Consider the following 144179-nt stretch of genomic DNA (forward strand, 5'->3'; position numbering starts at 1 on the left):
CAAACCAAACTCAAAATCCACAGAGTCGCTGTACTGACTTCATTGTTGTATGCCTGTGAAACCTGGACAATCTACCAACGCCATGCCAGGAAACGGAATCTTTTCTATTCCAGTTGTCTTAGGAAGATGCTGGAGGTTACCTGGAAAGATAAGGTAGCAGACACTTAAAAGGTTTCCTCAAGCTAAACTGCCATGCACTTCAATCCTACTGCAGAGATCACAATTCTGATGAGCAGACCATGTTCAAATGTCAACTGGACGTTTGCCTAAAGACTATTTTATTGAGAACTCGCATAGAGCAAACAAGTGTTCACACGGAGGTCAGAAGTGATATGAGGGAATTCTCAGGATCTCTCTGAAGGACTTTGGAATCAACTGCCTATCATGGGAGACAATGACAAAGGACCACCCAGCATGGCATGTCCACATCAAAGAAGGTGTTATGCTCGATGAGCAAAACAGAATTGCAGGAGCTCGAAAGAAACATGAGATGTGCAAATCTAGAGACATCCACCTCAGATGTTCAGGCGAGAGCCTTCTGAGCCTGCATTGCTCCGAGCACTTAAAGTCACTGTTCTTTGACTAACATATCATTTTGACTGTCTGTGAGCACAAAGGACAACAACCAACCAATCAATACTAATGAAGGACCTGAGAGCTTCCAATCTCATCAGCTCATGAGGCTGGATATAGAAACACCTGCCTTAGGTTTGCTGTTCAGGCCTTTGTACTGGGGAAAGAAGTACAAAGCAGAAGAGGCAGCATAAGAGTCATCAAGGCCAGCCCATGCCATATGTAGGCAGCTGTTCCTGCTGCTAGTCAGCTCTGGACCAAATCTGAGCCACAAAAAGTCCAAAAGAGAGTTCCAAGCTACACATTCAGAAGGGAGGAGACCGATGTCAAGAGTAGAAATTGTCTCTGCCTTTAAGGTCTATTGAGTAGGCAGCTCTAAAGTGCTTGGTGGCCAATCCCTTAGATTGCCACCAATTCCATCCCTGAGATGATGGTGGTGGTAAGGAGATGAGAGGATGGTACCTGGGGTTCAATCAGAAACCTCTGGCTGCACCTGTAACAATGGGCCCACCAGAAAGGGCCAGGGCTTGGAAGGGGTTCTCCAGTTCCAGGGACACATACATGTCACCAGAAGGGGCCCAATTCCAGTCATGCTCCCTATAAGGGACAGCTACTGTTATACTGGTATTTGTTTATGTTGTTTATATATATATACACATACATATATATATATATAATATTGTTTATTATCCCCTACCTATATAATAATATATATTATATTGTTTATATGTATAATATATTGTTTATATATATGAAATTTATATATTATATATATAAACTTACTCATTAAAATGTAAGCTCCTTGAGGACAGTGATTGTTTTGCTTTTGTCTTACATCCCAAACTCTAGGACAATCCCTGATACACAGTCATTTGTTAAATGTCTGTTATATACAAGGTATTAGGGTTATAAAGGCAAGGATGAGTAAAGGACAGAGTGCTGAGCCTAGAGTTAGGGAGACAAGAGTTCATTTAAAAACAATTTTTTTTTCTTAAGATATTAGTTCAAATCTCACCTCAAATACCAACTAGTGACTTTGGGCAAGTTGCTTAATTAACCTATGCCTACCTCATTTTCTTCAACTGTAAGATAGGAATGACAATAGCCTTACCTCCCATGATTATTGTGAGGATAAAATGAATTGATATTTGCAAAGTGTATTGTAAATTTTAAAGTTCTATATAAATGGTAGCTATTATTATTAAAAAGTGGTAGGATCTAGGAAATTTTCACAGAAAAAGGAATACTAAAGTTAAAGGAAATATAAGGATTCCAAAAATCAAAGAAGTTATGAGAAAGAATTTGCCAGGCATGGGGATTAGTCTATGCAAATGCCAGAAAAGAAAGGGGCAGGTTAGTGTGCTTGGAGAATTCATGCTTGGACAGAATTGGAGAGGGCCTTCAGAGAAGTCTATCATTTAGATAGATAAAATTGATAAGACCTGGCAACAAGTTTGGAGTAAGGGAAAGAGAAAATCAGAAATGACTTAAAGGTTTCACCTTGGGTGACAGATGATCTGGAGCTTTTAGCAGAAATTAGAAAGTTTGATGAACAGTACAAGTTTAGGGAAGAAGATCATGAGTTCCATTTTGAACATGTTTAGTTTGAGATGTTAGTGGAGTAACCAGGTGGAGATGTCCCAAAGATGGTGGGGGATATGAAAGTGGAGTTTGGGAGAAAGATTAGGGCTGGGCACATAAGTTTGGGGACAGCTAAGTGACTGGATTAATGAAGAGAGTGCTGAACCTGGAATCAGGAGTACCTGAGTTCAAATCTGATTTCAGACACTTGTGTGTCCCTGGGCAAGTCACTTAACTCTGTTTGCCTCAGTTTCCTCATCTGTCAAATGAGCCTGAGAAGGAAATGGCAAACTACTTCCATATCTCTGCCAAGAACATCCCAAATGGAGTCACCAACAGTCAGAGATGATTGAACAACAACAATCACAATATCAACTTGAAAGTAATCACTTTAGAAATGATTATTGAATCTGTGGGACTTGAAGAGATCAACAGAGAAAAGACTTTAATAATAAATGAGGAAAATGAGGAAAAAGAAGAGAAGAGGACCCAGAAAAGAGCCATAATTAGAAGACAGATGAAAGGAAGTAATGAATCATTGAGGAAGTAGCAAAAGAGACTGAAAAGAAGGTGTCAGAAAGTTAACACAAGAACCAGGAATTTTCTTTCTGATACTTTGGCATTGAAAAAGAAAAAGGTAGATAAGCTTGAGGGAATGACAGGATAAAATGAAGATTTTTTTTTTTAAGTAGGGGAGAGACCTGATTATGTTTGTTGACAACCATGAAGGACCAGGAAGATAAGGAGAGATTGAATTCAACTGAGTAAATATGTATGAATTGCATACTATGTGCAAGGTAGGAGTCAAAAGGATATATTATTACAGATTGGGAGGAACTTTGGAAGGCATTTAGTCCAACTCCCACCTTATACGTGTTTTAGATAAAGAAATTGAGACCATGGAGTTTAAATGACTTGCCTAAGATCATGTATATAAAAGTGGCAAAGCTTGTCCACTTCCAGAGAAAGGAATGATAGACTCTGATTGCAGATCAAAGCATGCTATTTTTCAATTTTCTTTTTGGTCTGTGTCTTCCTTTACAACATGACTAATTTGGAAATATGTTTTGTATAATTATATATGTACAACCTATGTAAAGTTGCTTACTCTCTCAGGAAGTGGGGAGAAAAGAAGGAAAATTTGCAATTTAAAAAAATTTAAATGAATATTTTAAAATGTTTTTATAAATAATTGGGAGGAAATAAATTTTCTTTTAAAAATATCTTTTCTTATGGTATTTTCCCTTTTGGTCTGATTTTTTTTTTTTTTTTTGCACAACATGACAAAAATGGAAATATGCTTAAAAAGATTGTACATGTCAACTTATATCAGATTGTTTGCAATCTTGGGGCAGAAAATGGCAATGGAAAGAGGGAGAAATCTTACCACAAAATCTTACCACAATGAATTTTGAAAACTGTATTTCAAAAAATAATATTTTATTGAGAAAAATAAACAAATAAAAGTGGCAAAGCTAAGATTTGAACTCAGGTACTGTATTTCCACTGCACCAGACTGCTTGTTCTAACAAAATACAAAATAGTTTTTGTCTTAAATCAGCTAATCTGCAGTCTCATCCCTGCCACTTGCCACTGTTACTATCTGGAGACTATTAAACTACCCCACCTCCCTCAACTCCATTTTGTCTCTGATGCCACTTTCTCTAGGCACAGAGAGTCGTGGATAAAATGAGCTGCCTGAACAGGCTGAGAGATAAGATGACATGTCAGCTAGCATGAAGTCTGTAACTGAGCAAGGAGCTAAATTATCCAATGAGAAAAGTCATCTCTCTGTTGATTACAAAAATGTTGTAGGAACCCAAAGGTCATCTTGGACGACTGCTTCTAATATTGAGCAAAAGCTGGAAGGTGCTGAGAATAAACAGCAGATGGCCATAGAATGTAGTGAGAAAATTGAGACTGAACTAAGAAATATCTGTAATGATGTATTGTCTCTTTGGGAAAAGTTCTTGATTCCTAATGCTTCACAAACAGAAAGCAAAGATTTCTATTTGAAAATGAAGGAACAACTACTGTTATTTGGCTGAGGTTGCTGCTGGTAATGACAAAAAATTGTGCATTGGTCACAGACAACTTATAAAGATGCATTTAAAATCAGCAAAAAGATGGAACAACCAATGTATCCTATTAGATTGAGTCTGGCCTTGAACTTCTCAGCACTCTACTATGAGATCCTGAATTCTTCAGAGAAAGACTGCTCCCTTACAAAGACAACTTTTGATGAAACCATGGCTGAACTTAATACATTAAATGAAAAAATATACAAAGCAGCATATTAATAATGCAATTGCTGAGAGACAACTTGACATGAAATGAAGCTGAAGCAGGAGGACAAGAGAATTAACCAACTTTACAACTTTAGTCTGCCTCATTCTAAAATGTATACAATAAACCATTTGTCATCCATGCTATTCCAAAAGCAGTTTTTGTTTATGATTTATATGATTTAACAAACACATGTTACTGCTATTTGAATTTCTATATTTCCCATATAATTTTTATGTTTAATGTTAGATAAGAGAGTTAGTTAACATTTGGGGAGTATCTGTTTTCATTTGAGGTAACCAGGGGGAACAGGTAATTTTAATACACCTTTTAAGTTTGTCATAGTCAGTATGTTGTAATTTCACAAGCCAATTTTAAAATAGCTTCCATGTCTAAGCAAGGAAAACTGCCTACATATTGACCTGTCATGAGGTGGGGGAGGGCAGGGAAGGGATAATTGGTTCCAGTCATGGGTATAGCTTTTGTGGGTACTTTAGAGTTGGAGCACTCATTGCTGTGGTAGAAAGAGATGTCTCTTAGATACTATATTACAGATCATACCATATGTATCTGTGGAATACAGTCTCAACCTTTATGATGAGAGCAGCAAAAATAATCCTTAAGTCAAAGTTTTAGCCCAGTCAAATTGCTTTAGAAAAGGGCAGAATGGTTCACATTCTATTATTTATAAAATTGCCTGTTGTTGCCTTCATTATTTTTGCTATACTCATTTTATTTGTATTTAAATAGTTTAGGCAACATGAGAACAAATGTATTTTAAGTAAAGATGCAGTAAAAAATGATTTGCTTGATATTCATAAAGTCACTGTATATTAAACACAGTAATAAAATCCAAAACCCATGTGTTTAACTTTTTTAAGGTCTTTTGCTTTTGTGATTTAATTTTTTTTTGCTTAAAGTGCATGTTTTGTAATAATAGTTAACAGGGAAATAACTTTAGATGATGGCTAGTTTTTTTTTTTTTATGTCTTATGAAACTTTCATGAACAACCCAAGCATAAATGTTAAAAACATGTGTATTAAGTTAATATAAATGAGGGTGGGGTATCATAAATGGCCTTTTCAAATGAAAATCAATCAAGTTGCTTTCTAATGGGTATCAGGGAGAGCACATGTACAGAGATAAGTAAATATAAGATAATTTGAGGAGGAAGAGAGCATTAAAAACTAGAATTTCAGGAAAAGCCTCATATGGGAGATAGATTCTGAGGTAGGCCTATAAGAATGCTGGAATTTTAAGAGAAATGGGAGAAAGGTATATATTCCAGTCACGGTGAACAGTTTGTGTAAAGGTATCTAAATGGGAAATAGAATACCAAGTTTAATGGAATACAAAGGAAATAACTAGAAGATCTATTTCGTAGCCTAGGCCTGATTTAGACTGGTTCATTGCTTCACATTTGGAATTAGAATGAAATATGACAATGAGACATTTATAGAACATCTATAAGTTAGCAAAAGGAGCTTTACTTAGCCATGATAAGGAAATGAGATTCAACAAGGACATAACATTGATTCAGTTAGGCATAGTTTCTCTGCCTTCATATTCACCATGATCACCAAAACTGAAGAAGAAGCTTCTGATTTATATAATGATTTTTTTTTTTAAACTTAGACCATCAGGAAGCTTAATTGAGGTTTAGTTCTCTGAGCCAATAAATTCTCAAGGATAATTTCCATAACTTTTAAGAAAAATTATCCTAGAGATTGGAAAATGAATGGATGCCCATCAACAGGGGAATGGCTGAAGAAGTTATGATATATGAATGTAATGGAATATTATTGGTCTATAAGAAATAATGAACAGGCTGATTTCAGAAAAACCTAGAAAGACTTATATGAACTGATGCTGAGTGAAGCAAGTAGAACCAAGAAAACATTGTACACAGCAACAAAATGAGATGATAACCTTAATTCAATAATGCAAGGCAATTCCAATAACCTTTGGGTGGAAAATGCCATCCACATCTAGAGAGAATTATGGAGACTGAATGCAGAACAAAACACACTATTTTCATCTTTTTTTCTTTTATTTTTTTCTTTCTTGTGTTTTTTTTCTTTTGTTCTGATTTTTCTTTTCCAGCATGACTCATTTGGAAATATGTTAAAAATGAATGTACATATATAACCTATATCAGATTGTTTGCTAGCTCAGGGAGAAAAAAGGTAAGAGAGGGAGAAAAAAATTTTGGAACTCAAAATCTTACAAAAAAATCAGTTTTGAAAACCATCTTTATATATAATTGGAAAAATAATATACTATTAAAATAAAATTGTAAAAGAAAGAAAAAAAATTAATCTAGTTCATGGAGTAGAACTTGTGGATATTGTTTCTACCATACTCCACTCCTTAGTGACAATATCTTAAATTCCTTCTAGAAGACCTCCAAGTTAAATTCTTTTAGGGCCATTCTTGGATAACCATGTTCTGGGATGCCACATGCCTGCCTGATAGAGGAACACTGGAAGAAGACAAGAAAAACAAAGATAAAAACAAGATAGTCCAAAAGAAAGATTTTTAAAATATATTAATGGGGGCAGTTAGATGGTGCAGTGGATAGAGTGCCAAGCTTGAAGTTTGGAGGACCGGAGTTCAAATTTGATCTCAGACACTTAACACTTTCTAGATGTATGACCCTGGGCAAGTCACTTAACCCCAAATGCCTCAGCCAAAAAAAAAAAATATATATATATATATATATATAAGTATAACAGTTCCCAGGGAGACTGATAAGGATGAAGGGTATTTCCTCCCAAATCCTTGTGCCAGAGTGTTTTTGTGGTAATGTTCCCGATAATCTTGTAAAAATCTTGTAAATAAAAAGACTCAGGAAGTTTCTTTCTTCAACACAATTCTTGGACAACTTCCAATCTACATTTACAAAAGAGAATGAAGACTAGAAATTCAAGCTTTACTTCCCTAATTTGGAAAGATAGTCCTAGATTCTGGAACCAGCATTACTTTTCATTCTAAGTCAGGATCATATGTATTAAGATAGCTAAGAGATCATTACCCTGTCCTAATATCAGGAAGAATGTCAAGAATCACTCTCAAGATCAACCAAATCATTTCTAATGGAGCAGTAATGAACTGAACTAGCTATACCCAGAAAAAGAACTCTGGGAGATGACTAAAAAACCATTACATTGAATTCCCAATCCCTATATTTATGCACACATGCATTTTTGATTTCCTTCACAAGCTAATTGTACAATAATTCAGAGTCTGATTCTTTTTGTACAGCAAAATAATGTTTTGGTCAGGTATACTTATTGTGTATCTAAGTTATATTTTAATATATTTAACATCTACTGGTCATCCTGCCATTTAGGGGAGGGGGTGGGAGGTAAGAGGTGAAAAATTGGAACAAGAGGTTTGGCAAAATTGTTAATGCTGTAAAGTTACCCATGTATATATCCTGTAAATAAAAGGCTATTAAATTTAAAAAAAAAAAAAAAAAAAAAAAAAAAAGAATCACTCTCAAACAGTGAACTCAACCTACTACCCAAGGCCTCCTCTTCCTTGGGAGGAACATGGAAGTTCCATGTTGCTGATTGAGGAAGATAGACTACCAAATCTCTGTCCCTTTCTCAGCTCCTTCTGAGGGACTCTTTTCCCACAGGAGTTAGATAGTCAGTTTTACTTTTTCCCCTCCAAATACTACTACTATTGGTCCTCCAAGCCCTCTCTGGGAGAACGGTTCAGTGATAACTGAGTTTTATTTGGCAGTAATATGGAGGAGCCCCATTGATTAGGTTAGGCAGTTCCCCACTGCCCGTTTCAGTGCCCACTCTGTTGGGAGTCACTGTTGCCCACTCTGCTATACCCTGATGCCACTGGGCTCCCTACTGCCCACTCTGCCAGCAACAAATATTATCCTCCTTATGGCACAGCCTGCTAAATCCTACTTGTGCCAGAGCCTGAGCACTATCCCTCTATGTATCAGCAAAACTGTGAATGCTTCTACTTTTTCCCTGTATCAGATACTATCACTGCTGAGGCTTAAGTAATGTCTCTCTCTTGCCAGGACTGCTCTGGAGAGAATCCCTCATCCACCTTTCACCAGAAGTCCTAGGAAGTTTTTTAAAAAAGGGTGGGGGGTGGGGGTGGGATTACAGCTTATAGAGGTGAGAGCAGAAGCTATTTATACTTTTAAACTTTTGTTTGTACTTTAAAATTTTTAAAAAGTGAAATAGTCCTCCCTTCCCGCTCCTATTCTCAGCAAATCAAGTTCATTTAGCCATTCATCCATATTTCCAATTCGGGAAAGGTCAATGAGAGCGCCAACCCTGAAGTCACGAGGACCGGAGTTCAAATCTGATCTCAGACACTTAACACTTCCTAATTGTGTAACTCTGGGCAAGTTAACCCCACTTAACCCCAACTGCCTCCGCAAAATAAAAATAAATAAAAATAAAGAGATCTGTTTGGGATATGTTGAGTTTGAGATATCAATAGAATCTCTAGCTGGGGATATCTAGCAGGAAGTTGTCATTGCATTGTCGTTACTGAATATAAGAGACATCTCAGCAATGATGGTGAAATATGTTCACAAAGGAGAAAGGAGGGAATGAGAACAAGAACATACCTAGAGAGGTTCATCCTCAGCAAAACATAGGTCACCTCTTTCTCAGGGAGAGGAAAAAGGAAAGGTTATAGGAAATCTTATTTCGATGGGTTTCAAGTTTAGGGATAGGGGAAATAAGGGAGCTCACAAAAGGCAACCTTAATTATCTCAGCAAAGTAGGAAGTAAGGTCAGAATGTGGTCAGAAACAGAAGGCAGAAATGGTTCGGTCATTTGACTTTACCTTAGCCCAGGGTTCTGTCCACAAGTGTGAGACATCATGGGATCTAGAGCTGGTCAACCAGTCCAACTCTCTCATTTTTATAGATGAGAAAATGGAGGTCCAAAGCTGTATACCTAATATCCCACGACCTCCATCTCTAAGCTTCAATGAATGAGGGTTAAATTGTGTCTACAAGCTGAGCCTGAGAGTTCAGTGGACATTTTACCTGTTGCCAAGTGGGTGGAGGATCCATAGGAACATAGCCAAGGAGTTCCTTCTCCCTTCACTCCCTCCACCAGCCTCACAAAAGACTTCCCATCAAATAATAGGAAGTCTAGACCGCGACTACAATCGTGGAAGATGCTGCAGTGATTCTCTTCCTTTAACTCCATCCTGAGGGTCTCTGAAGGGCAGCAGGCCCAAAGCTTACAGAAGAGAAGGGAGAGAGCAGGCGGCAGGCAGGAGTGCCCAACGATTAACCAACCAAACCCAGCAGTCAGTCTTTCCAGTAGGGAGCTGGCAGACCGGGTGTGTGATGGGGCCAGCATTTCTTGGCAGTCGACAGCACAGTCCAGCTAGTCAGCTCCCTACTCCTCCCCCCATCTCTCCTATCCTCAGCCCAAGCAGGGCACAATTTTCCCCTTATCCAGTTATTCCCACCCTCCTTAGCCCACCCTCCAGTTTTATCCCTACCCTGGAGACAGGGAAGGAGACCTTAAGGTGAAGAGAGAGATAGTTATTCACTGTATTAAACAGAATGGGGCATTAGGTTTGTAATTAAAACAGAATTTCCCTTCCACATAGATCCTCACCCACCCCCTTCCACCTAATTTCTGTGTCTTCTCCCTTAGCTACTTGTGACCCTGATACATTCCTTCCAGACACCAGACAAAAAATGCTCTCTTACTCTACCTGGCACAGAGTGGAGGCTGCTTAAGTGGTCCCTGGCTCCCTGACCTTGGCAGGGTTTTTTTAAAGAACAACACTCCTCTATATTCTTACCAATTTTCCTTCTGTCCTAGGACTCTCCTCAAAGTATAGCTTTCCAAGGGGTAAGAGTTAAGGATGGGTGACATTGAAGAAGTCTCTTTAGCTTTCTTATCTGTAAAATGAGGGAGGTGAGCTAGCTGGTCTCTAAGGTCCGTTCTGACTTCTGAAAATTCTAAGAGTTTCTACTTTAAGATTCTACTTAAAGCCAAAGGCCATAAAGAGGGTGTAATCAGCCATAGTCTAAACTGACACCCTAGAGTCAAAGTGATTCTTACACTCAGGAGTATGTATGTCATACACAATTCCAAGAATCATTATGCCCTGAGATCAGGGAGCAGACAGAAAATGGAAGGGAAATGTCATCCGATGGTAGATGGTGTGTTGTCTGAATTTAAAATCAGAAAACCTGAGTTTGAATCAAAGTCCCTTTATTTATCAATCAACACATATTTACTAAATAATTATTATATACTAGATGCTAGAGATACAAATGCAAAAAATGGAATGAGATAACCCCATTCTTAATTTTTTTTAAAGCTTTTTATTTTCAGAACATATGCATAGTTTTCAACATTCATGCCTTAAAAATCTTGTGTTCCAATTTTTTTTCCTTTCTTTCCCCCACCCCCTTCCCTAGACAGCAAGTAATCCATTATATGTTAAACATGTGCAATTCTTCTATGCACATTTCCACAATTATCATGGTGCACAAGAAAAATCAGATCAAAAAAGGAAAAAATGAGAAAGAAAACAAAATGCAAACAAACAACAATTTAAAAAAGTGAAAAAAAAATTTTAAAGGTGAAAATACTATGTTGTAAACCACACTCAGTCCCCACAATCCCCTCTCTAGGTGTAGATAGCTCTCTTCATCACAAGATCATTGGAACTGTAACCCCTATTCTTAAAGAGGTTACATTCTGAGTGAAAGGGTGAGGAAGTTTAGAAGTACATACTGAATAAATATAAACAAAATAAATACAAATCAATACTATGTAGTTATATACAATGTCATTTGGTAGGAAAGATATCAGTTAAGAGGACATCAGTAAAGGCTTCATATGGAAAATAATGCTTGAATTGTGTCTTTTTTAAACTTAAAAAATTTTATTTAGTTTTATTTTTAGTTTATGGAATAAAACAAGCATTTTCATAACATAGGATTTTTTTTAAAAGATGATTGCACAAAAAACTACAAAAACTATGATGTATAACTTACTATTCCTTTTAAATTATAATAAAATAATTATGTACATTTCTTTTTTGGCTACCATTAGACACAATTAGGCATAACATGTAAAATTATTCTATACATACTTCTATTTATCAGTTCTTTCTCTGGACTATTTTGTAAGACAGCAATTATCAAAATAATCTGGTACTGGCTAAAAAATAAAAAGGTAGATCAATGGTATAAAGGAGACATACAAGTTATAGCAGCAAATAAATAACCTTGTATCTGAAAGTTTAAAGACTTAAGATTTTGGGATAAGAATTCATTATTCCTCCAGGGAGGATGGTCGTGTGACATCCAACAAATCACCTTATCTCTTCAGACCAACGTTTCCCTATTTGTTAAGTAAGGGGATTGGACTAGATGACCTTTAAAGACCTTGAATCTATTATTCATGACCCCATCTTCGTAGACAAAAGATTTCAACAACCAAATACAATTTGGTCTTGGACTCCAAGAAGGCAAAGAACTCTTACTGTCTAAGCTTTGGATAGCTTCCTCAGTGTCTAGAAACAGGAGTCTGAACATAGTAGGGATTTAATAAATAGCTGGTGAATGCACGTATGTGTGAAAATAAATGTTCGTGAAAATAAGACAATAGGACACAGGGTAACTGAAGGCACTACAGCAACAAAGGTGCCAGGAGCCATGTGACAGGGTTAGAGCAATAAAATGGCTGTCCTTCAAATTGCAATGTGGCTGCCTTCTGAATTTTGACCTTCAATATTCCAAAAGAGAGAATTTTAGAGTGGAAAGGGCCTAATCTGAGCACCTTTGACCTGCTGCTGTACCTTTTTTTATGCTGTCCTAGTATAACCATAAGGCAATAAATGTCTGCTCCACCAGCCCCATTGCCTTGTAATGCCAAAAGAAACTGAGCAAGACAGAGATTAGAGACCAATTCAATAGTTTATTAAATGGAGAGAAATACTGGGCCCAGTTGATCCAAGGCTAGACGAGACTATGAGTATCGGCACAGCAAGCCTTTTATGGAATACAAGAACGATGACAGAATGGAGGGACCTAGGTGGGGATAACCTGATAGAGGGAGGTTACTGATATTCTAATGACATTAAGGAATGTCTATAACACCTTTATCTCAACCATTAAGAGGGGATGGTCATAACCTTAAGGCAGAATACGAAATAGGACAAATGGAGGAACTGGTCACCCCATTAAAAGTGACCTTTGGCATTACAGCCTCCCCTTTTTTTATAAATAAGGGAAAAGATATAAATGATGATGAGGGTTAACAGGATGCTCTAAGAAGGAATCCAGCCCTACCACAAGTCTAAAGATACAATCAGCTCAACCTTGCTCTTAGAGGTACATGGATTTCTGACCATATGCTCACTCATTTGCCAGGATTTCTATTTAATCCTGACCCAGTACACTAATCACCATTTCTATGAGATCAGGGCACTGGTTGGAGCTCAGGAAAGCGAAAAAGTCCAGACTACACTGTACCTATAGCCATAGACAATAATTCTAGTAGCCAGGACAGGTACCACAAAATGTGGGGATGAAGTGAGGCTGGAAGATAAGATTTTGCCTGGGATGCTAGAAGGCCTTGAGAATTCCACCTCAGCCAGCAAATAAACGATCTATTTTCCACTGGAATGTAAGTTCATTACAAAATTGGCCTTTCATTCTTTTTAAGGCCTCTCTGCCTGGATTCTCTTAACATTGCAGTCCATCCTCCACTTAGCTTTCAAAATGATTTTACAAATACCAGGACCAGGTCAATTCTCATTCAATAAATTCTAGTGATTCCCTACTGCCTCAAGAATCAAAGTAAAATCATTTATTTTGATTTTAAAGCCATTTATAAAGTGGCTTTTTCCTATTTTTCCAGTTTTTAACTCTACTTAACAGAGATTCTGTCCTTCTTGGGCTTCTTAGAATGAGATATTTCAATTGCAGATTCTTTGCATTTTCTCTAGCTGGACTATATGACTGAACTTCTTTCCTTCCTCCTCTCTGTCTCTTGGCTTTTTGCAAGTCTCAGCTAAAATCCTACCTTCTGCAAGAAGCTTTTCCATGGTGATGTCATTTTGGTCTTCTTCAAAAACTAAGTACAACGACCTAATAATGTTAGTGATTTCCCTCTGCTGATTATCTCCTATGGATCTTAAACAAATTTTGTTTGTACCTTTTGCCAATCAGTTAATAAATATTTATTAAATGCCTACAATGTGCCAGGCACTGTGTTAAGCATGAGGGATACCAAAAAAACAAAAACAAAACCAAAAAATATCCAGTCTCTTCTCATGAGAAGCCCACAGTCTAAGGGGAGAAATGGCATACAAATAACCATCTAAAAATAAACTCTATAAAGGATAAATAGCAAATAACTAACAGAGAAAAGGTATTAGAATTAAGGAGGACTAGGAAAGGTTTCCTGTAGAAGGTGAAATCTTAATTGAGACTTTAAGAAAACCAAGGAAGTTGAGTGGCAAATTGGGTGGGAAATCACTGTAGACATGGGACTACCTGTGAAAATGTCCAAAGTTTAGCCCAGTGTCATAGATATTAGTATGTTATCTTCTCCATTAGTCGCAGCTTCTTGAGAGCAGGGAATGCTTTTGCCTTTCTTTGCTTCCTCAATGTTTTTGCAGTACCTGATATATAGTAGATACTTAATCTATATTTAATCTATACTATAATCTATACAAATACTTGTTGACTTGTCCCAGCATTTCTACCTTACAAAAATGTAGTCTATCTCACAAATGTTTAATAATAGTAATAATAATAACTAGGTAATCATGTAGCACTTTAAAGTTCATAAAGCATCTTATGTATATCATTTAATCCTTACAGCAATACTGGGAGACAAGTACTATTATCATATCCATTTTACAGATGAGGAAAATGAGGCTTAGGGGGAGTTAAATGGTTTGCCTCAGGCCATACAATTAGTAACTATTTGTGGCAGGTTTTGAAATTAGGTTATTCTGACTCCAAGCCCAAGATTCTAAGACTGCATAACCTGTTAAGGCAGCTGCCTTAACTATACCCAAGTTTTCTTCTGAATATGGCTATATGTGGATTCAGATGCCATCTGGGAACATCCCAATGAACTTCCTATAAAAAGCTCTATCCTTTCCACTTACTAGCACCTCTAAGCTCAGAAACATATGGGGAGGTAACAGAAGTGGGTCTATTAACTAACTTCAGTCCCCATAACCTTAGAAACCATCTGCTATAGAAAGAGCCCAGTTCTAAATATCACAAGGTCAATAGGAGAGGAAGAGGAATGAGGCCAGTCCTGTCCTCAGGGAACTTTTCACAGAGCTGATTTGACTGTTGCAGTCAGTCATCTTGTTGACTTGAAGCCATCTTGAATGAGAGGAAGCCAAAGAACAGGAACAATCCTGTGTCCATTTGGGTGAGGGGTTAAGGGTTGAAAGAGGATCATTTCTTGGGTAAATAATTTTTTTCTATTTATTTTTTTTAATTCTTACAATACCCAGCACAAATTTTGGCTTCTACTTCTAGAATAATACAAAAATGTCAGTTGGAAAAAAAGTTAAGTTTAGATAAATCACATCTATTTAATAATTTCTCTGTGCAGGACCATTCACTTGGTTTCTGGGAAACATGAAAAAATGAGGGTAGTCATCATTCTTCCTATCCTCAAAGAGTTAAGTAGATTATGGCTAGTTCTTTATTTATATTATCTCAATTAATCTTCACAACAATGTTGTGGAGTAGGATATAAGGTCAGACCAAGAGGCAGGAAGACTCATCTTTCTGAGTTCAAATCTAGATTCTTGACACTAACTAGCTGTGTGACCCTAGACAAGTCCCTTAACTTTGCTTCATTTCCTCATTTGTCAAATGAGCTGGAGAAATACATGACAGTCAGACACAATTGAAACAAATAAACATCATTATCATTCCCATTTTCCATATGAGGATAATAGATGAGTGATTCCTTAGGTCACTTAGCTAGTTTTTGCAGAGACTGGAACTCAGAACCCTTCTGACTTCCATGTCCAGAACCCTATGTGACATAACTTGAGAACAATGAAAATCCAATTGAGAATAACAATTATTGAGGATAAAACTAGCTTTGGAGTAAGTGGACCTTCGATGTTGCTTTGACCTTGTACAAATTATTCTTTACCTTTTGGGGCCTCAGTTTTGTTAACTACAAAATGACAGGGGAGGAACATAGGGGGAAGTTGAACTACATGACATCTAAAGTCTCTTCTAGCTCTAAATCTATGAGACAAACTAGGTATGGTAGAGTTAAGGAAATAAATCAGAGTTTAGTAGAGTTCATTTAAAAAAGCTTTTAGGAGGAAGAAGGTTTTGAGTTGCTTCTTGAATTAGTGATAGGTGTAAGAGAAATAAGGAGAGGTCAACTTAGATAATGACAAGATCTTGCCCTGATATATAAATACAATGAGAATATATCTCTATTATGCTTAGGTGAACAAGACTTGGATACCTCCATACGTGTGACAGAAACTCTTTCCTGATTTGTTGAAGGACTTGGTTCACATTTCCCCTCACTTACCCTATAGGAACCTCCTTGGTTCACATTTCCCCTTGTCTACTCTATAGGAACCTCTTCAACAGAATTCCACAGAATTCCAACAGAATTTCACAGAATTTGGACTTTTCCCTTGGTGATCCAGCAGCATCCCTAGAATTTTCTGCATAAGCAGCTAATGATAGAGTGGATGTGATAAGGAAACAAATTATTGACTCTTCTAAGAGCCCAGCAGAAAAAGCTATATCATACCTAAATATCTTAAGGATTCCAGTAAAATGATTTCTAAAAACTATGAGTTACCACTTCGCTACATGTAGTCTCTAAGTTTGAGCTCTTCCACCTGGACTTCATATATCTTGTGGAGGAGTATATCAAAGACTTTTGGGGAGATGTTTTATGTGAACTATACATCCCAATATAATAAATGCCTTTGTCTAAAAGCTAATCAGTTGACTAATTGATATCACCTATACCATGGTCAGAAGGATACAGAAGCATTACAGATACCTCCAACCTCTCACGGATTAACTCTAGAGTCCTGAAATAAAGTAATCACTCCCTGGGGACTCAGCTGGAGTACAAATAAAAGTGTAGGAAAGTAATTCCTAAGAATATGCAAAGATTGAGTTTTTAAAAATGGGTAGAATCTATTGCAGATAAGCTGTATAGCACGTATAAAGGCACAGAAGAAGTAATCACAGGAGAATATGTAATGAATTTTTGCTATTGACTTTAGGTCTGGATATTTTAAAATTTATTTCATGGCCATAGGTCTCCCCAGAGGCTCTGGGTTCACAATAACCAGCTTCAATCTGAGGAATTAATCAGAAAAAGTCAGTTTCTTTTATTTGCTTTATAGCCTTTATCCTTCCTCTCCTAAGAGGCACTAATTTTAAAAGGTCTGTCGCTTAGCAAATAAATATGACTCATTGAGAGATGATGGAAAGGAGAGGGGGGTGGGGGGGCGGTTAGAAGATGGAAATGAGCAGAGCCCAGTGAGAAGCTGACTGAAAAATATGTCAGTGGGGGTAGACAGATATCAAAAGGAACTGGAAGTCCAAATTCAGATCTGTCCCACCTAGTGTGCGTCATCTGGTTACCTTGGGAGTAAAAGGAAACAGCGCAGGGAGCCATAACCTACCAGTCCAGAGTTGTAAGAGATGCTGTTCCCTTAACCTCATTTGTTCCATGTGTCTCTCATTCCTGTTCATTGCTCAGTTCCTTCAGCTCTGACCCCATTTCCTCAGGATTTCATTCCCTGAGGAACAGAGCCTGGCATTTAAGACAGAGACTAGGTAAAGGAGGCAAGCTGGGGAAAGCTAGGAGTAGAGAAAGTCTTTTGCTCTCTCCTCCATTTTATAAAATTTATAGGGTTCAAGGGTAGCTGGAGAAAGCCTCATCCACTCGCTAACTAACCAAAGACTTAGACACTTGGGGATTCACTAGGAAATGCAGAGATAATCTCTGGAACAAAGAACTAACCAACTAATTAATTCTTTGCTGAATTTAGAATTTGGGTATTGGGTTAGATATAAGCAAGGATATAAATCTATGCTTGCTGATTCCAGTAGGGTGGCTGTTGACAGAGAAAGACCTGGAAGGAATATAAAACATACCTTCATACAAAAAGCTGCTCTTTGTGGTACTGATACAACTTTCTTAATTCTGGGGCTGAGAAGAAATGTTTAGAAAATTTTACTGTATCTCCATTTTGGCCACTTCTACATATTAAGTTCCACAAACCTTCATTGGGTGCCTCCTATGTGCAAGACTCTGTACTGATTTCTGGGAATAGTAAGACAAAAAACAAATTAGTCCTTGCCCTCAAGGAACTTACATTTAATAGAATCCTAAACTTCCACCATTACAGAGAGTTTCTTGTGCCATACTCCCTGTCTTTGCTGGTACTTGGTTCTTTTGGTCTGTTAGACCTTTCAGGGACAGTCTAAGCTACAGCTGCACCTATTGATTCATATTTATATGATAAAGAATCTATAGAGCAGTTTGTATATACATAGAAAACAAAGTACACATTTCAATTAATTTGAGCTTTGAAACTGCTCTATTAGATGGGTTCTGTGGGTGTTGCTGATATATTGATATTTCTATTTTTCAGAGAAAAAGGAGGCTCTGAGCACTTAAGTTATTTTCCTGTGATTCCATGGTTAGAAAATATTAGAGATGAAATTTGTTCCTGTGTCTTCATGACTCCAAGTCTAATTCTCTATTGACTTTGCCATGCTGCCTGTCATTAACATTCTCTGAGTACAGAGAGGTTCTTAACAAGAAGAGTTAACCTAAAATCAGAGTGGGGGTGGAGTCAATCAATAAATAAACATTTATTAAGAGCCTTCTATGTGCCCTTCAAGCACAGGTAATACAAAAAGAAGTAAAAGACAATCTCTTCCCTCAAAGAGCTTCCTATGTAATGGTGGAGACAACATGCAAAAAATACATACAAAGCAAGTATCTATAAGATAAATAGGAAATAATTAAAAGTGGGGAAGTATTGGAATTAAGAGTCTTGGGAAGGTTTCCTATGGAATTTTCCTAAGTGGAATTTTAGTTAGGGCTTAATAGAAGCCAGAGAGGTCGTTAGTTGGAGCAAAGGAAAGAGAGCATTCCAGGTATGGAGGACAATCAGAGAAAATGCTCAGAAGGAAGAGATGAAGTGTCTTATTCATGGAACAGCCAGAAGGCTGCTGTTATTGGATTGAAAAGTATGGGAGTGTGTGGGAAAGGGGGTAGTGGTAAGATGTGAGAAGAAAGATGAGAGAAGGCTAGGCTATGAAGGACTCTGGGTGCTAAATAGAAGATTTGGTTATTTGCTCCTGGAGACAGTAGGAGTTTATTGGGTTGGGAGTGGGTGGATGGGGGCCGGGGTAGGGAGGGAGTGTATGTAATGATTAGACCTGAGTTTTAGGAGAACCACTTCAGTGGCTGAATGGAGAATGTACTGGAGTGGGGAAAGCTTAAGACAGGCAGAACCCTTCTCTCCCCAAAAGCAAACTCTTGCAATAATCAAGGCTTGAGGAAATGAGAGCCTGAACTAGAGTGGTGGAAGTATGAGAGGAGAGACAGGGAGAAATATTCCTGGGATTTGGACATTTTACTACTCAGATACACAAAGTGAATGGGATACAGATCAAAATGGTATATTAGCATGTTCAAGATTTATTATTTGTCTCACTGTTGTCTTTCCATTTTCATTCTTGTGTCTATGTCTTTCTCAGTGTCAGAAACCTCAGTGCGCAGGAATTGGGTCCCTTTCATTCATTTTGGATGTCATCCAGCTTCAGACTATGTGCAGATAAGGGCCTTATGACTTGTTGAAATTGACAAGGTTGATGATAGCTGTGACGATGATGGGACCATGAAAATGGGAATAACAATAGTGATAAAAGTGATTTTTTCTCATCAGGATGATAGATGATTTGTTCTTCCATCGCCAGTATTTACTCCACTAAACAGAGTCCCTCTTGACAGAGAAAAAGAATGATAGTTGGTATTCACAAAACCTTGCCATCCTCTCATCATATTCAAACCAGGGACAAGGACCATTGATAGAGCAGAGAATAAAGAGCAGCTGGCTAGTTTGATACCCAGGAGGGAGAGGCTTCTTCTCCCCTATCCATTATGCCTTCTTCCTCGCTCCTCCAACTGGGGCAGAGTTCTGTGTCCTTTGCCAACTCCTTGGTTTATCAAAAGAAACCATGTCAATCTGGACATGATCCAATTCTTCCATGGTATCAGTCGGTCAGCCAACAATCATTTCTTAAGCATTTACTATGTGTCAGGCACTGTGCTAAGCACTAATGGTACAAAGAAAAGGCAGAAATACCATTCCTATGCCAAGGAGCTCACATTCTAATAGGGAAAACAATATGTACATAACGAGGTACATACAATATAGATACAAAATACACGGAAGGTAATTTTAGAAGGGAAAGGATAGCAAATGGGGAGACCAAGGGAGAAGAGAAAGCATTCTACTATGGCAGTTGGAGGGAAGGTATGGTATGAGAGGCAATCATTACAAAGACACAGAGAAGAGAAATGGAGTATAATGTGTAAGATAGATAGGTCTATTTAGTGGGATGGTAGAGTATGTAGAAGGGATTAAAAAGAAGATTGAAAAGGTAGGAAGGGACCAGCTTGTCAAGAGTTTTAAATGATGAAAAGAGGAATTTATATTTGATCCTGGAAGTAACAGGGAACTGCTGAAGTTGAGAAGTGAGGACCTAGGCGGGATAGGTGTAAGCTCCTACCTGGATTGCAGTGGGGGGAGACTTGAAGCAGGGAAACTATTTAGGAGGCCATCACAATGGTCCAAGCAAAAGATAAAGTCCCAAATTAGCACAGAATTTGTGTTAGAGGATCAAAGGGGATACATGTTGTGAAATTGGAAATGACAAGATAAGGCAGCATATTTGCTATGTGGGATAACTGAAAGGGAAGAATGGAAAGTAATACAGATTTTGAACCTAGGTGATTGGGAGGTTGGTGATTAAGTAGTAAGATTGAAGTTTAGAAAAGAATTTCATTTTGGGGATAGATTCAGTTTTGGACATGTTGAGTTTGAGTTGCCTAGTGGTTATGTAGGTCAAAATGCCCAAAAAGTAGTTAGTGATGAGTAGTGAGTTAATGGTAAGTTCTGTCACTTACAAAAGGTGTGACTTTGGCTATGTCCCCTAATTTCCCTTGCTTCAGTTTGCTTATTGTTGTTCTGGGGGAGGGAGGAGCATAAGGGTGGAACTGGAAAGCAATGTCAAATTCTACCCCCAAAACACAACTAATGACAATTTGTGGCAAACTATTTGGTAAGATGCAAGAGTAGTTAAGGATGGGTACATAGATCCACAAATCATCTGCAAGGAGATAGAAATTGAACCCACAGAAGCTGACATCTCCAAATGAGACAATATGGAAGGGAAAATTGAAGAAGGTTGAAGATAGATAGGCTGTTCATTCCACTTCATAGGCCCTGGATATCCTGCATCCTTTCTGAGATATAGAGATATGAAAATCCCAGTTGTCCAAAGATCCAGTTGGAGAATATTGCTAACTCAATTTTCTTCTGGGGCAGAAGGCTGGACTTCTTTTATAAGACTATTTAATGTTGTTGTTGATTTTATAGTGTCTTGTCTCTGTTGTTGTTGTTTTTAACAAACACTTGGAGGAGATAAAACAGAGATGGGTCTGTCACATCGAAAAACTGAGGTCCCAGGACGTGATATGATGCCCAAAGTCTGATAGCAAATAGTCTGTAAAGTCACAAATCACACTCCTGTTTCCTAATTCTAGGCCAAGGTCTGTTCATAAACAATCAATATTCTCCACTAGGAAAGACAGTTTTAGTAGAGTGGAAAAGAACACTGCATATTGGGTCAGAGAACCTGGGTTCGAGTTTCAACTCTACTATTTACTATTTAAAGCGAGTCACCTAACCTCTCTGGCTCTGGCTCAGCACTTCCTGGGAGCCCCAAATGTAATAGTGAAAGGGAAGTTGTATTATGCAACATTTGACATCTCATTCCGGCCTAGGCTGGGAATGTATAAACTTCAATTGACCTCTCTAGGCTTGTTTCCCCATTTTTAGAACGTCCCAGAGCTGTCACAAGGATAAATAAAAGAATAGTAATGAAAGTACTGCATATTATTTGGAATAAAGGAGCTCTTTAAGAATAAGGTAAAGAAAAAAAGTTTAAGTTCTTCTCTTAAGAACTTAGGGGAAAAGACAAGAAGAGCTAGTTTATTACCTGATGCTTTTCATGAGACTATTCCATCTTTCTTAGGGGAAAATAAATTCTACATTTTCTTGATTAATTTAAAAACATTCCAAATGACAAACTCTGAAAGAGTTATTTCAAATCCATTAAAAATCCTTCACAGTATGCCTTTACAAGGCAAACATGGGAAACCTGTTTTCATATTGTCTTATATGATCTTCCTTTGGTATATGATAGATGTGTAATGCAGTGGAAAGGATTTGTCATTGGAGGACAAAACCAAGTTCTGTTGCTTACAAAACGTGTGACCTTGGCTATGTCCCCTAACTTCCTTTGCTTCAGTTTCCTCGGTAGTATAGATCATTATTGTTCTGGGGGAGGGAGGAGCATAAGAGTGGAACCGGAAAGCAATGTCAAATCCTACCCTAGAAGCACAACCAATGACAATTTGTGGCAAAATCATTTGGTGAGATGCAAGAGGTTGCCTGGAAATCTGAGGTTTAGGTCACCTTTCCAGGCCACTTGGGCAAGTACTTGAAGTGGGCTATGTTCTTCTGTTATAAATTTCCATTAACTATTTCTGGTGGGGGGAGGGAGGGAAGGAGAGAAGGGGAAAAGCAGGTTTCTCCACCTTCTGAAAGTGGATTGGAAATCAGAAAGGGAAAACAAGAGCCAAATTACTCTCACAATAGACTTTTATATGCAGGGGTGACTTCTCTGAGTAGAATCTCTCCTTCTGAGTCCAGGTCAACCAGTCATATTGAGTCTCATTCCTGCTTCTTATGAGTAAGGCACCTGTGGGCATGCCCATATTCCAGAAGGAGGTGCTTCTTAGATCTTTTTCCACAAATATATATATTTTTAGTCTTATCCTTTGGACTGGAGAACTCAATAAGTTGTACAGTAACTTCCCTTTCACACAGAAATGTGGACTAGATAACAATAAAACTAAATGAATTTGGAACTAGATGAATGACTTGACTCAAAAAGTAGTCTTTAATGGTACAATGTTAATTTATCAGTAGTTTCTGGTTTGGTGTACTCAGGGATCTGTACTTGATCTTGTGCTGTTTAACATTTTTATCAATGATTTGAATAAAGGCAATAGATGGTATGCTTATCGGTTTTGTTGGTGATACAAAAAGGATTGTGGGAATATTTATGGCTAATGCATTGGATGACAGGATCCAAAAACATCCTGACAGACTAAAGCACTGGACCAAACTGAATGAAATGAAATTCAAAAGACCAATTTCATTGTACTCTGTATAGTACAGCAACACATTTTAGAGAGAAATTGATAAGCTGGAGGGCAATCAGTACGATGATGGACTTTGAGTCCATGATATATGAGGATCAGTTGAAGAAACTGGGGATGTTTAGCCTGAAAAAGAAGCTTCAGAGGCAATATGATAGTTGTGTTCAAGAAGGGTTAGATGGAAAACAGATTAAACTTGTTTTGTTTGATCAAATAGACAGAATTAGGAGAAATGGTGGCAAGTGTGAAAGAAGCAAATGTAGGTTTGATTCCAGGAAAACTTTCTAATGATTAGAGCCGTCCAAAAGTGGAGTGGGCTGCTTCTGGAGAGAGGAGATTTCTCTCTCCAAGGACTTAAAGCAGAAGGATGATAAGTTATAAATTAGACCAAATAACCACTGAATTTTCTTCTGAGCTCTAGAATTCTGATTCTTTAGGGTTTAAATTTAGGTTGAGTTATCTCCCTTGGAATATAGGGGCTGGGGAAGATTTGAGGAAAAAGACTGGTGTATGTGTAAAGGGGAGCTGGGAGGATTTAGTTCATTGTTATCTTCATGCAAATAATATGCAAACTATGTACTAGTTTAGCATCCTTCCGAGTGAGACCCTAGGGGAGTACAGAGAACCCAGATTCAGATGATGTCATTGGATAAAAGTGAAGAATTTCTCAACTAAGACATTTAATGTTCTAGCCCTCACTGGGATATTCAAGATCCACCTGAGAAAATGTCATGATATCACTAGAACCTGGCCACTCTGCCCTCCCCCGCTCCTTTCATTACTTGATGTCACACAACTCATTTGCATACTACCTGGGGCTGGGCGTGACGCTCCCCCTTTCTGCGTCTTTTCATTGGCGGCAGCCAAAAACCAATCCCCTCCCAGGAGCGCCAATATGAAGGGAAGGTGGAGTCTTGGGTGAGGATAGACGGACGCCTTGGCCAATCACTTCTGTCCAGAGAATAGGCAAGCCGCGATTGGGCTCAGAGTTCGGGGCCTGGTGGGCACGGGCCAATGAGAGTCCGGGACCGGAGGGGGCCGGTCCCCGCCCCGCAGGGCTGATAAGCTGTGGCGGCGGGGGCGGGGGACCGTGTGGGGCTCGCTGCGGGGCCGAGTCGGGCGGGTTGATGGCGGGGGCCGCAGCGGGCGGCAGAGGCGGAGGGGCCTGGGGCCCGGGGCGCGGAGGGGCCGGGGGGCTCCGGCGGGGCTGTTCTCCTCCAGCCCCCGCGGGCTCCCCTCGGGCCGGGCTGCAGCCACTTAGGGCCACCGTCCCCTTCCAGCTGCAGCCGCCGCCGCACCAGCGCCGGGACGGGGGCGGCCGCGCAGGTGAGCCCGGGCGGGGGGCCGGGGCCGAGGTCGGGGGTCTGAGGGGAGCCGTTGGGGGAGAGGCGCGTGACGGGAGTGGGGGAGGGGGAGTTGGGGGAGAGGGGAGAGGAGGGGCGGGGGGGGTGGGTGCTTGGTCGGGGATTTGAGCCTGCATGGGGGAAGGACGTGTAATTAAAACACTTTGGACCCGGGTGCGTGTGGGGGGGGGGGGGGGGGGGGGGGGGGGGTGTTCACCAAACTCCAGTTTGGCCCAGACTTAACTACAGTTCCCCTGCCTACCGCTTCATCTGAGCTTCCTTTTATGCCACTTCCTCCCCATTCCTCACACTGGGCAGCCCTGAGCTAATTCCATCCAAGTGGCCGGATTAGGTTAATTTAACTGCTTTTAACTCCCTTCCCAAGTTTTTCCTTCAGCTTCCCTCCTGGGAGGTGTCTGGCCTGAAAGTTTTTAATTCCAGCAGGATCTCCGTGCCTGCCTCTGTGGGGCTGCCTCCTTCTCACATACTGTGTGTGTCTGCGTGTGTTGTGGAGCCGAGGGATGGCACTCACACCCTGTTGGTATCTCTCTCTCTGGGCATCCTGACAGGAGGGTGCGGATTTTGTCATTGATACACTGTGGCAAATATTTGCCCACTGCATTTTCCTCTCGAGTGCAGCACTCAAAAGTGGTGTTTCTTGAACAACATGAACTAGGGACTAAAGGATGGGAGGAAATTGGAGAAAGGAGGGTGAAAGGGTTATGGAATGCAAGATAATAAGGTAACCTTTTTGTTTCCATACCCCAAACTATTACTACCCCCTCCCCAAATGCAGTCTGCTAGGAAGAATGAAAGACATTCACTTTCACAAGGTGATTGGCTTCAAGTTGGAAGTGATTTGCCTTGCCTTTGATTTATACCATATGTGACTGGAGATCCTCATTGATTGAGCATCATTAAGCACTTATGGCACATCATGGGCTATACAGTTGAACTCTGTCCTGTAGGCATTAACAATTTTCTCTAGGTTTTCAAATACCTCTAACGCTTCATACCCTAACTAACCCTCTATAGTATATTTACTGACCAGACTCTCCATTGGAATTAAGAGGTTCCTTGAAATGTAGAGGTCCTAGAAATACTGTTATTTTGCACCATGGTCAGCAGTGACCATCAAATCTTAGAATGGAGAAGAAATTATCACATCTGCCAACAAGACGGTGACCCAGTGGTTTAAAAAAAAATGTCTAGAATCCAGTGGGGAAGAGAAAGGCAGTGCCCAAATTAACTCATGCTCATTATTATTTGTAGAACAAACCACAGGGCTTGAAACCTGTTAGTTATGTTTTGGCTCTTCTAAACTCAGAGCCCAAGGAAATTAGTGGAATAGCAGGTATTAGTACCTTAGTCATTTTAATTGGAAACCAATAAACAGGCCAGCCTGTATAGTAGTTGGAAACCTGCTGGCAGACATATTTTAAGAAGAACTGTTCATGCAACTTCCTCTGCCATATCCTTTGGAGGGGTGATCAGTAACTGGACCTAAATGGAATGAAAATGGTGGATAATGTGGAAGAAGGGTGAGGAAGTAGACTTTTGTGCCTGGGTTCTTTGCTTGGTCTATACCAGTTAAAATTCCTGATGCTTTGTGGTCCTAGAAAGAAAACAGAATAAAGAGTTTTCAAAAGAGTTTGACAGATGATTTAGAATAAGTTTATATACTTAGCATTTTGTAATTTCCTAACTTATTGTGCTGATCACCTCTTGATCAGAGAAATTTATCAGATTTTTTTATTTAAAAAAAAAAAATGAAGTCAGAAGTGGAAGAGACTTCCAAAATGGCAGGTAGGATTTTCTCAAAGAGTTTGCCTACTAGTGTAATAACCTCCATTAATCTTGGGAAAGAGAAAAGGGAGGAGGAAGCAAAGGCCCAGGCCTCCGAAACTTAGTAGCCAGGCATTCTGAGCATGTGCTTATTCTGCCTTGGGATGGAAGAACACATTTCTCCTTTTCTCTGGTAGTTCCTAAACATTGTGAATTCCAGTGTCTCTTTGCTCCAGTGTTTGCTCAAACTACCACTTTCACATTGAGAAGGTGCAAAGATGGCTTAATGGAGGACTGTAGGATTTGTGTTATAGAAGGAAACCCCCTTCTTTGGAAACTGCCTTCCCCATGCCCTCCCCCAGCCAAGTTGAGAGCACTGTTGGCCGGAGCCCCATAGCTTTTTCAGGCTTCAAAGAGCAAACTCAGGTTGGTAGGAAACCAGTACTGCAGGTTTCAGAATTTCAGGGCCTCCCCTTGCACTCCCTTGCTCCCTGTCTTTTAAAATAAGCATTTTTAAACAAGGTTTTGAAACCCATCTGTTTAAAAACCAGGTGAGCCTGAGACTGGGTTTCAAGAACAATTAAGTGTCCTTAGTGTTGCTGTTTCAGTCTCCCATCTCCAAGTGATGTAACGTTAACTCTAAGGCTGGGCAGTTATCTTCCAGCCCCACACCCAGTCCTGTTCTTGACAAGATAGATCTGAGCTTGTAAAAAGGGGGATTTACCTCTGGCTGCCATTCATTTTCATGGGATGTCTTCTTTCAGTCATGTTGAAAATTTAGAAAAAAAAAAAAAATCAGTTTGTTAGCCTTAGAAGATAAGTCTGTTATGAAGAAGGCCAAACTAGGCTGGCTAGGGAGGAAAATTAAAACAAATTCCAGGAAAGGCAAAAATGCCACTAATGGGGAATGTGAATCCAAGATAGAGGATTTTAGGGAGTAGATTTCCATCTATCCTCCCACCCCTTTTTTACATTTCTTCTAGTGCATTTATACCATCTGGAAGCTCTTAACTCTTATGCTACTCCAGGATCTTTACTAATGGGCAAAGCTAGATCAGGAGGTGAATTGACTTAGATTCTAGTCCTGATTCATTCTGGGTAAAACCACTAGATGCCTCAGTTTCCTTATTGACAAAATCAGTATAAAACTCAACTCATCTTTGTAAATGATTTTCCTCAAATCTACCAATCCTATGAATAATGAGTTGGCTCCAGACTAACCAGTGTTTTCTGTTTACTTCCTCTGCCCACCAAAATTTACTTGAAGATAACTGACCATTATTCTAGTATGAAGACCAGTGACTAATATACTTAATAAACTACCCAACTTAACTGTAGAGGTTAGTGAAAGCCAACCTTCTATAATCATTCAGCCAAGTTGGGGGTGTTTTCAGTTAGTTCTCCATTTACTTGGGGATGATCCACGGTAAAAAGTCTAAGCCCAGTCTTGTCTCCCCACTCCCTCATAGCGTTTTGGAGTTACCTTTATTATTTCCCTAAATGTCCATTGTTGTGTGTGTTTATGTATCTTGTCTATCAGTCAACTGAAACAACATTAATAAATTGGTTCCCTTCTCATTCTAACTCTCTTTTCCTAACTCTTCCCCCCTTCATCCTACAATAAAGTGCATTTCAAAGAAATTGTTCTTGGTTCTTCTGCTGTCAAATTAGACAAATTAGCATTTGTCTTTATGTGCACATAACTGAATTGACTATATTCATAGCTCCTCTATAGACCTATCTCCCTCATAGGGAGAATTATTGTATATGAAGTTGGTTGGACTACTGGGTTGACCATCAGAATATGAGATAGCATGGTTATTATCAGTAGCAATAATTATTACTTTGCCATCTTCTGTGCATTGTTTTCAAAACTCCCATCCTAGAGATTGGAGAACTACATAAAGAAAGGTGTCTGCTTATTGAAATGCATTAATCATAGGTCTGAAGAAAAGGAACCACTAGTGTATAATCCTAGCTACTGGTACTGGGACCTATTCATGGAGGAATAGCATTTTTGGAGTAGAAAATGGCTCTTCTATTCTGGGGAACTGCCCAGTTGTAATTTTCACTTGGGGGTACTTTTAAATTTCCCCTTCAGAACAGCTACAATTGTTATTTCCAAAACCTGGGATTGAGGCAGCTTTTAGGGGGGGGGGGGTAGGTATTTAAAAACAAGGCATTCCCAGCCAGGCTCAATTCATCTGTTGCTTCAAACGGTATTAGTAACACAGAACACTCTCTAGTCTGAAATGATACTACTGAAGTGTCAAATCCATCAGTTAGAACACCTTTGGAATTTGGGACTATGTTGCATAATCACTTTGTCCTCCTAAAATGTGTGTATGTGTGTGTGTGGTAGCTTCATATTTGGACAGCAGAAAGAATGTAGGCTATGAAATTCTTAAATAGAAATCCAAGCCAACAAGCATTAAGCACCTAGTATATGCAAGGCCCTTTGCTTTCAAGGTACTAGCAATACAAAAACAAAAAAACCCCAGCAGCTCTGGATCTAGCATGCACTTATAGAAGTATATATATGATAATTTGAGGAGGAAGAGACAAGGCACTAACAACTAACTTACATGGGGAAAGGCTTCTTTTAGTGGTTGGTACACAAACTAAGCCCTGAAAGAAGCTAGAGAGTCCAAGAGAATAAAGGTAAGGAAGCATTATAGACAGCTGGCCAGGAAATTTTGATTTTAAAACAACTTGGGTAACATATTAGGGTAAAGATGTGTGGTGATAGAATGGGGAGAGAAGGAATATCACCAGTTCTGGCTTTCAGGTATACAAAGGAATTACAAAACTCCCATAATTTAAATGGCAAGTTGGGTCTTCCCAAGATGTGCTCAAGGCATCACTGGTTTGTGCTGTTTTGGTGCATAGAGGTGTTGGTTATTCTGTTATTTCCACCTTTGATCCAAGTGTTACCACTGAGAATGAAGTGAATTCTTTGAGAATTTAATAATTTCTCTACAAGTACTACTCTGCAAAAGGGTACAGCAGACTTTTTGCTTAAAATGGGACAGGACAGCTCTTCATTCTCCCTTCCTCCCTCCCCAATATGGATAAGGTCTTGCTTTCAGGTGTGTGTTTGTATTTTCATCTGTGTATAATTCTGTACTTTGGCTCCATTCTGTAAAGCAATAAAGAGCTAGAACTTGCCATTCCCCTTCTAGCCCCTATTACAGTAGCTATGAGCGAGGCGGGTGATAAACTTAAGACAAAGTAGGTTACAAAGATGACGTTCTTTCTGTAGTCTGGGGGGAGAGACAGATGTTAAAGCCAAGGACAAAGTGTAGAAAGGCAAACTGCTTTAAACCCTCTGATTTGAATTCTCAGTCTGACTTCATTATTTAGTTAGAGTTTGTGTTTCCTAGAATATTAACTATATCCTGTTCACCTGTAAGGTGGAAGACATTCCAAAGTCAAATTTAAAGATCTTTGGATTAGTCACAATTTGTGGATTATCTATATGCCACAATTCCTTCTTGGCATGGAGGAATCAACAATTGCTATTGGGATGACTTGTGGCACTGAGGCCTCTAGCCTTTGTTACTTATGCCACTGTTACTTAACACTTCCTAGTACTTTGCCTTCTCTTTCCATATTTGTATCCTTTTCTTTTTGAATATTATTGGATGTTCAGCTTTGAAGTCATTAAAAATTGGTATTCCCTGACCTATGGTAAGCCTCTGTTTACTTTCTGTGTTTGTGGGAACACTATTGCAAATTATGATGACTTTAATTAAGAAAACTTGATTCAATCCCCTAAAGACCCTGGAACTAAAATCTAGGCCTTGTAGAGACTCTTCCCCCCTCCCTCAGGCAAGCAAACAGGTTTGCTATTTACTCATGAACGCCAGAGATCTGACAGCTGTGAGGTAAGGATGGGGTTGAGATGGAGACTCCTTCCAACTGACCCTACTTATGGATTAGCTATTCATGCTTTCAGCTGCCTAATATAAAAGGTAGGGGAAGACCTAAGAAGACATCCTCAGAAGAGCGTTTGTTGATCCCTAGTAGACGATCCAGCAACCCTTTTCTAAGGAGAATGGGAATTTTCTTCTGTTGGCTGCCTAGAAGTCATCACCTATTTTTAGATATGGCTTATTAGCTGATGGACAGCATTTGGCAGGCAGCTGGGATAGTTTGGGATGCCTCTTTGCTGTCACTCATCTCTCCATCATACTTTTTCTACATATCTATTCTAGGGAAAATTTACTTGTTGGGGGAGATTTTGAGTTCTAATAGCCCCAGCTTATTTGGCCTGACAACAGAATAATCTGGTGCCTGAATCTAAATGAAGAAGTGGCAGGTGGATATTGTAACATCTCCTAGTTAAATAGCAAAGATAAAACTAGGGAGACAGACCATAAGCTTTTAGAATAATCAACAAATCAACATTTAAAGTACATACTGAGCATTTGAGTGCTGAGGGGACATAGTAAAGAATAATAATAGCTAACATTCATGGAACACTTTTAAGGTTTGTTAAGAAAAAAAGCTTTATATGATCTCATTTAATTTTATGAGTGAGATGCCATATTTAGAAACATTTTACAGATGAGGAAACAGAAGATGGGAGGTTAAATGCCTTCAGTAAGGTCACAGAGCTAGTAAGGGCCTGAGGTAGGGTTCCATCTCAAGTCTTCCCCCATCTTGTCCACTCTGTAGTATCCCTGCTTGGTCACTTTAATTCTTAATCAAGTGGTCTTAGGTACAGAGGAGGTGAATTAAGCAGGTTTTGTCTTGCTAGTACTCAGTCACCCTTAGCTAAAGTTAAATTGGTTTTCCCTACCAACACCCTCCCCTAGACCAGTCATGATTGTGCTGGCCTTATCTGACCAACTGTTGTCGCTGGTTGAATTAAACTTTAGGTCCTCCTTTCTTACCTGCCCTGCTTTCAGATGGTGCACACCGAGGATAGCAGGCAGTCTGCCCGTTTCTGAAGGAGGCCCAGCACTCTTCTGAAGAAGAGTAGAGGAGCTTACTCTGCAATTTAAACAGATTTTTAGTATTTTGTCACAAGAAGGCTAGGGCAGCATGCTTATTCCTGTTCAATGGATAATGGTTAAGTTGAATGGGAGGAGAAGGGGGAAGAGCATGGTATCCAGTCATCCTGGGTGCTGATCTCTTTTTCCAATCATACTCAAACTTCCTAGGCCCTCCCACATCTTTCTTTACTTCCCCAAGTGCTAGATTTATTTTTATCATCTAGATTACTGGCATGATATTCTATTCATTCTTGTTCCTGGGTTTGAAACTTAACTAGCTCTAAGACATGACATTTCCATGGGTCTCATGATGGACCAGAGGTTCTCTTTCCTACATGTTTGAAGCTTATTAGAGGGAGGAGTGGGAGCTTGGGCAGTAATCAGGTCAATCCATGGAAACCACAAATGTTTCAGATTTAGTTGCTCTTGTAAAACAAGAAAGCTACCTGACAAACCTTGGTGAGGATACAAATGAGAAACTGAATTCTTAGTAGGAGCTATGTGGTTGAGAAAGAAAAGGAAGTAGAAGTAAACTGGTGACTTTTCTAAGACTCTGATCAGGAATCAGACTTCAGCTTAATTGTTTAGGTTATCATTTTTGTGATCAGGGTGGGATACCCTCCCCAAAGCCCGACAGGCATAGTCTGGGGATGCCAGGTCCCTGGGTAAAATATCCAGGGGCAAAGGCTGTTGCTCTTTTGTTGCCATTCTAACTCTTAGTTCTTCCCTCCCTGCTTCCTCCCCTGTCTCTTTGTTTCTGTCTCTCTGTGTGTCTTTCACTCCTCCCCCCTCACAAATATAAAAAGTGGAGATCTTTCTCTGCCTCTGATCTGCTTTATTGGACTCTGGTGTTGCCCTGCCTTCAGTTGTCTCAATTAGAGGTGAAGGCAGAAGCTAAGCCTATGGTGGCAGGACTGAAGTGATTTTATAAGCCTGCCAGGCTGGGTGTAACATTTGACAAGAATGAAAATATGATTGGAAGAGAATCCACTTCTCCCAACCACCTCCTCCCTTCCCACCCCTACCACATACTCCTTTCTCTTAAGAGCCTTTCTTCACTTTGTGCATATTTGATCGCCTACACAATATTGATAGAACCACCGCTGATAACACACATGTGCCCTTCCCCACAGCTGCATGCTGCCTGAAACACTGTCTCATAGCTTCCATCTAGGCTCAGACCTGAGCCAAAAAGCCAATCCCAATCAGATTTGGCAAGTGTTTAGGGGTGGGGGATGTTTAGCATTTGGGGAGTGGAAGAGAAGCAGCTTGAGTGAGCTCAAAATAGCACATGGTCTGGGTTTAGAGATTGGGGTGTATGTCGTGTGTCTGGGATGTAGAGGGTAGCACCTGGAACCTTTCTCACTAATCCATAATTTTGTAATTCAGTGTTCCTGAAATAGCTGCTTCTACAGCAAAACTCCATAAACCAACCCTCTAGAAGATCTACATACTTAGCTATATTACAGCAAAGTTGAAAATATGACCAATTTTGGGCTTATGTTTCTAAAGTGCTTTGTAGTTCTAAAGCATTTTCACATACATATTCTCTTTTGATTCTCACAACAATTCTAAGACATAGGTAGAGTAGGTGTTGGTTTCCTTATCTGTAAAATGGTACTTATGAGGTATAAAAAGACATTATAACATTAATAAATGTTATAACCAACACTAGAACTTAGCTCTTGGTGCCTACTCTAGTATTATAGTGTTTTAAGTTGGCTTTCCTCTGGCACTAAGTCTAAGTATTCCCAATCAACTTGTGTGATTATCTAATAAAGATGCATTTGAGCAGCTAAAGCAAAACACTTGAGAAATTCGTGTGTGTGTGTGTTTTATCACTGCAATTAGATTATAAGCTTTTTGAAGACAGATGTATCTAGTGGCTGTTTAATAAAGCTTTGAGGCCTAATATAAGTGACTTTGAGATAAATGCCAAGGATCTCTCTGAATACAATTAATAAGCGAGAGTTGACTAATGAATATGAGTGACATGAGACTATATCAGAGCTGTTTTCTTATGTTTTATTTAGACATGCATTCCCCATTGTAGAGTAATTCACTAGCCAGGCTTGATAGAGGAGAGAGCAAGGATTCAGATCCTATTATGTATCTGCCTTGAGATTTATTAAAGGGAGAAGGGGTCTAAAATGTAGAGAGTCAGAAGTGTTTGCTGAATGTCCATGGGAAATGCTGAGAACCCTAGAGGAAAAACATCAAAGCAAAATTTGGTATTAAATGGGAATAGCTCCTTTACTTTTCAGGTATAAAGGACAGTGAAACAGATTAACATATTTGCCATTTTGGCCAAGACTCCATTCTTGCAAAACACTGGTACCTACTTCCTTGCTTCCACAGGGCCCTATACTGCTTTCCCCATCCCCAACTTTTCTATATATGCTTGTGGTAAACTGGTCAGACAGATTATCTACTCTAACATTACATTTTCTCTCCCCCACTCACAGACAACACTCCCTTTGCTAGTTTTAAGTTACAAAGATAGAGTTGGGTTATTGGGCTACAAATGACTTGAGATCATTCAGGCATTTGCCTAGGAAGGGGGGTACTGTGACTTGAGCCCCTAGGAAATTTCATCTGTGTATTTGCCTTGTTTATTTCACAGAGGTTTCTAATCTTTCCATGATAGGTATTATAATGTAGACAGATCATACTATCAATGTAGAATGAATATAAAATTAATTCTTCAGTTGTATTTTATGTAGCTACTTTTTTCAGCACTTATTTTCATACCTGTTTTAAGTCACACAGCTATTAAACATGTGCCATGGTATTGTGCTGGGTTCTGTGAAAGATAAAACTATGAAAAGTAAAATTCTTTTATATTTATCCATTACAAAGAAATCTCTGTATAATAAAATTATTTCTGTGGCTTATGGAAACAGTGATTTGTTTTTGTTACTTATTTCAATTCTTATAAGGTCCTGTGATTTAAAGTTTTTTATTAGTATCTTTTGTTTTTATATCACCTTCATTTTCCAAAATGCCCCTTCCCCTTTGCCCAGCCAGAGAAGCATACATTATAGTCAAGAAAAAAAATAATAAAAAGGCAAATAAATAAAGTTAAGCATAACAATTAAGTCTGACTGTATATACAGTATTCCATAATTAAGGTTCTCCTTCAAAGAATTGAAAGAAATCCAGGGTTTTTGTGTGTGTGTGTGTGTGTGTATTTTTTTTTCTGCTTCTGTGGACCAGAAGCAGAAAAACTTAAAGAGATTTTAGGAAATTTTCTGCATGAGTTACTGTGAACAAAAAAAAAAAATTATCTGGTAGCTAATTGTTAATGAACCCTGGCTCTAGGCTGACAGATGTGTAGCTCATCACTGAGCCTGCACGAAAACAATCCCTCTAGCTTAGAACTGACAAGATCTACAGTGAAGTTTTGAAGAAGGACTTTTTTTTTAATTCCAAAAAGTGAACGAGCTTATGTAACAAATACTTTCCTAATCTTTGTCTGTAGATGATATTTTCTTTAACCAAGAGACCTGATAATATTGTGTGTGTGTGTATCTGATACGGAGAAGAAAACTTTGTACTGAATAGTGGCCCATGGGCCCCATATCCTTCTTTCACTCTTAAGTGTCCCACCCATCTGTATGTCCACATTCCCACCAGAAAAGGTTCAGGAAGAGGAGAAATGGATATGAAGTGTGGGGGGTGTGCAGTTGTTTGCATGACAATTTTTGCCTTTCCATATTATGGAACACTTCTTTTTTCCCTTACTAACTCACTTCAGGAAGACTGAATTTCAGCTTTGATTCATCTTCAAGTCCAGCAAAGTGGGAAGGTTATTTCTGCAATTAATTATAACCAAATGATGTTACAACAAAACAAATTTGATGGCTCATGGAGTTCAATTTGATGGGATTTTGTTAATATGTATTATCACAATAGCTCTTAAATCTCTCCATTGGACAGATGGGGCAACTGGGAAAAAAAAAGAAATTACCACAAACAGTACTCCAGAAACAAAGCCATTGTGTGTCATCTGAATTCAAGTAAGCCAAAGAGGGTGAAGCTAAGACTTGAACCCAGATCTCTTGCCTCTTAACCTAGCAGGTCACCTTCCAACTTCTTGTCTTTGCTCCTTGACATGGACAGAATTTGCCTCAGATCCTGGCAATGGATTTGAATCTTCTTGGTCTAGCTTTGGAAGCAGCTCAGCCAGGGGAAGATTTGCAGCAGTCAGCTGAAGTTCAGGGAATGTTGTCAGAATGTCCAGATAGCTTCTTGGAAAATCAGAGTCTTCTGTTCCAAGAATCATTCTGTATTGTTCTATTTTCTCTCTTGAGATTCATTGTAGATTTTAATGTGGAAGATGAGGTTTGAATGATCTTCTGTGACCATTACTCTGCAATTTCGACTCTGGTTATGCCTTCTAGAAAGGCAGATCACAGTCCATCCATGCCATCCCATGAACTCTCATCCATGCCTTTCCCCAAGTTCACCAAGGGACCTTTGTATGCAACTATGAAATAATATCATTTTGCATTTAATTATGATGAGATCTGAGAAATAGTCATTGCAGATGTGCTGCTCACAGAAGTCCCTGGAGATCATTTGGTCAAGAATATGCTGTTAATGAGGCCAAATGTGTAGGTTTGATCCTAGTCTCACAGGTGACTCAGGTTTACACAGAGAGAAACACCATCCTCTGACTGCAAACCCCAGCCAAATGTCTTAAAAATGTACGTTTTTGGACATAAGGGAGACCAGGTAAGGTATTATGGGTAGCACAGCTCTTTCCCTACTACTAGAAAAATAACTGATCAAAAGGACACTGTGTTATCCTAGAAAGATCTCCAGACTTCAGGTGTGAAAACTTGAGTTCAAATTCTGACACTACCACTTAGGCACAACATCTCTGAGTCTTGGTTTCCTAATCTGTGAAACAGGGTTAATAATATACCAGGCCTACTTCAGAGATATTGGAAAGATCAATTTGCCTAATGTACTTAGTTAATAAGAAAATGTTTTATAAAATGCACCTTATGGGTCAAGGGAGTCCTTTCCATATAGAAAGATTAGCACATTTTTAGTGAGAACTCTAAAGGATTTCTTTCTTGTAACCATTACTAGACATCTGTACACATGCATATTGCCATTGCAACCTGGTTCCCAAAACAGCATGTCAGGCACCATTTTGTATTTCTCAAAGGTGCTTGCTTGGCTTGGCTCCAAAAAGTAGTTGTTTTATTATTTTCCCCTTCTTCTCCCTTTCTTCCCTACCCTGCTTTTTCTCATGTTCACAGCAGTTATCCTTCAAATTCGAGCTGTGCATTGCATCTTTGGGAAATCCTATCATGGACTCACCTAGATGAAGATAGATTCCTGTCCTTTTGGTCTTAGGGATGTGTTTTCCTGTTGACTACAACAAGGAAGGCCACAAACTAGTTTTTAATTTGTATTGACCCATGGAGGAGATTCACTATTTCTGGTTTAGGTTGTTTTGTTTTTTTTTTTTTTTTTTTTTTTAACTTAAATGTTATTACTGCTTCATTCTTTGATCCTTCTCGGAAGTAACAAAACCATTGCCCAGTATCCCAAGTCCCTGCTGGGCCCCTGGTGATTTCAACTTGAAGGCCTGTGTTGGAGCAGCTGTGTAAACGGCAGCTGGGATCTGCTTGAAGTATGCCATGGGAACTGAGCGGTTGCCCTCAAGTGGTTCTCAGAGACTAGGCCCTGGAAACTTGGCCGGGGAAAGGGTAAGAGGTCTTAGAAACTGACATCTCAAATGATTTTCCTGGATCAGATTAATTCCCTGGTACTCTTAGAAGTATAAACTTTTTCTTTTCTAGGTGTGTGAAAGATGGCAAAGTTTTAGTCAGGGCTTCTAACTTAAGGAAGGGCAAGTCCACAGCTTGTCTTATGCAACAGGAGATATTGGAATATGTCTTCCATTAATGCTGAGCTGCCATACCTTCCTTTCCTCTGGATGCAAGTGTCAAACATCTGCTCGGATACCACTGATGATCTGGAGCACAAACTGTAAGAAAAATTTCCCTCAGTGGCATGCTTTATCAAAGATTCTTTCTTGAGGGGCTGATCAGGCTTGTTTCTTAGACTGGATTTGACCTGAAGGATCCACATGACTTTTGGATCTCCCTTAAGATATCTGAATAACAGGCAAAACCAAGACATCAGGATGGATGGGAGCTACTCTGGGATATTTTCCAGAAAAACTTACAAATTATAAAGGCTTTATTAATGTTGTTTTATTTTTGTTCCTGTTATTTTATATTCCTGTAATTTACCAGTGACTCTCATAGAGTCCCTCCCTCATAAAAACCATCCCCCCTTAACAAATACCATCAAGCAAAACAAATCAATCAATCCATTGGTCTCCAGTGCTGCCCCATTAGCCTTCTGAAGTCACAATTGGCCATTGCTTGATCAGCTTTCCCAAGTCTTTCAGTATTGCTTTTCTTTCATTATTATGGTCTTTGTGCAATTTGTTCTGACTCTGCTACCACAATAGTTCATGTCTTTCCAGGTTTCTCTGAATCCTTGGTATTCAACATTTCTTATGGCATAATCGATAATAATCCATCATATACTAGTTTGCCCATCTGTTTCCCAAACATGGAAACCTACTTTCCTTCCAATTCTTTTTTACTTCAGAAAATGCTGCTATAAACTTTCCTTTTGTCTCTGACCTCCTTAGGATATAAACTAATAATGAAACTGCTAGGGCTAAAAGATTCTACAATGACTTTAGTGACTTCTTTAGTATCTTTCTGATTTATTTTCCAGAATGGTTGGAACAGTTAGCTTTTCTTTCCATAGTCCTCCAACATGTACTATTTTAGTGTTTTGTCTTTTGGGTCTAGTTGTATCTGGTGTTTTAGATTGCATTTCCCTTATAGTGATCTGGAACATTCGTTTATATTATTCCTATTAACTTATTGAATTTTTTCCCCTGAAAACTGATATACAGATTCTTTGATCACTTACCTATTGAGGAATGGCTCTTATTCTTCTATATGTTTGAATCAACTAAAATTTGGGATTTTGCAAAGATGAAGCAGAGCATGAGATTTATGATTACTGTGAGGTCATGCTAGTTCAATTCCACAATATTGGGGATAAGGGACTGGGACCCCAGGAATTTAGAATGGAATATAGGAGGTATAGGTAAACAAAATGAGCACTGACCAGTCAGTAAACAATATTGATTGACCACCTTCTACGAATAGTCCCATCTTCTGGGAGCTGTGTGTGTAAATGTGTAATATAAAGTGTACTTAAAGAGCTCCCAATTGAATGGGGAAGAGTATAGATATTGAAATAATTATAAATGGATATAACAGCATAAAAGTATATCATGAGGAAACAAAAGCACAACAGGTGGTGGTGATCAGAGATGACAACTTCCTTTAAAGGAAGGGAGAGCTTTAAATAGAGCCTTAAAGGAAATGAAGCAGTCTCAACTCATACAATGTTAGAGTGAGGATGGACCCTAATGATACTGGACTCTAAGCCCTTAATTCTAGCTAAGAAAATGAAGCTGGGAAAAAGCTGAAGATTGGGTACGGATATGGAAACAATAGATTATGCACATGCCCTGAGGTGAGACAGAAAATTATGAGACTCTGTCCCTGTCCTCTACCTTCTCCCTAGGTAAATGAATTAGAGTCCTTGTTCAGAGGCTGGAGTTTTGATAGTCACAGCCTTATTGGGGTGTTACAAAGGAATAAAACATTGTACTTGGGACTGTGATGCCTGTGCAGTATTTAATCCTAGCCTGACCAGCGCCTTCTGGTCATGTGACATGACCCCTACTGATCCCTGCTTGTGGTGAGCCACAGGTAAATTGATCTCTATTTATGCTTCTGTCCTGATGGGGCTGGGCGTGTATCATTGGCAAGCCGGTGGCACATCTGTCTGATACACCCCAGTAGGCAAATTCTCTGTGACCTTGTATGTTTTTTTGTTAGTTTGGTTTTTTTTTTTGTTTTTGTTTTTCATTTTTTAAAATCCTTTTTCTTGGCCTTCTTTTAAAGCCTGTTTCTCAAAGGAGAAGCTGCTTAGTGTTTTGAATTTGTCGGTGGCTATTTCTTATCTACCATCCCACTTCAGTTTTAAGTACTATGTTAAAATTACAGAGGTAGAAAGAGTTATAGAAGCAATTCAGCAGGTGAATGTTTAACTACCTAGGACACAAAGTTGTCCATTTCTCTTGATTATCACCAGGGTCTGACTCCCCATTCTAATTAATATGAAATCTTTATAGCCAAGAAGTTCTCAGCGCCAACTCACTTCTTTCCTGCTTTAATTGAAATTCCTTTCTATTGCTTAGTCCTATAAAAGTAAGTGACATGGCAGTCACTTCAAAACAAACAGCCCCTTTTTTTCAGATCCCAAGAAACAACACTAAGGTTATATTATAGCTGATTCCTCCATTTCCCCAGCTAACCAGCACAACTCTTTTAGTTTTTCCCCATGGGAATAATTTACTATTTTTTTATGCATTTTTGACTCTCTAATCAATCTCCTTTAAGAGATGAACTAATTTAGAGTATAGCAGCAACTAAAATAATCATTTAAAATTTCTGTCTAGAAATTTAAGTCTAGTCTCTTAGACTTGGTATTTTGCTATTGTCCTTGGAATAAGGATAAATAGGAGATCAAGAACTTTGTCTTAATTTTAATTTATATTACCAACGGTTTCATTTAAATTCATCACTATTTAACTCACACTGTTGTTCTTTGTATATTTAAGACAGTCTAAGGGAAGTTCATTCACTCTGCGCAGTTCTTTTATTTACCTTTTTTGCATTAGACATCATAGTCTGATCATAAGAATGTTGGATTTATCAAGGACCCAAGTCCAAATTCCCGCTCTACATGCTATTTATATGGCCTCGATCAAATCAGTTTCTCTTTCTGTGTCTCAGTTTCCTCATCTGTAAAATGGAGTTGTATTACACGACTGCTAAAGTACTTTTAAAAATTTTTCCTTCTATGAGCTTACCTTCTTCTATTCACTCAAAATTAGCAAGCATTTTTGAAGGTAGAAAATATTCGAAGATCCTTACTGGTTTGAACATGTGCCTTCTGAAACGCAATTATGCATTATCCACATTAATGAGAGTGGGCAGTGGTATGAACAATACCATATGATGCATAATCTAAAAATAGTTTCTGTTGGGTTGGTTTTGTGACTTATTTTTAAGAATAGGGGGAAAGCAGTGGCATCATTCTAACAAAAGTTTTTCCCAATTCTGTTTTATTTTAATTAATACATGATTGCATTATATAAGCACATATTAAACTCATTGCAGCCAAGAAGTTTCTTTTGGGAGTGGAGGGAAAGACACAGGGGGGAAGCCAACCTGGGCCACAAACCCAGTAATTCATATGTGGTTGAGTTGACTACAATCCTAAAGGAATATTTGTTTTCTTTGCCTTTATTCCACATTCTTCTTGATCAGAAAAGGAGGCCCTATGGCCTGATTTGTTTGGTGACTTCTCCTGAGATGAACCTGAGTAATTTAGAATTCTTGGAGCCCTGGACATTTTCCATCTGATCCCCAAGATGTAGTTTACACCTCTTCTTTCTCAAGGGGGACAGGCTGGAGAGGACAAGGACTTCTTCCAAAGACAATCTAGGGGAAATTCATTCAATAATAAGAATGTTAAATTTATCAAGGACAGTTCAGAAGAGAGACATCTCAATTTCAGTTATTGTATGATCTCTTAGAACTTTCTCTCCCTGAGTCATGTCTGTAACTCATGGATCATTTAGAACTAAAAGGGCCTAGGGGTCATGTAGTCCAATTCTGTCTTTTTACATGAGGAAACTATGACCTACATAGATCAAGTGACATGCCTAAGATCATACAGTAAGTGGCAGAACTAAAATTCAGATCCAGGTCCTATAACTCTAAATCAGGTATTCTTTTATATATTGCCCTGGGTCACACAGCAATCTCTGTCTTCTCTACTACAAGAAAATAGATGAAAATGGTAGGGTAATGCTTTAATCTACACAATAGAAATCCAAGATAGTAGTATAATCACCTTGTCCTAATCTTACAGCACTTATTGACTCATAAATTGAGTTAAACTTATTTTTCATGTCAATGATAGGAAGCAGTTAATGACAGACAGTAACACATTTGTTCCCATTAGTTCTCTGAGTCCATGGACCACCCCAAATCTCTTATTTTCAAATACCTATGGGATAGAGTATTAGAAAGCTATTCTGTTATTCTATTTGTGGTAATCGGTGCAGAGGTTCAGCAGTTTCCAAAAGAAAACATACTTCAGTCAGGGACAGAGGGAGAGAAGGGGAAAAATACAGAGACTGAGGTGGGGGAGAGAGAAAGGAAGAAAGAAAGAGAGGATGTTGAAATCCTGCAGAGAATTTAGATTAAAGGTGAAAAGTTCACACCACTTCATTTTCTCCTAACTTCAACTTCTTGAAAATTGAGCAAATGTCAGTTTGAATATGCATGGAGTTGATGCTGTCCTCCCTGTAGGATTGAAATGCTCTAGTGTTCCTCATGTTGAGTGATTTCCCACAATGACATTTCCAGATGGGTCTCTCCTTGGGCCCCTTTTCCAGCTGCCTGCAGAGGCAAGCTTTATTCAGAGGGAATGACTGTGAAGCCAGGAATTCTTTCACTTGGCTCCCCTGTCCTGAGCTATAAACTACAATATGGCGTTAGTAATGAGTTCAGGCCCTTCAGAGAAGTTTTTCATGCGAATATACAACAAATGTGAGTTCTCTTTCCCTGTAACTTTTCTTGGTAAAGGGAATAGTCTCCTTATTTGAATTTTTTCTCTCTATGATGTTTGAATTCAGTAACTACTGGTTGTTGAAGAAAATGTCTGAAGCCCCTCTTAGCATTCTCATCTGAAACACAAGGAGTCCTTGTGTTGTTTCCAAGGAGCACTTAAGTATAGTTAGATGGTCAAATTGGAGACGTTAGTTTAAACATAACTTCCCTAGAGTACACTTTCTTTCCCACTCTCATGCCATAAGCATCCCAAGTTGGACTATGAGGGCTTTGAAACCCCCACTGTTTTGTTTATCCCGGTATTTGTATAAAGTAGAACAAAAGACAGTTGCTGATGATATTGTTCTTTGCTTGCTGCAAATCCCTAGTTATCACTCCTTGCACTTTTTCCAAATTGCTGTTTGCCAGAACCAAGTGGGGCAAGATAACGGAAGATTTATTCCAAGCATCAACATCAAGTCATATTACCTTCTGAAGACCATTATTCCTGCACCTTCCACCTCAGGGTAATTACACCACCAGCTTGCAGATCTTGTGAGATAATTGGAGGGGGGAGTAGGTAGCTGCATCAGGTATCAAGAGAAAAAAGAAGAAGTGTGTATAGAGAGACCTGTTCCTGGACACCTCAGTTACATTTTTTTTTTTTTGTTGTTTTTTTTTGTTTTGAATGTTTCTTCCAGTGCCTCCTGAAGGGAACAAAGGTAACTCTTGAGGAATGAAGTTCCCTCTCCTCCCACACTGATTTTGTCCCAGATACTAAAATTCCTAGTTAGGACACTATGGTTTGACATTGAGCAAACCCCATCCTCAGCCATGCTCTTATTCCTGCATATCCATCTAGCTGCTTGGATCTTTAGGGTAGGGGAAAGAGTGTTCTCCAGGAGAGCTATAACTACCCTAGCATCCGTTGTCCTTCCCCCTCCCTCCACCATGAGCTTTTGTTTATGTGTGCTATGTCTACCAATATTGCCATTTTAGAAATTAAATCATCCTAGTGTTATTGTGAACTTCCTGAAAGGATCTTGGGTATCCCAGAAATCTCCAGATCACATTTTGAGAACTACTGATCTAGTCCAATTCTTTTATTTAACAATTGTTAGTCAATAAGTCCTAAGTACCTGTTGTGTCCCAGGCATTGAAGATACAAAAACAATGAATAAAAAAGTCCATACTTGTAGTGATCATAGTGTGTAATAAAAGCTTGTAAGGCAGGCAAAGTGCCTGTCTTAAGAAATAAGAAATCTGAGGAATTGCTTCTGCCTGGAGATAAGGGAATAAAGGCTTCTTATGGGGATAGAGCATTTGAGCCTGAGCATGGTAGGATTTCAATGGCTAGGCATGGGAAAGAGGAGACATAAACAGGCATCCAAGGTAGAAGGGACAATGTAAGGAGTGTCAGGGAAGCAGGAGAACATGGATTTTCCCCACTTTTTGCCTTGATCTTTCTTCCAGCAAAGCTATGACTCTGAAAATAGGTGTCTGGGCCATGTACCCAGAGCTTAGGAGACATCAGGCACTGAGGCCAGAAGAGGAAAGATCTTTTTGGCTTTGCCTTTATCTTCTTTGATTTGGATTTCTATTTTTAAATTTATGCCTTTTGTTTTATATCTCACGATATCAAACTCATTTCCAAATATATCCTCCTCCCACCTTACTTTTGTTCCCTTATAACAATGATTAAAAAAGAAAACGGAGAAAAAACAGTTGAACTAAATCAACCTACACTTCAACCAGATCTGACAAAAATGCAGTATTGCTCTCCCCCACTAAGGGGAAGGCACATATATTTCTCAGCTCATCTCCAGTGTCAAACATGATCATTATAAATGCGCCTTTGCATTTAGTTTCATTTTTTTCTTGCCTCTTTCTTTTACATGAATTGTATGCATTGTATCGATTATCTTACTGATTATGCTTACTTTGCTTAGCTTGATCAATTCATACAAGGTTTCCCATGTTTCTCAGAATTATTCACATTTGTCATGTTTTCTAGGGTACAATTAGCCAATTTCCAATCAGTGAGCACTCACTTTCTTTCCATTTCTTTGCTGTTACAAATGTGCTACTATGTGTGTGTGTGTGTGTGTATATATATATACATACGGTGACATATGTGCATATATATCCATGAGCATATGTGCATTTACATACATTGGTCTCTATATATAAAGTTTCTTTTTCTTTGATGTCCTTAAGGTATATACCTAACTGAGATCTTTGAATCAAAGAGTATAGACATTTTAAACACAATTTTCTTATTTGATTTGTATGGGTGATAATCACAATTGGGGTAGGAGGATGTAAGACGAGAGCCCCACTTTGTGATTTATATAAATTGATATTTGTGTTCTAAGTTGAATGTGAAGGGGCCTGGACAAAAGAATTGGGGGAAAAAATATCATTTGATGTGAGAAGGGATAATGGGGTTTTAAAACAAAAGTGCAAAAGTAATTTCTAATACATTTTTTTCATTCCACAGATAATTATTAAGTACCTCCTATTTGCAAGTTTCTATGGAATAAAGATTATTAGCCTTTTTGTGTGACGTATTCCTCTGGCTATTTGGTAAAGTTTTGAGTTTCAGAATAATTTTTTTTTAGTATATTAAAGCATAGGATTCCAATTTCTTAAAAAACCACATGTTTATAGATGGCTAGAGCCACTCTTCTAAAATGTTTGACCATTTTATATTCCATTCTGCTCAGTCTTGCCCATACCAGAGTTTCCTAGACTGATATACATTGTGGAGAATAACCTCATTCTCTTTTCTGGAGTCATTCTCCCTTACTGAGTGCTGAAATGAAAGTGAAATTCACCTTTTTTATTGCCCAGGCTCAAATTGTTGTGGTATGTAAGATAACAAACTTATAAATTTATGATTTGGAATGGATATTATAAGTTATCTATACCCCTGCAATGAATTTGAAGAATTCAGAAAAAATAGAAAGACTTTTTTGAATTAATGTAGAATGAAGTGAGCATTACAATACAAAAATGTATCCCTTTATAAATGGAAAGAATAAAAAAAATCAAAATCATACCTCAAAAAACCAACCCCACAATTTAATCCTAATACTTAGGTGCATAATTTTGTTTTTTCCTCTACTACTATCATCCTTCTTTGCAAAGGTGGGGAAATAGGAATATAGAATATTGCATCTACTGTCAACCTCAATTAATGTATTCAATTTGCTGAACTGCTTGTTTTTTTTTTTCCCTCTATCTTTTTTTTTTTAGTTAAAAAGATGGGAGGGAGGGAGAGGGGAGGATATATTCAGAAATATGGATAGAGTATGTGAAATTTTTTTCGTTGTTATAGCTCAAATTTAAGTTAGCCAGGAGCTATTTTTCCACTCTTGGTTTCAGCGGCTCCATCCCCTATCAGTGAGTTAATAATCTAGATGAAAACAGCAGTTATAGAGTTCTTTTCTTTCTGTGTCTTCTGTACTCTTCTCCCTTTCCCAATACTGTTCATATCCCTTGTCTTCTTGCCTCTTCCCCCTCCCCCCTTTCCTTGGGCAGGAATAGGTAAAAGAAGAGCAAGAATTAGCTATAATGTGTAAAGACTAAAGTCATGTGGGCCTTGACTGAATTTCTAGGAGGAAGCCAGGGGGGCTGCTGAGTAGGATTTGTCCCTACAAGTTGTGATGTTTTGTTGTGGCAGAGAGAGGCAAGAGCCGCCCTGAGTCCCCTTTGAGACCTACCTTTACCACTTGGGTTTGCTTGATTGGCTTAGAGATTGACCTTTCTTTGGCTAAATCTGACCTGTGTCCTCATTATCTCAAGTTGGAACAAGGTGTTGACCTTCTGTACATCAACTGGCTTTGGCCTGTCTATATCTTTCTGTGTGATTCTCTGTATTCTTTTCCTTATATTACTTCTCTGAGACAGCAAGACACCTGACCTATTCTTTGCCCCAGCAAGAAAGCTGTGTTAAAGGGGAACAGTTAGGATTCAGAGCCAAGTGGCCCTGGAAGATAGCACCTGAGGCCTCTTATCTTTGGTGCCTTTTTCTTTACCGTTGCCCAAGAGCTAAAAACCCCTGCACTGCTCTGCTAAAGGGTACAGTGGCCTGGCCTCCTGCCAGGTTTCTCAGCCAGGTGCTAGGGCCTCGGAGGCTGGTGCCTGCGATGGTCTGATAACACTGCCAGGCTGCTGTAAACAGGACACTCCACCCTTGTTCAGTGGCCCAGCCTGAGGCTCTGCAGCCTGTCCTGACGGTCCTGGTCTCCAGCTCTGCTCCTGTGCCAGGTGGTTCCAGGATCTCATTTTTGGGGGTGCATGCCTCTTTGCCTACATGGTGATTCTCCTCCTCCCCCACCCCAAATCTGAAAGGAGATACTCAATTCCTTCCCTGAATGAATCTAGTAGCTCTCTTAACCACAGACAGCTGTGGTGACTTCCTCTTGTGGCTTTTCTTCCTCTTGCTATCACCAGAAACTTTTCTGGGTGGTGTCCATTGCCCAGCTCTGTCCAGCTCTTCTTTGGGAAGTCTGACAAACCCATGGAGGATAGAAATGGGTCGACCAGACTCCAAGTTTATATCATGTCCACTCAGGTTAAATAGCTGGAGCCAAGCTCTGGTTGCCTGAGCATGCTTAGGTTAGCTCTATAGCTAGCTACTGATGTCTTTTCAATCTAAAGGTTGTCCTGGTTCCCTTTTAATAATAATAATAGTCATAATACATATCGCTACCATATTATAAATAGGACAGTCTATCTCACTGCACTCTTTCCTCAGTTCATGGTCTTGCTAACAGAACAATAACTCCAGGACAGTATAGCACATGGCCAATGGCCTAAGTTATAAATTGCCATTTCCCCTTTTTGCAGGGGGATATATGGACAATAGTAATTCACATATAGCATTTTAAAGCTTACAAAGTACTTTACAAACATATTTTGATTTGCTCCTCATTTTAACCCTATGAGGTAGGAGCTTTTCCAAAGTCCAGTCTTTTTCCCTCTTCTTCAGGCCCAAAGAAACTGTTTGCATTAAGCTGAGAAGGGCCTAACTGGGCCAAGAATCTTAGAATTTGAAGGGGAGGGGGAGACTGGCAAAAGGACATGTGACAAAGAAAGGTAATTTTTCAATCTTGTGCTTGACTATGGCTGTACCAAGAGAGGATAGGGATTGTTGTAGAGGTCAGGGACTAGGGCTCTCTTTCTCTAGTTCTGGGTAGAAGACTCTAGGTTAGACCCATCAGATCTACTTGATAACAAAGTAAGTATTTAGACCTGATTTTTCAGGGCAGAACTCTTTCTCCAGATGTATTCGATCAACTTTTTGTGGCTACTGTAATTATATAGTATATATGATATATAGCAGTGATTTTAACTAGGAATATTCTGATTTATTTCTTTCTTCTCTGCCTTTTGACTGTTAGTGCTGCTTTCTAATGGCAAGAGCAAAGAAAGGGTTAGGGAAAAGTTGGCCAGTCAATTGTTGTTCAGAGCATTAGGAAAGGACCAAAAAGGAATTGTATTCTTTGTGTATTCCAGAATTGTAAATACTTCTAATCTTTAATGAGTGTAGTGAATAATGTATAGAAATATGGCTATTATAGAGAATAAGTAGTACATTTTATTGAGAGGAGTGGTATAGAACCAGTGATATGTGACTGGTATAAAATCCAGATAGATGAAGCATTTTAGTCCCTTGGACAGCAAAGAGCTAAAATCATTCAATACTTTAAGAAATTAATGCAGGCAATTCACAAGTCATATGTGGAAATTTGAAGCTTAAATACTTTGGACACCTAATGAGAATATGGGACTCATCAGAAAAGACCCTGATGTTGAGAAAGATTGAAAGCAAAAGGGAAAGGGAGTATCAGAGAATAAGGTGGATAGATAGTGTTATGAAAACAATGAATGTGAACTTGGACAGACTTTGAGATATAGAGGAAGACATAAGGGATTGGCATGCTATGGTCCCAGGGTCCTAAACACAACTGAATGAACAACAACAAAGCATAACCTACCATTCTTTCTCTCTGTTGAGAACTGTTTCCTTCCAGATTGTGGTGAAATAGACTTGAGAGTTGTGACTGTCAGAATTATGCCTGCCCTGTTATATCTTGCCTTTCTGCTTTTGACATATGACCTTTTTGCTTCTTGACATATGGTTTATATAAAAATTTGCCTTTCCAGAGCCTGTGCCTCATCTGTATTTGTATGATTTGTAGGAGAATGAATTGACAGTATTTTGTTAAGGAGCTGCTCTTGGTGAGAGGATAGTGGTGGTAAAAACTCCTAAGAGCACCAGATCTACCCTTCTGTCCTATACTCAAAATGGAAGTGATAAGGCAATTGGAGGAGATACTTTTTCAATGATATACTTTGTAACTTGAGGCAAATTAGTGATATCCTTAACTTAAAATAAAATGGGATGAATTCCTGCCTCTTCCTGTTTTCATAGAGAGAGTAAGCAAAAATTAATCATCTTAAATTATCTTTACCACAGGAGGAGACCATTGGTTCTGATAAAGTCAAGTAGCCACTAATATTATCTTTAGAATAAATAAATTTTGAGTAATAACAGATTTGCTTTTCTAAATTTATTAAACTAATGTTTAAAATGAATTTCTGTTGCTTGTATAATTATAATTTGTCTTCTTTTTTTTTTTTTTTTTTTTTTGGAATCTGATGCCTAGTACATTTTGTTGTAACTTCCCCTTTTTGTTCTGTACATGTTTATTTTCATGTGTATCTCTTGTTTGCAGCACATTGTTAGATTTTGTTTTCATATTCATAATGTCATTCTCTTTCATTTTATTGGATTATTTAATCCATATACACTTAAGATGTGGTGGTTAAATTTGGATTTTCCTCTGTTTCTTTTATATTGACTTGTTCATACTCTTCTTTTTTTATAGTTAGTACTTTGTCCCCCCCCCCAGTTATTTTTTGCTATTAGTAGATCACTTTGATTTTGGTCTATTCCTACAAATGTATTAAGTTACTTAAAATTACCTAAGTTGTTAATTTCTCTTTCTTCCTATTTATGCATATATTTACGTATTTCCTTTCCCACCTACATAACCCTGTGGTTTAAGATCTTTCTACTCCCTCTCTCTACCCCAAACCACTTAGCTTAAGTAATATTCTTTTGTGGTACACCTTTTAAAAAAAAGTCATTTTGAGAATCTTCCTATTTCTGTCACTCCTAGTCTAATGTGAGCTCTATTCTCTGATCCATAGGCTGTATATTCCTTTTTATTTCCTTTTTTTCCCTCTGTCCTTCATGAGAAGTTAACATTTATCTGCCAGGTACATATAGAATAGATGAAATGTAATCTTAGAGGGGAAAGCCCAAGCAGCTTGGGGGGACCAGGAAAGGATTACTGCATTTAATCTGAGTCTTAAGGAAGGCAGAAATTCTAAGAGGTGGGAGTTATTAGGAGACTAATCAGTAAAACGGATGGGGGGGAGAGGAGATAAGGTATTATGTGTGAGAAACAGCAAATATATCAGTGTAGAGAGATTAAGTAGGAAGGAGCAATGTAAAATGTCAGAAGACTGGAAGGTAGAAAGGATTCAGGTTGTGAAAAGCTTTAAATGCCAAATAAAAAAGTTTACATTTGATCCTAGAAGTAATAGGGAGCTCTTGGAATTTATTGATTGCTAGAGTATGGGAAAAGAGTCTTGGGGGATGGGGAAAGGTGGTGACCTTCAGACCTGTATTTTAGGAAAAATACTTAGGAAGATGTAAAGATAGATTGGATGGGGAAGGAGACTTGAGGTGAGGAAATCATTTAGAAGACAATTACAGTTAATTGAGACAAGATGATGAGGGCCTGAATGATGATGGTGCATATCAGTGGAGATAGTGGAACATGGGCAAGAGATACTGTCTAGGTTGAGGAAGAGTAAAAAGTTGACTTTTACAACTCAGATGAGCTTTATAACTCAGAGGTTACAAATTTGGATGACTAGAAAGATCTTGGAGCCCTTAGTAATAGGGACATTCATAAGAGGGGTGGGTTTTGGAAAATGACAATGAATTCTGTTTTGAACATGGTTCATTTGATATGTTTGTAGGACATTCCAGTTTGAAATGTCACATAGAATGTTAGTGATGCAGGACCAGATGAAACCAGATGAAAGAGAGGCTAGGGCTGTATATAGAACAAGGATTTATAATTGGAGATAATAATTGAATCTATGGGAGCAATGAGATCACCAAGGGAGAGACTATAAAGATAAAAGGGGGTAGAGTGAAAAGTCTTAGGGGACATCCATAGTTAATGGGAATGACATGGATGGAAATCCAGGAAAGGAGACTAAGAAGACCCAGTCAGACTAGGAGGGAGTGAGATTGAAAACCCATAAAGGAGATAATATACAAAAGTATATATTAGTTGTGTCAGAGATTGCAGAGTAGTTAAGGATGAGGACTGAGAAAAGGCCATTAGATTTGGCAATTAAGAGATCATGGGTAATTTTGGAGAGGACATTTGAAGGTGAATGATGAAGTTAGAAGTCAGATTACAGAAAATTTCAAAGAAAGTAAGAGGAAGGGAACTAGAAGTGCTTGATTTTTAGGGGGTTTTTTGTTTTTTGTTTTTTTTTTTTTTAGGAATTTGAAAGAGGAGGAGAGAGAGCAGAGATGGTAACATAAATGAGGGTTTTTTAAGGATGGGAAAACATAGGCATGTTTGTAGTCAGTAGAGAAGGAAACATTAGATAGGGAGCTATTGAAGATTAGACAGAATGGGGATGATTATGGGTGCCTCTAATAGAGAAGGTGGGATTAAAGACCTGTATAAAGAAGTTGACTTTGCAAAGAAGGGTGACCTCTTCATTTGAAACCGAAATAAAGGAATAAACACTGGGTAATGATTTCAACATGCTACATGTTGAGAAGGGGAGAAATAAGAATTCTTGGTGAATTGCCTCCTTTTTTGGGGGGGGGGAGGGAGGTAATCGTCCCCACCTGGGAGAGGGATGGCATAGAAGGCTTGAGGAAAGAAAATAAGGTTTGGAACAACTGCTTTTTGTGAATGAGCTAGAGCTAGGGGTCCTCAAACTACGGTCCATGGACCAGATGTAGCAGCTGAGGACGATTATCCCCCTCACCCAGGGTTATGAGGTTTCTTTATTTAAAGGCCCACAAAACAAAAGTTTTTGTTTTTACTATAGTCCGGCCCTCCAACAGTCTGAGGGACAGTGAACTGGCCCCCTATTTTAAAAGTTTGAGGACCCCTGCTGGCTAGACAGTCAATTAAAGAGACATTACCTTGGTGCATTTAGGGGCTCAGGTGATTTTTAGATAGCATAAGTTTTTAGTGGATCCATTCACGATTTTGTAATTTTCTCCAACTCCATTCAGAAACATGAGAGGAGGAGCAAAGAAAGCAGAGAATGGGATAGTACATGTTTTGAGATTTGGCGAATTGTATGATTATGACAATAAAACAAGGAGACAAAGAATTCAAGAGCAGAGAATAATGTAAATTGAACTGATTCATCACCAACAGGTCCAGATTTGGAAGTGATGAGACTATCATCGGAGCAAGGGCGAAGAGATTTAGAAGTCATGCTAAGAATGAAAAATAGAGTTAAGGGTTGAAAGGCATAGAGAGAGATAGAACAATAAAAGATTAAGATTGGATAAAGGAATTTTGAAATCATGAACATCAAAGTGGAATGCGCTTGTGTGTACCTATGTAATCTTTTTGGATATTAGCTCTACTACTCTGCCATTTTATCCATCTAAAGGGCAGGTATATGTCCATCTAGGATTAAATATTGCCTTAGATTGCAGAAAATTTTTAATTGTTTGTAAATGTGAAAGCATTTTATTCTATTTTAGAAGAAATACATTTTAATGAATATATTATGGTTAAGATTCAATTATTGATGACAGTTGGTTTAACCTGAATACTTGAAATTTAGATATTTAGGTAATTAAAAATTTACTACTAGTTTCAATCTCTGCATTCAGTAGTATATATTTGCCTTTGGAACGTATTATATTGTATATACTATTGAAATGAATATGTTTGATTGGCTTTCAGTTTCCCTCTGTTTCAGTTTCACTGCCCAATATGTCTGTCTGAAAGGACTGAAAGAAAGCAGTCTAAAGTCATGTATTATCCAATTTGTATTCTTTATCCCTATATAGTTGAAGTAGGCATTATTATTTTTTTTATCTTGATTGTCTTGCTTCCCTGGAAGTGAATTCTGAGAGAAGTATGAATTGTCAATAATAGATTGACTACTCACTCTATTCAAGAGCTTGTCCTAGACACTGAAAGATCTAAAGGGTAAGAAAGGCCTATTCCCTTTTCTTAGAGAAACGTAAGTCTAGGGAGAACCTGAAGATGTTCTTTCATCTAAACAAACTGTATTTGACGTGATATCAATAATGCTTACATGTATAATTATGTTCTTGGAATGATTTGTCCTTTCTAAATAGATTTAGTTTTTTGTACTAAGGTCTGGGGAATCAAATGCAAGCAAGCAATATGGCTTCTTCCCTTTAAGAACTTACATCCTAAAGGGGGGAAGATAGCAAATTAAAGAATTTTGGGAAGGTGCTGACTAGGAGATTTTACCTATCAGAACTAGAGAAACCAGAGCCCCCACATCCAAGATTCTGGAGGGATAGAGATGAAAATTGGGAACAAAAGGCATGGTATGGTGTCTAATGACAAAAAGGTCTCCACTCTTGCTCGAATGTCTCTTTCTCACTTCCTCTTCCCTCTACTTTTAAAGCAGTGTAATTCAAAATAGTAAAAAAATAAATAAATAAATAAAATAAAATAACAAAGTGATTATAGAAGAAAAAGCAATAAAGGACCAAATTAGGTGGGCTGACTTACTCAGAACAGAATTAGCAAAGCTAGTTGACTGAAGGTGAAAACTACATTTGATTTCCTCTGTACTGACATCAGTTCATGGGCTGTGCTTTCTTCCAGCCAGTGTCCCGTGTTCAGTGGCTCCAGAAAAGTCTGTATGTAGGCACCGACCACCCCGAGTCCGACGCACATTCTCCTTGGACACAATCCTTGGCTCCTACCTCCTGGGCCAATGGCCGAGAGATGCTGATGGCACCTTCACCTGCTACACCAATGACAAAGCTACCCAGGTAACAGAGCTTTCCATTATTTTCCTCAGAAAGTATGGGACTCGGTGATCCAGCTCGGAGGCACTTGATCAATAACACAGGTCATCCATGCTAATAGTAAAGAGCAATGGCTCATATAATAAATATGTACTGAGATAATTTTCAAATACAATGTTTTGCTTGCCTAGATTAATAGTAAAATGATTTGCATTTTCTGAATACTCACCCAAATGGAAGAAGATAAAAACCATCTTGGGATTTTAAGTTTTGCTGTGGATAATTCCTGTTTGGATATCCACAATGAGTTTGCTTTGCCTTTGGAATTAGTTCTTTTTTTTTTTTTTTTTTTTTTTTTAAAGCAAATTTATCTTTCTAATATGTTTAGGATAGTAATAAATTGCCTCAATTGACAAAAGGGCATGGTGAGTGTGAAAAAGGGAGAAATCAGACTGGAATTGAAAGCTTGCATGTGTAAGTAATAAAAGAATTGACTTCTAGTTATAGAAAAGGTGGTATATTTTATATCTGTTTTATCAAAGATCCCATTTACTGAAATGTTGTTAACTTTCACTGGGTATTCTCCTATAATTTATGTTTAAAATTTTATTATTTTATTAAATATTTTTCAAAAACATGTAAAAATTTTTTAACAATCATTTTTTAAACTTTGAATTCCAAATTCTCTGCCTTCTCTTTATTTCTTCTTTATTGATTAATATACCTAGAAGTGTCTTCCAGAGAGCATCATCTATGCCTCTGTTTGGGATATGAGCTACACTTTCAAAGTTCTCTACCTTCAGGAAGGAAAAGAATACCGGAATCAGTCAGAATCAATTCTCTACTTGATACACATTATCTTGGGCAGAACTTGACCTGCTGGCCCTCAGTTTTCTCATCTGCAAAATGAGCGTGTTGAACTAAATGACTTGCAGTCCATGTCAACTCTAGAATCCTATGATCACATGCCACTTTCACATCTTTCTGTCTCTTTAAGGGACGTTTCCCAAGGTCATCTCTCCTCTTCTCATCCCCATTTTGGCAACTTCATTGACATGCAAAAATTCCAACTATGACTTCTAAGTAAATGAGTCCCACATCTGTATCTTTAGCACTGACCTCTCTCCTGATCTCCAGACCCTTTCTCAAAATGTCAAGCAAACTGATAGTCCTGTCAGTATGTCAAAACTAAACATGACCAAAACACATCTTCTCACAAAGCCTTTTCCTATCCAACTCCTCTGTTTCTGTCTATGTATGAAACCTTGTTTTTTCTTCCTCCTTTTTCATAATAGTCAGTTACTAAGTCCTTCCTGTGACTCTGTTATCTCCCTTGAATATATCCTTTCTTATCTAATGCTAGTGCCCATCCTTGTTCAGATCCTATCACATCTGGGCTTATTGAAAGTCTTCTAGCAGATCTTCCTGCCTCCATTTTCCTCCCTTCTATTCCTTGTCTTTCCCTGTGCTGCCAGAATTATCTTCTTTATTCATACATATGGTCCTGTACCTTCTTGAAAGTTTCTTAGTTCTTTACAGAACACAGTTTCAACCCCTTAATACCCCTTAATATATAGCTTTCTGGACTAGCCCTCTACCACCTTTCCTTTCTGGCCTTATCTTATCCTACATATACTCTGTGGTCCCAACTAAAATAGATTCCCCTTTTCTTATATGTTCCTATATAAGTTACATAAAGTCAGGTAGATTCTTTCTGAAAAGGTATCTTCATTCTCCCTGTTCCGTGCCTAGCACAATGATCTGCTTACATTAAGTGCCTAATGATAGGATAAAGGTGGTGACTCACTCCTACTCTATTTCAAGGACAGAAAGGAGATGGGTATAATTTCAGCAGGAAAAATTTGGGATTGGCTATTAGGGGGGGAAATGATTCCAAGAAACCCTAGATAAATTGTATACAGGTATATCTTGTTTTATTGTGGTTTGCATTAATGCACATTGCAGATAATTGTCTTTTTTAAAAAAATTGAGAGTTATCTGTCAGCTAAAACTTATCAATACATTCTACAGGCATACTTCAGAATATTGCAAGTTTGGTTCCAGACCACTGCAATAAAAAGAATATTGCAGTAAAGTGAATCATAGGAATTTTTTGGTTTCCCAGTGCATGTCAAAGTTATCTTATTAAGTGTACAATAGTATTATGTATAAAAAATGTACATATTTTAATTTTAAAATATTTTATTGCTAAAAAAAAAATGCTAACCATTATCTGAGCCTTCAGCAAGTCTTTTTTTTTTTTTTTTTTTTTTTTTTTTTTTTTTTTTTATGCTGATGGATGGTCTTGCCTCTGTTGATGGCTGCTGACTGATCAGAGTGGTGGTTGGTGAAGGTTAGTGGTTGTGGGAATTTCTTAAAATAAAACAATGAAATTTGTCACATAGATTGATGCTTGTTTTCATGTAGACATTCAGAGACTATTATAGAGCTGTTAATTGGCCTAATTTCAATATTGTATCTCAAGGAAGAGAGGTCTGAAGATAAAGGGGTGGAGAAAGGCTGGTCAGTGGAGCAGTCAGAACACATAACAACATTTATTAAGTTTGCTATCTTATATAAGTGAAATTCATGATTCCCCAAAGCAAATAGTAACTCAAAAATCACTGATTGTAATTCATTGTAACATCTAGAAATAATGAAAAGGTTTGAAATATTTCAAGAGTTACCAAAATGAGACAGAAACAAAATTTGAACATGTGCTTTTGCGAAAATAGTACTGATAGACTTGCTCAACAGAGGATTGTCACAAATCTTCAACTTTTTTTTTAAAGGCAATATCTGCAATGTACATTAATGTAAAGCACAATAAAACAAGGTAATACCTATATGAAACTAATCTAAGGCTTCTTGGGGCCATTTTTTTTCCTAATAGCCACTCCTAAATTTTTCCTGCTGAAATTATACTCATCTCCTTTCTGTCCTTGAAAAAGAGTAGGAATTGGTCACTACCTTCTCTACCGCATTCCTCATAGGTTTGAATCCCTCCTTCTTACCTCTCCAAAGTTTTTTTTTTTTTGTTTCCTGATGGGGCACAAAATGCCATTTTAAATTTTTTTATTACAAGAAATCTTTCTAATAATCATTTGAATTTCCAGCACTGCCTTTCACCCATTGGATTGAAGGAAATAAGGTTGGGCTCATTCTTGTACAGAGAAGTTGAGGGAGCATATATCCAAGGAATCCACTAGCCAGAAGGCAAGCAACAGAGAGAGGAGGTAAAGAAATCAGGCTCTAATTGTCAAGAAGAGTTAGCTGTAAAGTGACTGACTGTGGTAGGAGAAGAATAGTGGCCAGGATGGTGAGATCCTGCAGACAAATTTCTATACTGACTAGTCATAGGGCCTTGTCCAGAGATTCAAGCCACCATTCCTCAATCCTTAAAAAGGGTACCTTCTGTCACCCCAGATCCATGAGCATTTTCTCCATTATTCAGAAAGAAATCGAGATGCTGCATTTCCTTTTGCCTAAGCAAGGGAGGTCTTTCAAGAAAATAAAGGATTTTAGGTTGCTTGGGAGGCTATTATCTCTTAACAGTATCTTAGTCTGTACCCCTTCAGCCTTTGCTCCTAACTTTTGAGGAAGCCTTCATCCCCTTCCTCAGCTGCAGCTTTCTTCTCTAACTGGAGGCTGAGTTAGATTTTCCTTGGCTGGGTCTGAAGGCCTGGGCTTCAGTGTCTCTGTGTTTTTGGTCAAGCTGCAGCTGTAGCCCAGATCTTTTATGTAACAGGCTCGGGCTCACTGCCACAGTGAGGCAGAGGTCGGGGATGCTCCCTCCTCAGGCTTGTCGGATCCAGGGCCACACGGTTCTCTTCTTTCTCATGGATGGGCTCCAGACCTCTAGGAACTCATAGCAACCTGTAAATATTGTGTGGCAACAGGGAAGGAGAATTCAGGAACTTTGGGCATCCATTTCCTGCCTTTCTGTCTCTAAACCAAAAGATCTGCTCTACCCGTGGAGCATTCTGGTCTCTTCAGGATTTCTTTGTGTTAAAGGCCCCCATCCCATTCAGAATAAGATTGTGGCTCTCCCTTCAGCTTAAGGGCCCCAGCTTGCTTGAGTTTGGCATTGGAATGTGAGTGCCTATCAGAGGTGACAGCAGTGTCTATTAGCACTGTGACTCCCCTCAAAGTAGATGTGCAATCACGTCATTGTTGAATGTCATGGTTCCCAAAAGAAACCATTTGGAGGAGATTGGAGTAGGGGAAGCAGGGCCCGTGAAGCTTTGGAAGCTTTGAAAGCCAAAGATTTAAAATTCTGGAATGATGCCAGGGTATATTGCTTAAACCACCTTAGCGGCTGTTCCCATCTACCCTAAACCTCTCTCCCACCCTCCACCTTCTCACTTCTATCCGTTATACTCTCTGTAACTGGGATAGGGCCTTACCTCTGCCACCCAAGAGGAAGCAGCTGTACCCTGTATCTTGGAGCACATCTGCCTCTGTTTTCCTGGCTGCTACATGTCTTTGCAGCGGGGCCCAAAGCAGTGGCTATGGGCTGGGTTGCCCAGCCCTTTTCACATCTCTAATCACATAGATACTTTCTGAAGTAACTGCTGCCTAGCCCAACCTTGATGATGGCAACCATTTATTGAGCCCCTGCTGTATGCATAGCTGCCAACGTTATGTGACTGAGACTTGCTCTCAGAGCTGAAGTCAGGGTTAAAAACTTCCCTCTGACTTTGACTACAATAAAGCAGTGAGCAGGTATTTCCTGCTTGATCCCGTAGGAGCAAAGTTCTATATTATTAGACATTTGGGGCACAGTGAATTCATCACTCTTTCCATTACCACACTACCTTTAATGTAAATAGGTTCCATCTCTCTTATCAGACTTTAAACGGCCTAAGAGCAGAGACTGTGTCTGGTCTTTAGAATTAGGATACCTGGATTCACATCCCAGGGGTGACTCTTGCAAGCTATGTGACCTTGGGCAATTCATTTATTTCTAAAAAGAGGATAATACTTTTACTACTTAGGTCCCAGGATGATTATAAATAAAGTACTTTCTAAATAGTAGCATTCTATATGTGGATGAAATGATTGTTAATAATTATATGATAATTATAACACCAGGTTGGATGGGTTCATGGGAATAAGTGTGTCAACTAGGGGAATGGATAGGTTTAAATTGTGCACCTAGAAGAGTAGCTTAGGTTAGAATAAGAGACAAAGAAGAGGAATTGTTCTAGATGTGTGGAACAGCTTGGGCAAAGATTTTTGGAGGAAAAAGAAGAGTAAGGATTCTAAGAAACCTACTTATATGGAGCAGGCAGACTAGGTCAGAATGAAACAGAAGCTGAGAGCAGATGGGAAAGGACTGCCTAGCTGGTAAAATCTTAGAAGGCCGTTTTCAGATATGGATATGATGCAGTGAGGTCATTAGAAATCAGAAAAAGTTCCTAGACCCTGAAAAAGACGTTTGGTTTTTTTTTTTTTCTTTGAGATTGTAAACAGGTAAGCACTGAGCAAGGAGCAGACATTTAATAAAAAGAGTGGTAAATAATTTTTATAACTGAAAAGGTATATACTTAGATGATGTGAATCTGCAGCTAAATCCCCCTCTTCCTCATGTACCTTGGCTAAACAAATAGTAAAAGTAGAGAATCTCTGGCTGAGCATCATTATTTCCATCCTGGTCTGTAAGGATTTCTGTGAGCATCTTTGAAGTGTCTGGTAAGGATTTCTTTTTTGGAGTAAGCATGTAGTCTCTTTTCCTCCTTTGCTTCTCCTTCTTCCTAACAGTTTATTAGCTAGGGAGAAATTGCCCAGCCATTGTGGATTACTCCTGCCTGGTGAAGGGGCAGGATTGGCAGTAGCCCATATATTGTTTCTGGGACTACCCCCTGCCTTCTTGCTGCGCAAAGCATTTTGTCTTGTACAAGAGATAGAGAGGAAGCGGTCTCACCACAGCTAAAACAACTATTTCAGAAAGTTCCTCTGATGGCCACTTTCTTTTGTAGATAGGACATCAGGGTACCTGCCCTTCCTCAGCCCACACAGATTTGCTCCCCCTTCCCAGTTGTTTCTAGAGGGTGTGGATGTGTCCTCCACTGGCAGGGCTGCTTTTGGACTGACTGGGCCCTTCTGAATAGACCAATCTGGCATTTCTCAAACATGAGGGGAGAGAAAGGCCAGAGGTACAAAGTTGACTATGGCTTGCTTGAGGAAATGTTTCTTTCCTTGTTCATCTTTTTAACCTTGTTTTCTGCTCAGCTGCAACCCTAATAGCACCTCTTTCCACCAGTGTTGCTATGATCTTTTTTGGGGGGAGAGGGTGTTATTTGAAACCAAAAGAAGAGATTACAAGGTCCTCCCTTTCTTCATACTGTGGTAGCATTGACAACTTATTCTGTGGGTTTGACACTTTTGATAATGGGATGATAAAGGCAATGGAGCCAAATGAAAAAAATTCAGAAGATTATGGCACAAATTTGCCTTTTGACTTTTTTTTTTTTTGCAGTTTTGAGTTTTTCTCTCCCCTATAAAGGCATGTATAGGTGTGTATATATGTGTGTATGTGCATGTGAGTGCCCCACACACACACACCAGAGGTATCTAGGCATGTGACATGCTGGACTTAAGAGTCCTGGGTATCTTAATAATTTCAAGAAGACTCCTGGTCCATGGATTTTTCAGACTATCCACTTTCATTGGATGAATGCTGGCTCTGCATCAAACTGTATTAGCCCTGTATTAACCCAACTATTATTTCATTCCTAGGTCATACTACAGTACCATAATTAATCATAAACAGAATGGAGAATGGGGCCCTGACCTTGGAGAAGGCACTAGAACCTTTCTGGGACTTTTTTTCCCTGTCAAAAAAAGTGGTTTGAACTGTTATCTCTTAAGTTCTTTCTAGCTCTAAATATGCTCAGTGACCCTGGTTCTTGTTATAGGAAAAAAGATCTGGATGGGTCTTGCAGAAATCTACACATTCCAAACTAGATATCCCTATGACATCTAAAACCTAATATTTCTAGAATTTTATATATATGTCCTTGTTGTCTCTCTGATTAAAATGTAAGTTTCTTAAGAGTGGAGATTTTTTTGTTCTTTGTATTTGTGTCTTCAGCACCTAGTACCGTGCCTGGCACATTATAGACACTTAATGAATATTGATTTATTGACTTGGTTGATATCCCCACCCCAATCTCTTTGTGTCTCTTCTGGGTTATTCCCAGAGCAGCTCTTCTTCCTCCCCCACTTCTCCCAATTAAACTCCTGCAGACAATTATTGAGCTGCTGCAGCTCTGGGATTTCTTAACCTGCAAGTAAGTCTTCTAACGTCTGATCCATGTCTTGCTTTGCAAAATCTAAGCATCATCTGCACTTGGTGACGACACAACCAGACTGTCACATTTGTGATCAGGTTGAATTCTCCCCTGTGCCCTGGTGTTAAAAATAAGTCTGCTCTGGTGCACTGATCCCCTTAATGAGGAATATCTTTTTAGCCATGCTGTACTATTCCTCAACACCAGCAGATTTAAGACTGTTCAGAAAGAATCTCGTCAAAGTGCTCTGAAGCAGAGAATTGCAAGCCTAGTAATCTCTTTTATGGCCAGGAGGTCAGTACTTCAAATTGGATCTCTTCACTAGCTTTGACTGTTGTTCTTTTAACAATCAATTCATTACTTCCTGGTCCATATCCTATTGTTAGGCATTAGCATGAGACCCAGATGAAACAGGCAAATATCATTCCTATCCAGGAGAGACAACTTCTACCTTTAAAGCTTTGAAGAATAAAATGCATAAAACATACTTAAGAACACTTACACAGTGACATATAAACAAACATTGGGAAATAATGACCTAATTGAGTCTGTTGGTACAAAAGGGAGATGAAATAAACTAGCCATCAGAGCCAAGTAAGATGTGCTAGGGCAGGTTTCCTAGAGGAGGCAAATGGAGAAAGGAAGAATAATAAGACAAGATAAAAAGCAGCAAATAAAGGAATCTCAAGTGGGAAAAACAGAGAGGCTGATCTGTGGGGGGGCAATGCAGGGCAGGTTTGCTCAGCTGGGGAAGAAGTCTTTGGGGAATTAGCTGGGAGAATTAGGAAAGGAGCAGAGCTATGAAGAATGAGTTGAAGAGCAGAGATTTTACCTACATAATTAGCATTAGGAACCTTCATCAGTTCCTAAGTAGAGAATAGATAGGTGTCCAAAAAAGTGTTTAAGAAAAAAGATGAATCTGTATTTTAGATTCTTCTAGAGTTCTTACTAATAACCCATATCTGCTTCTTTTCTCACATAACACATCAAGAGAGAAAGCAGATGAAGAAGGATAGATTGTAGAAGACATTGAATAAAATGGGCTACTACTGGAAAAGCTATCTGGAGAAGAGGGAATCTAAACTATAGCTTTGGTGTTCAGCAACCCACCCTTAGAAGTCATTGCCACCTTCCCAAGTATAACAGAATTGGATAAGCTTCAAGGTTCCCGCTAACCCTCTATAGTCAGGATGGGATAAATGTGTAGACTTCAGGAAGGAACAGTCACATTGTGTCATTTCATTGTAGACACCTTAAAGGAACCTCCTAGTTTAGAGAAGCAGCATTGGAAAGCACAGTGAGTTTCAAGATTTTAGTTTACAAAAAAGTCTAGCTAGCAAGGCCATTAAGTGATCAGGAGGATATTATATGTCAGAATAAATATGTCTTCTGTCTCTTATTTCTGTTTCTAAATGTTTAGGTCTAACCTCAACCACAGGATTCCACATCTTCTCCAGAATGCCCCACTGACTTCTTATGCTCTTTATCCTCTCTAACCCACACACTTGCCAGTGTCTTTCCTAAGGCATTATTCTGATTATGTTACTGTCCTTCTTGAAAAGCATCAATATTGTGTATCAGAATAAAATAGAAGTTCCATAGTCCAGCAGGGCTTTACAAACTTAACTGAACCAGACTTACTTTTTCAGCTTTTTTTAGACAGTATTATTTCCCCTTAACACATTCTTCATTTTACCAAACTAGACTTTTGGCTGCTCTCCAAACTCTCCAAAATATCTGCCACCTCTTCATTCAAGACCCCGCTCAGGTGCCATGTCTTCCATGATACTTGACCTGTCTTTTCTCCCCAACCCTAAACCTTTCCCTTTCCTAGCCACTGAAGGTATTAACTCTACTCCTCAGATTTTTATAGAATTCTTTTACCAGTATATTTCTTTGCCTCACGTTATCTTGTAGTACATGCGTCTGTCAGTGCCTTGCCCTTCACAACACATATATAGCCATAGAATATAAACTTCTTGAGGACAAATGCTATCATTTTAAAATCTTTGCATACCAGCACTGGTGTCTTTTATATGATGGGTACTTCCATAAATGTTTGTTACACTAAATTAATTTTAGGTTGGGGGGGGATGGAAAGCATCCTTAGTTCCTAGTTATTAACCAGAGAGGGGATGCCATATGTTTTAGGGAAGGTGTCTTCTCTGAAACAAGTTTGAGTGAGATCCTGCTAGATGAGTACCTGGGAAATGAAGAGGGGAGGAGACAAGATCCTCCTTTATAAAGTGGTGGTCTATCTTTGTTATCTTGATCAGCCTCAAAAGACCAATTGCTGGAGTAGCTAGATGGCACTCATGTCTTTAGCATATAAGTAAGAGAGAAAATAAGACTACATTGGAAGCCTCCTTTTAGTTGGAAAGTAGAGGGACTAGAGGCCATGCATATAGCCAAAACCTTGTCAACAGATACTTGAGGATAGAAAAACCTAGGCATGAGGCTCTGTGACCTTAGCACTACCAGTAAGTTGTCCTTTGACACCTGCATCAAGCCCTCAACTAAGAGGGAATTTGCCTTCTGAGGAAGTGCTTTCTATTTGGATAGTGCTTCAGGGAAGTTTTTCATTATAGGAAACTGAAATCTGTTTCTTTCAAATTTTCACCTATGGCTCCTGTTCTGCCTTTCTGGAGCCAATTAAAACAAGTCTGACATCTCTTTCAGATGGTGGACCTATGAATCACGACTCTCATGTCCTCCCCCTTCTTTCTCTCTCCCTTTTCTTCATTCTAAATATCCCCACCCATTTCCTTTAAAATATCCTTAGATGGAATGTCTTGAGGCTCCCCAGCTATTCTGATTGCTTCTCTCTGGATGTGTGGCTCCCGAAACACATTAGCAAAACCTGACAAAGTAGCTGACGAGCATTTTGTGTATTCTGGGAGGTAACAGGCACTAGTAGTAATGGAACCAAGACCTTACATGGTCCCTTTCTATTAGGGAATCACTCCCAATCTAATTGTCTTTACCATCATGGACTAGTGGGAGAATGGAAACATATAAAAATGTCTGCTTAGCAAATCCAGATGTATTAAGTACAAACTGAAGCTTCTGATGTAGGAGGATTTAGAATCTCAAAGATGTGAGGGGACTGAAATGGAAACAAATCATAAAAGGTTTCTCCAAAGTGGTCTGGGAAGGAGGTGGGGAAGGTACCAAGGATAGGATGGAGGACCTGAAGTGGGACCATACTCAGTGGATCCTGAAGCCAGCTTCAAGGGCCTGCCTGATGCCCAAGGCTGAAGAGCTTTCTGCCTCTTCTTGCTTCCCCCTAGCTTGCCATAGGAGCTGGTCCACCTCACTACATTTCTCTCCCTCCAGACACCCCTGTCCTGGCATGAGCTGGAAGGTGAGCAAACCGGCTCCTGCACCCACAAGCGCTCTGCCTCCTGGGGTAGCACAGACCACCGAAAAGAGGTAATGGTCACCTTTCCTCTCTGGTCAGGGGATCTGCCCCTTCTCTCCCATCACCCTTGCCCCATGGCACCATGCCTTCATCACGAGTCTTCAGAGTGTTCCCTGTTCTGGTCAGCTTGCTTCAGACCACCTACTGACTTCTGCAAGCTGATTCCTATCCCATTGGCAGGATAGGCGTTCAGACCCTCTTGCCAAGCACAGGCTAGGCCCAAAGCAGCTAATGCTTTCCAGGAGTCAAGCACAGAGTTTGAGTCCCAGTTGGTCTCCTCTTTATGACTTTGCAGCTGGAGCCAGAAGGCAGTTCACAGAGAACTAAGCACTGGAGAAAGACTGGAATAAAAGGCCCTGGGAACTGACTAACCCCCCATGGTGTTTATTACTTAACTGTATATCTAATCTTTTAAAAAATAGCCAAAAGCAGTTACCAGCTCTGTTTTCCCTGGTCCACCCTCTCCTCTGGTTGCTAAGAGCAGTGAATTTAAATAAAGAGCCTTAGACTAAGATTCTAGGGTTCTAGGGCCAGCTCCATCCTCTCCAACAAAACACTTGCAAACTCCTTTTTACTGAGATGGAAGATATAGTATAATAGAGATAGTTGAAAAAGTATTTTAAAAATCCAAGAAACATGGAAATGCATGGTATTATTTATTAACATTGTTTAATTTTCAGGTTAGGTGAGGACTTGTCAACATTCAAAAGAGCCAATCACAATAAAATCTCTTTAGTCACCAATACAAAGGAAGGGAAGGAAGTCATGGTATAGAGATCTCAAGATACCGAATGATCTACAATCATTTTGGAAAAATTTGGGAATGCATTCTATCTATGCCTTTGGGGCATCATTTACCTTCTGGATTCTGTTTGATTTGGGCTAATATGAAAATGAATACTCATTTTCTGAGTATGTACAATTTGAGAACTTTACGGTATGCAGTTGAGTATATGCTGGTCAGAAGGGGGGGTAAGTGAAAGGAGAATAGTCTGAGTACAAGACATTTGTGACTGATAATTACAAGCCACTATCTAGGAATAATGGAAGCCAAAAACATCCCCTGAATTCTTTTCTCAATAAAGAAAACTTGTCCCTTTCTCAGCATGATTTAGTAAAAAAAAAGCCTTGGACTAAGACTTTGGAAAACCTGAGTTCTAGCCCAGCCTTTGCTATCAGACTCTAGATTTATAACTAGAAGGAATTGCAGCCTCCTCCTCTTATAGAAGAGGAGACTGAAGGCCAGAGAGGTTGAAGTGATTTGCCATGGCAGTAAATGTCAGAGGCAGAAAGGTTTGAACCCATCTTTCCTAATCTGTCCACTGTGCAAGCTACCTCTGTGAGCCCTCTCTCCTTCCATGAGACACAGAGCAACTTTACCCTTTTTAACTCCAGGACAGTGCTGCATTAAAGACCAAATGACCTGGGTATGATCGTGCTCTGAGGAGTGAAGAATGCTCCATGACTGCAGAAGAATTGTTGTCATCCTTAGGGGTAGAGGATTCTGTGCCCCGCAGTCTATTGGATAGAGATGTCAGCCTGCATTCTTGGGTCTCTTTAGTAATTGATAATTGATGTTCAGAATGACAATGACCCTAAACTGCCTTAGTCAAAGAGCACTTACATTCAATATGACATAAGTGCCAGGTATTTTTGTTGGTATTCTCATTCCTTGAAAGCTGGTGATCTGGATGCTACATAAAGCAACTATGGAGTTAATTTTTATATTTTGGTTAGTAGGTTTCCCAATCATGTGGGAGAAGAGATAGTTTACTACTTTATTATCATTTGTTAGTAATACTCCCCTTTGTGAGAGCTGATTTAGTTGAAATCGAAGGACCTTCAATCTATCTCTTAGTCCATCTGACTAACACGTTAGAACAGTTCTGAAATACAAAGCTAGCATCTTGGCTTTAAAGGGTTCCCAGGGCAGTGATGGGAGTAAATTCCAGTCCTCCGGGGCCTCTTCTAGGGGTCACTACATGGGTGGGAGGAATACTTTGGTTCTTCTTTCTATGTCTGACCTATTTTTCTTCTCTGATCTACTTTGGGCTGTCAGATCACCAAATTGAAGCAACAGCTACAAAGAACAAAACTTAGTCGGAATGGGAAGGAGAAAGAACGGGCCTCCCCAATCCAAGGAGATCATGCTGTTCGCGGAGCACTGAGGGTATGTGTCAATGCTAACCTATTAGGGTCCCTTCCTGACTCATTCTTCTTTCTCTCTATGGGCATGGTCATAGTCCTAGCTGTGGGTTCGGTCCAGATCCTTTTCCCATTATATTGCGTGTCTTTGTTGAGGGCCAATGGTCAAATAATTGATCAAGATGGAAATTTAAGTTCTGTCCCTGATTCAGTGGGTGATTTTGGAAAGTTTCTTTGTTTTGGCAGGATAGAAGTTCAGACTTCAGTTTTTCCCTGTAAAGTAGTACTGCCCTTTCTACAAGGCTCTGGCTTCTCTGGGCCCTTGACATTGGGGAGCATTTCTTCAGTTGGACACAGGGTCTTCAGCATCCTCCATATCACCTTAAAAGTTCTTCTGCATCCCAGATGTTGGCAGCTCTACTACTGGCTCTTCTCAGAATTTTTGGTGCCCAAGAAGACAGAGGAATTAGAAACTCCAGATTCTAAAGAGATATATTCTACCTAGATCCTCCTTTTATTCAACTCATTGGATTCATTTATCTTTCTCTTCCGCCCCCCCCATCCCCCCAGGCTTCCCCTCCCAGTTTTCCCTCAGGTTCCCCAGTCCTTCGACTTAGCCCCTGTCTTCACCGAAGCCTGGAGGGACTCAACCAAGAACTGGAGGAAGTGTTTGTAAAGGAACAGGGTGAAGAAGAGCTGCTGAGAGTGAGTAGTATCTCTGTTCTTTTCAGCATTTCCCCTGGCCCTACAAGTTTGAGTTCAGGGTTGTGGAGAAAAGCTGGAGCATCTGAATTAAAAGAACAATGAACTGATCCTTGAGATTCAGGAGCTATTAACTGTCAGTCTAAAAGTTGGATTGATTTTCTCCAACTAAAATTCAAGTTATTTTGGAAAACAGCAAGAAGAAATCAGGTCAGGGTGTGGAGGAAGATATAAGGCAGAGTTTTGGTCCTCTACTGCCTAGTTGGGATATATACTGCATTGGCCATGAAAATAAGGGAGGAAGAATGCTTACAAAACAACATACAAAAACAGTTGCAAAATTTTCTAACCAAGTCAAAATCAGGATGGCTGTAATGAGAGAGAGCTTTTGGATGGCAAGCTGAATTTTTTAGAGGTGAGAAAAAAGATGCAAGTTATCGGCTTAGCCAGGAAGAATTTGACTGGTTTGGGGTTAGAGAAGCAATTTGTTTTCTGTATGTGGCATGTGTGTGTATGATGGGCAATGGTGAGAACATAAGGTTGAGATCTTAGAGAAAGAAGATAGTAGAGTGAAAAGAGGTTTAAACAGAAATGACACAATCCAAATCATATTTGAGATAGGAGCTGTGAGGAAGGAATAATTTCCATTTAGGAAGTTAACATTATCCAGACTTTGAGGCCAAGAGTGTCTGTAATAGATTTGATGAACTGATCATTTCTCATAACTTTTCCCTCTTCCAGATCCTGGATGTCCCTGATGGTCATCGTGCCCCTGCCCCTGCTCAGGGTGTCAACAGTGATTCCTCCCTCCTTCCCCTGGAACCGGGCAACCTTTCCCTCTCCCCTTCTTTGCCTCTGGCATCTCCCCAATCCACTGGCCAAGCCAGCCGTTTTGAACCCCAAGCTGCAACTGAGGAACTGACACCTAACCCCAAGGAAAAGGGTGAGTAGACAGGATAACGAACAGCAAAGCTGGTATGGAGGTTGGAGGGACAGCTGTCTCTTTCATTGCCCACCAGTTAGCCTAAAACCTTGCCTTTCTGCTTTATCAACCAGTCATAAGCTATTTATGATTCATCTACTTATTCTGATTATTATGTAAACCAAATTAGTGTCTGCCTTTTAGGAATATGCAGTTCAACATGTCACAAGGACAGACAAACAGAGAAGCAAGGGAGCAAGCAAACATAAAACAAATAGATGTGTTTGCATTCTGAATAAGTAGCGAATCTTTGTCCCAATCCCTCCTCCCTTCCAAACTTCCCTGTTACTATCCAGAGCATCACTGTCCATCCAGTCACCCAGGCTCAATACAGGAGTCCTTCTGTATTCCTCACTATTTCTTAGCTCCCATATTCAATTGGCAACCAAAGCCCATCATTTTCAATTTTGTAATGTCTCTTGAATATCTCTCCTTCTCTGCTGTGATCATGGTACCCCATTGGTGCAGGCCACTGGTTGGCACTCCTGCTGCAAGTCTCTCCCCACACTAATCCCTCCTCCACTCAACTGCCAACTGATTTTCCCAAAGCTCAGGTCTGACTCTCCCACTTTCCTTCCCAGTAAATTTTACTGCTTCCTTGTCACCTTCAGGATGTCATATAAAATCTCTTGCTTGAGAGTCCAAAGACCTTTAATACATTCTCCATATATGCTGTCCTCCCTTCATATTTATCAAACAAGACACTCCATCTCCAGACCCCAGGCTTTTCCACAGCCTGTCCTCAGTGATTGGAATGCTCTGCCTCCTCATCTCTGCCTCTTGGCTTCCCCAGCTTCCTTCAAGTCCCAGCTAAACCCTCTCCCCATCCCAAGAAGTCTTCCCAATCCCCCTTAATACTCGTCCCTTCGTTTTGTGAACTCTTTCCCAATGATGCTGTGTGTTACTTGTTTGCATGTGGTCTCCCCATTACACTGAGTTCCCCAAGAACTCTGTAAAAAAAGGAAAGCAAGACCCGTTACATCCCCAGGCACAGCCTGGCACATAGTAGGTGCTTAATCCATATTTGTTGACTAGGGGGAGTGAATATTTTTTTGTTTAAAGTAAGATCATGGACTTCATGTTTAAATTTGCTTCTGAGAAGTCCAGGAATATTTTCTAGAAGAGGGGGTAGATTTCAGAGGCCATGGATTTCAGAGGCCATTGAAAGGGAAAAAAAGATGTCAAACTGGCAGTCAAGGTGCAGAGTGTTACAAGCTTGGGCGGTAACAAGAAAGCAAAAGCTTGCCAGTGATGATTCCCCTTGGACTGGGCAAAATTGGCATTCCTATGGATGTAGATTTGCCATCTTTCCCTCTATAATCCCCATCTGTCTTCTGAAGAGTTAGAAGAGAATTTGTGCCATTTCCCTCAATGCTTGACTGACCAGCCTGACTCTTCTCATTTCAGCATCTTCTCCACCCCGTGCAGTCCAGGTTGAGGATGATGGACCATCTCCAGTGCTGGCCTTTGCCTCATCCCCTCGGCCCAACCACAGTTATGTTTTCAAGCGGGAGCCCCCGGAGGGCTGTGAGAAAGTCCGGGCCTTTGAAGAAGCTCCGTGAGTTATTCAAAAGGAAATGGAAAGAGGGAGGAATACTGATGGTAAAAGTGGGGATGAAGGTGGAAGAAGATCCTACTTAGCCTCCTCTTGGCAGCTGTTCTCATGTTGAACCTCAGTTCTTCTAAGTTATCATTTTTTTCTGTGGCCAGTTTTTTTTTATGCTTAAATTATAAAAATCTTTGTCATTTCTTTCTGAATACTTCTTATTTTGTACAAGGCTGTTAGGCCAGCAGATATTGAAAGGAGAAAAGATTCTTGTTTCTTCTAGCCTTCTATTCCCAGTGAAGATGTCATATGGGGCACAGAGACTTGCCAAAAAAAATGGAGCCTTTCATTCCTAGCAGGGAGGAGTCAAGGCAGAATTAGACAGCTTTCCAGCTCCTCCTGGATGCTTCCCCACCTACCTATGCTATTTGAAATCTCATGACCAGCCAACTTAGTCACAAATAAACACAGCCATTTCCAAAGTTGAGTTAGGAATTTCTGGATGTTCTGTATTATAGCACTCCTTTCTTAGCCAGGAGAATTGAGAAAGAGGCTTGCCCTGCCAGGCTTCTGTATTGTTCATTTTGAGCAAAATCCCCAGCATTGACCCTCGATTCCCAGAATCCTCCATCTAAAGCTCAAAGTGTCCTCTAGTATAAAGCTGTCATCTTACAAATGAGAAAACTGAGGCTTCAAAAGGTGAAAACTTAATTTATCCACCTTCACAAAGATAGTAAGAGGCAGCAGATTAGGCTGGCTCCAAATCCACTCCTATTTACAGAAACCTTGTCCACTACTCCAGGATGAGTCTCCATTGTTCCTTTATGGTTCAGCAGCTAATGAAAAATTAACCCCTGACAGGGAGGGATGGGACAGGTAAGGAACATTAGGCCTTAAGAGTTTTTGTGAAAGACTAATAAAGGCCCTCAAGGTGGCCCCTGTGGTGTGGAAGGAGAGTTCTCCAGTATAGGAATTTAGGACTAGATACTCTCTCTTTGCTAAAAAGGTTTTACTTCCTCCTAAGAAGAGTTCTTAATATTGCTATGTGGTAATTAATACCTGGAGGAACAGTCATAATGAGGGGAATGGATACAGTTGATACAGGGAGCAGAAGCAAAAGCCACTAACTCTCCCTAAGACCTAGCTGTCCCTTGTGTCTCAGACATTTCCTGGAGACTGATGGGATTGAGTGATTGATTAATCCTCTAGAGTTGACTACCCTTGGTGTCTGGAGGGGTTTTTAGCCCCTGAAGGTCTGAAAATTATTTTTCTCTTAGGTCCTTTTTTTGGGTTAATTTTTTTTAAAAATTCTAATTGATACATTTTGTTTCAATGTAGCACAGAAATTCACAGTTGACTTTCTTTCAATCTGTATTTCCTGAAAACAGTTCATAAGAGTGCATAATATATCTGTTAGTCTCAATGTAGATCTAGATATCTACCCTTAGGATATTGGGTTGTTGATTCTGTTAGTCCTTTCATTGGCTCATAGAATTAGAAGACACCTTGGGGTTATCTGGTTTGACCCTGTGTGTCTAGGCAAGTTCTCATTTCAACCATGGGTCAAGATCTCTGAAGGCAAAGATTCTACACTTTCCTTTGGCTATTTCATCCCTCTTTCCTTGAGGAAGTTACACATTGTATCTTCCTCTCCTATTTAGTTATAATTTCTAATTCCTTGATTCTTTTCCTCTTGAAAAAACTGGCCATATATTCCAGAGAAATACTTGAGCTTGTAATAACTGGCATCTTGGCATTGAGTTCCATAAGTCTAATTGTCTTCTTCCCCCTAACTACAATATATACAGTTGCTCCTTTTTTCTCTCCCCATCCCCACCTAATCAGTAGACTTTTCCCAATTCCTTTATGTGGAGAAGATTCCACATAGGAATCTATGTAGGCTGTCACCTAAATGGTGCAGGAATCATGGCAAAATTACAGTGGAGTGCCCTCTACCATAGTCTCCCTGTTTCTGTTCTTCCAACTTATAGAATATATATAGAACTTTCTGGTTTTTCCTGCTCAGTTCTTCTTCCTTACCTCAGAGAATACTTTGGAAAGCATAGAGGTGTGAGTTGGGATTCATAATAATAAAAGTAATTCTGGAATCAGAATAATCGCCAATTATGGAAGGTGTTAGAACTTCACTCTTCCTTTCCTGCTAGATTTTACTTTGTTAAACAAGTCTTTTCAGCTCTCTCAGCTGTTTCACGGTCGGGATTTCAAAAGACCTTTAAGTGCAAAACTCATGATTATCATAATCATCCCTTCAGTTAATATTTTCTCATCTGAGGTCATCATTTCACCAACCTTAGTAAGCCAAGAGAATAAAGCTGATTCTCCCCTTTGTCCAAGATGACACTGCCAGGTTTAGTCCTCACCACCTTCTGACCCACCTGTTTTCCCCAGCGGATGTCCTAGTGTTGCTCCCTCCACCCTTCTCACCCCTCTTCATCAGGGGACTTGTCCAGAGCATAGAGATTGTCAGTGGGATGGCTCCGAATTGGGTGTTGGGACAGTGGAAAGGCTTGGGACAGTTACCAAAGGCATCTCTACTTTATTCCCTTTTGGGAATTTAAAAATATTCAGATGGGGCCGTGTGTGAACCTCACCCTATTCAAATGATCTCTAAAATGAGCAAACCTCAATGAGGTCATTTGTCCCTATTTCTGATTTCGAGTCACCTGAACCTGGGGAGATCACTTATGGACCCCACTTCTTCCTGTTCAATTTTAATCCTTCCTGATCCTACCCAGACTCTGTTTCCTGTTTTTCAGTCATGCCTCTGGGAAGATGAAAAACAGAAGAGCCTAAAGTCTCTGTGTGCTTACCAAGGCACCATGAGCTCAGAGAGAAGGATGAGCTTTCCTTCTTCCCAAACTCTGTACTGGTTGCTGCTTTCCTCAAATTGCCCATGATTTTCTCCCTCTTTCTCTAGGTCCCTCAGTCCTGATCTGACCTTCCTGCCTTCCTGCCCTGACAAGAACAAAGTCCACTTCAACCCGACCGGCTCTGCCTTCTGTCCTGTCAGTTTGGTGAAGCCTCTCTTCCCCAGTATGGGCTTCCTCTTCCGAAACTGCCCCACGACTCCAGGGTCCCCCTGCCCTGCATCAGCACCAAGTCCTTTCTTGACCTCTCCCCGAAAGGACCCTGATGCTCCCAAAGCCTCACCACTACCCTTTGAACCCTGGCAGCGCACCCCACCCTCTGAGGAGGCTGTGCTTTTCCAGAGTTCCCTGGTAGTTTGAGAGGCTTTCCTCTCACCCCTCCCACCTTACCGTGCAGACCAGTGCCTTTGTGGCTGGCTCCCCATCCCATCCTCTTTTGGCCTTTGAGCAGCTTCTTTTGTCACAGCGAAATACCCAGGTCCCTGTTTGTGTTGGGGACTGGCTCCTGGGAGGAGGAGGGGGGGCCTGCCTTCTCCCTTGGGCCCTGGCCTCTCCATCCCAAGCATGTGAGTACAGACAGCCCCAGAGGGGACACTTGTCCCTCTCAGCAACCAAGGAAGCTGGCTTTGGCTCAGGGGAGGGGAATGAAGGGGACTTGAAAAGATCCCTTCCCTTTCCCCTGCAGAGAAGAAAAGCCCCGAGAGAAAGCTCCACTGCCCCCCTCCCCTTCCTTGCACCTTGTCCCTCATGTGTCTTCCCTCCTCCACGCCTTTCTCCTCGAAGGAGTGGATTGAAGTGACCCCAAAGCCGGGACCAGCCCAGCTGCGGGCAGAGGGGAATGGAGAGTGTTCCTGGTGACCTTGTCATCCCGCCTTCATCCTGACGAAGATTGTCGGGAGCTGGGCCCCGGCTGGCCCGCCCCTGCAGCCTGGGGGAGGGCTGGGGAGGGAGGGAGAGCTGGTACCTCCCCTGGGGGGCCAGGCATGATGACTGAATGTACGCTGCTGCCTGCCCTCTTGCCTCTCCCAGGTTCAGGTTGGATTTGAAAAATGCCTATTTTTCTTGTATTGATGTAGAAACTCTATTTTCTCCCAAAGACACTATTTTTGCAGCTGTTTGAAGTTTGTATATTTTCCGTACTGCAGAGCTTACACAGAGAAATTGAAGAGGAATGTTAATGTTGGAATTTCCTTGTCCTGTGTTTAAAGGTGGTTTTTTTGTTTTTGTTTTTTGCAGATCTTGGTGTTCATAGTCCAAATAAATAAATATTCCCAGCCACCATGGACCCTGTAGATTCTTCTGGAGGGTTGGGGGATTCTAGGGAAAGATCTTTTGTTATTCTCACTAAGCATCACATTCAAATTCAGGGACTGGATACAAATTACCAGGCCCAGCAGGTGGAGACCCATGGAAGTCTACTTCTGCTGAAAATTATCCTTTCATATCCATAAAACTCTGGGGAACAAGGCATGAAATGAATTCACCAACCTCTTAACCTATAATACAAATAATGGAGGGAGGGCACCATTCTTTTAAGGCATGAACAGCTGGATAATTTCAAGTTGGAAAGAATTTGCTTAGTTGCACTTAAGAGGTTTGCTCATTCATAATTTTGGTCAAAAAGTTATGATGGATCTTATTGGTTAGTAGAAGAAGGTGTAATTCAGTGAAAGGTAGATAACACTCTGGAGGCAGTTCGTCTCCTCTTTCTGATGTTTACCCCTGTGGAACCTTGCCCTACATGTAAAATGAGACTTAGACTAACTAGGCCCTGAGGTCCCTTGCAACTTGCTCTTTGCATCTCACTTCTCTATTGTCTTCCTCTTAGCTAGAATGTAAGCCCCCTGAGAGTAAGAGACTGTCTTACTTTTTAGAATGTATTCCCTAGACGAGGGGTCCTCAAACTTTTTAAATATGGGGCCAGTTCACTGTCCCTCAGACTGTTGGAGGGCCGGACTATAGTAAAAACAAAAACTTTGTTTTGTGAGCCTTTAAATAAAGAAACTTCAGCCCTGGGTGAGGGGGATAATCGTCCTCAGCTGCTGCATCTGGCACCCTGGCCGTAGTTTGAGGACCCTTGCCTAGACCTTAACACAGAAACCTGGCACGTAGTAAGCATTTAAGAAATGTGCTAAGGGAGCTAGGAGTTAGATAATATAGCAGTCCCTGTCCTCAGGGAGTGCAATCTGGAAGGGCATAATACTCCAGATAACAATGATGCAGAGTATTACATGCTTTATAAAGGTACTGAACAAAGTGCTATCTCTGTAAAAAAAAGAAAGGGGTAAGTTCTGAGAGGATAATCATGGGAAGTTTTCTGAGGGAGAGGTCTTTAAAAGATGGGCATTCAGTAAGTATAGAGAAGGATGCCATTCCAGGCATAGAAAAGCCACAAGGGCAGAGACTGGGAAGTCCAGGGCATAATCAGGGCATTGGATCCAGTCCAGTTAAGCTTTGAGTTTAAGCACTTCTAGCCTGGCCCTGAATATTTGGAAGCCATAGTAATTCTTGTTCAGAGAAAACAACTGTTTGAATACATACATAAAACCAGTTACATAAAGAGGCAGCCATATGTCTATCAGCCATACTAGAATGGGCTGAGGTCCAGGAAGTCTCCCTACAGAAGAATAGATTTCTGGAGCCTAGTGGGCTTACAAATGATAAATTAGTAAAATGTTGAATGTGAGCTATCCAGGAAAACCTGGATAGGACTTGAGTTTAAACAGTTTTACAAATAGGAAGTCAAGCTGTGAGTTTAAGTAAAAAGGGTCTTCTCAACTAGATTAACCAAAAATACTTCCCTCCTTTCTTGAATTTGTAAAATCAGCTAGAGGGAGAAGGTAGATTTCTCTCCACCCAAGGGCTCATATATTCTGTCATCTCTATCACATTCAGTGGGCTGAAGGAAATAGTCCTTATTCCAGTAGTTTGTGTTTGATCTGTGGGAGACTGCAAAAATGGAAGCCATATTTGTTGAGAGTTGAAAAGGCAAAATAGCAAATAACTTCAAAGAGGTCCTTCTATGGGGGGTTGAGGTGGGAGGGTGGGGAGGAGCAGGAAGGATGGGCTGCCTCCCTTTGCTCTTGAAAAATAAAATGACACTTCCCACCAAATCTTTGGTGCAAGTCAGGCCTAAAGTCATGGGTGTGGTGCTGCCCAGTATTTCCTTCCTTTGGTTGAGATGATGCCAAAGGAGGAGGCGGCTACAAATGGAGAAACCTTTGCTGGGGCTGCAGTGGCTTTCAGCCCAACCGGCTGTCTGAGGTTAGAGCAACTGAAAATGTCTGTGGTTGGGGGGGAAGGTACCCTGCAAGAACATAGAGACCCGAAGGCTGCTCACGCTGACCCTTGACCTGAATGTCCCCACATGGAAGCTCATTTGGGGAGGATTGTACAGGGACTGGAGAAAGGGAACCAGGCACCGGGTTTTACAGTCCTGGTCTCTCTCGTCATCCTGAAGGTCATTTAAACCTCACTCGGAACCTTTTGTCGTCCTCCCAGGGATTGTGGGGAAATAAGCGCGAAGGGGCTTTGAGATCAGAGGAATAATTACATCTGCCAACTGCAGGCTATTTGTTTCTCACCAAAGGGCATTCCTACTTAATCCCCACATTCCCCAGACGGGGAATCTGAGGACCAGAAGATGAAAGTTTGCGCGGCTAGAGGAGTCTTAGCCGTTTTTCTTTTTTATTAATCTCCCTGCTGCCCCTCTAGCAGCCTATTGCTAAACTAGGGTTAGGAGAGCGCCTCTACATCTCCACACTTGCCTCGCCCAGGGATAGCGAATCCAAAGCGGCTGAGTGACAAGGCCGTGGGCGCCAGAGGGCGCCGCAGGGTTCCAAAGCCAAAACCCGAAGGAAGGCTTTACGCTAGGACCTCGGGGAAACCTGGAAGAAGGCGATTTTGATCGGCTTTGTCTCCGCCCCCTAACGCCGGCAGTCTTTCAACAATGTAGCCAACCACCGGTCTCCACATCCAGTTACGTCACCTTAGGACGCCCCCGCTCCCCAAAGTCCCCCACAGGGTTCTTGTTGGGGCTGTCCATGAGACCGCCTTGTTGGAAACACTCAGAATTGGGCCTTTTCCCGTGGAAGCCTGAGGTTCTCCGGCCTGCGAGAAAGGCATCGAGGCCTGGAGGCGCGCCTTCCTCGAGGAAGTATGTCGAGAGACCCCGCAGGCACTTCCGCCGCCGCCTCCCGGATCTGGCATCTGCGAAGATAGCCTCAGGGCCTTGCGGCGCCGGCGGTCGCAGGCAGCCCCTATGAGGGCCCCGTCGCCGGTGTGCGATGTCCGGCTGGAGCTGCCGCTGCCCGCGCCTCCGCCGCCGTCATCTCTGGGGACTCTGAGCGAGGCTCGCGCCGGTCCGGCCCCGCGCCTCATGGCCGCCAGCGGCGCCCTGGTGCCCGATCGGCTGCGCTTACCGCTCTGCTTCTTCGGCGTCTTCATCTGCTATTTCTATTACGGGATCCTGCAGGAGAAGATGTGAGCGCCCCCCGACCCCGACCCCGACCCCGACCCCGACCCCGACCCCGACCCCGACCCCCCGGGCGCTCAGGCCCGGCCCGAGGCAGGGCTCCGGCTTCCTCCGAGGCTCTGCCCCCATCCCACCTCCCCGCGTCCGGGGGATTCCCGCCCCGCCCCTGCTCCGCGGACCCGCGCTCCTCGCGACCGCTTCATCCCCAGATAGCGCCCTCCCGGGCCTCGGGGCCACGTGGGCGGCGCGGCTCGTGCCCAGACCCTCCACTCCGGTGCCGGGAGGGAGTGTCATGGGGACCCCCCGCTGGGAGGGGGCGGGGGCGGGGGCGGGGGCGAGCTGCAACAAGTCGGCTGCTAACCACAATAACAATAGCTAGCTGACGTTCCCACTGCGCCGAGGTTTGCGGAGTGTTACAAATACTGTCATTGACGCCTCCTCCAGAACCCCAGGAGGTGTCGTTCCCATTTTGCAGATGGGGAAACTTAAGGCTGAGAGTGGTTAAGGGACTTGCCCAAGATCGCGAAGCTAGTAAGTGGCCGATGCTGGATTTGAACCGTTGGCTTAATGATCTAGGGAGGGAAGTAGTTCAACATTTTCTGGAGACTCACCCGACCCTACCCCCACCCCCACCCCCCACTTTGTTTTAAGGTTATTCTTGAGGAATTGCCAAAACCAGACTCGAATTCAAATACTGCTCAGAGTTAAGATCCTTTCCAAGGCAGCGGCGCTGCCCAAGACCAGAGGTCATCCTGGGAGAGTTCTACTAGTTTTCTCTGGGAAGATGGCAGAACCTTTCCTTGCAGCCCTGCTAGCGTCGGAGCCATAAACAATGCGTTTAGTTTCTCTTAAGTCTGAGTTTCCTCCTCTGTGAAATGAGAATAATAATAATGATCACACCAGCTCCCCAGGGTTATTGGTTGTAAGGAGTGAGATGTCTGTCAGGTGCATTGCAGACTTTTACACACATCCTATTAACATCAGCTGTTCCTGTAATTATTCTTTCCCTTTTAATTATCCTTATTTCCTCCTGTTTCCTTTTCAGCACCAGGGGAAAATATGGGGAGGGTGCCAAACAAGAGAAGTTCACATTTGCCTTAACCTTGGTCTTCATCCAGTGTGTGATCAATGCAGTATTTGCCAAGATCTGTGAGTACTTAATCAAGGAGAGACAACCACTCACTCCCTGGGTGCTGGGTGATTCCTGCCTGGCCCCATAGGATTGCTATGTTGATGCCCTCCTATCTATCTGCTCTGGAATCTACTGAAATTCCTTAGACAAATCCTTTAGGTCAGAAGTGAGAAAGGAGGAGAGTAGGTGGGCTCGGTATTCTTTTGCCCTTGCTGAAGATGTTTTTTTTTTTCTTTGTTCTAACTCTTCTTTGTCTATCACTTTGAGGGATTTGTTGGCCCAGTTAGTTTAAACGATTTTTCCTCTTAGAGCCTGCCTTCTCTCCCCCACCCTTCCCCTTAACTAGTAGTGTGGGATTAACTGTCTGGTTTAATCTGGACAAAATGTCCTCTGAGAAATAAACAGCCCACAGCTGGACCCTGAGAGTGGACTTAGAGAAAAGAGAACACATAGTCCCTTAAAAAGTGTCTTTAAGTGTGTCTAGTTTAATGGGAATAGGACCTATTCCTGCCCTTTGGGAGCTTTCTGTCTTCATAAAGAAATATGCCTTTCAGCGTTTCCATGCCTCTCTGCCCTGTGGTCAGTCCTAGCCCTCCCAGGCTTCTCTTGTATGTTTTTTTGTCTTCTCCTAGTGATCCAGTTTTTTGACACTGCCAGGGTGGATCGGACCAGGAGCTGGCTCTATGCAGCCTGCTCTCTCTCTTATCTGGGTGCCATGGTCTCCAGCAACTCTGCATTACAGTTTGTCAACTACCCAACTCAGGTAAAGCTCCAAGAATCGGTACATGGGTTGGTGGGTAAAGCTCTTTCTTTACATGTGCTTCTCTGTTAAAACAGAATAGTCTTGAATTGAGGCTACAGGGGTCAGATTCAATAAAAGGGGAAGATTTTGTTGGAAAGTCACAATTCAAAAGTGAACAAAAACCTGAAATGTTGTCAGAATCTTAGTCATACAGTGATAGAATTTGATCAGTTGTATCTTCCTTCCTTCCTTTTTTTTTTCTTACCATAAAAAGGTCCTTGGCAAATCCTGTAAACCTATTCCAGGTAAGGAATGTTGGATTTCCCAGTTCTTATTTCTTCTCTGGCTTGAAGCTTCATCTCAAATCTTTTATAATACCACTCTCCATCTCTCTCCTGTGCTGTTCTCTGACTCCACTCTACCCCATGACTACTGCTGTCCCACTCATCATTGTGTTCATTCTTAAGAGATGCTGCCAAAAAGTTAAAAAAAAAAAATTTAAATAAGTTAAAAAGGAGATTCTCTTTAGATTATATTAAATATAATTTTTTATAATAAAATTCAAGGTATTCTGTCTTCCAGCCTTGAATACACACATAATTTATATTTCTGTTTTTCAAATAGCCATGAATTGATGTTGAAGGTTCACTCCTCATGGGGGCTGGAGGCTGGAGGTTGGAGGCTTACTTCTTTCAGATAATCAATTGTATTAGAATTACATATCTGTGCAAAGTCAGTAGACAATAAAATCCTTTGCTTTTCTTTTCCCTCCATGGCCCTATGCTGTATCCCCTTAGTCACTTCACCTTTGCTCTTTCCCTCCAGCCTATAATGCCCTTTGCTCTGCTGAGCCCTGTTACCTAATTAGCCCTCTCTCCTTGCCAGCCCTAAACCCTTCTCATTCCCCTGGTGCCCTTCCCTCTAGATAACATCTTTGTACAATAAGATCTTCAACTCCTTCCTGCTCCTGGGAAGGTGGCTGAATCTCTGGCTCTGATTCCTCTTGGCAGTTATGCTCCTTGGAGTGACCCTCCTGAAGAAGAAATACCCAGTGGCTAAATACCTCTGTGTACTCTTGATAGTGGCTGGAGTGGCCCTCTTCATGTACAAGCCCAAAAAGGGGGTTGGAGCTGATGAGCATTTGGTTGGCTATGGAGAACTACTTCTGGTATGAACTTACTGATGGGGGAGTCGTAACACTGTTCTGAAACACTCCATGTCTTTTTCCCTAGCAAGGATCCTTACCCTGCTGAGGCAGTTGGGGAAGGCCTGGGCATTGAGCTGCCTCTCTCCTTCCCCAGAGGGTGCATGTGAGGCTTGTAGCCAAGGACTGTCAGCTTTGTGTCAAGAAGCTTCCTACTAACTCCTGGACCCTAGAGCAGGACATAACTAGAGATTGTGATGTAAAATCCCCAAGTCCAAGGACTGGAGAGGGAGAGAAGTAATATCTCTTCCAGTTCTTCCACGCCTGGGTTCTGAGAACCCTAGAAACAGGAAGAAATCTGTGGTGTTGAGTCAGGGTTGGAGTGCTCTACCCCGACCCCTAGCCATCATCCTCGCCTATAGTATGTTAGTGGAGAGGGAAGTTACCTGTTTCTCTGGAAAGTGCTAAATCACCTATCCTGCAGATTACCCCACTGCCCTGGAGATTGACTAAGAAAGAAGCATGATTTGCATGAGCTGAGATGGGGCATCAATTGAAGCAGCATGGCAAGGTGAACAGGGCCCAGGATTTGGAGCCAGGAAGAAAAGGATTCAGATCCTGCCTCCTGGGCAGGTCACTTAACTGCCCTGGGCCTCAGTTTCCTTATTGTCAAATGAGGGGGTTGGACTCGGTGACCTCGTGGGTTCTGCTCTAACTCTGAAGCTATGAACTGTGGCGTCTGCCTTAAGACAACTAACTGTTCTCAGAAGTCCTGAGGGGGAGAGCCATGCCTTCCCTGGGGCTCAGAGCTTTGCTGACCCTTTCCCCTCATGCTGCTCCCTCCATTTCTCAGCTGCTGTCTCTGACACTGGATGGACTGACAGGTGTCTCCCAGGATCACATGCGAGCTCATTACCAAACAGGCTCTAACCACATGATGCTGAACATAAACCTCTGGTCCACATTGCTCTTGGGAGCTGGTAAGAAGCCAGTTCCGCTGTTTCCACATTTACCCCTGGATGGCAGGCTTTCCTGATCTAGGTCAGCCGCAGACTCACTTTCTTAATGCCAACCTTTCAGGGTGCCCACCTGCCAGCCTTGGCTTCAAGATGGCCCTGAATTATGGAAAAACCCCTTACACTCCTATCACATTTTCACTGCCTATTATCTGTGTTCATCATTTTGAGTTAGCGGGCATTGATTGGGGACCTGCTGTGTGCAAAGCCCTAGGCAAGGTATCAAGAGAAGACAGAAGGTTGAGAGGAAGTTACAGTCTTGAGTGGGGAGAAGCCTGCCTTCAAGAAGCATATAGTCTACCAGGGGAAGCAAGAAGCAAATGTAAATTTAACCTAATTCTACATACTGGTTTCTACTATTTGATTCATTGAACAGGATTGACTAGTTAACTGCCAAAATTTGAGATTCTAATTTATCCAATCAAGAAAAGTCAAGAAACAGAACAGGGAAAGTTGCATGGTGGGACAGGAATAATTTCCAAGCCCTGAGTTATTCTTTGCTCCATGTGCTTTCTTTCCCAATCCCAATTCTCCAGAGATCCAAATGACCCCCTAGGGGTTCGGGCTTCCTGGCACATGTGTGAAGGGAACCTTTGTGGGGGAGGATCCCAGCTCCTTCCTCACATCACCTTTGGTGTCTTGTTGCTTCCCCTCAGGAATCCTGTTCACTGGGGAATTCTGGGATTTCCTTGGCTTTGCCGAACGATATCCCAGTGTCCTTTACAACATCCTTCTGTTTGGTCTAACCAGCGCCCTGGGTCAGGTAAGTCCCCCAGAATGAAGCTTGTCTAGGGGAGGTCGCGGTTCCCATAAATCTCCATTCTGCCCTCTTCCCCCCCTTCTTTTTGGAAGACTTAAGTCTTGGAATCAAATGCCTGTCCTCAGCCTGAATTTAGGTCTCTGTGTTTCTCTCTGCAGAGCTTCATCTTCATGACGGTTGTGTACTTTGGCCCTCTGACATGCTCCATCATTACCACAACTCGCAAGTTCTTCACTATCCTGGCGTCTGTGATCCTCTTTGCCAACCCTATCAGCTCCATGCAGTGGGTGGGCACTGTGCTGGTGTTCATGGGTGAGTTTTCTTGGCATGTCGGTGCCTTAAGCTTTAAAGCATCCTGGGTTATATTTTGAAGGCTCCTCTTAGGGAAGAAAGAAAAGGTGGAATTTTTTATTTGGGGGGAGGCTAGATTTCCCTGTCTTGCTCAGGTTGGAAATGCATTAGTCCCATTAATGGCCTGATCCTAATACTGATTGACACAGAAGCTTAAACTTGTTCTGGTTTTTTCTAGCCTGGACTGTTCATGTCTCCTCAAGTACTCCCATTTGACAAGGGAATACATTTAATTACTGATTTTATTCTTATGTCTGATTCATTATTAATATAGTCTAAGTCAAAGAAGCTTAAAGCAGCTGCCATGTAGCTTTCGACCCTTCTGTATTTTGCCAGTATTTTCCATGCTTTTCTATATTTGGGGATTGTTTTAAGTTGTTGCTTGAGCATGGCCTGTGCTCCAAGAGAGGGTTGATACCAGTGATGTGCATTCCATTTAATTTAAAAACTCTGGTTTCTTTTGAGCTTCACCTCTTATTTTACATCCTAGCCATGTGTAGACTAATAGGGTTGGACATTTCCCTTCCTTTGACGTTTCATCTTCCTTTGGAGAAGCTAAATTAATCTCTCTCTCTCTCTCTCTCTCTCCCCCCCATAGGTCTTGGCCTAGATGCCAAGTTTGGTAAAGGTTCCAAGAAGACATCCCTCTAGTAAAATCAAGGATTCACTCCAAGGCCATTTAACTTATTTTCTCGAATCTTTGTCTCCCTGAGAACTGGACTCAAGAAGGGGAGATGAGCAGATTCTGTTGTTGTTTGAGTTTTTTTGTTTGTTTGTTTTTTAAGAAAGAAATCATAGGTTCTAAAAAAGTCATATTGTTGCTTGGGTTTCATTTTCATTTTTGTATTTTCTTATAGGAATGAATAATGACTTGTTTGTGATAAGATGGGGGGGCGGGGCAATAATATGGCCTTCCTCAATAAAAAGAAGAGGGAGAGTTTAATCATTTCCCCAAGTTTCTTCCTCTATCTTGATCTGATTGGGTCAGGCTAGTGATTTGCTGGCAGTGTGAAAATGGGGGTGGGGGTGGGGGGGGTTTGAAAACTCAGTGGATCTAGTCCCATCCCTACTTTTTAGGGCAGGGCTTGTCATCTATCAGTCTCAAAATAACCACTTCTGATGGTTCATTCTTCAACAATTTATCTTTCTGGTGTCCAAGAAGTTCTTAGCAAAAGTAAAAGCAACTGTTTTCTCCTCGTGAATTTTCTCTTGTTGTGGTTGGGTGAATTGCGTCTATAGCTGCAGAACTTGCTATGAATTTAATACTTCTGACACCTCTGTCCCCAAGAGAGAAGAAAACTTTCCAAAATGGAAGCCCAAAATGGAAACTCAGCCTGTGTGGGAAGGGAGTTGGGAAGGTGTGTGAATGTACTTTTTCCTGCTTACCTCCTTTGCTTTCTCCCACTTTCAGTCTACCTACTTCTCCCATCCTGGGGGTGTAGGGAGATAGGGAGAGCAGCAGGATTCATTCTTCCTCTTCCTCTGTTCTCTGTAGCTGTTAAAGATTCACAGCCCTCTGTCACACAGTCCCCTGCCAAGGTGCCACAGTGCCAGCTTCTTCCTGCCGAAGGGGGCACTCGCAGAAAGCCCTGGCATATCGCCCCAATTGAAGTTTTGTTGTGAGTGTGTATGTAGGAGAGCCTCCCCCCCAATGCTGTCTTCAAAGTTGGAGAGTGCAATCCTCCAAAGAGCAAACTTTACACATGAAAGTACATTTTCACCAGCTGCCTTTCTGCCTCCATCTGTTCAGCAGCCCCAGCCCCTTGGCTCTCCAGATGGGAACCCAGCCTCCTTCCTGAGTGGTGGCTTCACCTCCCCCTAGCCAACCTTTCAAGCCCTGGTTCAGATTTCATTAATCTCCCTCCCTGGGCAGGGAAGGGGTGTTTCTGTAGTTTTGTCCCAAAGGACTGCTTTCCCTTTAAACTCCACCTCCTTGGAAGAAGAGTTGTAGAGTACATCTGCTCCCATCTTGCTCTTTCCCACCTTCCCCCTTTTTCCTCCTTCCTTAGTTCTCTTCATTCAGAAAGCTAGCATCAATTAGCTCTCTTCCTGCTGGTGAAGATCCTTTCCAAACCTAGCTTCTCCAATGGGTTATCCTAGATGGGGAAAGCATGTTAACAAGGATCCAGCTTTGATTTGGCCCCCACTTAGACAAGTTAACTCACCACCAAGAAAAAAACTGGCTGCTCAAAAATAAAACATGCCCACCTGTTGGTCACCGGGGTACCAGGCAAGAGTGTGGATGGCTCAGCACGACCTCTTCCTGCTACAAGAAGACAGCTCATAGCATGCATCTGATTAATATGGAAAAGGAACACCAGCTATATTCTATGAGACAGAAAAACATTGTGCCTTGAGTGGTCCAAAATGAGGGAAGGACAAGGGTATTTGGGGTTCCATAAATTAAAAAAAGAAGAAAGAATTGATCTGAATTCTCTATCAGACTGCTCTAGAAAACTAGAACAGTCTAGCACTGGACCTAGGAGTCAGGGGGACCTGGGTTCAAACACTAGCTGCATGACCCCTGGGCAACTAATTTAACTTGTCTGACTTTCCCAGTCCTTTTTTAAAATGAGGCTTCAGTGACTTCTAAGATCCCTTCTAACTAAATCTATGATCTAATTTGGGGACTAAGTTTTGTAAACCACAGGGGCTTGCTCGGTGCAATCACAGAACACATTTATTATCTGTCCTATTTTACTACAGGAAAGCAGAGTGACCTACAGGTCACTAGCAAGATTTTATCTTGCTACCAGAAAATCATGCCCTTAATTTATCAAAGTCTGTTTATTCTTCATGGAACAGGTCTCAAATGCTAAGCAGTCTGGGTCAGAGATCTCACTTTGCTCAGCCAACTCCTCGAGGTATGGAGACTTAATGCCTCGGGTTTGCACATTGAAAGCATTTTCACCTGTGGCCCTCTCCAGGCTGGGAGAGAATCCAAGGCGCCCTAGTTAATGTTTAATCATAAGATTTGTTGTGGGAAAGTTGTATGGATTCATCCATTCTCTCTCCCCAGCTTTTCTGATTGTGATTAGGGTTGAAGTATGTGAATTTCTTGAGTATTGTTTTAGCTATATACTTAGGAATATTGGCAAGGAAACAAGATCTAAGAAAACCAACTAGGAAGTACATAACTATTGATAAACTGCTTAATAGGTAGGGTGGGGTTGGCTTTGTTGTACCTCTTTTGCAGATGAAGAAACTGAAACCCCCCCAAATTTAATTTTCTTAAGATCAGTGGAAAAGCAGGAATTAGAATTTAGGACTTCTCACTCCTAGTTCAGTATTCAGTCAGTGTCTTCTATGATGGTCAGACACCCAGAATGACTTTGTATGTCCTTCACTATCTTCCCTGGTGTTCTGCCTTCCCATTTCCTTTGGTCTTGATTATTCAGCTTTTTACATTTTATGAGGTACAACTGGTCACTTGCCTCAAATGCCCTGGCAGAAAAACTGTCCTGGGCCTCCGCAAGATCATCCAACCCTCCCTACTGGGAGAATACCATCTGTCTCTAGGAGTAATAATCTTTGCATTTTAGACTTCTCTCCCTTTGAAAGCACATTAGTATTTAGCATTTTGTTTTATCTTGTCCACAAAATCAATGTTTTAGTGGAAGGAATTTCCACACTAGGAAATACCCACAGTAACCAAATCACAGAACTGTGACTTTTCCACACTCTTCCTTGCCCTAAAAAAAAGATGCTAATGAGAAATAGAAGAACTGAATAAAGAAAAAGGAAGTAGTGTACCAAGATCCCACCGTTGAAATCAATTGCAGAGCAGAGACTAGAAGCTGCTGCTTTAAAGAAAAGGTAATTTTCCCTATACAAAGAGTTAGCAACCTCTTCAGCTCTGAGTAGGAGCCCTTAGTGTTCCTGGGTGATGCTGTGATCTTAGAAGTGTAATCTCAAGAGGAGGAGGAAAGGGAAATCGAAGAAAGGATGAAAAGGAAAGGCGGTGAGATGGGTGTATGTGCTATGTGGGTGAATAGCTTCTCTAAGCCAGCTCAGCACGGGGAGATCCCACTAAGCCAAAAAGGCTTCAAGTATGTCTTGGCCGAGAATCAGCCTGGCTAAATTTAGGGATGCTCTAATCACCAGGTTGGTTGCAAATGACGAATTTGGGGACCACAATCACTCTTACAGACCACTTACGCCCGAGAGAACTTGAAATCAACTAGGATTCATACTATGTGGTTATTAAATAAGGGAAATACAAAGGTAAAAGGGAGATGGCCTGCGCTGTCATTCTGCTTATATTTTAGAAGGGCAGGGACCTGACCTTTGTCATGTTCCCCTATGGTTCCCCTTTCTCAGAATAATGCTCTTAAACATGTAAAATACATAGGATTACCAAAGAAACTGATTATATTATTAGGTAGATTGAAATGGTTATTAAATATTTTTAAATATATTGCACATGTTTTAAATATATAGCTATAGTTAAATATGATTTTAAAATATATATATACCCCGAGTTTAGTTATATAAGTAAATTCAACATATAAATTAAATACAGAATGATGGGGAGGAGGAGTAGAATACAATAACTAGGGCAATTCAGACAGATTCTTTGAAGGTGAAGCCATGAAAGGAGGTTAAAGAGATGAAGAGGAACAGCTCTCCAGATACAGAGGGAAGGCTATAGCAAAGGCATGAAGGCAAAGGATGGAAAATATATGCGTGTATGTATATATGCAGGCATGCATACGTGGAGCCGTGCAATAACTGCATACGTGTTTCCATGTGTGGGTTGCTGCTTGTGTGCCACATGTATGCATGCAAAGGCATGGACTATGAATGCTCACAAGTATACCTGTTGTGGGTGTGCATCCCCTGTGTGTACACAGATAGATGCATGGAAATACACACAAATCCACACATATGCTTGTAGCAAACTGGTTTGGCTGAAGCATCAGCCTGGAATGTTGGGCCCGAGCTTTAAATTCCAAACAGGAGTTTGTACTTGTACGGTCCTATAGGCAAGGGGAGCTGCTGACACTTCCTCGGCAGTGACACGATCACAGCTGTGCTTCAGGAATATCAATTTGCCAGCTTTATGGAGGATGGATTTGAGAAGGGAGAAACAATGCAGGGAGACCAATTAGGGAGGCTAATCAATCAATAGATAAAACGTGTCTGCCCAGCTGTGGGCTAGTCCATAACCACACAAAGACAAAATACAAAAATCTCAATGGCTTCTAAGATCCCTTCTAACTCTAATATTATAATCCTGTCCTTAAGGATCTTATACTCTTTTGGGGAGAAATATATGTGGATAAGAATAAGCAAAGGTAAGTTTTGGGGACTGGGACGGTGTTAAGACATGAGAGGAGGGGTCAGAAAAGATCTTGTATTGATGGGACAAAATGAATGAAAGAAGCAGGAGATTCTAAGAGCCCTTGATGTTGAAAGAGAGAGTATTCTAGGCAAAAGTGGCACAGTGGTATAACACTGGGATTAGGAATCCGGGAAGAATCATCCTCCTAAATTCACATCTGGCCTCAGACACTAGCTGTGTGACCCTGAGCAAGTCGCTTTACTTTGCCTCAGTTTCCTCACCTGTAAAATGATTTGTAGAAGGAAATGGCCAACTACTCCAGTATCTTTGCCAGGAAAACTCCAAAAGGGGTCACAAAGAGTCAGACATGACTGAAAAAGACTTAACATTTAGGTACAAGAAAAAATCCTGAGGAATGGACAGACGGAGGTGCATAGGTAATAAGCCTAGAAGGGTATTTTGGAGCCAGGTTGTAAAGGTTTTTAAATATCCACCAAAACAGTTGGTATCTTATCCTAGGGAACCAATGAACTTTTCTTGAGTAGGAGGGTGTCACAATCAGACCTTGGCTTTAAGAACATCACTTTCACTGCTGTGTGGAGGATTAATTAATTGGAGAGGAAAGAGACCTATTAAGAGAGGATGAGGGTCTAGAAACAAAGGTGGTGGCCATGTGAGTTGAGAAAAATGAGGGTATGTGAGAGGCTATGGAGGTAGAACTACTAAGACTTGTCAACTGAATAGATAATATATGGAGTGAGAAATCAAGATTGATTCCAAAGAATCTAACCTCCCAGGCAATCCTAGGAGACTGAAAGAATGATGGTTCCCTTGATAGAAAAAGTAAAGTTCAAAAGAGGGATGGGTTTTGTAGGGAAAGATAATGAATTCTGATTTGGACATGTTGAATTTAATATGCCTACAGGGCATATAACTTGAAATATCCAATTGGCAGTTGGTTATATAAGAAAGGAGTTCTGGAAAGAGACTGGGCTGGGGATGTAGATCTGGGAGTCATTTTCAGAGAGATGATAATTGAACTCATGGTAGCTGATGCGGTCACTCAGGGAGAGTATATAGTACCAAGAGAAAAAAACAATACACTCACAAATAATAAGCAAGACATGAAAAATCATATAGCAAAAGGAGACTGAGAAAGAGTGGTCAGTCACACAAAAAGAACCATGAGGAGAGGTAGCCTGTAGGCCAAGGGAGAAGTAATGAGGGTCTGAACTAGTATGATGGTAGTGTTAAGTTAAAGAAGGAAACAGAAGAAGTAAATGCAGTCTGTAAATAAAACATTCAGCAAAGGGGGAAGGGAATAGAATAGTAATAACTGGAGCAATTCAAAAAGATCTTTTGAAAGAGGTGGAGCCTTAGAGGGAGGTGAAGAGGGAAAGTATTCCAAGTGGCTCTTTACCAAGGTGTGGAGGCAGAGGATGTGAGATGTTGAGGAGGTGGATTCAACATGACTTGGCAACTGATCCTGTATGGGGAGGTGTGAGTTGAGAGCAAAGAGTTAAGAAATGACTGGGAAATCAGTTTGGTGATGGGGAAAAATCCTGGAGCAAGGTGGGGAAAGATAAAACGTCACTAGCAATTGTCAAGTACCAATCTTCTATATTTAACTAACAAGGAGTATTCTAAGATAGGAAAGATGAGAAAAGAGAGGGTGCATTATGATGGAATAGAAAGGACTGGATTAGGATTCATGGGTCTTGGGTTCAAATTCTAGCTTTTCTTCTTGCCTGCCTGTGTGACTTTGAACTAATTATGACCTCTGCCTCAGTTTCTCTATCTGTTAAATTGGAATTGGACTTGATGTGCTCTGAGGAACCTTTTAATTCTGATTTTATGTTTCTATCAATATCAGAATACCCTACGTGAATGCATAGAACTCCCTCTGGTAAATTTTCTATCCACCTCCACAGCCTTCCTCTCCAGAACTCTTGCTGATTGGGCCAGGGGAGGATGGGCTCGGTGCCTTTGCTGAGTGGAGGGATTGTTTGTGACTTCCTGCCCCCTGCCTGGTGCTATATGCTTTGATAGCATCTGGGTAGCTAGAGTTGGCACTGTGGCTGTGTCTCTGCTTGGCGCCTGACCAGGCTCTCCCTTTATTTCCTCTTGCTCAAAGCCTTAGAACAGTGATAATACTCAGAATGCAGCTCTCATATCACATGCACCCTGTTCAGTGCAAACCTGAAGTGCTTTTTAGGACTAGGAAAGCCTCTACAAGGCAAGTCATGTGCCTCTTTTGGTTACCAGTGATACAAATGTCATTCCATAGACAGAGACCCATAGAGAGTCAGAAATGAAAGAGAGCTTAGAGACCATCTTGGCAAAATCACAGCGTTGCTGGAGCCAGAAAAAGTCGATTGTTAAATTATCTGCGTGAACCTTTCCACCTTGAAAATGGAAGGGAAATGCTGCAAACTAAGAGTCGATTTATTATTTTGTCAATTGTCTAGACTTAAATAAATGATGGGGAAATGTTAATAAAGCAGGTAAAACTTAAGAGCTAATAGTTAAGTAGCAGCACACGAAGCTCCTCATTATATAGAGGGAAGGTGAGTTGGCTTAGATCACATGGTGATTTAGTGATGGAACTAGGACTAAAACCAAGGTATCAAGTTTGTAGAGTTCTTCCCACTCTAGCCAATTGGCTTTCTTGTTGCAAAGTTCCTTTCTAATACACCTTCTTTTTTCTCATGTGGAGTTTTCCTATCCCAATACTAAAATCTCTAGTTAGTCAAATTTAGGAGATTGTTACTTGACAATTGCTGTTGACATTTTGTCTTTCCCCACCTTGTTCTAGGATTTTTTCCCTTCATCAAACTAATTTCCCAGTTGTTCTTAATTCCCTGTTCTCACTCACACCTCCCCATCTATTTGAAGTTATAATTATGTTAAAAGTGGTCCATCTCAATGGAAATATTCAATGCAAATGTATAGGGACACCTTTTCTGTTCCTTATACCTTAGTCAAACTGACCTTCTTACTGTTACTCCTATACAGTTAGGTAGAGTGGTAAATGTTTAACAATCAGATCTGGGGGTAGGTGAAATCTATTTAAAAAAATATGTCCATGACACATTTTTAAGTTGAGCAAGCATTAACATTTTCATCTTTCTTAAGTCTAGACTATCAACAAAACAGTTAAGCTCTGAGTTTTATCTTTTGCACATTTTCAAGGTGTAAATATTCACAATGAAAATTTAACAACTGGCTCCAGCACACCCCTTCATTTCCAATCTGGATATTTTTGAGATAGCTGTCTTCGTGCCTGACATTTTTTCCCTTCTCTGTTTCTTAGAATTCCTAGTTTTCTTCAAAAATTCTTAGGTCAAGTATCACCTTTTTTTCTTTACAATTATCAAATAGTTATTCTGCTCCTCTCTACTCATTAAAAATAAAGAAAGACAGAAAACTCTTGTAACAAATATGCAGAGTCAGGCAAACTTCGTTCCCCTAATTGGCTGTGTCCAAATATGCATATCTCATTTTGGTTGGTTGGTTGTTGACTGACTTTCATTCTCAAAAAAGCCAAAATGACATCACTATGTTGGGGTCAAGATCAATGTGTCTGACAGTAGCAGATCAGATCCAATTCAAGCTCAGAAGGAGCTATCCCTGGTTGGGCACAAATAGACCGGATGAACATCTGGAGTGGAGATGTCTCTAAAATTGTACATTTTATGTTTTCTTCTTCTTCATCATCCTCAGAGCTAGTATTTATATGGCATTACTCTACATCTAGTTTATGTACTCCTGGACAAAGTGTTCCAAAAGTTTCAGGCTTTTGGAGCACTGTATAGGTAGATGTTGTCTTCCCAATACAATAGAAGTTCTTGAAAGGTAGGGACTTTCATTTTTTTGTCTCTACGGTGCCTAACCACATGATAGAACCTTGGCAGTGCAGTGGAGAGAAATTGCCAGGTCTGGCGTCAGGAAGACTCATCTTCCTGAGTTCAAATCTCAGACTCTTACTAGCTGCCCAAGTCATTTAATCCTGTTTGCCTCAGTTTCCTCATCTGTAAAATGAGCTGCAGAATTATGACTCTATACAAATCGCTTAACTTTGCCTCGGTTTCCTCATCTGTAAAATGAGCTGGAGAAAGAAATGGCAAACCATTCCAGTACCTCTCCCAAATGGAAGTACGAAGGGTTGGACAAGACTGAACAACAATAAAGACTTGTTGGTTTGATTGAGAGACAAAAATGGTAATCATCTTAAAGGGTTCTGTGATTAAAAGATTGCTGACTGTCCAGGGGAAAGAGGGAAGGAGCCTGCTTAATTCCACTCAGACTTCGAATGAAATAAATCAGAGTTCTGTGACAATCCATGTAGACTTTAGGGAAGGCACATACTCTCTAAGAGAAAGAAGGTTGAACTTGGAGTCAGGAAAACAAGTTTGAATTTTACTCATTACTAATGCAATCACGGGTAGGTCACTTAACTACTCTGAGCCTCAGTTTCTTAATCTGTAAAATAGGAACAATAATACTTGTGCTATCTACCTCATGGGATTATAATTAGGAAAACATTCTTTAAGTATATTGGGATTTCTTCCTTTTCTAGACATCACTTAAAAAAGCATTTGTTAAGTACTTGCCATGTAATAGTTAGGTGGCGCCACAGTGCACAGAGTGCCAGGTCTGGAGGGAGGAAGATTCAAGTTCAAATCTGACCTCAGACACTTACTGTGTGACTCTGGACAAGTCATTTAACTCCGTTTGCCTCAGTTTCCTCACTGTCAAATGAGTCAGAGAAGGAAATGGCAAACCACTCCCATATGTCTGCCAAGAAAACCCCTAATAGGGTCATGTATAATAGTCAGACACAATTGAAAAATGATTGAACAGATACAAGTACCAGGCACTATGCTAGGGACTAAAGATATAAAACATTTTTTGTTTCGAAAATAAGATCCCCATTCTCGTGCAACATGATATTTGTGGAAATATGTAGAAAAGAATTGCGCATGTTTAACATATTGGATTACTTACTATCTAAGGGAGGGAGTGGGGGGAAAAGGAGGGGAAAAAATTAGAACACAAGGTTTTGTAAAGGTGAATGTTGAAAATTATGCATGTATATATTTTGAAAATAAAAAGCTTTAATTAAAAAAAAATTTAAAAGACCCTCATCAAGTAACTTACATTCTACTGGGGGAAACAAAAAGTACACAGAAAAATACATATAAAATACCAAAATAATAGTGATGGGGAGAGCCATAACAAGTGAGAAGAATAAAGAAAGAAAGGAGGTTTGAGAGGTAAATACAGGAATGAATAAAGTATTTATTAGGTATTTACGATGTGTCAGGTGTGCTAAGATACAAATAGAATAATAGGACAGGTGGAGACAATAAGGTGGTCTTTGAGCATCTTAAGTGAATGATATCCTTTGTTGAGATGCAAAAATTTTAGGTGTACAGATCTCCAGCTAGAAGGGACCTCACAGCCCATCAGTCTTATTCTGGAGAAATTCCTGATATACAATAGGCACTTAATAAGAATAGAGATTGAAAGGTTGCTGTCATCTCTAATTACCTTGATGTCAGTCAGAGAGACTGAGGGGCTTGCTCAGTCCCTCTGACATCAGATCTAGTGCCCTTCCACTGCAGGATGCTATCCAGAAAGAAGGATGACTTGATTGTGGAAGGAGGAGGGAGACTAGGAACAATGAGATGGTTAAGTCTCAGATTATATGGCAAGAGAAGGTTATGCCCCAGGAGTTCAAGAATGCCTCTATTATCCATCTTGTCCATTGTCCAACTTTTTGAAGTGATGTATCCCATGGCTCCTTGGACAGCAATCTAATTAGAGGCATGCAGTAAAAGGAATCTCAGTGGATATTGGACTACTGGCCATCTAGAGGAGGCCGTGGGGAAAGGAGAGGGGGAATTGGAACCCAAGATTTAGCAAGGGTGAATGTTGAAGAATTGTCCATGCATATGTTTTAAAAAATAAAAAGCTTTAATAAAAAAATTAAAAATAAAGGAATCCCAGGCTAGGGGTGCTTAAGCCTCGAATCCCATCCTTGCTCAGGCTGGGGAGCTCAGGAGGACCATTGTATAGTTTTTTGTTTGTTTACCATCCTGCCTTGGTGGTACTACCACTTGCCACAAAAGCTGGGACATGGAAGAAATAATCCAGACCATTGTGAGGATTATAGGATATGGAACTGGAAGGGGCCATTTTATCTCATATTTTATACAAGTCAAACGACTCACCCAAAATCATACAGGCAGGACTATGATTTGAAGCAATGTTCCGCCTCTGAAACACCCTCCTGCCAACAATTCTTCCCATGTATAAAAAAGGTCCCAGGAGCAAAGTGAATTAGCCAGAACCCCTACATCCCTTTCGGTTTTGTTCTGGGACTGGAGATGCAAACCAAATTGCTGTCAGCAGGGGGCATTGTTTCCTTAAAAGTGCATCTGATACCCAGTTTTTCTGAAAAGCTTTAGGTTAATCAGTCAGTCCAAAAGTAGAGTTTCTGCTGCTTGCCATCCCTTCTCCTGTGGGCCCTCCTGTTCCTAACCACCTCCACAAATAAAACATTGGAATGTCCTATGCTTTGTTCCCTTATTCTCTTTGCAAAAGAATGATGGCGTGTGGGAGTCTGGATCCCAGAGGGCTTCCTGAAACCAGCCAGTCTGCTGATGGTTAGTGCATGAACTATCCTTGCAGTGCATATACACCGGATCCCTCAACCGTGTGGGTGTGACAGTTGGAGAAGCGTATGTATCTAAAAATCACCACCAGTCCCTGACTTGGGGGACTCCTTCATCACCCTTCTTGTTCCAGGAAGATAGAGGAAAGGTGAAAAAGAAGGAAGGAGGAGGAAGAGGATGCAGAGAGATCTGTCAGCTATCTGACGTGCTCTCGGGGCCACTCTAATTATTAGCCCAATAGGGAAAGAAAGAATCTCAACATCAATGAAAACATATAGCAAAACTGCATGATATCTTCTTCCATCTTTTTTCCTTCTCTTTTTAAACTCCCATCTCAGTCTGTCTCCAATCTGCTGGCAGCTTCTGCTCCAGGGAACAGCATTTCCCTGGGCCAAAGGACTTGTCCCAAATCAAACCTCATCCAGTCCTGAAGTGGAAACCTGAGAGAATTCAGATGTCCTGTTCTTTTTGTTTTTCTGTTTTTGTCATCGTGGTAAGGAGATTTAGCCTAGAGCACATCAGAGGCAGAGATGAATAAGAGAAATTTTCCTTCCCATAGCAGTACATGAGATAAAATCAATAATTCTGCCCATTGTGTACCAAGAAGTTGCTGCCACCAAACCATCAGCAGAATATAGGTTTCGGTTTTTCAGTTTTTCCTCCCCACCCACCCCCAGTTTCCCAGCACTGAGACAGTCAATAATCTCTCCCAGTCCCCACTTGAGATGGATGGTCAAGGCTAGGGGCCTAATGTAAGAGTGAGTAAAAGTGTTTTTTTGTGTGTGTCAAACAAACCAATAATAACTCACATTTATATTCAGCAACATCATCTCCTTTGAAGTTACTCCATTAACATTTTTCACCCTACCCATCTCAAGATTTGATGGCAGTTATCTATTATTCCCAAGGTCATTCTCCCTCCTTTCTTAAAGAGTCCAGTGTCTGGCTCACTGTTTTCCTTTCTTTACCATCTCCTACCGCATACTGGGGACTTCAACATTCCTGTTGATACTCCCTCAAAATAAATACCTCAACTTCCCAGTCACTCCTCAGATCTCAAATCCATGACTTCCTCTTTACTCTTGATCACTCCTCCATTCTACTTCAATTAGGAATAGTCATACCCAGCTGCTTGCCATTACCCACTATTATTCCATTCCCATGATCAAAAACTGATGTTCCTCCATTTGACCATCATTTCCACCATTCCAGTTTTTCCTAGTTTTTAATTTCATACAGATCTTCAATCTTTCCATCCCTCAGTACTTTGCCATTATTCCTGCTTTGATTTGGCTTTCCTCCCAGTCTCTACATTAAGGTTAATCAATTCAGCTCCATACTGTCCTTTATCCTTGAATCCCTCATCCCTTTGTCCTATTGCTGCCCATTCCTTGTATAACAGAGATAATCAGCTGAGTCTCCTTCACCTTCTCTTCCCATCTGAGCTACATATAGGGCTCGGTACAGAAGGATTTGCATGACATCATTTAGGATGACACAGCAGTCCCCTGGTCCCCTGATGGTGGCAAGGCATACCTAAGTCAAAGAGGATTGGCTGCTGAGCCAGGAAGAAATGCCTGTTTGGTGGATTTTGTGGAAAGAGAAAACTTCTCTCTCCCTCTTCTTTCCCAAGAGAATGGTATGAACCTCTCCATGAGGTGAGAGCAGGAACACCTCCTCTCAACCTGCTCCTCTGGACCCCACGTGGGAATTTCTTGGCAAAGGCACTGGTTTGCTATTTCCTTCTCCAGCTCATTTTACAGATGAGAAAATTGGGGCAAACAGGGTAAGCGACTTGTCCAGGATCACACAATTAGTGAGTGTCTAAGACCAAGTTATCTTACTGTAGATGTTTCCAACTTGAGAGATGAACTCACAAGAAAGGGGTTGGGAGGCCCTGAACTCCCAAGTTTTTTACATGGGCCTTTACCTAGCATTGAAGAGGCCATTAAGAACTGTGTCCTGTGGATATTGAGACTCTTAGTGTGAAACATTGAGATAAAGTACTGGAAAGGACAATGTTTGAGCCCTGTAAGGCTCCCAGAGTGTTTTCCAGAATTGGGAACATGGACAAATGTGACAAACAGATCCCAACTGATTGGCAGATAACAGCAAAGGATTGGGGGAAAGAAGGTAAAGGATTTATCACCTCAATTCTCTGATTTCAGTGAGTCACATACAGAGATCAGAAATAAAGGACCTGGAGCTTTGGGATGCTGCAATTGTTCTCAAAAGGTCTGAGAGGGGAGAGCAGAGAGGATGGACTTTCGAAGTGAATTGGCCACTGAACCAGAAAGAGCCATCTATTCAGTAGATTTTAGGGTAAGATATGCTTTCCACTCTTGCCATTACTTCTTCTTCTCTCTGAAACTTAAGGCACAAAACTCTCTCTGTGATTCTTCATGAAGGAAGGAAGGAAGTATAGCTTCCTTCCACCATCTCTCCACTCCCTAGCACATGACAATGAGACACACACACACACACACACACACAGAAACAAAGAGACAGAGAGACAGAAAAAAAGAGGAGAGCAAGAGACAGACAGATGGATGGACAAACACAGAGACAGAGAGAGAGAGAGAGAGAGAGAGAGAGAGAGAGAGAGAGAGAGAGAGAGAGAGAGAGAGAGAGAGAGAGATTGAGAGAGAGCGCACATGCCCCTGGGCTGCCTCTGCTGTTTTGTATCTCTTTCTCTGAGCATAGGTGACTAAAAAGAGATCTTTAGATGGATATTTCCAGTTTGTGAGATGACCTCATGAATTCCAGTGGTTGGGCACCCCTGGATCTCTCAGCTGGCATTGTATGAACTATGGCCGTTACAATACTTTTCAAAAAAGATAATGGTCAATAATAGGAAGAGGAGGCACCCAAGTCCTGGCCTGGCATGTTTTAATATTTGAAAGAGAATCTAATGGGAGTTTTAGGCTACTGTGTTGTGTTTAACTCTTTGTCAATGTGCTCTTTTTAGCATTTCTTTTTGTGTGTACAGGAAATAGTTAGCTGTTCTCTACCTGAGAACAATCTATCATTGTAGATTGAGCATAGTTCTATTCCCTCTTGGAGATATTCTAAGACATGAGTCAGGCCTAACTGATTTCCCTTGGTATGGATCTTTGAGGCTCTGGAAGATCCAAGCTCCCCCAAAACTGAATCCATTGTATCTAAATCTAGGGCCTAGGGACCCTGAGACAGACAAGACATCTTCAGTCCTTTCATAAAGAAGTGGGATCTATGGTTACATTTATCAAATCCACTCCCACCTTTTGCCTTCTCCATGTCCACTCTGGGCTTACTGAATGAAGCTGAAGGAAGTCATATGAACATGTCAATTTATTATATTACAAACTGATATTATCTAACCTCAACTGATCCTTCATTGAGTAAAGACAATATTCCCCTGCCCCCAACTGATTCTCTGTCTCATTTGTCATTGAAGTTATTCCAAAATTTCTCTTCTTTCTTTAAGCCTCCCATATCTCTCCTTACCCTCTCAGTAAAAAAACAAAAACAAAAAACCTCATTTCTTACTTTACTCAAAAGCATTTGGGCAGTGCAGTGGATAGACAATTGGACCTGAAGTCAGAAATACCCAAGTTCAAATTCAGACTCATACACTTACTAACTATGTGATCACAAGGTCAACAGCTAGTTAGTGTCTAAGGCCAGCTTTGAACGTGGGTTATGTCACTTAACTTCTACCTGCCTCAGTTTCCTCAACTGTAAAATTCAGATAATAATAGCACCTATATATTATTATATTATATTAGGTATTATGATCTCAGAAACTAGATATGTGAGCCTGGGCCAATCACTTAAATTGTTTGCTTAATTTTTTTTATCTATAAAGTGGGGATAAGGATTACTGTGAGGATCAACTGAGATAATATTGGTAAAGTCCTTAAGACAGTTCCTGACACATATCAAGAATAAAATGCTAGATATAGTATCATGATTATTTTGAGAATGGAATGATATATTTCCAAATCATTTAACACATGTAAAAGGTGCTTAATAAATGATTATTTCCCTTCTTTCCTTCCATCTTTTACTAAGAAAATTGCTAATAGAATCCATTCTCCTTGAGTTCCCACTTTTCTGCTTTCTTACCTTTGACATCATCCCCTACTCCTCCTTTCTTCCAGTTTCTGAAAAGGAAAGAGACTTTCTGTAGTCAAAATTAATCCCTTGAAACCATCCCTTCCCTTCTCTATCAGATTGCCCCTTCTCTCATTCCCTGCCCCTGCCACCATCCTTAATCTCCCCACCTCTACTAATTCCTTCCCTACTGCCTTCAAACACGCCCATTTCCTGGTGACCTTATTACTCAGACTGTTCTAGAAACTTTTGGCCTCTACAGTAGAAAAGTCTCTTGGTATGGCAGTGGCAATGGTGTTCACTGAAATTACTGACTGAAGGCAGAGGAAATAATCTGTTTAAGAGCAAGGCTACCAGAAAGAAGACAAGCCAAGTTGGCCTTTTGCCAAGTGGATTTTACAGAGACCCAGGCAAATCAAGGTGAAAAATGAATTGATGAATCAGCAACTTAAAACTGTTTTAATGAAGCTTAACTATCAGCTTCCCAAAAGATTGCAATTATAGTTATGTTACTGAATCCTGTTTAAATTATTCTGTTAATATATATTGCAATTTTTCTACCTTTACCATCATAAGAATAAATATCCTAATATCCAATTCATATTGCCAATTGGATTTCCCTTTAGGGGAAACCCAGACATAAACCATTACTATAATTAACATCTGTCCTGTAGTCAAGGCTTATTTATGAATCAAGGAGTACGGAAAACTTACTACCCCTAATTAGCAGATTTCCCCTGTTACTTAAGACAAACCACAATATTTGGACACAGGACATACAGTAATGCAGGCAGCAGCTCTCATGAACTCTCTATAAGCAGTGCCCTTTTTTAACTGAAAGAAACCTTTAGACCTCAACCCTTTAGGCTATTGTGCTCTACTTCTCTTTTTTTCTTATCCCAACTCTTCAAAATATATATATGTTTATTGCCTCTGTTCTCATTTACTCCTTAATCCTTTACAACCTGGTTTTGGATCTCATCAATATATTGAAACTGCTCTCTTAAAAAATCTCTCAGTTGTCAAATATGATAGGTTTCCCTTAGTCCTCCTCATCTTCTTGACCTCTCTTCATCAGTGTCTGACTAAACTCTCCCTTCTGGTATTCTCTCCCTTTGGGGTTTTAATAACAAATTTCCTCCTAACTGCACGGATGGCCTTTTGCATTCTCCTTCACTTTTCTCATCCATAGCCCAGCTTCTTAAACTTAAATGAGTCTCCATATGGAATTTCATAACTGAATGTGGGGGATCATGAAATTATAATTTATTATCAGTAAATGTTTGATTGCTATTTTATATACCTATTCATCTGGGGTCCTGCAAAAATTTCTCCAAAAAAAGGTCTCAAGGGACAGCTAGATGGTGCAGTAGCTAGAGTACCAGCCCTGAAGTCAAGAGGACCTGAATTCAAATTTGGCCTCAGACACTTAACACTTCCTGATTGTGTGACCCTGGGCAAGTCACTTAATCCCAATTGCCTCTCAAAAAAAAGGGGCCGGGGGAGTCTCAAGTGGAAAAAGTTTAAGAAGCTCTGAGGTATAACCCATCCCTTAACTATTTCTCAAGCCTCTGTCCTGGGCCTCCTCTCTGCACAATTTCTCTTCTTGATCTCAACAATTAACTGTAGATATAATTATCATCTCTATGCAAATCACTCCCAGAGATTTAGCTCTGGTCTTTCTCCTGAGTTTTAGTCCCACATTTGTTGTTGTTGTTTAGGTGTGTCCTATTCTTAGTGATCTCATTTGGGATTTTCTTGGCACATATATTGAAGTGGTTTGACATTTTCTTCTCTAGTTCATTTTACAGGCGAGGAAACTGAGGCAAGCAAGGTTAAATATCTTGGCCAGGATCATACAGCTAATAAGTGTTTGAGACCAGATTTGAACGAAGGAAGATGAATTTTCTTGAATCCAAGCTGGACACGCTATCCATTGTACTAACTAGCTGTCCCATGTATTGATGTTTCAAACTACACATCGAGAGATATTTTGTCCAATATTTAAAAAAAAAAAAGTTGTTACCTTTCCCCTAAAGTTTTCCCTTCTTCCTAATGTCTTGATTTCTGTGGAAGGTACTATCATTATTCCAGTTTCCTCAGTTTGCAGCCTCAGCATTATCCTAACTTCTTCACTCTCACTTACCCCAGATATCCAATCTTTAGCCCTATTATGACTCTCAAAACTGCTTCCTTCTCTTCATTCACATAGCCATCATTCTAAGTTGGGCCCACACCATCTTTCACCTAAACTATTTCAATGACCTCTCATTTCTCTACTGACTCAAATCATCCTCACAACCACTAAAGTGATTTTCCTTAAGTGCAGATCTGACTGGGTTTCTCCCCTATTCAATAAACTCAAACGCCTCTCTATTGCAACTAGAATAAAATTAAAACTCTTCTGTTTGCTGTTTAAAGCATTTTATATCTGCTTCAGCCTATATTTCCAACCCCATTATATGCAATTTCCCTTTCTGTACTCTATAATCAATAACAAACTGGCCCTTCTTTCTGGTTCCCAAATACAACTCCCATCTCCTTGACTTTTCTGGCCATCCTGCTTGAAAGGCACTCTTTCTTTCTTCACCTCTCCCTCATAGAATCTCTGGCTTCATTCAAGACAATACTGAAACTCCACCTTCTATGGGAATCCTCTCCGAATGCCCCCCACTACTAATTGCCCTCATAGTCACAGTCCCTTAAATTTAATTACTTAGGCTTTATTTTCTATTTATTTTATGCATAGGTTATCTCTGCCATAGAAAATAAACTCTCTGAGAGTGGGGGTTATGTCATTTTGATTTTTTTGGTAGCTCCAGCCCAGTCCAGAGCCCAGAGCTGTAGTAAACATTTGTTGCTTGCTTGCTTGATTTATATAGTACTTCAAGCACTTCTCTGTAAGGTAAGGAGTGCATTTTGTTTGTTCCAAGCCTGTGAGTACTTTTTCAATAATGTAAATGTTTATTGATAACTTTTGACTTAAAGTCACCTTCACGTCCCAGGATAACCCTCCATGTTCCTTCTAGAAAGCAAATCCTTATAACAAAGAATAAAAAAAAAAGAGGGGGGGAAGCACTGATTAAATCCTACATTGTATGTGATCTGGCCCAGTGAATAGAATGTTGAGTGCAGAGAAGGAAAACCTGAGTTCAAATCTTGTCTCAGATATTTTTAGCTCTGTGATCCTGGGCAAGGTACTTAACCTCTGTCTGCCTCAGTTTTTTCCACTGTAAAACCAGGATAATAATAGCCCCTACCTCCCAGGATTGTTGTGAGAATAGAAGGAAAATATCTGTAAAGCACTTAGCAGAGTTCCTGGCACTTTGTGGTTAATCCTTTTTTCCTGAAGAGGATTAATGACATCAGGAGCATGATGTCTAAACTTGCAAGTGAGTTGGATTTAAGTGAGGCAGAATGCAGTCATCAGCCTCACTCTCTCCTACAATCATCAGAGTCCAATGACAAGACATATAGGTCGGGATGACAGGTGATGGCCTGGATGCTGTTGGAGATCTTTTCTTTCTTTTTCTTTTTCTTTCTTTTTTTTTTTTTTTTTTTTTTTTGCTGAGGCAATTGAGCTTAAGTGACTTGCCCAAGGTCACACAGCCAGGAAGTATTAAGTGTCTGAGGTCAAATTTGAACTCAGGTCCTTTTGTACTTTTAAGTTTTTGTTGTAGTTCCATTTACACTGTTGCTTTCTTCGTGTATAATTTTTAACTGAGTCTCTTTTTATGGTGGCAAAGAACTGCAAGCTGAGGGAAGTTCTAATCAATTGGGGATGGCTAAGTACATTGTGGTACATGGGTATAAAGGAATACTATTGTGCTGTAAGAAAGGAAGGAGATGGTTTCAGAGAAACCTGAGAAGACATATAAACTGAGTGAGATGATTGTAGCTAATTCGATATAGTTATACCAACTGTATAATTTATATATAGTTAAACCAGTTGTATAATTTAAACAATAACAACAATTCTGAAAAGACAACTTTGGAAGATTTGTAAATTCTGATCAGAGCAATAACCATCCATGGTTCCAGAGGATTAATGATAATGTGTGCTGCTACTTCCTGATAGAGAAGTAATGAACTCAGAGTTCAGATTGACTTTTTTTTTGGAGATGGTCAGTGAAGGATTTTTTCTCCCTTGACTATCCATATTTGTTGCAAGAGTTCTTATATTTCTTCCTTTTTCAATAGTGGGGAAAAAGAAAACAGATTGTTGTTCATTGAAAAATTAAAAGATTTTAAATATTTTACTGATTCTGCTTATTTCACTTTGCATTAGTTCATAAAAAAATCTTCTCATGTTTCCTTGAATTTTTCATAATCACTATTGTTTGCCCTTCATTCTCATCAGGTAAGTGATGCCATGACATGTAAGTGAATTGGATTTAAGTGAGGGAGAGCTGTGCAAGGTCTCCTGCCTTATTTTCCCCTCCAGAGTCATCTGGGTCCAGTGGCAAGATACAGATCTAGATGACTGGAGATGGCCTTGGATGAAATGGGAGAACTTGGCCTTATGAAGCTAAACTCTTCAACATATCTCAGTTAAACTGAGGTGGCAGCCATTCAGTGATTAAGTCTAGGTAGCAATTGAGGCAAAAAAATCTCCTCTTTCACCTACCTAGTCAAAAATAAATGAATGAATGAATGAATCTGGGAGAGAAAGACCCTCAGGGTTTCTGGTCAAAGTAGAAATGATTGCTATGTAAATAGTAATCATAATCATTACTTCTTAACACACAGCAATATTTTATTATATTCATCTATCACAATTTGGTTAGCTGTTTCTTAATCAAAGAATATCTAGTTTGCTTCCAATTCTTTTGAACCTGTCATTTCACTGTGAAGAAATGTTCTCAGCACAGATTGGCAACTTTTCTCCAATTTAGAATCTTACAAAGTCTCCTGGGGCAACCAAAAGTTAAACAGCTTACCTAAAGTTTCACAATATGTCAAAAGTGGCACTTGAACCCAGGTCTTCCTTATTATCTTCTTCTCTCTTTACTATTCTACATTCTTCTTATGTAAGTAGAATTATACCCATTTTATAGATGAGGAAAGTGAAGTCCAGAGAAGTAAAGATAGTTACCAAAAATTATGTAACTACATAAAATTACATTTTATTTTATTTCCATTATCAAGCATTTGTTGCTTCTCCTTCCCATCCCCACTAGAAAAAAAGAAAAGCAAAAATGGGTAAGAGAAATGGTAAGCAAAAAAGAATCATGGCTGATCACTGCAATTCATTAAAGTCCCTACATCTTCCAAAATTGTTTTTTTTTTTTTTACCATAAGACTTATTGCATAAACTGTTTTGATTCTCTTTACTTCTTTCTGCACCAGTTCATACAAGTCTTCTTAGAATTCTCTGAACCCATCTCCACTAATTTTACAGCACAAAAATATTCCATTACATTCATATACCTATAGCTCAGCATTTGAACCTGTCAACTGGATCAAACTAGCTTCTAACCTGTGGATGGGTAGAGCTGAATAGGGAAGACTAAAAACAGAAGTCAGGAATTAAACAGAAGTTTAATTTCAAAGTGAGGAAAACAACTTGTGAGCAAAGAAGCAAATTAAACACATTTGTTGGGACTCTGCCCTTAATGGGAGGACCCTCAGTTGGTGAAAGGCTGCAAGGCAGAGACCCTAGAGACAAATCATGAGGCTGTATAGAAGAGGAGATAATTCCTGCACATCATCTGGTAATTCCCAGTATAATCTAACAAGCATTTACCTATGTCTACTATATGCAACATACTTCTAGTGAGCAGGACTACAAAGATAAAATTAGGGTTTTTGGCTGGTGTTGTAAAGCGTCTCCAAAAATTTTGTAGGTTTAGACTATCTCCAAACCAAGAGGCAAAGAGTTTATTATATTAGCAGAAGACTAAGTTTTAAAAGGGAATTTAGCAATTAACAAGGGGAAAGACTTGGGCTAAATTACCTAGTGAAAATTGACATTAACAAGGGGGGAAACATCATAAGGCAGGCAAAGTTTCTAGAGAACTTGCTGCCATAAGATAGGCAGTTCTTAAAGATTTAGTGAAAGAAGAGGTTCTTTTATAGGAGAAAAATAACCTTGTGGGTTGACATTTATAGCTTGACCTTCTGATTAGATATAGTAACTGTGGGTTCACAATAATTTTTTAATGCAAGGAATTGACAAGAAATTCAACAAGAACCCACTGCAACACAGACCCACTCAAGGACAACAAAAGGACCCACTTAAGGACAAGATAGTCAGGTCAAAGCTCCTTCCTACTTGCCTCTGGAGTAACTTGGTCTCCCTGATTATATACTGTAGTTCCGACTCTCTCCAGTTAATGCCCCTTGTGATAGCCCACCTACCTACCGAGGATCCAGTTTTTGTTCCGGTCTTATTCACCCCATCAGAAGGTAATGTAGTATAGAAGTATTTCTAGGTCTACAGTATTTTCTGAGTCTACAGTTTCCGCTTTGTCCTACGCTTAAAAAAACAAACAAACAAACAAACATAAAAATAGCAGTTCTCTTTTTCTTCTCTTCTTCGGGGATATAATAAAGATGAGGCTGTTGAGGGTGTTACACAGGGTGTTGAATTCTGAAAGCACTTGTCAACCTTCAGCAAAGTAAAACCAACAGAACTTAAGGTTTAGTTAGCTAGAGTAATATATTAAAATATGAAGCTACCAGAAAATGAGCTGGGCTTAGCTCCTTCTCCATTTAGCTTTCCTCCTCCTGACCTCCATTCTATCTCAACTTGAAGGTATATATGCTTCATGCCATTTATTCTGGGTGCAGCTGCAGATATTCTCCTTGGATGCAAAAATTCCTACGTATAATTCTGTCTTTCTCCTGAAGTGAAGACATATATTTCAATTTAATCTAGTCAGACAGGTGACAGAGCTCTGAGCTTGAAATCTGGAAGATCTCAGTCAAGCATTTATTAGCTGTCGACCCCAGCAAGTCACATAATTTCTCTGTTTCATTTTCTGCATCTGTAAAATGGGGATACTTATAATACCAACCCAGTGTTGTTGTGTGGATTAGATGAAATAATTTATAAAAAGTGTAATTCAAACCTTAAAGTACTATGTAAATGTTAGCTATTGTTTTCTTTGTCTCTTTTTGAGTGTGTCTCACTCCCTTCCTCCTCTTCCCCTACTCTCTTCCTCTCCCCCTACTCTCTTCCTCTCCCCCTCCCCCTGTCTTCCTTTCTACCTCCCCTCCCCCCCATCTACTCTCTATTCTCTCCCCTCCTTTTCTCCTCCTCTCCTACCCTAAATACCTTCCTTCTCAATCGATTTCTGATTCCTTTCTTTTTCCTCCTCTCCACAGCTTCACTTCTGGTTGTAAGCCCTTTCCTTGGCATTGGGTTTCTAGGTTTCTTGCCAGCCATGCAGAACCAGCTTTGTATCCTGTGGTCAATTATCCCTCTGTCACTGCTAACACAAGTCCCAGTACTCCCTTCCCCTCCCCCATTCCCCACTCCCGGAATCCGTCCATCCTTGCTTCCTTCCCCAACACTGATAGCAATGGTAAAGCAAAGGATTAATTTCTATTTGTGGAAGGAGAGCCGACTTAAATAAGCCAGAGGACATAGGCAGCTCTGTGAGCTCCCTTGCTCAGTGAGCCCCAGCAGAGTTAAGAGAATCTTAGGAAAGGGAAAATCATTTCGCCGACCATTAGGGCTGGGAGGAAGCAGCAGGCTCAGGTTTTAATGAATATGGGATCAAAAGCATCTTAGAGTAAATCAGCCCTTAAAAACAAGTGCCCGGTGACTCTGGAGGGAGCATCCAGGCACTTCCAAGGGAAAACAAAGCTGTGAGTCAAAGGCATCACAAACCCACTTCCTCGCTTGTCCACGTTCCCGAGGATAATGTCTGGCTCTGAAATTAACTTTGCTGCTGTCCCAATAGGGGTAAAAATAGAATCCATAAACACAGCTACTAGTAATGTCTAGCTTTGAGGTCTTTTCGGGGAGGGCCGGCTCCCCACGGAGGGCTCGGAGGAATCGCTGAAGGGCATTGAGGGCAGAACCTTCCACTGTCCCGGGGAAGAAGCCAGCGGGAGACCGACTGGGAGTGAGCTCGTGCTCGCAGGCCAAGTTCCTGGCGGAGACGCGGTGTTCAATTTTGTTTATTTAAATTTTACCCCTCCACCTCCCGTCTGGATTATTTTGCTTACCGAATCTCACCGACTTCCCCCTTCTCTTTCTAACTCCAAGTTACAATGGACCTCTTTCGAGTAGGTTTACCTATTAACCCTCTCCTCACTCCTTCATAACAGTCTGCTTTTTGCTGTGATGACGGCTGACATTTTTACGGCGCTTTACACGGCGACTTTCATCCACCGTGGCAATAGGACAACAGTGTGGGAATCAGGAAGCCCTGGGCTCAAACCTCGCCAAACACTTGCTAGCTTCGTCGATCTGGGCAAATTACTTAATCTCTTCAGCATTCCTTTTTCTAAAATGAACATGAGAGAACCCAGGAGTAGGCTAATAAAAGTTTAACGATCGACTCTCTGGGGGGAAAAAAATCCCATACCAGCTTTTGAATCTAATCTGCATTATTAATATTTTCTCCATTCCTTTCTTAAGTCTGGTTAATCAACGAAATCAAACTCTGATTTGTAGCATTTGCAGTTGGACCTAACTTCAGCACAATTCCTGAGTACCTCCAGGGTTACTGTATCAAATGAGATAATATATCCGTCTGTAAATAAGGAGATGTGATATAACCTATGTTAAATTGCTTGCCTTCTCATTTGGGAGGGAGAGGGGAAAGGGAGAAAACTCAAAATTGGGGGGAAAAAAAGTTAAAATTGCTTTTATATATAATTGGGAGAAAAGAAAATATTAAATGTTTTTAAAAGAAACCCCCAAAATCCCCCAAATACACATCCATACAAAAGAAAGGAATGTGTAAATGTTACTTATATTATTGTTATTATCAAGTCTTGTATTATAATAAGTATTATTTTCTCACAAAAACACTGGGAAGTAGATAAAAGAAAGTATGACTACCCTCATTTTGAAGTAAGGAAACTAAAGACTCAGAAAAGTTAAGTAGTTTGATTGTAGATCCATTGATAAGTAGAAGAAGCAGGAGTTGAATTCAGATCTTTTGGATACAGGTCTCATATACTTTTCACTATTACAGTGCCAGTAATCTAGTAAATCTACCCGTCATCTGTCTGTTTTTACCATACCTATCTTTATTTTTTTTCATTAAAGTTTCTTATTTTCAAAGCATATTAATGGATAATTTTTCAACATTGACCCTTGCAAAAAACCCTTGCCTTCCAATTTCCTGCTCCCTCCTTCTCTCCACCCCCTTCCCTAGATGGCAAGTAATCCAATATATCATACCAATCTTTCTGTTCCACTACTTGCATCGATGAATAAGTATATACATTTTTTTTTCACATGTGGGGTTTTTTGGTCTCCTCACCTAATAATGAAAAAAGCTCTGGAGTAGGAGTAGGAGCTCTGTGATCAGAGAAAAATGATTTCACTCCTCTGGGACCTTTTTTCCTAAATTTATAAAACAAGGGAATTTTACTAGATTGTACTAGAGGAAGGTAGTCTTAGACCCTTACTAGATGTGTGACCCTGGTCAAGTCACTTAACTGCTCTCTGAGTCAGTTTCCCCATCTATAAAATGGGAATAATAATAGCACTTCTTTCCCAGGGTTTTATGAGGATCAAATGAAATTATAGTTGTAAAGCATTTTGTAAACTTTCAGGTTCTGTGTAAATGCTAGCTGTTATTATATCATTTTCTGTTATGGCTCTAATTCCAGATCAAAAATTTTCTTAGGTTAGGGGGAACGTTTTCTGTTTCTTTTGATTCTTCCCATGGTTACTTGTATAGAGCTCTGAACATTGTGGAGCACAAAAATAAACCTTTATCCACCATGATAAAGATAAGCCATGGCATTAGTTATCCAAGACAGTGAGTAATACAAAATGTATTTCTCTATGACCACAAACTCCTGTCCAACCTTTCAAACTCCCTTCTCTAGATGCTAAACTTGTTTTTGTTTTTTTTGTCTCCAACATGGCCTCCAGTACTCAACCCTCCCTATTCTTTCCAGGTATTAGTCTCATTTTGGCCCATCTCTTTACCAAGCTTTGATCCCATGTCAGCCATTTCAATAATATGACAATAGTTTGTTCTATTATCCTTTGCCCCCTATGGCTCTAGTTTATTCTTAAGCATAAAATGGTAAGAAATTTAGTGATCATTAACCCAACTCCCTATTTTATAGATGGAAATAACTCTATTCCCATAGAGTGAAAGTGATTATGTAGGGTCTCAAAGAGAATAAATATCAAAGCAGGAAGTCACACTCAAGGGACACTCAGGTTCCTTGATCCCTAATATGCATTCTTTCAGCTATTTCTGCCACTGCTTATTTTCTTCAGCCCCATCCCTAAGCCATCAGGTGTTATTTAAGAATTTCAACAATGGAAGGAGTCACAAAATCATAGTTGAAAGCCAAACACAGTGTCGTTTCTAATTTCTGTATCTTCCTTTGTACCTAGCACAGCGCTCTGTACACAAAAGAGTTAACAAACATTGGGTGATTGATGAATGAACTATCCTAAATTCGTATTAGTTTAGCTATCTTAGGTCTCTGACAGCTCAAAATTCAATAAACTGTAAGAGGACCCTCAACAATTTTGGTAATACAAAGTTACTCTAAGTGACTTCAGAGAAAACTGGGAAGACTCAAGTGAACTGATGCAGAGTGAAATGGACAGAATTTATATAATAACAAAGTTGTCAAGACAAACAACTTTGAAAGACTTCGGAACTCTGATTCAACACAATAAACCATCACAGTTCCAGAAAACTCAGAATACCTACCTCCTGATAGAGAGATACATTGATATACAATGAAGATTGAGAAATATTGGGATAGTCAGGATAGAAATAAGACCAATACAAGAACTTATTTTTCTCGACTATGGTATGTGTAAGGTTTTGTTCTTTCTTATTTTCTCAATTTGCTAGGAAAGAGAGGAACAGTATGAAGGAAAGAATGCAGGTTTGAAAATAAAATAAATTTAATTTTAAAAACAAAGTATCAAAGTAACTCTGTAAAGAATAAATTAATCAATCAATCAATAATTTTTTTTTTTTTTTGCTTATTTGTTTTGACTTTTTCTCCCCAGCAGTTAGCATGAAGTCTGGCACATAATTGGTGCTTAATAAATGCTTGTTAATTTGAACTGACTTAAACTATTAGTTATTAGGCCCTGAGTTAAGTTTTGGAAATAGCATGACAAAAATAGCTCCTACCCTCAAGGAGTTTGCATTCTGTTGTGAGAAAACTTGCATAAAATTAGATACAAAAATATCTTTTGGGGATGAAGTAAATCTAGTCTTTTGAGCTATGGAGGAAGTACTAAGAGTTGAGGGCAAGACATGGATCATGGAGGAGGAAGGAGGGAATCTAGAGGGATTGTTATTCAGTAGTTTTCAGTCATGTCCAACTTTTTGTGGCCCCATTTGGGATTTTCTTTGCAAAGATACTAGACTGTTTTGCCATTTCCTTCTCTAGCTGATTTTACAAGACAAGGAAACTGAGGCAAATAAAGTTAAGTAACTTGCCCAGGTTCACATAGCTAGTAAGAGTCTGAAGCCAGATTAGAATTCAGGAAGATGAGTCATCTTGACTCCAGGCCTGGCACTCTCTCCACTGTACTACCTAGTTGCCCAAAAAGGGATTAGGAAGTAACATTTCAGTTGAACCCTGAAGGAAGGTGTGAATTCTCTGGAGAGGCAGGATCTCTCCTAGGGAAGATGAGGAAGAAATGCATTCCAGTCATGGGAGGATAGACTATGCAATGAGATAGAGCCAGGGGATGGGATGCCATGTGTGAGGAATAACAAATAGGCTACTTTGGCTGGGCCATAAAGTGTGCAAAGGGAAGAAATGTGTGGTAAGTCTAGAAAGGTCAGCAGGACCAAGAATATGAAGGGCTTTAAATGCCAAACAGAAGAGTTTACATTTGATTGTAGTGGCAATAGAGAATCACTAGAGCTTTTTGAGAAGGGTAGTGATAGGGTTGTATTTATAGTGTGGGAATACACAATTAGAAGTTGTATGGGAATGAATTGAAGAGGAGAGAAAGACACCTGAGGTAGGGCAGCCCTATAGAAGAACATTGCAATAGTGCAGCTGACAAGTGATGAGAGTCTGAATTATGATGTTAACTGTGAATGGAGAGAAGGGGATAGAAGTGATAGATATTGTAGAGATAGAATTATCAACACTTGTCACGGCTATGCTAAGCCCAGTTCATATGAGTTTGTCATGATTGGAGGCTCTGGGAGATAATATCTTTTACCTCTTGACCTGGCTCTAAGACACCCCAAAGTGCTTCTGGACACCCTTCAAGACATACCAGCACGACTTTGAATCTAAGTAATGGCAAGGTTTTGAGGGCCTAAGCCTGGGCCTGGACCTGGAGGAGACCTTGAATCTTCTAATCACCTGCTTTCTTCAACAGACCTCTGCCCAGGTTCTGTCGTTATTCTTTCCTCAGTGGCTAGCACATTCCCCCCATCTCTTAAATTCTGAACCCCATTCTGACAAAGGACATGTTAGCTCCTTTTCACAATTCCTAATTTCCATTCAGTTCATTCTCTCTCCTTCCTTCCATCCTTCAATGTCCCACATTAGATCCTTCTGCTCCTTCTGCTTGACTCTCTGGATATCCCTGTCCATAATTAGCAATCTTCCTTTCATTTAAAACTCTTCTCAAAAAATAAATAAATAAAACTCTTCTCTTACTTTTTTCCAATTTCTGGTGTTCAATGAGACCTGAAATCCCTCTGAATCCTTGACCATCCTTTGCATTCCTCATTACACCTTACAAGTTCACTGACTCCTTGGTATCACTGAGGATGTTGGAATACTCCTAATCCCTTCAATCCCTCTATTCTTTTGTAGTTCATTCTATCTAAATTTATTACCTAATCCAGATCTTGTATTGGTTTTTCTCTACCAAACTCATTTGAGACATTTACCTTTTTTTTTTCAATGAGTTCTATATCTGGCTCTCTACATACAGTTTATCTTCCCTCAAATACCTTAACTTCCCATTCTTTCAATCTATTCAATTCTCACAATCTGCTCTTCCATTTCAGAGATGGTTATAACCTTGATCTGGCCATTATCCATAAGTGTTTCACTTTATGCTCAAGAGTTTTATCTGATCATAATTCTTTCACATTCCATCTCTCCTTATGCATTACTAGTTTAAAATTTATTCTTCTTCTTTAGTGTGAATTCTCATCCTTCTACTCCTGTCAGGCTATCCGCCTTGCTCTGAGTATATGCAAGACTTAAGTGAACCAGTTCTAAGTATCCAAGACTTAAGTTTTCTTTCAAATATTTTGCTTCTTTGATATATCACCATTTCCAAAACCCCAACCTGAGATTGCTTCCATGAATCACCTTCCCCCCCCCAAATTCACATGCATCTGAACAGAACAAAAAGAAGTCACAAAATCACGATGATCTATTACAATTTATATTGTTTAATCTCAACTAAGCCTCTACTACAGCAAGGTAATTTTACTTCTCTTTAATGAATTTTTTATTCCATTCACCTCAACAGCTGTTTCAAAGTTTCTCTTCTATTCTCAGCCATCCCTTAGATTTTACTGAAAGAAATGAATTAATTTTCTGAAAGGTCCTTCTCAGCTCACATCCCTCCAACATTATCTCCAGCTATCTTCTCTATTTCAATCTTTTATACAGAGATGACCTTTCTTTTTGCCATGGTCAATCCTTCTATAAGTATCCTTGAGCTCACCCTCTCCAATCATCTCCAGGAGATTAATTCTTTTATTATTTCTATTCTCTCTCATCTCCGTTTTCTCTTACTCATTTAATCCCTGTAGCCTATAAACCTGATCAAGGCTTACCTGGCTTTAAAAGACCCTCATCAGATTCTATGGTCTCCACTTGCTATTGTCTTATAGCTCTCCTCTTTTTAGCTATTGTTGCTGTTTTCATCCTTCATTTTTGAAGCAAATAATATCATGGGATGATGTTTTGACTTGTGAATGGATTGGGATTAAGTGATGCATAGTTGCATAAAGTTGTTAGATTCACTCTCTTCTAATCACTGAAGTCCAGTGCCAAGACAAAAATCAAGATGATCAGCAGTGGCCCAGGATGCAGTGTATGTTCTCCCTGTCTGACCAACCTCTAAATGTTCCACAGCACTTGTTTCAGCCACCTGTATGGACACTAGAACAGATTGTTCTCATCTATCCATCCTGGTGGGGAAGTTACCCACGTGCTTGGGGCACACAACCCCCTACCTTACCAATAGGTTGAGGCTTGTTAGTTATCTTCAACTTGGTTTAATTGTCTACTGAGATGGGTTACTGGTTTGGAGCTGCTGCCCATGCTATGATTTCTTGGAACCACATTTGAGAACTGGGTAAAGGTGAACACCAAAAGTGGACGAGCAGCCCTGAAAAGGTCTCAGCAAGGGCTCACACCAGAAGTACTAGTCCTCCCTGAATATCTAATAGACTTCTTAACTAAACTCTTTGGAAAAGCAATCAATACTTTGTGCCTCCAATTTCTTTCTTATCCCTCTCTGTAAACCCTCTGCAATCCAGCTCATCATTCAACCGAAACTATGGTCTCCAAAATTATTAATAGTCTCTTAGGCCTTTTCTTAATTCTTCATCCTTTTTAATTTCTCTATACCATTTGATGGTGTTGACTTCCTTCTCCTGGAGACTTTATCGTCTCTGAGATTTTATGACATTACTTTCTGTTCTCCTACATATCTTATTGTTTCCTCTCATTTTCCTTTGCTAAATCTTCAGCCATATCATCCTGTAATGCCAGAGAAACAGAGGCAAGATAGAGATTAGAGAGTATTTAATAATTTATTTAAAAGGGAGAGATTTACTAGGACCAAATGGATCCATGGTTTGGTCCCAGGGCTGAATGAGATTATTATCTCCAAGAACCCATCAAACAATGTGAGTTCTCAATGACCTATATACACATGGCTCAGACTCAGGGGGTAGATTGAAGCAGGGGCTGAGTCTGGGTGCTGAGATCGGGAATGGAACTCTGACAGGGTGGAGTGAGCCACCAGAGATGGAGGGAGGCATCTTGATAAGACGGTATCTGATATTCTGATGGCTTGGGATGAGGAGAGACATTCTGATATTCTAAAACATAAGATCTTTTATCCATATCAAATATTCTGATAAAGAGGGAGGGGAGGTTTGAGCTGACAATTATAAACTGAAACAGAACAATTAGAGAAACTGAGTCAGGACTGGGTCAGGATAATTAGGGAAACTGAGTCAGGACAATAAAAGAGAACTGTGGCATAACAATACCTATTAACTGTGAGTATTCCCATAATACTTTCTTGGGGTCTCTTCTCCCCTTTACACTAACTACTTCACTTGGTTACCTCATTAGCTCCTGTGTTGTAATTATCATCTCCAGACAGATGATTCCCAGATCTATATATTCAGCCTTAGTCTCTCTCCTGAGCTCCTTTCCCACATCACGAAATGCTTTTTGGACATTTTGAACTGGATATCCCGTAGGCATCTTATTTTCAACATCTCCAAAACAGAATTCATTATCTTTCCCAAAATTCACTTCCCTCTCCCCAAATTCCCTATTATTATTGATAACATCATCATCCTCCCAATCATCCAAGATCATTTCCTCAGTGTTATATGGTTATCTATTCAGAGCTAGAAAGGATCTTGGAAGCCATTGAATTCAATCCTTTTATTTTACAGATTAAAAACAATGAAGACTAGAGGGATTGAATGATTTGTCTAGGGGTTTCACAATTAGTAAGTATCTAAGACAGAATTTGAACCCAGATATTGCTGAATCAAAGTTCATTATAACATTCTGCCTTGTAATCTTCATGCTCATTCACCCTAATTGTCAAAAACATTTATTAAGCTATTTCATGTTCCGTTCCAGCCTCCTTGGTCACCTTCTCCAGAACCTTACCAAGCTCTTTGCTACCTACATTTGAAACCATGCATTGGAGACTCTGATCTTTTCATCGTCAGGTTTCAATCTTGGGATCCTGTTGTCCTGATTGATGAGTGCCTTCTCTGAGCCCACTATTTTAGGAAAACGTCATTCTTCAATTTGCTCTCAATTTTCTAGCTATCTCCTCCTCAATTTTGACAATCACCTTGCAGCTGAACTCATGTATACTAATCAATCTACTCCCCTGTGGCCCAACTCATCATCCCTATAACCTTTGGAATTAAAGTATCTCTTCCTGATCATTATTAGTGCTTCATGTGTTCTTTCTTCCCTATTAGAATATAGGCTCCTTGAGGACAGGGAACTGTCTTGATTATATGTATTTATTTCTCCAGTACATAGAATAGTGCCTGACATATTCATTAGATATGCATTTAATTAGTGCTTTTTGATTAGTTAATTAGTATTATGTTCTTCTTTTTCTAAAATATGATTGTTCTCTGAGAGCAGGTTTCTTGGGGGGGTTTTCTGGAGGCAGCCTTAGTTTCAGTTCAGAGTAATCATCACCCCAAATACAGCCAGCTGATAAAAGTTCAAATCTTTTATTGTCTCTTCCAAAATAGCCCGGTTAGTTTTCCTTGGTTCCAAGAGCTCTTGTTGCTTATCTGCCAGCTTCAGTCTCTCTCTGAATCTTGGTTCTACTCCTCCGAATCCTTCGTTCTGTCTGACTACAGTCTCTAACTTGTCAATCTCCCAAACTGACTGACTTACTGACTGAAGCTCTAGGAGCTTCTTATATATGATCTCTTAAAGGTGTGAACCCAAAGGTTGACTCCTCTGAGAGTGGGATTGTGGGTTTTTGACTTGTGAATCTCCCTAACTTGTGAACTCCAATGTGTGAGCTAATGTGTGAACTCTCAAAGGTGTGAGCTCTAATGTGTGACCTCTAATGTGTGAATTCTCCCAAAGGCGCAAACCCAAGCACACAAGCATTGCTTCCATCAATTCCAGTGAGTCAACACCTTGTTTTAAGTTCTGGCCCATAACATCTCCTTGTAGGATCAGATCAATCATACTGAACCATGCTAAATTAGATAATTATTGTCTCTATCAATTCTAATGACTTAACACTTTGTAAGGATTCCACAAATTAATTCTTTTTTAAAAAGGTATATCAAAGAAGAATGTGTTTGACTTTGTCACTGAAGGTTGAAAACAATGTTCTTCCATTAAATTATTGAATAATTCTTCCTTTAAAATATGACATTTGTAAATAACATTAACAAAATGATTAAATTTCTTGCAAAAAAAATAGTGATTATAACTTTTAAAGGAGGAGGGAAATCATCAACAACATTGTGGAAGAATCTAGTGGGATTTCTCAAATGAGAGCATGATCTTGGATTCATGTTACTGGCATGGCAATCAGAGAATAAAACACACATAAAGTGGGATAGGCATTATGTCAAGTATTTTTTGTCTTTGGCTGAGTGTCTTATCTAGTTTAGATTCAGATGCAGGTACAAGAAAGAAGCAATTCTGGGAGTTGACTGGATATGGTGGCTATGCTGGATCATAAAATAAAGCCTTAGAAGAATCTCTCATAGATTACAGAGGCATGTAATGGCCAGCTTATCTGAATTGTTACATTATCTATCTAATAAAATTATATATAATTTCATTTTAAGCAAGAGGAGGTCATTTTGTGACAGACTTCCCAGCATAGTCTTCATATTGAGCGTGCCAGACCTTTTCTGTCTCCTACATTTTGGGATAATCTATTTCAAAGGATTTGAAGAAAGAATAGTTAGGATTCAGTGGTTCAAAATTCTTTAAGACAAATCAGATCAAGAGGGATAAGACAACTTCAAAGAAAAAAATTTTTTTCCAACAACTCAAGCACAAAGGATTCCATTGAGTTAAAAGTATAGAACTGTATAAAGAGAACAATGTGACTATACAGGGAACTCACTGGACAACACAGGTTTTCAAAAGATATGTGTAGAAGATAAAAGCGAATTAAAAATAACTGAGAATGGATACAAAAAAAATTAGCATGTTTTTTATAAGAATGATATCAGAAACACAATACCTCAAAGTGAATTGAATTTTTCAATTGAATATTATAGATTCAAAATAAAAAGCTTTTTATAGCTATGTTGAAATCACTGCTTTGTTCCTTATGATTATATATGATAGAAAGAAAGCAATCCTACTCAATTCTCATTTGACTTTTGTTTTCTCTAGCAAATAACATGATATTAAAGTCAGGAATAACAATAAAAATTCCCAAGGTGATCAGAGAAAAAAGGAAAAGAACCCATACAGCAGCTTTCTTAGTGGTGGAAAAGAAGTAGAGAGGATGCCCATCTATCAGGGCGTGGTTAAACAAAATATGTTATATAATTGTGATGGAATAATTGGATAATTGGATAATAAATGGATAATTTTTCAACATTAACTTTTGCAAAACATTGTGTTCCAATCTCCCTCCAAAATCCACTTCCCGCAACCCCCACCCTTAGATGGCAAATAATCCAATATATGTTAAACCGGTAAAAATATATATTAAGTCCAATATATACATACATACAACACAAGAAAAATCAAATCAAAAAAGAAAAAAGTGAAAAAGAAAATAAAATGCAAGCAAACAACAAAAAGAGTGAAAATGCTATACTATGTTCCTCTCTCTCTGGGTAAAGATGGCTCTCCTCATCACAGGATCATTGCATTGGAACTGGCCTGAATCATCTCATTGTTGAGAAGAGCCTCCTCTCCTCTCCTCTCATCTCATTAATGGTTTTTCAAGGGTCAGTGTTGAAAAATTATCTTTGCATATGTTTTGAAAATAAAAAACTTCAATAAAAAATATAAAAAAGAAAAAGAGTCACATCCATCAGGATTGATCATTGTATAATCTTGTTGTTGCTGTCTACAGTGATCTCCTAGTTCTGCTCATTTCACTTAGCATCAGTTCATGTAAGTCTCTCCAGGCCTTTCCGAAATCATCCTGCTGATTGTTTCTTATAGAACAATAATATTCCATAACATTCATATACTACAATTTATTCAGCCATTCTCCAACTGATGGGCATCCACTCAGTTTCCAGTTTCTTGCCATTACAAAAAGGCCTGCCACAAACATTTTTGCACATGTGGGTCCCTTTCCCTTCTTTAAGATCTCTTTGGGATATAAGATCAGTAGAAAAATTACTGGATCAAAGAGTGTGCACATTTTGATAGCCTTTTGAGCATAGTTCCAAATTACTCTCCAGAATGGTTGGATCTGTTCACAACTCCATCAACGATGTATTAGTGTCCCAGTTTTCCCATATCCCTTCCAACATTCATCATTATTTTTTCCTGTCATCTTAGCTAATCTGAGTGGTGTAGATGGTATCTCAGAGAAGAAATTAAATAAAAAAAAAACAGAATAAAGATGGATAACAAAAAATCAAAACCAAAGATAATCGAGATGATGACAGAAGAACAAGTAGATGTTTTCAATTACATCTTAGGGTACTGAAAGAACTTGTGATTGTTAAGTCACTATTGATTAAATAAAATCCTGAAGATAGAATGCCTCAGTATTTAGGCAAGTGTTCCAATTTTTAAAAAAGAACTTGGTTTACTTTTGACCCATAAGCTTGACTTTAATTTTGAAATTCTAGAATTCATAATTAAAGGAACTGTTTATAAACATGTAGAGAAATAATCACCATTGTGAATCAGCGTGGATTCACTGAAAACTGTCAAACTAAATTAATTTCCTTTTCTGAAAGACCAGGTATCCTTGAATAAATATTTTTACCAAGCATTGTTATTTTGATTTATATCGAGACCAGCAAAATATATGGTATAAATGCAAGTACTATCATGTAGAGATCCATGAAATTTGTGATGTTAAAAATACATCTTTATACTCAAAAAGTTTAATCTCATATCCAAAAAGAGTATGAGCTATTGCCACATAATATAATTGGCTTTTGATAAGGAGCTTGAGAATCTCTCTCACAATATCCTTGTAAATAAAATGGAGGAAAAATGGATTGAATAATAGTAAAATAAATCATCACTTGTACTTCCCCTTCCTCACCTTTGCTTTGAATCTTTTCTTCACTTAGATGAACATCCCTAGTTGCTTCAAGTGATCCCCAGATGGCATAGACTTAAAGTCTTTCATCTTGTTTACCTTATTCTTGATACTTCCTCCAGCTTATCAATATACTTCTTAAACTGTGACATGCAGAGCTGACCACAATGCTCCAAATGAAATCTGATGAGAACAGAGTTCAGGGAGGGCTATCCCCTCCTGACTTATGCAACCACTGCCTGGCCAATGGCCTAAGGTTGCATTGACATTTTTTGGCAGCCCTATCACACTGCTGACTCATATTGACCTTGAAGCCCATTAAAAACCCCAAGTCATTTTCAGACCAATTGCCCCCTACCTGTGGTTCCCCCATCTTTACTTGTGAAATTCATTTTTTGTATTGTATTCAAGCATAAGACTTTCTGTTTCTCCTTATTTGGATTATTAAATTCAGTCCAATGCTTTTGTCTGTCAAAATCTTTTTGGATCCTGACTCTGTAATTCAGCGTATTAGCTCTCCTTCCCAGACTTGAAACATTTGCAAATTTGATGAGCACGCCATCTATGCTTTTATATAAGTCCTTGATAAAAATGTTAAACAGACTTCCAGTTAAGATGGTATCATGAAAGGTCACAGAGGAGCCCAACTATCCCACATAGACTCCATCAAAGATCCAAAAATAGTACCAGACCAAATAATGATTAAGAAATCCAAAGAGAAACTACTCTAAGTGGTTTCATCCAGCCCAGGGACAGCACAAAATGACAGCCAGAAGGCTGAAGGATCCTTCCAGTAGGGAAGCCAGTGTGATGTAGGTAAACAGCTTGAAGCCTAACATTTCTCAGGCCAGAGATGTTCCAGGATATCTGAAGCCCTCAACCCCCTATGCCTAGTGGGCAGGAAACTACGACTGAATAGACAAAGACACCCCAGAGTGCTAGGAACCCTGCAGCGCTTTGACTATGGATGCAGAGAAAGGAACAGGTACAGGAACAGAAACACAATTATGCTCTGACTGCAATGCTTCCAAGGGGACTGGAGGTCCACAATAATGTGACCTGAGACACTACAGAAATATCTGAAAATCACAAGGCTCTAACCAAGGATGATCAGGGAATCTGGAACTTGTCAGCATTTGAGTGCAGGCACATCAGGGGAGATGAAGTTAGTGGCAGGAACCCAGGTAATTGGGTTAGAAACAAAAAGAAATTCCCAGCCTGGAGTTTGGAAATGAGCAGAGCCTGGCTCTGGCATAAAATTCCAAGTTAGCAATTGAGGGTAGAGACATAAGACCCCAAACATGGTTCAATCAAGAGGTGCTTAAGAGATATACTCAGAAGAAGAGAATAACTCCAACTTCAGAAATGGCTTGATCGTAAGGGCTATTAAAGTACCTGAGAGAAACGAAGTAAGAGATAAAAAATAAAATATAATTAAATAAGAGAAATAGAGGAAATAATTGAAAAGAGAATAAATGGCTCAGAAAAAAATTTGCTTAAGAACCCTAAAAATTAGAATGGGACAAACAACTCAATGATTCCACCAGATAATAAGGAATATTAGAACACATTTTTAAAAAAATCTAAATAGAAAATGTAATGCATTTACTATCAAAAACAACTAATAAATTAAAAAAAAAAAACAGTTCAAGGAAAAAGAATTTAAGAATCAAGGTAAAATCCATGACTCATTACAAAACAAACAGACCCTGGATGATATATTTTAAGAAATAATACATGAAAATTGCTCATATCTATTGGAACTAGTAGGCAAGGTTAGGAAAGAATCCATTGGCTTCTATTTCCTGGAAGAAATGCCAAAAACAAAAACTGCCACAAATGTCATAACCAAAATCTAGAGCTTCCAGGTAGAAGAAGCATTACTGTTTGCAGTAATTCACATTCAAGTACTAAAGAACTATGATCAGGATCACACAAGACTTATCAGCAACTACCTAAAGGAGAGAAAATCCTAAAGGCAAAAAATAAAGGCTTATAAATAAATATATAACTTCAGTGCCATCTCATAGGGGAAGAAATGGATTTTTAATGGGATAGAGGACTTTTAAGCATTCTTACTTAAAAAAAAGTAAGTACTTTGAAACACGAATATAGGGTACAAAAGAAACCTAAAAAGATAAAAATATTTGAACAAATGGAAAGGATTAAATTAGAGGTGTGCAAAATACATTCAGCTGGATGGCCCACTGTCAATTTTTATAGGACCAGTGAGTTAAGAATTTTAAATATTTTATTTAAAAATATAAAAGCTATTCCTGACTCATGGCCCATACAAAAATTAGTAGCAAATGAATTTGGGTCATATTCTTACTTTGTTAAAGTAAGCTCCCTTACTTTGCTAAATCTTGTTAAAGTGACTATATTCTGAAAGGAAGAGGAGGACAGGCAAGTGTTTCTTCAGAGGGAATTAAAGAAGACAAATAGAGAGCCCAAGGGTAATTATAAGAAATAGGAAGGTAATAAAGTACCACCGGAGTTTATTAAACAGGAGAGTGACAAAGTCAGAGCTGTGTTTTAGAATATCACTTTCTGCTTGGGTAGGGCCTCAGGAAAAAAATTTGAGAAGGGAGGCCAATTAGGAGTTTGTTGAAATAGTCCAGGCAGTTGCTAGAATGGTCCTTCTCCAAATTCATAATAATGATAGGTAACATAAATAGAGTACTTATTTTATGCCAGGCACTGTGCTAATAGCTCTTGTCTCATTTAATGCTATCTCCTCCATCAGAATATAAGTTCTTTGACAGCAGAGATAGTCTACTTTTATATTTTTATGCCTAGTATTATGAGCAGCTAGGTGGTTCAATGGATAGATTGCCAGGCCCAAAGTCAGGAAGACACATCTTCCTGAGTTCAAATCTGAGCTCAGACACTGGCTTTGTGATACTGAACAAGTCATTTTTCCTTGTTTGCTTCAGTTTCCTCATCGGTCAAATGAACTAGAGAAGGAAATAGGAAATCACTGTGATATCTCTGCTGAGAAATCCCCAAAAGGAGTCATAGAGAGTCAGGCGTGATTGGAAAAAAGAACAAAAATGAAACACAGTGGCACATAGCAAGTGCACTTAATAAATTCTCTATCCATCCTTAGAATTGTGTGGAGTACCCAGTGTTCTATCTTAACCTCATGCTCTAAAACACTAACGACATGGCCAATTCTCCTCAGGCACTGCGAGCATCTGTGGAATATAATACCTTCTGTTTCTGCCTGCTGCCTGGGTCCACCAGAGAATTCAAGAAAGCCAAATTCTCTTCTTTGGTTAGGAGCCCTGGACTTTGGCATACTACTCCAATATAAGGGATTCCAATAGACACATATGTAATGTTTTACAAATGTAACCCAACTTCCACTACTCTTCTCACAGAAACTTGGATACTGTTATTGTATCATTAAAAAAGAATGTAACCTTTGAAAAAGTTACAATTTAACTGTCATCCTGGTGACTATTAACTGCTATGGATAGAGGAAACTGAGGTACAAAGAGAAAGGAATGAGACTTTTTTTAAAAGAACTTTTTTCTTAAGAGAATTATTTTTGAGAAATACTAAACAGACATTTCCTGATAAATCTGGTTTAATATTTATCTTATGAAAAAATATTATGAAGAGAATTCTTGAGAGATTTTTAACAGTCATTTTGAGAGATCTGAATGGTGGGACTATATTCCCAGAGTTTAGGAGAAATCAGAAATTACAGCTGATGATCAGAGGTAACGCTGACTATCATTTTAATTACAGAGATAAATCTTTGAAATATTTAAATATGGATTGGAAAAGCAAGTGCTTATTATGCATTAAGCCATGTGAATACAAACTGGGAATTCAAATATTCTCAACTCATATTCTAATTGAGGGAGAATAGTCTTATAAGAGAGATCAGCTGCACAGCAGATGGGAAAACTTGGTAGTCCTTAGGGTTCAGCTAAAAGGTAGACAGCAAAATTCACAGGGTTCTTGGGATGCAGGAATAGAGTAGAAGGCAATAGGTACGAACAGCCATATTTACCTCATATCTAAGGATTTAGAGAAGTTCAGGCACACAACTGTTAGAAAGGTGAGATTCTGATAAGATCTAAAAAGTCAGGCTAAAATATTGGAGAAAGCTGTCCTTCACTTTTGAGCACCTACTGAGAATTTGTGTGGCTAGAGGTTGAGTTTGAACCACTGGAGAAAAGAGGTCCTATGCCAATCCACCTGCATTGTCAACAAACAAAATTGTATAGCTTCTGAAACTGTTTGAGAAATAGAGAATGCTTATAGAAAAGAGGATTATCTGATTTATTTTATAAACCAGTGTAGTTAAGGCAACTAGGTAGTACAATGGATAGAGCATTAGATTTAGAGTCAGGTGAACTTGAATTCAAATGTGGCCTCAAATAGTTGACACTGTGTAATCTTGGACAAGTCACTTAACAAACTCTGATTTCCTTGCCAAAAAAAAAAAAAAAAAGTAAAATAAACTGATGTAGGGTCTCAGAACTAATCTGATTAATTAATAAATGAGATTATACATTTTTATTAATTTTTGAAGAAAGATTAAAACATATATCCCTTGCCTACTTAAGGACCTGAGATGACACTTAATAGGATAGTGAATTATGAAAGAAATGAGAGCTGGTGGCTTGTTCTATTTGTTGATTAGAGTATTATATATACTATATATATATATATATATATATATATATACTCTCTCTCTCTCTCTCTCTCTCTATATATATATATATATATATATATATATAATATTCTTGACCTGATCCCACTTAGGCTATAAATGAAGATCTTCTTTCTTTCTTTTTTTTTTTTTTTTTTAATAACTTTTTATTGACAGAACCCATGCCTGGGTAATTTTTTACAACATTATCCCTTGTACTCACTTCTATTCCGATTTTTTACCTCCCTCCCTCCACTTCCTCCCCCAGATGGCAAGCAGTTCTATACATGTTAAATATGTCACAGTATATCCTAGATTATAGGTGTGCAGATCCGAACAGTTCTCTTGTTGCACAGGAAGAATTGGATTCAGAAGGTAAAAATAACCCAGGAAGAAAACAAAAATGCAAGCAGTTTACATTCATTTCCCAGTGTTCTTTCTTTGGGTGTAGCTGCTTCTGTTCATCATTGATCAATTGAAACTGAGTTAGATCTTCTCTTTGTCAAAGAAATCCGCTTCCATCAGAATACATCCTCATACAGTATTGTATAATGATCTCCTGGTTCTGCTCATTTCACTTAGCATCAGTTCATGTAAGACTCTCCAAGCCTCTCTGTATTCATCCTGCTGGTCATTTCTTACAGAACAATAATATTCCATAACATTCATATACCACAATTTACCCAACCATTCTCCAATTGATGGGCATCCATTCATTTTCCAGTTTCTAGCCACTACAAAGAGGGCTGCCACAAACATTTTGGCACATACAGGCCCCTTTCCCTTCTTTAATATCTCTTTGGGGTATAAGCTCAGTAGCTGCACTGCTGGATCAAAGGGTATGCACAGTTTGATAACTTTTGGGGCATAATTTCAGATTGCTCTCCAGAATGGTTGGATTCGTTCCCAACTGGAGATCTTCTTTCTAAAATTATTTCATATGATCTTTAAAACCGCTCTATATGGTAAATAAATACTGCTAGGTGTTATTCTCATTTTATTTGCTGAGTGAGCAAATCTCTGAGATCCAGTTTCTTCACCTGTAAGATGGGTGAGAATTATTGTGAGAAGTTCAGAGAAATTAAGTGATTTGCCAAGGTCACATAGTCTCTGAGATGGGATGCGACCCAGGTCTCCCTGATTCCAAATCCTTATACTCAATCCACTGGCATTATATGTCCACCGAGTTTTCTTGAAGGAAATCATGCCCTCCACTGAGAGGAAGTAGAGTGGAATCAGGCAACCTGTTTTTCAGTACTCACTTTGCCTCTTGGTAATAAACTACTGACTTCAAAGTTACTTTTGAAAATTTAGATCACATCTGGAGATAATTGGCAAGACCTATAAAATGTTGGCTGAAAAACAGGGAAATACTAGTTAAATGGACTGGGGACAGAAGAAGAATACATGTCACTACCTTCATAGAAGGAGTCTGTGGTGGGAAAATGGGGAGGATCTTTCCTCTCCCCTTTTTTCTTTCTTGTTGTATATGGTCAATCAGTCAAATAACATGAAGGTAGGTAGGTGGTACAGTTGACAGAGTGCTGAGCCGAGTCAAGAAGATTCATTGTGTTCAAATCTGGTCTCAGATGCTGACTGTGACCTTGGACCAGTCAAAACTCTATTTGCCTCAGTTTTCTCATCTGTAAAATGGGCTGGAGAAGGAAATGACAAACTACTCCAGTAACTTTGCCAAGAAAATCTCAAATGGGGTCACAAAAAGTTGGACAAGACAGAAAAATGACTTATATTTTCCTTTTTTTCTTTTTAAAGCTTTTTCTTTTCTTTTTAAAAAGCCTTTTATTTTCTAAATATATGCACAGATAATTTTTCAACATTGATCCTTGCATAGCTTTGTGTTTCAGATTTTCCTCTCCTCCCCACCTTCTCCGTAGAGGGCAAGCAATTCAATATATGCTATACATGTTAAAATGTGTTAAATCCAATATGTGTAAACATATTTATACAATTCCCTTGCTGCACAAGAAAAATCAGATAAAAAAGTAAATGAGTAAGAAAATAATGCAAGCGAACAACAACAAAAAGAGTGAGAATGTTATGATCCACATTCAGTTCCCATAGTCCTCTGTCTGGTTGTAGATGGCTGTCTTCATCACAAGATCATTGGAACTGGCATCACTCATCTCAGAATTGATCATTCTATAATATTGATGTTGTCATGTGCAATGATCTCCTAGTTCTGCTCATTTCACTCAGCATCAATATTTAAGTCTCTCCAGGCCTCTCTAAAATTACCCTCCTGATCATTTCTTATAGAACAATAATATTCCATAACATTCATATACTATAACTTATTCAGCCATTCTCCAACTGATGGGCATCCACTCAGTTTCTAATTTCTTGATACTACAAAAAGTGCTGCCACAAACATTTTTGCACAGGTGGGTCCCTTTCCTTCCTTTAAGATCTCTTTGGGATATAGGCCCAATAGAAACACTGCTGGATCAAAGGGTATGTACAGTTTGATAACTTTTTGAGCATAGTTCCAAATTGCTCTCCAGAATGACTGGATCCATTCACAATTCCACCAACAATGTATTAGTGTTCCAGCCTGAGAAGTGTGTAGTGGTATCTTAGAGTTGTCTTAATTTGAAAGAAAAATGACTTAACAAAAGTTCTGAGTATACAAAGAAGGAAAGAAGATAGTCTCTGAACTTTAGGAGCTCACAATCAAATCTGGGAAAGAAAAAACAAATAACTATGTACAAAAAAAAGCTATGAGAAAATAATTTTCAGAGGAAGACACTATAGTTAAGGGAGATCTGTAAAGACTTCCCATAGATATTGTGATTTTAATTGACACTTGAATGAAGCCAGGAGGCAGAGATGAAGAGGAAACAAATTCAAGGTATGGGGGACAGCAGAGAAAATGCCCAATGGTCAGAGATGGAGTTCAGAAGTTCCAAAGTCAATAGCAGAAATGCCCTTTTATCCCTCCCTTCTCCCTCTCTGCACTTTCTAAACTCTCTACCCCATATTTTGTAAGAAGCCAGATTACAGGTAGATGCTGAGCAGGCCTGTAGAGGACAGCAGTATATTATCAAACTTTCACTATGTCTTAAAGATTGACTCTGGGGTATTTATTTCAGGACTGACTCAATAGCTATGAATGTAGCAATCAATGGCTTCATGGCTTGAGTTCCTACTTTTCATACTTCCTTTTGGAAAATATTCATGAAGAAATAAATCAAGGAGTGATCATATTGTAGAGTAGATAAAAAGTTATTTTTCACACAACCATAGACCACAGTTAGGGTATAGGGGTCAAGAATAATATCCCTTAATTGGATTTTTGTTCTGAACTGATTCTCTGATTACTCTCTGATTACATCAAATCCCAATGAATGTCCCAGAGCTGGGAATCTTGGCATCTGGGATGGCTGTCTCCTGGGTCCTATGTATTTTTGCTGTAAATGTCATATAAAACTACAATCATGGGATAACTCTAGACTAAGGATTTATGACTAAGTAGACTTGTATAATCTTTATCATGTTATTTTACAAATTATTAAACATCCTAGTTTTATACTGCCTATAAAATGTTTTCTTTTAAATAGCTCATAAAAATTTTCAATAGAAAAGGACAACTATCTACTTATCAGTTACTAGAATAAGAACTTATCTAAGAACTTATCATTTTACAAAAACTGCTATGAAAATTGGACTGCAGTCTGGCAGAAATTAGGTTTAGATCAATACCTCACACCATATACCAATTAAGTTCCAAATGGGTACATGACTTAGGTATAAAAGGTTACATCATAAATACATGAAAAGAATAAGGAAGAAATCACCTTTTGAATTTTTAAATAAGGACAAATTTGTGACTAAACAAGTGATAAAGAAGATCATACAAGGAAAAATGAAAATTTTTGATTATATAAAATTTACAGTTTTTTTAAAAATAGAAGAAATACAGGTAACTGGGGTGGGAGAGGTGGAATCTGCTACAAATTTCTCAGATAAAGGTCTCATTTCCAAGTTATATAAAGAACTAATTCAAATTCACAAAACTAAAGGTTATTACCCAATAGATAAACAGTCAAAGAATATTAAAAGGTAGTTTTTAAAAGAAGAAATCTGATATATCAACAATTATCTGGAAAATGCTCTATATTTCTAGTAATTAAGAAGTACAAATTAAGCAATTCATACCCATCATAATGCAAAGATGTCACTAGCTGTCCCATTTGTGGGAAAATGGACACAATAATACATTGTTGATGAGCTGTGAATTGGCCCAGCTATTCTGGAAAGCAATTTGGAACTGTGACCAAAAAGTTACCAACCTGGGTACATACTCTTTGACCTAGTTATAGTATTACGAAACCTATATTCCAAAAAAAAAAATCAAAGAAAGATGTAAAAGATCTACATGTACAAAAATATTTATAGCAGTTCTTTTCATAGTAGCCAAAAACCAGACACTTAAGGGAAGTGTCCATCAATTGGGGAATGGCTAAAGAAATTGTCTAATCCTGGACTTAGAGCTTGGCTTTGCAATTTACTACTTCTTCAATCACAAACAAATTATTTCACCTCTTTGAATCTCAGTTTCTTCACTTGTAAAATAAAAGGATAGGAATAAAATTATTTCCAAGATCCCTTATGACTCCTGATCCTATGAGCAAGACTTCAGTGCCACATCCTGACCATCTGCACACCATTCTGTCTGCATTCTAGCCATCATCCTCATTCTCTCTCTCTCCCATCTACCATGTATACACCCACTGGAACCTTAGATTCCATCTGGAGGATGTCAGGCACTAGAGAGTAAGTTTTTTACCTTTTCTTGCCCAGAAATAAACTCTACTCCATTTCCTGGTCATGCACACTATGGTTCCACTTAGCCATAAACCACATTCTAGCTATCCTTTAAGCATTGTCTTCCCCTATTAGAATATAACTTCTTTGAAGTCAGGGATTATATTGCTTACTTAAGTAGCATATAATCTGAACATACTCTCCCTACCCCAACTTTCACTGACAAGTCAGGGTCCAGAGTATGGCTAATGGGTCCCCTTGAGACTCTAGGGGTAGCCCTGAAGGGTTAAGGAGTTGCCTTTTTCCAATAAATTTTATTATTCATTTTCACTGTCGTTAACTGATGTTAAACTGGCCAGACCTAATTACATTTTAATTATAACAATTCAGTTATTACATTTTATTTCAAAGGTGGTATAGTTGACATAGTTGATATTAAACATCCCCCAAAAGTCTGTAACACATTGTCCTCACCAGCACATACAAAATCCAGGAGGAAGTGGACTCAATCAAGCTCAGAGAACATATGTGACAAAGGGTTAACTCAGAGTTCTTGGAAGACATGTTGGTAGACTCAAGATGTTCCCCTTCTGTCATATAGTGTTAGCTTTTCTGCTAGGCTCTTCTTAGAGTTTATAATCTGCTTTCCTTATCAGATTCAATCTGTCCTTGGCTTTTCATATAGGCAGGCTCTGCTCTTCAGAGATGCTGCTGGAACACCAAGGAAAAGGTCCAAATCCAAGAGTCCCAGTGGGCTTTGTAGACTGTTGTCTACAAAGTTTTTCACTGCTAGGAGGGAAATGGGAAATCCTGTAGATGATTTCCAAAGTTCATGAAAGCCTTCTTAATTTCAGGCTAGAGATGAGGGAGGGAGGGAAGAACAGAGAGAGAAGGGAAGAGACAAGTTTTTTTGTTATTTTATATGGAGAAATGATTTTAATTCTTTTCTTCATTTCGGCCTCTTGCATTCCCTTGCTTTCCTTCAAAATTCACTTTCTACATGAAGTATTTCATAGTCATACTTTTGTTGCTACATAGTTATATGCATGTTGTTTCCTTAATTAGAATCTGACTTCCTTGAGATCAAGGGTTATCTTGTTTTTCTTTGCCTAATGCTAAACTTAGCACAGTGTCTGATGGTTAATAAATACTTAATAAATGCTTGTTGATTTGATTCCCTGCATTTGCATCAACCCATACCCCATCACTAAAGTAAAATCATTTATGCCATATAAGTAAATTAATGTGTTCTTGATCCAGGACATGGTACACTCTAAATCTAAGATAATACCCTGCCCCTCTCATAATTCTCAGATATCAATGATAAATAACCTATATTTCCTTTCTTCTCCCAGAGAGTCCCCTGTGCCTTTTTTGATGCCAAACTAAACTACTACAGAATTCCAACCTCTCACCTTACAAAATGCCTCAAACAGATCAGTGAAATCAAGGCATGGGATATGAAAATTAAAAAAAATGAAAAATCACTCAAAACTGTGGTTCAAGTGGGAGTCCAGAGGATTGAGCATTATAGGAGTGAAATTTTATAGAAACTCTTGTGTCAGAAAACTCTTCACAGGCAAGTAGAATTGTAAAGTGTTAGATCTACTTGAGTTCAGAGGTGATGCTTCTTGATGCCTCAGGACACTCCAACAGCCAGATTTAATTCATGATCAAGGCATCAATAGTTTCCAGAAGACACAAGAGTGACTCAGAAGCCTCCGCCCACGACGAAAAGCAGGCCATAGGTACCATCTGAGTCCTTTCTGTTCATTTCTAACAAATAATGCAATAAAATATATAGGATTATTAAAAAACAAAAACAAAAAAAAACCCCACAAAAACCTATTATCTTGGGAGGAACTTTTTCCCAAGGAAAAGGTAGGAATCAGAGACAGAAGCTTCCTCCATGAACTAGGCCCCCAGGCAGATATTAAAGGCTAAAGAAGACAAGAGGGTCACCCTCCAGCAGGGTATTTTGACTGGAAATGAGAGGTTGTTTAAGGCAAGGATTTGTAACTGTGGTCCACAATTTGGATGGGGAAAAAAATTACATCTTTTTTTTTTTTTTTTTTTAATGCAACTGGTTTTGTGTTCTTATATATTTTCTTTTATGCATCTAAAACATTCTACTAAGAAAGGCTCATAGGCTTCACCAAACTATTAAATGGGTACATGACACACACACAAAAAAAGGTTAAGGATATCTGGTTTAAGGGGATTGCTATGAAATCAGGCTGGAAAAGTAGATGGAAGCCAGATTGTGAAGACAGGCTTTAAATGTCAAGCTCAAGAGTTTGTATTGTATTCTAAAAGCTTTAGCTGACCTTTGAAGATTTTTGAGGAGGCTAGGAAACTGGAGATGGCACAGTTACAAAATCAAATCTGTTATTTTAGGGAAAATCCATAAGAGGTACCCTGACATGGTAAATAGAAGGGTCTTAGAAGGTGCAGAAATACATTGTTAGAGTTTCCCATTGAATGAAAATAGTTTGAGATCCTATTCTTATTATCAATTAGTAGTTATGATAGAGGATAAATTGGAGACAGATTAGATTGTAGATAAGAAGACCTATTAGTATCATTATTTTAATGGTCAAGGTAAGAGATGATGGAGTGAAGAAAAGGATATTTATGATCATTCACTCTTAACATAGATTCCATTATCTGTTCAACCTTCATCTCTACCCTTACCAACACTAATATAATTTATTTGTTTGTTTATAGCAATCCTTTCCTTGAACTGCTTAAGATTTAAAACTGGCTAAAATGATTTTACATGTATAACTTACATCAGATTGCTTGCTGTCTTGGGGTGGGGAGGGAGACAGAAAAAAATTGGAACTCAATCTTACAAAAACAAATGTTGAAAACTATCTTTATAATAATATTATTGAATAATTTTTAAAATTTAAAACTGGAAAACACTTTCTAGATCATTAAATCCAAGGACTTGATTTGAAATAAAAATTGGAGTATATAACTGAGATTTCACTTGAGACTTGCCTGAGATAACAACAATGTTATTGTTATTGTTCAGTCCTTTCAGTCATGTCTGATTCTTCATGACCCCATTTGGGGTTTTCTTGGCAAATTGGATTATTTGTTATTTCCGTCTCCAGGTCATTTGACAGATGAGAAAACTGAGCCAAAGTTAAGTGACTTGTCCAGGGTCATACAGTAAGTTTTTGATTAGATCTGAATTCAGTTTCTCCTGGTACTAGGTCTTACTACTTATCCATTGCACTGTCACCTGGAAGAACTAAAACCCATCCTCTGGAGTCGTCAATGTTCTTTCTACTTTATCCTGCTGTTTCCAGGTTCTGACATAAACATGATAATGTAATGCTAGAGAAACTGAGGCAAGATAGAGATTAGAGAGTTTTTAATATTTTATTTGACAGGGAGAGATTGTGCTAGGGGCATGCTGCCCCCAGGGCTGATGTCCAAAGCATTCAACAGCTACTGTGTGCTTTCCATGAAGTATTTATACACATGTGACTCAGCTACAGGAGTAGACCATGGCAGGGCAGATTCAGAGCACTGGACTATCAATCCGATTCTGACAGGGTGAGGGAAGGCACCGGACATTCTGATAAGTTAGGATAAAGAAGAATAATGACAGAATGGAGGGTAGGATCATAAATTCTTTATGACTTAGGAGGAGTTAGGAGCCAGGAAGTCTGAACTGCCCCTTATCTTGGGTTTACACATTGACAATTTATAACCTTAGAGTAAGTAACCCTGAGTTATATCAGTCTTAATGAACTTGGGAGAAAGGGGAGTGTTGCAACGAAGGGGATTGAGGAAGAACAATTCAGGGAAACTGAGGCAGAACAATTCAGGGAAACTGAAGCAGAACAATCGGGGAAACCGAGGCAGGACAATTAGGGAAACTGAGGCAGGACAATAAAAGGGAACTGTGGCACAACAATAACATCCAGTGTCCAAGGTCACACAAATGATGCAAAGCCAGAATTGGGACCCAAGTCTCTTGACATTTTTTAGTGCTCTTTCTGGGACTTTCATCAATGTGCATGTGTTCTGTTCTTCCTTGTATAGGGATTTTCAAACTCTGTCCTAGATATGTAAATCTTTTTCTTTTCCATCTGACTACTACCTCCAAGAGGAGGTAATTGTATTTCTTTCCAGTATAATACTGGCTCATTCCACAAGCTCATTCACCTTTCTTTCCCCCCTTCCCTTTTCCTCTCCCTCCCTGTCTCCATAACTAGATTGATTGACTACTCAATAATGCCACCTGAATTGGGAAGGATTGAAGAATTAATCTTCTGTGCATTGCCTGTCATATTACTGAAGTTTAGCATGAAAACTAAGTAAATGTTTAACAATCAACTGTCTGGGGAAAAAACATACAGACTTTTAAGTGCAACCCACACTTTTTACATTTTAACCTTTACTTTCTTTTTTCTTTTTCTTTTTTTTAACCTTTACTTTCTTTAGCCTCAACAATTAACAATAAATCAAGTTCTAATTTGTACTGTTTGCTGATTTTAGAGGTGCAAATGCTAGCAAAAATAATTAAGTCTTCTCTTAAGAGACCTTAAGACTGATTTCAAGACACCAATGGCCATAATCAATCAATAAACATTATTGAGTATTATGCTAAACAGTGAGACTATAAAAAAAAAAAAAATACAAAAGATAGCCCCCTTGTCCTCAAGGAGCTTACAAGCTGATCAAGGGGACAACATGCAACCAACTATATACAAAGCAAACTATATGCAGAATAAGTAGAAAATAAACAACAAAGGGAAGGCACTGGAATTAAAAGAGTTTGGGCAAAGCTTTTTATAGAATCTGATATTTTAGTTGGAACATAAAAGAAGCCAGGGAGGTCACTAATCTGAACAGAGGAAAGAGCACATTCTAGGAATGGGAGTAGGGAAGGTAGAGAGAATGCCCGGAGCCAAGAGATGGAGTGTCCTGTTCTTAGAACACCAGGGAGCCTGTATCACTAAAAAGAAGAGTATCTGTCCAGAAGTAAGGTATAAGAAAACTGGAAAAGGATGAGGAGGTTCTATTGTGAAGGGCTTTGAAAGCCAAACAAAACCTTTATATTTGTTCCTAGAGGCTATAGGAAGCTACTGGAATTTATTGAGTGGAGATGGGGGTGGTGGGAGAGGGATGTGTGAAATGATCAGAACTGTATTGTAGGAAAATCACTTTAGTAGCTGAATGGGGAATGGATTAGAGTAGGGAGAAACTTGAGGCAGGCAGACCTGATGAAGTCTAGATTTAGAGGGTTGTCAGGGAACCAGATGATGAGATTAGATTTAGGGAACCAAAATGAGATTAGGATTCCTGGTGGTTAGGGAGTTAAATGATAGGGTCTAGTGGCAGGTTAGGGGTTCAGGGAACCAAATAAAGAGGTTTGGCTCCCCTACACCCCTTGGGATTTGGCACATGGGTTAGAGACTTTGGGGAACCCCCTTCTGGCTGCTCAGAGATTCTTTGTAAAGGAATTTACAAACCTGAAAACCTAGATTGGTAAAAGAGGTTTATTATAGGCATTGGGAAGTCAGCCTTTTCTATGCACAAATAGAAAGGCTGAATTCCTTAGTAGCAAAGTCCTGACAGGGAAGTAAAGTAGTGGAGGAGTCCTGGAAGAGAAATAAAGTTTCTAGTAGAGAAATTCAGACATAGAGGCATAAAGTCTCTTTATAGAAATAGGTGAGGATAAAGAGAGGGTAACTCTGAAAGAGAATATCATTCCAGTGAGCAGAGTCTTACTGCTATGCCAGGAATGGCATGTTAGCTCCTCTGCAAATGGAGGGTTTAAGATCCGCTCTTTTATAATAGAAGCTTTGGCTACAAGCAAGGCCTGCCCCATGGGGGCTGGGTTTTAAGCTTGAGCTGGAATTGAATAGAAGATCTTCAATTGAATAGGGTTAGAATTCTTTAGCTCAGGATTCAACCAGTCCCACCTAGATAAATCACTTTATCTGATATCTGGGGCAGTCTCTCACAGAGACAGGGTTGAAGGAGATGAATCTCTCCTTCAAGGAGCTTCAAGTGCTTTACCTCATGCATGGCTCATTCCCAAAGTCAGAGAGAAGGAGAAAGAGTTTGGGGGCTCCCCTCATCAGATCCACCAGTAGGCTATTGCAATAATCAAACCCTGAGATGATGAGAACTTATAGAAAAGAAGAAATATTGGAGAAATTGAATCATAACAGAAATTAATTCAAATGGGACCAGCAAAGAGTTGTGGGGGAGAAGTGACTGCCTAAAGGAGGAAGTATAATTTGGAACAGGAAAAGCTTTCATCACCTTGGGGCCATCACTTCTGAGAGGAAATCACCTGCAGTTCAGCTTCCTGGGCTAGGAGGAAATGAACACTTCTTGGGACTGTGCTGCCAGCAAACCTGCACATTACAGGACCCTAGGAAAAGCCACAGACACCCTGTCCTAGTTAACTGCTCTGAACTGAGATCAGGAAGCATTAGTTTATTGTCCTACATAAAATAGCAAATCAATAGCAGAGCAGAAACTATCAGGTTAGTTTAAATTGCTAGCCAACCAATAAGCCTTCTTGCTTTCATTTTACTCACAGTTTTGGGTAAAATGAAGCTTCCCTCATCTCATCAGTTAAATGGGACCAATATTCCCATTAATATAAAAGCCATTAGATACCTGCAAGGCCATGTGGGACTGATGGGGGAATCAGATTGAGCCCAGATATATGGATAAGCACTTTGAAGCCTTTCCTTGGGAGAAGAAAAATGAATCCTACTGTTTGTTTCCCACCAGCAAACTGCCTGCCTTTATGCGTTTGACTGTTGCATGGTTAAAAGGCTTATTAAATCCCTCTTGTGGACCCACAGATTTTGTAATTTTTTGGTTTGTTGTTTCAGTAACAAAACACAAATTTTTTTTCTACAGCCAAAGGATGAAATAATAAAATAACTCCATTTTGTGGTGTGCTCTCACCCCACCCTTCATCAAAAGCCTGGATGCATTTTTAATTAGTGCTGCATTTTCAATAATTCGTATCTGTACATAGTGCAGATTCTTCCCTGGATAAGGTAGAGATAATAATGAGAATCTTGTTTTTTAGTCCCGCACTGAAGGGATGCCTGGTATATTTAATCATGCTGTAGAAATCCTGGCAGCTTTCTCTGAGCCTGGCCTCTCGCTCTAATTACATTTCTAGATTTTAGTAAATTGAAAGGGAAAATGTAGGAACAAAATAATTAAAACCAAAGAGGAAGTGCATATTAAAAAGGAGCAGCTGTTTAAAATTCTTCCATACTGAGCATCCAAGGACATCAACAACTATTTAATCAGTCTACACTGAATGGAAGTCCTTTAGACAAGAGGGGAGCAGAATCACACCCCCAACCAGGTGGGGAGGTCCCCAGGTCCAGTACAAGAGAATTTCTACCAATAGAGCCAGGCTTCTCATGTTCTCTTGAGGGATCTGCAAGAATTTGACTCAATTCCAACAGGTTCCATTGAACTAATTCAGGGTTTCTCTTCCAATCCCCTTTACGTAGGACTCCTGGGATTCCAGAGCAGTCACTATCAGAGGCTAGGTAAACTGTGATTATTTAAACTATCCTGCCTATTTGTAAATAGAGGAAAGTTTGTGCTTTGAGTCTCTGGCCTCTTCTTTTTGTACCCTTTTTCCTTTTCTAATGACCTCAATTTAAGTACTAGTTCTCGTGCTAACTAGTTTTTTTGTTTGTGTGTTTTTATTAATAGAAGGGATAGCAAGTTGTAGTGGATAGAGCATCAGCCCTGAAGTCAGGCTTCAAATCTGGCCTCAGACACTTAAGACTTCCTGGCTGTGTGTTTCTGAGCAAGTCACTTAACCCCAGTTGCCCCGGGGAGGGGAGTGGGGGAGAGGGAGGGGGAAGGGGGGAAATATATATATATATTAATAGAACATTAATGCCTTTCTTATGGGCTTGTAAGAAAACAGGTTGGGAAGGTTAGGTGACTTACCCAAGATCCCACAGCTAGTCAGATCTGCTTTTAAATGCTGTTTTGGCATTTAAAACCCTTTGTAATTTATACCCCTTCCCAGTCTTTTTACATCTTATCTTACCTTATACTTTTCAGTCAAGTGATTATGGTCTCCTGGTGACATCATAAAGAAGATCCTCCATCTCTTGTCTACTAACATTCTTTCTGGCTTTTCTCCATGCCTGAAATGTTCTCCCTCTCTGTTCTTCCCTGACTTCCTAAAATCTCATCTTTTAAAGGAACATTTTTTCCAACTAGAATCCTTTAATTCTAGTGGCTTCCCTCTATTGGTTATTTCTTCATGTATCCTGTATTTAGCTTATTTTGCATATATTTGTTGTATTTTGTCTCCCATGTTGTTTAGACTGTAAGCATCTTGAGGTCAGGGTCTGTTGTTACTCTTTTTATATCCTTAGTGCTTAGCATAGTGCCTGATGCATGCTGGATGCTTAAAAAATGTTTATTGGTTGATTGATTCTAACACTACCTTCCTTACAGAGCAGTTATTAGGATAAAGAAGTAGACAATGTTAGACATGTGGTAAAGAATATCTCAGTTCAAATCCAACCTCAAACACTTGCTGACTGTGTGATATTTGATAAGTTCACAAGTCACTTAACCTCAGTTTCCTCATCTATAAAATGAGGACAATAATAATATCTACCTCCCAGAGTTGTTGTGAGGGTCAAATAAGATATTTATAAAGTACTCTGCAAACTTTGAAGAACTATATATGTGCTAGCTATTGTTATTTTATTAGTTATTTTTAAATGTAATATGATTAAGAACTTAAAAATTTTAAAGCAGTCATTTAAGAAATATTATAAGCTCTTTTTTACACTGGGATACTCTCACCTAACTATTGGTTAACCTTAAAACTCATAAGAAATTTGAATTCCTTCTGATTTCCTTTCTATCAAAATCTGCTACAAGGAAAATGTCTAATAAACTTATTTATGTAACTTTAAAGAATGAAGAACTACCACCATAGGAACAGAAGAAAACATTAGTAGGTAATATTGAGGTTCAAAAGGAGACCCCAAAAGGTTGGGGTTGCAGACCAGTGTGGCGAGATATCGCAAAAGAATTTATAAGCTTGAACCCATCTCTAAGTCAAGGGGCAAAGTTTATTGTAATTATAATGCCATTTGAAGCAGGCTAAGTTCCAAAAGAATTTAGCAAAGAGACAGGAGAAAGAAGATAAATTTATAGGACCAAGTTAAAAAGACTAGAGCATCATGTTACTTATTTGCTCATTTTATGGCTTACAGGTAGGTTTGAAAGGTAGTCTATTGTCTCAGAAAATTGTTTATCACTGACGAACAGATTATCTATCTGACAGTCAGCTATGTTTGCAGGACTATCCTAAGGCCAGAAGACTTTAGAATCATTGACAGACAGATTGTTAGAACAATAGCACTCTAAGATCAGGAGACCTCAGAATTACTGCTATATTTCCTCTAGAAGCTGTACCCTATCAGGTAAGATTGTTGGGGGTCAAGGAGAACCCCAAAAAGGTTAGAGTTTTAGACCAGTGTTGTAAGATATCTCAAAAGAATTTACCGAGTCTGACTCATCTCCAAGTCAAGGGGCAAAGTTTATTATAATTGTAATGCCAATTAACATGGGCTAAGTTTCAAAAAAAAAGAGCAAAGAACCAGGGGCAAAAAGATAATTTTATAGAGGAAATTGAATAGTGGTCGGGTTCTGACTTTGTTCATAGCTGTAGTGCCCAGAATTCCCTGGGCAGAGCTCATGGGGAACCTTCTGAAGAGGCCTGAAATCTAGGTCAAGTAGGAGCTACTCAATTTTGTTTTGTGCCTGTGTCAACTTTAAGCATCTCATTATTGTTGCTCATTAGCTGGGGGGCAGTATAACCTAGAGGAAGAAATATATTCTTTCTCCTTAGATCCCTTTCAAGGCCAGGTAGCTTTAGGGTTATTGGTACATCCTTCCAAATGGCTTCACCACAACAAGATCTAGGGTAGTAGGTGATACTTAGGGAGTAGGTGAATCTTAGAGAGTTAGTTGCCTTAGGTCCATCAAGGTTCTTGACTTCCTTAAGGTCACAAAGCTAAATATGGAAGGGAGAAGGGGGATTTTACTCCAGTTTCCAGAGGCCAAGTCAGACACTCTTTTTGCTAAGCCTTGTTGGCTTCTTTCCTTAGTCACAAAATAGTTACAAATGATTGATATTAAAGGAATTGTGATTTCCCAAGGATATTTGAATTTTAGTGAGGGACATAGCTCTTGTGTGTGCTTCAGTCAAAGGAATAAATATTTGTTGATTACTTTGGCAAATGAAGCCATAAATGTAGTGGGTTTTATTTTATTTTTTGAGATGACTAAGTTTGTTATTCAAGCCTCTGCAGTTTGGCTCCAATCTACCTTTCCAAGGTTATTCTGAATCACTCCCTCACTCCTACCTTCCAGGCAAGTTGATTGTTCCCAGAAAACTAGTCACATCAGGTTCCCACCCCCACCCCCAATCCTTTCCTTGCTTTTACTAAAGCCAGCTAGTCCTAGGAATGGCCGCCCCCCTCACTCTGATCTTTCAAAATCCTCCTCTCTCCAGACTTAAGTATCTTTTAATTATTCTTTGGTACAGTGAGTATTGGGGTTCTCTCAAATATTCTTAGAATATCTTGAGCTCTCCTTTTTCACCTTTACTTAGAGCCTTGTTTTTTTTTTTTTTTTTTTTTTAGAAGAATATCTTTTTAACCTAGAAGTAAAATGTAGACTTCAGAGGACAAGGACTGTTTTAAAATATTTTAGTATCTTCACTTCTAGAAGACATAGTTTTGATGGAGGTAAAGATTCCAGATTCTTAGTATCTGGATAGGGAGGGACACTAATAGAAGAGGTCCTGAATTATTGCAAACAATCTGAAAGGTAAGCTACTTACTCTCAGAGACTGGTAGGAAAGTGCTCTGGCAGTATTATCTGTCCTTAAGTGGGCCTTTTGTTCTTAAGTAGGCCTTTAGTTATTTTTAAATTGGCCTTTATAGGCCCTTGTTGAATTTCTTGTGTTCCTTGCACAGACAAAAATTATCATGGCCCCACAGTTGCTATATCCAATCAGAAGACCAAACTATAGATGTCAACCCGATCTTTCCTCTCCCTCCTTGTTTAGTTTTCTCCTATAAAAAAAGCTACTTATCTCTCACTTCTTTGCAGGTTTATCAGTAACTGCTTGCCTTCTGCAACAAGTTTTCTAGGATCTTTGCCTGCCATATGGCATCTTCCTCCTTGTTCATGTCGAGTCCCACTAGAGAACTTAATCCAAATCTTTCCCCTTGTTAATCGCTACAACTCTCTTAGAAATTAGCCCACTGCAGCATAATAAAATCTTTGCCTCTTGATTTGAAGATGGCCTAATCCTACAAATTCTTTTGAGACATAAGCCCGAAATCCCAATATATTTTTTGGTTCAACTTCCACACCCAACATTTGGTGACTCTGCATGGACCTAAGGGTTCCATGTTTCTGCTCTCCTATATCCCAACATTATGGGCTCAATAAAAGCTTATGGAATTGATTTTTTTTTTAGCTCTAACTCTGACTTTAATGTGATGGTCTTTTTTTTTTTTTTTTAATTAAAGCTTTTTATTTACAAAACATAAGCATGGGTAATTTTTCAACATTGATCCTTGCAAAACTTTCTGTTCCAAATTTTTCCCTCCTTCCCCCCCACCCCCTCCCCTAGATGGCAGGTAGACCAATACATGTTAAATATGTCAAAATATATGTTAAATCCAATATATGTATACATATTTATAGTTATCTTGTTGCCCAAGAAAAATCAGCTCTAGAGAAAAAAAAAACCTGAGAAAGAAAACAAACAGAAAGAGTAAAAATGTTATGTTGTGTTCCATACTCAGTTTCCACAGTCCACTCTGGGTGGAGATGGCTCTCTTCATCACTGAACAATTGGATTTGGTTTGTATCCTCTCATTGTTGAAGAAAGCCACATCAGAAATGATCATCGTATAATCTTGTTATCATGTATAATGATCTTTTGGTCCTGCTTATTTCACTCAGCATCAGTTCATGTCTCTCCAAGCCACTCTGAAATCATCCTGCTGGTCCTTTCTTACAGAACAATAGTATTCCATAACATTCATATCCTATAACTTATTCAGCCATTCTCCAATTGAGGGGCATCCACTCAGTTCCCAGTTTCTTGCCACTACAAAGAGACCTGCCACAAACATTTTTGCAACATAATGGTCTTTTAAAGGATATTTAATAGTAGGGGATCTGACCCCCCCATTATATACAGACCCCATTAACTTGCTCTGCCGATGCACTCTTTTCAGGTGGAGGGAGCAAAGAATCTTGCTTCTGGATGAATCTTCAAGAATAAAAGAAAAACCATGGAGCAAGCATAGTCATGTAGAAACCGGTTCACTATGCAGCAAATGGGAGGGTCTTTGGCTTTGGGGGCGTTCCAAAAGGCCTGTGGGTATTAGTCACTTTTTCCTTATCTTATTATCATTCTCTTCTGAGAGAACTTTGGGACTTCTTATTCCAGTGTGGTCTAAGGATTATAAAGTGAGGAGAAAGGCCTTAAGGTCTTTTCTCTTCTGAAATCAGTGGACCTCCCAAAATAGGCCTCAATCCTTAGCCATTCCTTTTAAGAGGTTTGGAGTCCCCCTTGTTGGGTTTCAAAGATTAGGAGAAGGAGCTATGGGAGTGTCCTGAGGCACAAGGAGCATCCTCCAGAAGTGACCTTTGGATCCCAGCCCAGCAGTGACTGAGATAAAGACTCTTCCAGCAGTAATGCCATTTTTGGATGTAGAACCAGTATTATGTAGAAACTGAGCTAAATTTTATGCCTACTCCGCCCAAAGACTAAAGTAGTATAGGGAGAGTTTGCCTTGGAGGAACTGAGGAAAAATGTTTGTGCTGTGGTTCTTGTCTCATCTTCGAAGTAAACATTCCTTTCTAAATCCAGTTGTTGTAAAGTGATTAGATGGGACTAAGGTGGTAGTCATTGGGTCCTATCAAGTGTAGGCCTGGGCCAATGGCAGAAGAGGCATTCTAATTCCCTCAGGTACCAGAGAATCCTGAGATGTACTTGGAGAACTACAGCATACTTGATATAATTTTATTTATATTTAGAATATCATAGAACCTTTTCTTATAACAAAGAAAAATGGTTTAGCAATTAATCAATTAATAAGCATCAAGCACTTTGTACTAGGCCTTGTGCAAAACTCTAGAGAGACAAAGAAAAGCAAAAATAATCTCTATTCTTAGACTGTTGGACCCCTTTGATCCAAAGATTCCACTTCTAGGCATTTGCCCTAAGGAAGTCATTGACTAAAAAAGTTTCCCTTCTACACCAAAATATCTACCACAGTTGGGGGTAGGGGTTGTTTGTTGGGTTTACATGGGGGGGGAGGAGAGGGGGAGTAACAAAGAACTGGAAACAAAGTAGAAGCCCATCAACTAATGAATGGTTAAATAAATTGTGGTATATATATATATATGTAATGGAATATTACTATTGTGCTATAAGAAATGATAAATAGGCTGAATATAGAAAAGCATTGAAAGACTTGAATGAACTGATACAAAACAAAGTAAGCAGAACTGCCAAGAAATTGATATACACAATAACTATATTAACAAAAAGGGAAAGAATAATTACCACAAAACAATTAAAAATGAATGTTATAAAACTGTAAGGAATAAATATGGCCTCTTCTTTGGGGTTAGACACCTTTTCCCCCACCCCATTCCTTTGCAGAGGTAGAGGTCCAATGTGTGGGTTGTTGCATATATTTTCAGATTTTTTTTTTTTGATGTATTAACTAATTTTGCTGATTTTATCTCTTTTTCTTTTAAAAAATTCTTCATTATAAGGAAATGACTCTCTAGAAGGGGGAAGGAGAAAGAGGAAAATACAGGGAGAAATTTAAGTGATGTAAAAACAAATGGTATCAGTAAGTATTTATTTGGTGGGAAAAGCCAAACAAAAGACTTTATATTTGATCCTGGAGGTAATAAGGAGACATTATAGTTTACTGAATAGGGAAATGACATAATCAGATCTACACATTAGAAAAATCTGTGTGGAGTACAGAAATCCAGAAGAAGAAGAAAAATAAAGTAAGCATTTATTAAGTTCTTGCTATATGTCAAAACAAAGGACTTTATGTTTTACTCTAAACATAATAAGTAGCCATTGTTGTTTCTTAAGTAGAGGTGTGACATAGTAAAATCTATGGGTAAGGAAAGTCATTTTGTTAGCTGAATGAAAAAACAGACTGAAAGGAGACAAATAAAAGAAACATAGAAGCTACTGCAACAGTTCAAGATGATGAGAACCTCAAGAAGATTGGTGGCTGTGTTTGTGAAGAGGACCCATAGAAGAGATGAAACAGGTAAAACCAAAAGCAAGGCAATACTTTTCCTTGCCTACAATAACCTACTATTAATGCCTTTGTTCTCATCCCCTCTGTTTATCCCTTCAATTATTCCTTCTCTCTCCCTAATTTTCAACCTTTTCCTTTCTAATTGCTTACAAATATGATCAAATTTTCTCATCCTTAAAATAACCCTTTATTTGATTCTACTATTACCTATAGGTGTTCTTTTATTCTATCCTTTCATTCATAACCAAAATCCTAGAAAAAAGTGGCCTTATCACTTTTTTTTAAACATTTAATTTCTTCCCTCTAATTTTTTGTGCGACAATTCAAAGATCACAGGAACTAAGTTCAAATCTTGCCTCTGACACAAATTTTACTTTTATTTTAAGTTCCAAATTTCCTTCCTTCCTCTACCACTTTCTCACCTATTGAGAAGGCAAGAAACATAAAATTCATTATATAGATGAAGTAGTGTAAAACATTTCTGTAATAGTCATGATTTGGATGGGAGAGGAGGGGAAAGACAGAGATGGAGATGGAGGGTGGGGCAGGAATGTTTCAATCTATTCTCAGTGTCCATCAATTTTATCTGGAGGTTGATAGCACTTTACTTCAGGCATCTTTTGGATGCGTCATTATAATTGATCAGAATTATAAAATCTTTCATAGCTGATCATAATTACAATATTGCTGTTATTATGTGGATTGTTCTGTTTCTTCTCACTTCGTTTTGTATTGGTCATACAAGTCTTTCCAGATTTTTCTGAAAAAATTAATATTTTCTTACAGAACAATAATATTTCACCACAGTCATAGACCACATCTCATTTATCCATTCCCCAATTGATGGGCGTATCCTCAGTTTCTAATTCTTTGCCACCACAAAAAGAGTCTGCTATAAATATTTTTGAACATATAGGTATTTTTCCTTTCATTTGATTTCCTTGGAGTGTGCACCTAGTAACTGGATTGCTGAATAAAAGAATCTGCCCTTTAGCATGCTTCCTAATTGTTCTTCAGAATAAATGGACTAGTTCACAACTGCATCAAAATTTTCCCACATCCCCTCCCATATTTGTTATTTTTCTTTTCTGCAATTTTAACCAATCCTATTGGTTTGCAGTGGTACCTCAAAGTTATTTCAATTTGAGTCTCTCTAATTATTAGTTTATGTAGAGTATTTTTTCATGTGATTCTTGTTAGCTTTGATTTTTTTTTTCCACTGAAAAGTGCCTATTCATATCCTTTGAACATTTATCAACTGGGGGAATTGCTCCTATCTTTATAAATTTGGTCCAGTTCTCTGTATATTTGAGAAATTAAACCTTTATCCAAGATACTTGCTATAATATCTCAGTCATGAGATGGAGTGTTGAATATGAGGAACAGTAAAAAGGTCAGTGTCACTGAGGAGAATGAGGAGGTAATTAACAGGAAAGAAGACTTCAAATGATGGAAAAAGCTAGGTTATGAGGCTGCCAAATATCTCTAAAGTCTATAGATCTCACCATGTCACTCACCTGCTCAAGAAGCTTTAATGTCTCCTTATTCTCTCTAGGATGAAATGCAAACTCCCCTGTTTGTTGTTTAAAACCCTTCACAATCTAGTTTCAGCCTTTCTTTCCAAACTAATTACATTCTCTATCTTCCTTCTCAGACTGTGTTTCAGTCAAACTAGCCTTTTTTGTTTCCTTTACAAGGAATTTAATGATGTCTAGAATGCTCTCCTCCTTCACCTCAATCAATCAAGAAGTGTTTATTAATTTTATTCTATGTACCAGGGACTGAGAACACAGATACAAAAGTAAGACCGTCCCTGCCCTCAAAGACAAAATGTACAAATGGAAATATATACACAATAAATGCCAGGTAATTTTGGCAGGATGCTAATAACCAGAGAGATCTCACATAGGAACACCTGAACTGAGCTTTAAAGGAAGCTGGAGATTCTAAAAGGTACCGTTGAAGGAAGAGGAAGATCTTTCCAGGCACTGAGGGTATAAACACACAGAGAGTGTTCTATGGGAGAAATAATAAGAAAGCCAGTGGTTGGATCATGAAGTAAGCGAAGGAAAGTAATGTGGACTTTAAATGCCAAATAGAGAAATCTGAACTTGATCATAGACATAAGAAAAAATTTGTATTTGATCATAGATTTAACCTTTGTGACTGGGAATTCTTAAGCCCATGGTTAGATTTGTACTTTAGGAATATCCCTTGGGTAATTGTTAAGTGGAAGATAGATTGGAGTGGGGAATGGCAGGGAGTGGCTGGCAGAAAGAAAGAGCATTGATGGAATTGTTCCCTGGGGCAGGGAAGGAGAAGGTTCCGATAGAGATCAGTTTTGTTCCAAGGTCCCACCTTCCTGTCTACAGTCCAATGGAGGTCATCCAGTAAGAAATCCAAGTTATATCTCGCTCCTGAGGCCCACCTTTTCTGGGGGTCATGGGCAGCCTTACCTTGCTATATCCTATCAATAATCCCAGTCATGTCCCTGAGGTTGAATTCCCTATAAATCTGCTTATGGCATATGCCATCTTTGCTATTCTCCTTTAGGTCAGTCCACCACGGACACTGTCTCATGGTCTTTCCCCTTACCCCTCCACCATGCCAAGTGGTGTCTCTCAACCCCACTATGCCTTATGGTGTTTCT

At 39.5% G+C, this 144179-nt stretch overlaps 2 protein-coding genes, 1 long non-coding RNA gene and 1 pseudogene across 6 annotated transcripts; 3 read left to right on the forward strand and 1 right to left on the reverse strand.

Annotated features, from left to right (window-relative positions):
- Window positions 1–3860: 3860 nt before the first annotated feature.
- LOC100927861 lies at window positions 3861–4486 on the forward strand (annotated as a pseudogene).
- A 19594-nt stretch (window positions 4487–24080) lies between these two features.
- FAM117A (family with sequence similarity 117 member A) lies at window positions 24081–73191 on the forward strand. 2 transcript variants are annotated; one of them, XM_031966071.1, is made up of 8 exons: window positions 24081–24294; window positions 52788–52957; window positions 63565–63660; window positions 65709–65819; window positions 66365–66499; window positions 67238–67439; window positions 68886–69036; window positions 71963–73191. In XM_031966071.1, the coding sequence occupies exons 1-8, from the start codon at window positions 24096–24098 to the stop codon at window positions 72270–72272; spliced, it is 1374 nt and encodes a 457-aa protein (XP_031821931.1). In that variant the 5' UTR covers window positions 24081–24095; the 3' UTR covers window positions 72273–73191. The 2 variants fall into 2 exon arrangements, with proteins under 2 accessions (XP_031821931.1, XP_031821932.1); XM_031966072.1 differs by lacking the exon at window positions 63565–63660.
- A 2507-nt stretch (window positions 73192–75698) lies between these two features.
- On the forward strand, window positions 75699–82474 carry SLC35B1 (solute carrier family 35 member B1). 3 transcript variants are annotated; one of them, XM_031966073.1, is made up of 9 exons: window positions 75699–76394; window positions 77432–77535; window positions 78151–78281; window positions 78535–78565; window positions 79271–79428; window positions 80258–80384; window positions 81077–81183; window positions 81339–81492; window positions 82130–82474. In XM_031966073.1, exons 1-9 carry the CDS (start codon window positions 76174–76176, stop codon window positions 82180–82182), a joined length of 1086 nt encoding a protein of 361 aa, XP_031821933.1. In that variant the 5' UTR covers window positions 75699–76173; the 3' UTR covers window positions 82183–82474. The 3 variants fall into 3 exon arrangements, with proteins under 3 accessions (XP_031821933.1, XP_031821935.1, XP_031821936.1); XM_031966075.1 differs by having other exon boundaries at window positions 76139–76394; window positions 78176–78281; XM_031966076.1 differs by lacking the exon at window positions 75699–76394 and adding an exon at window positions 76900–76917 and having other exon boundaries at window positions 78176–78281.
- On the reverse strand, window positions 78175–83828 carry LOC116423294. Its single transcript, XR_004233847.1, has 2 exons — window positions 83740–83828; window positions 78175–78732 (listed from the first exon to the last, which is right to left on the reverse strand). It is a non-coding gene; the product is annotated as an uncharacterized LOC116423294 (long non-coding RNA).
- Between the last annotated feature and the right edge of the window lie 60351 nt (window positions 83829–144179).

Source organism: Sarcophilus harrisii, chromosome 4, assembly GCF_902635505.1.
Source record: "Sarcophilus harrisii chromosome 4, mSarHar1.11, whole genome shotgun sequence".
In the NCBI taxonomy this organism is placed as follows: Eukaryota; Metazoa; Chordata; class Mammalia; order Dasyuromorphia; family Dasyuridae; genus Sarcophilus; species Sarcophilus harrisii.

Bases quoted from the DNA above. Each gene is read 5' to 3' on its own strand.
- FAM117A (XM_031966071.1), top strand. From the start codon at position 24,096: ATGGCGGGGGCCGCAGCGGGCGGCAGAGGCGGAGGGGCCTGGGGCCCG. The intron at 52,958-63,564 runs GTAACAGAGCTT...CTCTCCCTCCAG, and splicing joins CCAATGACAAAGCTACCCAG to ACACCCCTGTCCTGGCATGA. The intron at 67,440-68,885 runs GTGAGTAGACAG...TTCTCATTTCAG, and splicing joins ACCTAACCCCAAGGAAAAGG to CATCTTCTCCACCCCGTGCA.
- SLC35B1 (XM_031966073.1), top strand. From the start codon at position 76,174: ATGAGGGCCCCGTCGCCGGTGTGCGATGTCCGGCTGGAGCTGCCGCTG. The intron at 76,395-77,431 runs GTGAGCGCCCCC...TTTCCTTTTCAG, and splicing joins GGGATCCTGCAGGAGAAGAT to CACCAGGGGAAAATATGGGG. The intron at 79,429-80,257 runs GTATGAACTTAC...TCCATTTCTCAG, and splicing joins GCTATGGAGAACTACTTCTG to CTGCTGTCTCTGACACTGGA.